Genomic DNA, 142,825 nt, shown 5'->3' with positions numbered 1-142,825 from the left:
CAGGTCATGATCTCGTGGTTTGTGGGTTCGAGGGCCGCGTCAGCTCTGTGCTGACAGCTCGGAGCCTGGAGCCTGCTTCGGATTCTGGGTCTCCTTCTCTTGCTCTGACCCTCCCCTGCTCATGCTCTGTCTCTCTCTCAAAAATAAATAAACATTAAAAAAGAAATTTTCTTAAAGATGTGTGAAATACCCACCAATTCAAAGACTGAGTATGAAAATAATTGCCTAACATCTCATTAATAATCTGTGTTATTGTTTACACATTGAAATGATAATATTTTAGATATATTGGGTTCAATAAAATATACTATTAAAGTTAATTTCATGAGTTTAGTTTTCCTTTTTTTTTTTTTTTTAATGTTTTTATTTATTCTTGAGGGACAGAGAGACAGAGCGTGAGCAGGGGAGGAGCAGAGAGAGAGGGAGACACAGAATCAGAAGCAGGCTGCAGGCTCTGAGCTGTCAGCACACAGCCCGACACAGGGCTGGAACCCACGAACCGCGAGATCATGACTTGAGCCAAAGTCGGATGCCCAACTGACTGAGCCACCCAGGTGCCCCTTCCTTTTTTTTTTAAGTAGACTTCATGCCCAGCGTGGACCCCAACATGGAGCTTGAGCTCAAGACCGAGATAAAGACCCAAGCTGAGATCAAGAGTTGGATGCCTAACTGACTGAGCCACCCAGGGGCCCCTAGGTTTACCTTTTTTAAATGTGACAACTAAACAATTTAGAATTACATGTGGCTCTACTTCTGCTGGTCAGAGCTAGTGTAGACCACCCTCAGAGGCATCCCCCGTGAACCTCGCTTCAGAGCTGTGTCTAAAAATAGTAATAAACCTGGGGCGCCTGGGTGGCTTGGGCAGTTAAACGTCCGACTTCGGCTCAGGTCATGATCTCACGGTTCGTGGGTTTGAGGCTCACATTGGACTCCTGAGCTGACCGTGTGGAGCCTGCTTGGGATTCTCTCTCTCTGCCCCTCCCCCACTCACCTTTCTCTCTCTCTCTGTCTCTCTCTCTCTCAAAATAAATAAATAAAATTTTTAAAGTAAAAAATAAAAATAGTAATAAAGCTAATAGGAAGAATGTTAAAACACACAACGTGGTTAAGTGTAGTTAACATTGCTGTATGGTATATTTGAAAGTTGCTAAGAGAGGGGCGCCTGGGTGGCTCAGTCGGTTAAGCATCCGACTTCGGCTCTGGTCACGATCTCGCGGTCCGTGAGTTCGAGCCCCGCGTCGGGCTCTGGGCTGACGGCTCAGAGTCTGGAGCCTGCTTCCGATTCTGTGTCTCCCCCTCTCTGCCCCTCCCCCATTCATGCTCTGTCTCTCTCTGTCTCAAAAATAAATAAAACGTTAAACAAAAATTAAAAAAAAAGAAAGTTGCTAAGAGAGTAGATCCTAAAAGTTCTCATCACAAGGAAAACCATATTTTTTCTTTTTTCTTTTTTATCGATATGAGATGATGGCCATTAACTAAACTTGTCATGGTGATCGTCTCACAGTTTATGTTAAGTCAAGTCATTATGCTGTACACCTTCAACTTACGCAGTGCTGGTGTCCATTATATCTCAAGAAAACTGAAAGAAAAAAAAGAATGTCACCATTCAAAGGCTCCCTCTGGGCCAGGTCATTTCATGTAATCCTCACAAGAGCACCACAAAAGAGACGTACCTATTGTACCCATTTTGCAGATCAGTGCACCAAGGCACAGCGTGACCAGGCGTGGGAACGCAGCCCATGGGGCAGAGCTGGCATTAAAGCCAGGTCTGTTAGGCTGCGGCTTGGGACTAGGCCACCCCGCCACACAGTGACCCTCGCCCTAGAATGACTGGGCCCTAGAAGCTCTTCCCCTTCATGAGACAAAGGGCCGGGGTACGTTTAAGAGCCCAGGATTTTGAAAGCACCCCACTCGTGCTCTAGCACCCCACTGATTTTCCGGGGCAGGACCCAAAGATGTGGGGTCTGAAAGAAAGGAGGCCGCTGTTAATAGAAAGCAGTCTGGAGGCACAAAAATGCTCAGAGAAATGCCAAGTCCTTCCCTCTACTCGCCTTCTCTTAGCCGAGGCTGGTGGGTGGTTTCTTAGGGTAGATGTATGGTCATCAGTGGACAGTTCCATTGCCATTTGGGGGCTAATCTTTACTGCCACCATATTCCAGGAATAGAGTCAGAGCCCAGTGGAACTGTGAAGGGTTGCCAATTGGTCTCCAACCTGGGAGTCACGAGATCTGTAAAGTTGACTAGCCAACTTGAGCTCTGTCATCTTGGACCCAGTAACTTCACCTTTCTGGTTCTCTCTTCTCTATAAAACCAGGTCCTCTCCCTCTAGCTCCGTGAGTCTGTAAGGATGACCCACACACAGTCCTTACTCATTTCCCTCCCCCTCATCCACTTCCTCCTCTTCCTCCTTTTTGTAAAAAAATGTTTATTTCTTTTTGAGAGAGAGAGAGAGGCAGAGAGAAGGAGACAGAATCCCAAGCAGGCTCCGGGCTACCAGCACAGCGCCCGACGCGGGGCTCAAACTCACAAACCACAACATCATGACCTGAGCCGAAATCAAGAGTCGGACACCTAACTGACTGAGCCACCCAGGCGCCCCCTTCCTCTTCCTCTTGGGAAGAGGACTGCAATCCAGGATTGCAAAGTCAAGTGAGGGGTCTGTCCCCAAGCCCCTCACCCCACCTCCACATTCCCCACAGTGCACCCTCGTGGCCCATCCACAAACTCAGGATGTTGGAGGCAAAAGCCCTTAGACATCACCTCTGAGAAATGGAGGCCCAAATATGACCAGGGCCACACGCAGCACAGTGGCCAGGCAGAGACCAACCCACCCTTCGCTCCTTGGCTCTCAATTCTGCTGTTGTAAACTCCCTGTTGAACCTCAGCTGACCAGTAACCACCAGCCTGCCTGAAGACCACAAGTCATCAAGATACCCCCTACCCTGCTGCCCCCTGGTTCCTTTTGGACCAAATCAATACACTTCTATGAAACACCTGCTATGAGCCAGACTTTAGCCTCTGAAGCTGAACATTCCCAACTACTGAGGAAGGAGACATGGGACAGATAGCTATAACATAAGGGACAGCAGGTGCAGGAGAACAGCTGTGGTTTTAGAGTCAAAACACCTGGCTTCCAGTCCCAGTTCCGCCACCTTCCTTTGCAGGAGGGCATAACTCTCAGACCACAAACTTCAGACGGAGAAGGGAAGCTTGACTGTCTGCAACTCAACTCAACGTCTATTTTCTGACCTCATCCTGAGAACTTTAACCTCAGTGCTTCTGTTTTCTTCCCCCATGTGCCCAGGGTTGTGCCACAGAGCCAGCTTCTTGCCCAGAGGAAAGGGCGGCATGCATGCGGACTTCAAGTGCTCCGTCCTCCCGGGTGGCTTCTGGCATGCCCGTTCTCTAGTCCCTGCTGGGCCCATGGCAGGTTGGGGCCCTGGAATCGCTCATCTGTGCGTCCATGGGTTTGCTGGTCTACCTACAACAGCCAGCCTTCGGCCTGCGGGCTCAGTCTCTTGCACCTGCCACACTATCAAGAAGTTGATTAAAAAGCAAACAGGTATCGGAGGGGCGCCTGGGTGGCTCAGTCAGTTGGTTATCCAATTCTCGATCTCAGCTCAGGTCTCGATCTCACGGTCATGAATTCAAGCCCCACACTGGGCGTGAAACCTATTTAAAAACAAAAAAACAAAAACAAAACCAGGTATTGGAGGGGTACCTGGCTGGCTCGTTCTGTAAAACACATGATTCTTGGGGCGCCTGGGTGGCTCAGTCGGTTGAGCGTCCGACTTCGGCTCAGGTCACGATCTCACGGTTTGTGAGTTCGAGCCCCGCATCAGGCTCTGGGCTGACGGCTCAGAGCCTGGAGCCTGCTTCCAATTCTGTGTCTCCCTCTCTCTCTGCCCCTCCCCCATTCATGCTCTGTCTCTCTCTGTCTCAAAAATAAACATTAAAAAAAAAAATTTAAAAAAAATTTTAAAAAAACACGATTCTTTTTTTTTTTTTTAATTTTTAAAAAAATTTTTTTAACGTTTATTTATTTTTGAGACAGAGAGAGACAGAGCATGAACGGGGGAGGGTCAGAGAGAGGGAGACACAGAATCTGAAACAGGCTCCAGGCTCTGAGCTGTCAGCACAGAGCCCGATGTGGGGCTCGAACTCACGGACCGCGAGATCATGACCTGAGCCGAAGTCGGCCGCTTAACCGACTCAGCCACCCAGGCGCCCCAAAACACGTGATTCTTGATCTCAGGGTGGCGAGTTCAAGCTACCTGATGGGTGTAGGGATTACTTAAAAATGAATTCTTGAGGGTGCCTGGATGGCTCAATCAGTTGCTAAGCATCTGACTTCGGCTCAGGTCATGATCTCACAGTTCATGAGTTCGAGTCCTACATCAGGTGAGCTCGAGCCCTGCTTCAGGGAAAAAAAAAAAAAAAAAAAAACCCAGGAGCTCCACCGGGTAAGCTCCACTTCTCTCTCTCTCTGCCCCTTGTGGGATTTTATTTCTCTCTTTCTGCCCCTCGCTCACTTACGCTCTCTCTCTCTCTCTCTCTTAAAAAAATAAAATAATAAAAATTATAAAAAATAAAATCTTTAGGGGCACCTGGGTGTCTCAGTCAGTTAAGCATCCAACTCTTGGTTTCAGCTCAGGTCATGACCTCATGGTTCATGGCTTCAAGCCCCATATCAGGCTCTGTCCTGACAGTGCAGATGCTGCTTAGAATTCTCTCTCTCTCTCTCTCTCTCTGCTCCCCCCGCTAGTTCTCTCTCTCTCTCTCTCAAAATAAATAAGAAACGTAAAAAATTTTTAATGATAAAATAAAATAAAATAAAGATAAGATAAAAAGATAAAAATAAAATAAAATAAATAAAAACAGGTATTAACAACACTTGTTTATACTAGCCTTGTGATTTGGGGGGTGAAATTCTTATTTTTGGAAATGTACGCTCGAGCATTTTGGACTGAATTGTCATGGTGTTTGTAATCCTTTGAAGCAGCTGGAATGGCTTGACGGTTTCTTATAAAGTTAAACATACCCTTACCATATGATCTGGCGATCGCACTCTGGTTTCTACCCTAGAGAAATGAAATCTGTGCTCACGCGAAAAGTTTTCGCAATGTTTATAGCAGCTCTACTCGTGATTACCAAAAACTGGAAACAACTCAAATATCCTTCAGGAGGTGACTGGATAAGCGAACTGTGGTACAACCCTACAGTGGAATACTATTCATCCATTAAAAAAAGAAAAAGCTACTGATCGACTCCACCACTTGGATAAACTCAAGGTATTGTACTCAGTGAAAGGAGCCAATTTCAAAAGATTATATACTATACGGCTCCATTTTTATGACATTCTCAAAAAGAAACTGTGGAATTGGACACCAGATCCGTGGTTGCTAGATAGAGTGTCCATATTGGGGTGACAAACCAGGAGGTTTGGAGGGGTGATAGAATTACTGTGTCTCCTGGTTGTGGTGTGGTTACACAAATCAATACATGTGTTAAAATTCATCGAGCTAGAGCTGTACATCAAAAGAACCAACCTCATTATGTTATTTTATGCTAATCTTTTTTTTTTTTTTTTTTTTTAAGTAAGCTCTCTGCCCAATGTAGGGCTTGAACTCACCACCCCTAGATCAAGAGTCACATGCTCCACTGACTGAGCCAGCCAGGTGCCCCCACTAACTTTAGTGCATTTAAAAATCTCTCTAAGGGTGCCTGGGTGACTCAGTCAATTAAGCGCCTGACTCCTGATTTCGGTTCAGGCCATGATCTCATAGCTTGTGAGTTCGAGCCCCACATCAGGCTCTGCACTGACTGTGCTGAGCTTGCTTGGGATTCTGTCTTCCCCTCTCTCTCTGCCCCTCCCCTTCTCACTCTCTATCTCTCTCTCAAAAATAAATAAAAATGGGGGCGCCTGGGTGGCTTGGTCGGTTCAACGTCTGACTTCGACTCAGGTCATGATCTCACGGCTCGTGACTTCGAGCCCCATGTCGTGCTCTGTGCTGACAGCTCAGAGCCTGGAGCCTGCTTCGGATTCTGTGTCTCCCTCTCTCTCTCTCTCTCTCTGCCCCTCCCCCACTCATGCTCAGTCTCTCTCTCTCTCTCTCAAAAATAAGCATAAACAAACAAACACTTTAAAGTAAAATAAAAATAAAAATCTAACAAATCTGTCCAGAGAGAAGAGAGAAAATGAGGTGAATGTGGCAAAATGTGGACTGATGTCGGGTCCAAGTGGTGAGATACGTATTGTACTAGTCTTTCTGGTTTTCTGTACTTTTGACGCTTTTCATAATACAGAGGAAGAAGAGAATTCCCCCTGAAGGGGCTGGCTGGCAAAAGCACTAGATCCCCCGCCCCTGGGAGCCCAGGGGAGGCAGCCATCTTGCCAGAGGCCTGAGTAGGTATGACCTCTCGCCCTCACATCCGGGGCCTTCAAGAACTGACAGAGGTCTGCCCAGGCTAGCCCCCAAAAGCTCAGCATTTGGTCAGAATCTTCTTCCATGGCTTATGCCCGCCTGGTGTAGGAGACACTGTCCGTATCTGGTCCCTCACATCTTCCATGCTCGTTCTGGAGAACAGATGGATCCCTTCAGGACCGCTGCTTGGCGGGGGGAGGAGGGACTCCTCCCCCCACTCAGTAGCCCCCCTCCGGGCTCCTACTCACTCCACTGCACCGTCACCATGGCGTTTCTCACACCTCAAGGTCACTGCTTCTGGAACAGGAAGAAAACATCTTTGTTTTCCTGAGAGGGGCTGTCCTCTGACTGTCTGAGCTCGCTGGCAGGGGACAGGACTTTCCAGTATCTCTGGGGTCCACCTGCCTCAGAACCGTCAGGTGCTGATTGAAAGGCAGCTTCCTGGTCCCCACCCTGGAACTGTCTAAACCAGACCCTCCGGGAATGAGGCCCAGGAGTCAGCATTGGAACCAAGCTCCCCACAGGAAGGCTAAGAGCCCCTGGCCCAGGAGGGCAGTTCAATTCCTCTACAGTGAGAAATGCTCTTCTAATGGGCCCATTAGGCTGGGAAAGAAAAGCTCCCCCCTCCCACGTCCCTAACCGCCACCCAGGGCACAAGCCCGGATTAGAGATCAGACAACTTCTGCAAAGGGCCAGAGAGTCAATACTTCTGGCTCACAGACCACAGAGTCTCTGGAGCAATCGTTCAACAATATATAAATGAGTAGGTGTGGCTGTGTGCCAATGAAACTTTATTTATGGACATTGAAATATGAATTTCATATAATTTTCCCACGTCACAAAATGTCCTCCTTCCTCCTTTTTTCTCATGTTTATTTTCCTTTTGAGAGAGAGAGTGCAACCAGGAGAGGGGCAGAGAGAGAGAGAGAGACAGAGGATCCGAAGCAGGCTCTCTGCTGTCAGCAACAGAGCCCAGACCCACGAACCATGAGATCGTGCCCTGAGCCAGAGTCAGTTCATGAACTGACTGAGTTACCCAGGCACCCCACAAAATATTCTTCTTCTTTTGATTTTTTTTAAACACTTAAAAATGTAAAAAACATTCTTAATAGAGACAGAAAGTAAGTTAGTACTGGCTTAAGACGGGGGAGTATGGGGGGAGTAGGGAGGTGTCTGGTAAAGGGTGCAGGTTTCTCTTCGGAGCGATGAAAATATTCTAAAATTGAGTGCGGTGATGGCTGCCCATATCTGCGCATATCCCAACAACTACTGAAGTGTGCCCTTGAAGTCGTTAATTATACGGTACATGGATAGTATCTCAATGTTTTAAAATATCTATACGCTTAGCTCACAGACTGTGCACTAACAGACAGCAAACATAGCTTGCTGACCCCTGGCCTAGATAGGAAACATTTGGCGGAACCAGATTTAAATGCTCTGCATAATAAAGGAATACTGTGGGATGGGGGAAGGGTAGATGGAGAAAAGATGGGAAGAAAGGCCAGAAGAAGACTACTTGGGCTATAGGGCTTGAAAGCTGGTTAGGGAGGCAGGGAATGGCTGATGAGTGTCGAGGCCAGAGCTCGCCACCTACGGGCCACAGGCCAAACCCACCTACCACCTGTTTTTGGAAGGCCTGTGAGCTAAAAACGGTTTTTACAAATGATCCTTTGCAATCAATCTGATGATAGGGAACACTGACTTTGACCACTGATCGAGCCAAATGTGTTACCACCACCACCACCACCCCCCCAAATAATTCCATTCTTCTCATTAGTAGACCTGTATTACAAAGAAATTTACTCAATTATTATTGTGCTTTGCAATTCATTAATAAACATTTGTGTCACAGGGCGCCCAGGTGGCCCAGTCGGTTAAGCGTCCAACTTTGGCTTAGGTCATGATCTCACGATTTGTGAGTTTGAGCCCTGCATTAGGCTCTCTGCTGTCAGCACAGAGCCCGCTTTGGATCCTCTGTCCCCCTTTCTCTCTGCCCCTACCCCATGCGCACACACACACACACACACACACGAGCACACGCACACACTCTTTCTCTGTGAATAATAAACATTAAAAAATACACAAAAGGGGCACCTAGGTGGCTCAGTCGGTTAAGCAAGCGACTCTTGGTCATGATCTCATGATTCATGAGTTCGAGCCTCAAGTTAGGCTCTGTGCCGACTGTGCAGAGCCTGCTTGAGATTCTCTCTCTCTTCCTTTCTCTCTGATCCTCCCTTGAGTGCTCTCTCTCTGTCTCTCTCTCAAAAATAAATGAATAGGGGTGCCTGGGTGGCTCAGTCAGTTAAGCTTCTGACTTTAGCTCAGGTCATGATCTCACAGTTCGTGGGTTCGAGCCCTGCATCAGGCTCTGTGCTGACAGCTTGGAGCCTGGAGCCTGCTTTGGATTCTGTCTCCCTCTCTCTCTTCCCCTCCCCCACTCTGGCTCCGTCTCTCAAAAATAAATAAATGTTTAAAAAAATGCGGAAATTTGTTTTCTCTATTATTATATAAGTATGCATATAATGTGCTTGATTTTGCCTCTTGGTCCACAAAAGCCTAATATGTTTCCTATTTGGCCCTTTGCAGAAAAAGTGTGTTGACCCCTGGTCTAGCAATGGATGGTTTTCAACTTCAAGTGCCTTCCTGTCTGGAAACCCCTTATTAGCTCAAGCCCAGAGTGAAAGTCTGTAAAGACGCACCAGCTCTGTTAGTGGAGCTCACGACGACCAGCAGCAGAGTGGAGAAAGCCCCAGACAGAACTGGGCAGATTCAGGGAGGGAGAACCAGGCAGAGCTGGGAGGGAAGGCACATGGAGGGCTACATGACCCAGGAGCCCACGGTGACAGCACGCTTGCCCTGAATATTCTAGAAGAAGGTGGTTCTACAGGGAGGAAGGGAAAAAGCTGTATCCCTCTGTTACCTGAATGGGGCCATGTGGGAGCAGACAGTGAATTACTTCCCCACCAGGAGGTCAGCCCCCCCTGAGGGCGGGAACAATATCTTATTTATCTTTGTTTCCACAGCCTGGCATTTAACAACATTGATGAATGAATGAATGAACAAATGAACGAATGAATTATTGGACTTAGTTGACCTGAGTGAAGAGGTTACTCAAATGGTGACTCAGACTAACCTCTGATATATGTTCCTGCCCACCCTCCCAGCCACAGGCAAGTTTTAACAGCATTGCCCAAGCTGTGCCCCTCAAGACATTAAAAGGTGGGGGGAAAAAAAAGTGTTTCAAGGTGTTCATATGGTGTTTATATTTTAAATATAAAAATGTTGGGGCGCCTGGGTGGCGCAGTCGGTTAAGCGTCCGACTTCAGCCAGGTCACGATCTCGTGGTCCGTGAGTTCGAGCCCCGCGTCAGGCTCTGGGCTGATGGCTCGGAGCCTGGAGCCTGTTTCCGATTCTGTGTCTCCCTCTCTCTCTGCCCCTCCCCCGTTCATGCTCTGTCTCTCTCTGTCCCAAAAATAAATAAAAAAAAAACGTTGAAAAAAAAAAAGTTTTAAATAAAAAAATAAATAAATAAATAAATATAAAAATGTTTATAACACGTTGCCTTGTCCCTTTCTGGACAGTCTCGACATACACTGCACATCAACTTATTAAAGGCCCTGAGAAGCCCTGTACCACCAGCTCTTCAACGGGAGGCAGGGATCTAACACTGTTTTTCAGATTGCCAACCAGCCTGCCTTTGTCAAACACTCACTCATATTCCCAGAGGTTCCAGGGGTTTCCGGTGTCACCCTTCCTGAAATCTGGGCCGTAAAAATCAGATAGGTTTTCAGCTTTTTGCCACAGCCGACGTGAGACTGAGCTTTCTTCTGTTGTGTGTTATTTCTTCTCCGGGTCTCTTTGTTCTTGTGGGTGTATGCCTTTAAAAATAAAAAGAGGGGCGCCTGGGTGGCGCAGTCGGTTAAGCGTCCGACTTCAGCCAGGTCACGATCTCGCGGTCCGTGAGTTCGAGCCCCGCGTCGGGCTCTGGGCTGATGGCTCGGAGCCTGGAGCCTGTTTCCGATTCTGTGTCTCCCTCTCTCTCTGCCCCTTCCCCGTTCATGCTCTGTCTCTCTCTGTCCCAAAAATAAATAAAAAACGTTGAAAAAAAAAAAATTAAAAAAAAAAATAAATAAATAAAAAGAAAAAGAAAATTCTTGTTTTAGTGTGATTTTTGGTTTGGGAGGGAGCAAAAGTGATGTGTGGGCATCCATCTGCCCTCTTTCAAAGGGAGAAAAAAAAAAAAAAGAAGGGCTCTGCAGGGGGTCCTGTCAGGCAGCAGGAGGGACTGGGTGACGGTAAATGAGAGGCCGAGGGTTAGGGAGTGGATGGCTTGCCTGGCATGATGGTGGGGCATAGGGTGCTGCTGGGGCCGGGGAAAGCCCAAGTGTAGAACCGTGGAGAAGATCCTCCCCTCCAGGTGCTTAGTGGGTGAGAGAAAAGTGCATGATTTAAAAAAAAAACAAACAATTTTGTTAAATGTTTATTTATTTTTTGAGAAACCGAGTGCAAGTGGGGGAGGGGCCGAGAGAGAGGGAGACACAGAATCCGAAGCAGGCTCCAGGCTCTGAGCCGTCAGCACAGAGCCAGACGTGGGGCTCGAACTCATGAACCGCGCGACCGACTGAGCCACCCAGGTGCCCCGAAAGTGCATGATTTTTTAAAAAGTGGTAAGGGTACGTGGAGATAAGCACAGGGCTATAGGAACCCCTGTGAGTGTGCCAGTACAGCCAGCACGTGCGTGTGTGTGTGTGTGTGTGTGTGTGTGTGTGTGAAGACATCCCGCAGGAGAAAAAGCAGCAGGAGCCACATTTCAGAGGCAAAGGACGGCAAGCACCATGAGGGGTGCAGGCTTACTGAATAGCACAGTGCCAAGAGGACCGTCGGACAACTGCGGTTGGAGAGGACGGGAGGAGAGGACAGGAGGACCTGGAGGGCCCCGCGGCAGCTTGGGTTTTACCCCACGGCTGATGCGGAGCCGCTGAGCGGCGACCTGGTGGCTCGCTTGGGCGGCCGGGTGGAGGATGGGCCCGAGGCAGCCGGCACCGGAGTCTGGGAGACCACTTAGGCAGTTGTTGCAAAATCCGGTGAGAAATGATGACGCTTGCACTCAGGCAGCGAGTATTTGTGATGGATCATTGGGGACAGAGTCAAGGAGGTGAAATCAGTGGCGTGTGAGCCCGGGGGGGGGGGGGGGGGGGGGGGTTGCGGAGGGGAGGGCGGCCTCATGGACGTCTCCCAGGTTTCCAGCTCCCAGCTCCGGTGGGCTGTTGGGGGAGGGGTAGATTATCCCCTCCTGCTCCCCTCCCTCCCGCCCCAAACTCCCCTACCTCTCCCTCCCTGGCAAGTCGGGAGGCAAGACCAGACGACACCCCAGACCATGAAAAGAGTGTTGGCTACCCTCCCTGCCCCACCTTCCCTGCTCCAACTGTTTGCCGGGGAGTCCCCTGGGAAGAGAGAGAAGGAGATGAAATCATGGAACAAAGAAGATTAGAGCCGCATTTCTTCCCTTCTCTACAATGGAAAACTCTAAGATGGGAGAGGGGAACCTGGGGCGGCGGGGAGCTTGATGAGGTTATGGTTTTGAAACAGGAGCTGTCAGGAACTGCCGATCTGAAGGGTGACGAGGTTCTCGTTTTTTCTTTCTTCTGAGTGGGCTCTCTTTCTTGGTTGACCTCAGTTTAGAGCCTCCTCTACCGGGGCGAGTCTGTCCTATTATGTGGCCAGCCTGCATGTGCCCCCTTCCGCCTGGCTAACCACTGGGCCTGGGCACCCGCAGAGGAGCAAGGCACCCCCTCCTAAAGGAGAAGGGCCCCCCCACCCCCCCGTGCGGGAAGGGGCTCCAGGGAGTAGGAAGAGCCAGACGTGGAGTTGGAGGGCTCTCCTGCCACTTCCCAGCTTTGCAGACTCGCTCAAGTGTCCTAAACCTCCGAGCCTCAGTCTTCACTTGGAAGTAAAGATGATTTAACCCAGCTCATGGGTTTGCTGGGCGACGAAACAAGGCAGGAGGGGGCGGGAGAGGCGCTTTGGAAACCAGGGCTCCCCCCACACACGCAGCCCCCGCCCCCCACCCCCCCCCCCACCCCAGCCAAAGAGGCAGGCAGGGCCTGGAGCGAGAGCATCGATGGAGGCCCACCTGGGCGTGTCTAAATCCTACAGAGCCAAACACCAGCAGGCTCTTGAATGAAATATGTCGTGTCCTCCGACTTTGATAAATAGTCTGCCATGAGAACCTGGAAGGCCAGGTCTGAATTTGGAGCTCCTGGACTCCTTGGAGTTCAATATGAAACCCCACGGCATGGGGAAGCCGGCCTCTGGCCCCCTGGCCCGCCGCCCGGTCCCCCCTTCTCTTCCCACCGCCAGCTCCAGCTTGCATAGCAAGGGCTCCATGCAGACCCACGAGGATAGCCCAGGCCTAAGGTCTAACCCGTGCACCCCACCCTCCCCCCAACACACACACAGGCTGCAAATAGCTATGGACCTAGAGGTACACGCACTAGGAAAATATCTGGGGACAGTGGGTTCGGGGAAGAAGCTTGTGCAGATCCCGGAAGAGGGCTCCCCAGTCCCAGGAACACCCAGCTCAGTGGGGGAGGAGGCCGTTGGCTCTAGGTGGGCACATTCCCTTGGCCCCGCACACTGCTCACCCCGTGGTCAGGGGCGTGGGTGAGAAACCAGCACTCAGGTCGGGGCCCCTTTTGCTGATCAAGGTGGTAGGTACTGCTCTGAAGTGATAGCAAGTAGGAGGGATTTTTATTCTCTCCCCAAGGTTTTGGTATTTCTTTCCTCACTTGCTCTCTCGGATTCTCCACCCCTCTCTTTTCTATTCTCCTTGGGACAAATCTGGGGATAATTTACGCACCAGCCAGTCAGAGAAGTGGGAGATCCGATGCCCTTAGGGACACAAGAACCGGGATGCCAGGAACTCTTGGGTGAGGTTTTCAGGCTTCGAAGCCTGCAAGTATCTCCCTTCCTACATCGCTGAGAGGCCGAGAGGCTTCTAATTTATTGTCTGAAAACAGAGGATCCTTAGAGCCTTAGATAAGAGCATGGCCGAAACCTGGGCAGGGGGAGGGGGTACGCTCCAAGCACTCAGCAAGCAGTGAAGGATGTAGGGCTGGACAAGGACACTTGGAGACGTGGTGACACCCACCTAGAGGGGAGATCCACTCCCCAGGTGGGGCTCAAAGCCTTCCTGTCCCATGTCCCCACATCAGGTGAGACGGCACACCCAAGCCCTGGTGAGCCTGATGCAGAGGGGAAGAGGCCACGGGGGGCAATGCAAAGAGATCTGGAATCTGGACCAAGAATCAAGAACCACACGCCTGGGCCTGGCTGAGGGGTGGTGAGCATCCTGGGCAAGAAGAACATGGGCTCTGAGACCCCAGACCTGCAACCAGCTCTTACTAATCCCAGCTACCAGCCGTTTGAGGTCAGGCAAAGTCCTATCCCTCTCTGAGCCTCAATTTTCTCATCTGTAAAATGGGGATAATGATGTTTTCCTCACAGAGTGATGGTGAGGATTTGAGTAGATAAAGCACAAGATACGCTTAGCACTGTGCCTGGAACGGACAAAAGGATCAATAAATGTTAACTACGTGATTATTACAATGATCGAGATGCCTGGGAAATGTCCGTCAAATGGTGGTCGAACTTGTATGACCTTCAGGGGGTCATGTCCCGTCTATGGCCCTTGATTTCCTCACCTGAATTTCTTTTATTCTCTGGAAACATTTCACCATCAATGCCCAGAGTTCCCCTGACACAAGTCATAGCTAACACTTGCAAAGGACCTGCTGGGGACCCGACGCTATCCAAAACAATTCACACACATGATGTCATTTCATCCTTCCCTTTGGGGGCCTTTGAGGAGCCTTCTATTATTCCCCATTTGGCAGATGAGGAATTCGGGACATAGGAGGGTTAGGAATTTGCCCCATGTCACCCAGTAAGACACAGGCAGCCTGGCTGCCCTTCACTGATACCTGATCTACTGTCCTTCCCTGTCCAAATGTGGGCCGTGCCCCTGCCAGAGCCACCCGGCAGTGCCTTCTGACCGAACCTTCTGGTCAATCCAGCCAGCTCATTGGTTTGGCCACTATTCCCCCCACCAAACTAGTAATGGAGCCAAATTAGTCATTTTGGCCCCTGAGTCAATGATCCTGCTTCAACGTGTTTAGAATTTCTGACAGTGACACATCCCTCTACCTCTGGGTTTGAAAGAAGCAGTGGTAGGAAATATTGATTTTGTTTTTTTTTTTTTTTTAATTTTTTAAGTAGGCTCCACGCCCAGCATGGAGCCCGACATGGGGCTTGAACTCACGACCCTGAGCTTAAAACCTGAGCTGAGATCGAGAATGGGATGCTCAACTGACTGAGCCACCCAGGCGTCCTGGAAATCCTGATTTTGAATTACAATGGGAAAATGGCCACTCCTCTGATCATTTACCTCTTAACCAAGGACACTGAGCCACCTTGTCCCATGAAGGGACACCATCGTAAGGTGAGATACGCTGGTCTGGGACTGTGGTTCCGTTTCACAGCTGAGGAAACGCAGCTGGGGGCAAAGGGGTGCAGTCAGTTGCCTGGAATCTCACAGCCTGCTGGCGGTGGGGGCAGAGGTGACGCGCGAACCTGCTGATCTTCTGATGCACCTGCGTATACCCAGCTGGCGGGACCATCCCGCTGGTAACGCGCTCTGAGGGGGTCGGAGCCCCCGGCCACTTGGGGCATCACGGCGAAGGGTAGGAATGGCCGGGGACCATTTGGCTGGGCCTGACCCATTTGCTCTGCCTTTTGGCATTGGTGCACAAGGCTACATTAAGCATTCTTTTCCGAGTTGTTTGTGGGCAGACGAAGCCTGGAAAATGCAAGACACGGAGGCACCTGGCTCCCGGGGGACGATTTCAGAGTCTGTCTTCTCACCTTGTTTATTTGTAAAATGGGAACACAGACACAACTGGTGTATGTTTTACATTAAACCAAATAGGAGCTGGTGGCATTTCTGTCTGCACTTGAGACATGTTTATACTGCCGGGTCCATTATGAATCTGTTTAATATCCTCCAAATTCTGCGAGTCCTTCCATCCCTGCAGCCAGGAAGTGGATAATGTGCACACAGGGAAAAAATTTCCAGGCGCTCAGACCTTTAGGTAAATGAGGATTCTTTTTTTTTTTTTCTTTTTTTTTCTTTTAAGAGGAAAAAAAGCCTGTTGCAGAAAAATTAAATTCTTCCTGTTCAAAATGGTTTTTCCAATGATCCTTTCCTTGTAGGAAATGTCTTAGGTCCTAGAGAGATGCCGAGGAAACCACCAACTACTGGAGCCTGAGGCCCACACTGATGACAGTCGTGTCCCTTTACCCGGGAGAGCCTGGCATGGGGTCAGAGAAGTGAGTGACCCTCTAGGGCTGAGGAAGGCCTCGGGGATGTGTCACCAGGAGCTCAGGTCACCTGAGGGCTGCTTTGCTTTGCTGGGGGCTCCTGGGAAGCCAGCATCAGGCTAACCCTGCAGGCTTCCCACAGGACTACTGGCAGGAGCAGCTCCGTGCTTGCTGGCAGAACAGAGAAGGATTATTTTGGGGAGAAAAATGAGATTCCTGTTACTGCTTTATTCCTCCTGCAGAAATGTTGGTGTGTCCCAGCCAGGGCCAAGAGGAGAGGCGGGTCAGTGCCAACAGAGAAGTGAGCTCATCGCATGTGGGGACGGGAGGAGTTTCCAGCAGGGCAAGGGTGGAAAGAGGGCTCCCTGCTTTGAATCCTAAGTCTTTCATCAAAGCAGAACCCTTTGACCTTCCCGCCGCCTCCCTGCTCCATCTGTCTCGCTCCTCCAGTATGTGGGCCCTGCTCCCATTCGATCCCTCTATCTTTTCGCATCTCTGGCCAAACACTCCCCCTCAACACGCCTGAGTGTCTGGGCACATTCTTGTTTGGAGGTTGCACAAAAGGAAGAGCCCAGGCTTTGGCATCTGAGAGACCGCAGTTCAAATCCCAGCCCCACCAGTTACTGGCTGTGTGGCGTTGGCTAAGGACCTTCGCCTCTCTGGGCCTCTGCTGTCTCCATACTATCTTGCAGCTAGATGAGAAAGCAAATGGGGGGTGCCTCAGTCAGCGAAGTGTCCGACTTCGCCTCAGGTCGTGATCTCACGGTTCGTGAGTTTGAGCCCCGCATCGGGCTCTCTGCTGTCAGCACAGAGCCTGCTTCAAATCCTCTGTCTATCCCTCCTCTCTCTCTGCCCCTCCCATGCTCATGCTTTCTCTCTCAAAGCTAAATAAACATTAGGGACGCCTGGGTGGTTCAGTCGGTTTGGCGTCTGTTCAGGTCATGATCCCCTGGTTCATGGGTTCGAGCCCCACGTCGGGCTCTCTGCTGTCAGCACAGAGCTCACTTCAGATCCTCTTTCCCCCCCTCTCTCTCTGCCCCTCCCCTTCGCATGCCTGTGTGTGCGCGCCCGCGCACGCGCGTGAATTCTATCTCTCTCTTTCTCTCAAAGATAAATAAAATAAATAAATAAATAAGTAAACATTTGGGAAAATACCTAGGACACAGTAGGTGCTCATTCAGTACTTCCTCCCTCCCTTCCCTCTTGCACCCACCTTGCGACCTTTAGGCAGGAGAACGGGCAGAACAGTTTTCTCCATCCCAGTAATGTTGGGCTTGGACACGTGACCGGTAGGGGCCAAAGGAGCAGAAGTGACAACGTGCCAGTTCCAAGGCACAGCCTAAAGGGGCACGATATGTTTCTGCCCCTGCTGTTCGCCTGGAGAAGAGCATGTCCCAAATAGCAGGTTGCCCAAGAAAAGTAAGAAACATGTGGAACATACCTGAACCTCCGCCTGGAGCCAAATACAGGTGAGATCCAGCAGAGCCAGCCACGTGTGAGCCGAGAAATACATGAACGCTGGTTGTTTCGAGATGGCTTACTACGGGGCATTATCACAGCAAAACTGAACAGCACAGAGGCTGTGATCGCCTCTAATCCCTGAGCTTGTCCCCATCCTGCCTCTTACCCACACTTCCTCAGTTCATCAACTCATTTAATGAACAGTCGTATACAAGCCACCTGTCATGTGCCAGGCATCGGTCCAAGTGCCGGGGCGACAGAAACCCTGAGACACTTCCAGCCTAAGGAGAGGGACAGATATATAAATAAATGATGACACTATAACATAGTATGATACTGTGATTTATAATAAGAAATATATATTTGGTCTTTGTCCCCTTCCGGGCACAGAGCTCCTAAAACCTTCAGCGACAAGTCTTTTGTTATGTTAATGAGGTAGCTGGGAGGGGTGGGGGGGAAGCATCTGGGTCTCTTAAGGATGGGGGCGCTGCTCACCAGAGGAACCAACCACGTGATTGGAGGGCTGAAACTTTCAGTCCTACCTCTTCTGACCTCTAGGGAGGAGAGAGGGGCTGGAGATTGAGTTTAGTCATCAAAAGTCAATGATTTAATCAATCGTGCCCAGGTAAATGAAGCCTCCATTAGAAAAACCAAGAGGGTGGGGTTTGGAGAGCTTCTGGGTAGGTACACGTGAAGATTCGGGGAGAGTGGCTCTCTCGGAGGGCACGGCATCTCCCCAATCCTGCCCCCATTCTGTGCCCTGTGCACCCCTCCCATCTGGCTGTTCCTAAGTTATATATCCTTTTGAATACACGGTAGTCTAGTAAGTAAAACGTTTCCCTGAGTTCTGTGAGCTGCTCTAGCGGATGAACTGAACCCAAGGAGGGGCTCATGGGAACTTCTGATCTATAGCGGTAAGTCAGAAGCACAGGTGACAATCTGGACTTGCATCTCGGGTCTAAAGCGGGGGTGAGGGTGGGAGCAGCAGTCTTGTGGGCCTGAGACTTTAACCTTTGGGATCTGATGCTATCTCCAGAGAGACAGTGTCAGAACTGAGGTAAATCTGTGGGACACCTGGGCAGTGACGGTGGAGAACTGAGTTGTTTAGAGGTGTGGAAATCTAGGGGCACCTGGGTGGCTCAGTCGGTTAAGCGGCCGACTTCGGCTCAGGTCACGATCTCACGGTTTGTGAGTTCGAGCCCCCCGTCGGGCTCTGTGCTGACAGCTCGGAGCCTGGAGCCTGCTTCAGATTCTGTGTCTCCCTCTCTCTCTCTTTGCTCCTCCCCTGTTCACACTCTGTCTCTCTGTCTCAAAAATAAATAAACTTTAAAAAAAAAAAAAAAAAACCCTGCCCTGCAAAAAGAGGCGTGGAAATCTACTATAAGGGTATAAACACTGTAGTCAGGTCTATGCAAGCTGCTGGGTGAGGGGGAGTTCAGCACAGGGTTACACAGACCACGAGAACCAGATTAGCTCTGTTTTGCTTTCTTTTCTTTCAGCCTCTACCCACAGCCCTCCTAGCCACCCAGAAACCTGAGGCCTGGCTCAGAGTGCGTGCTAGATTCCAGAAAGTGTTACAGAAACAGCTGTGACTCCCAGGTACTCTTCCTTCATTGGGCACTGACTAGGTGCTTCTGTGCCAGAAAGGATGACACATGCCCTCCCGTCAAGTTGAGCTGAGTCTGCTGGGGATGACACTCGGCAGACAAGTGTGGAGAACAATCAGACACAACCTAAAAGGCTATCTGTGGCCCTGGGCACACAGCTCACCCACTCTGAGCCCGTTTCATTATCTTCAAAATAACACCCATCGTGGAGCACTTGGGTGGCTCAGTGGGTTAAGTATCTGACACTTGATTTCGACTCAGGTCATGATCTCACAGTTCATGGGTTCGGGCCCCGCATCAGGCTCTGGGGTTGACAGCTCAGAGCCTGGAGCGAGCTTTGGATTCTGTGCCTCCCTCTCTCTCTGCCCCTCCCCCGCTCACACTCTGTCTCTCTCAAAAATAAGTAAACACTTCATAAAAAATAAAAGTCTTCCTCTGCCTCTTGCTCGTTGTACAAAGCTGGGCCAAGCGCCTACCTAGCACGCGATGCACCTGCGAGGGGTGGGTGGAGTTACGTGACAAGCAGGGCAAAATGCTACTTATGCTCATCACCATTTAGGGTGTGGCTCATGAGTGTCACTACCGTATCAGTGGACCCCTTCTTGCCTGTGTCTTTTGAATTATTTCCTTGGGATCCATTCCAAATCCTTTCTCCAACCCTTCTGCAGTTGTCAGATCCCAGGAAAGCAGGTAGCAGTAAATCCGGTAGCAGCTAAGGCCCGGGACCACACCATGGTGGCACCCTTGCTAGGAACTGCCCGTGGCTGGTGACCCACAGCTGCTCATTCTGGCTGATGCCCGGGTGCCAGAGATTACGTCATCGGGAAGGACAGGGTCTCAACAGTGGGGGTGGGAGGAGAGGGAGGAGCGGGACGTTTTTAGTCTCTTGGGACGGCTACCTCATCCTGAGCGGGAGGAAAACTGGTACACATGCAGAAGGCAGGCTTGCCCAGTAGTCCTTTGAGAACAGCCCAGAAAATCCTCATGGGAGTGTAGGTATCACATCTCAGAGTGGAGTTAGAGGCAGCCAAGGGTTAGGGTTGGGGCCCCAGCCTTGGAATCTGCTTCGTGAGAAAAAGCACGCGAATGAGCATGAAGACGGAAAGCAAAGGCCAGAAAGGGGCAGGGTCCAAGATGGCGGCTCTCCACTGGATGGGCTTCAGGACAGCCTGAATCCCCAGGACCTTATGCAATATTTTGTGTGTGTGTGCGATCCAGGTGTATCCAGCTAAGACACCCAATCCTTTGGGTTTGAATAAAGTCACCTCATTCCACACGCACTCCTCCCAGCCCCTCCAGGGTTACTGGGATCTAGCTTATGACTTTCCCAATTATCACAGACTCCACCTCTTCCAAATTAGTTCAATTTGTGGGTCATCTCATCACACTCGCCTGCTGGTACAGTCCTTGTTCTACTCTGGATTGACCCAGAGGGAGAAATCAGCCTCCCTCCATGACTTCAACACACATACAGAATCATTCATTAATCATTCATTAAATCATTCATTTACCCAGAATGTTATACATGTTTGAAGGTTCAAAGACCAGCAAGGCAGATTAGACATTTGTTTTGTTTCGATGTTGCTGTTTTGTGTGTGTGTGTGTGTGTGTGTGCACGCATTGCGAGTTTGTTTTTTATCTGCTCAGTGTCCTTTTTGCCACCCAGTAAAAACAGAGAACTGCTGGGGTGCCTGGCTGGCTCAGTTGGTGGAGAATTCAACTCTTGATCTTGGGGTTGTGAGTTCGAGCCCCACACTGGGTACAGAGATTACTTAAAAAGTGAATTTAAAAAAAATTTGTATTTATTTATTTTGAAAGAGAGAGTGTGCATTCATGAGTGAGGGAGGGGCAGGGAGAGAGAGGGAGAGAGAGAGAGTCCGAAGCAGACTTCACACTGTCAGTGCACAGAGCCCTACATGGGACTCAGACTCACGAACCACGAGATCATCACCTGGGCTGAAACCAAGAGTCAGACGCTTAACCGACTAAGCCATCCAGATGCCCCTGAAAATAATGAAATCTTAAAAATACAAACAAAAACAATAGACTACTTTTCCCCAATTCCATGTTTCTGGAAATGTTGCCATAGATGGTGTCCCAGTCCCTCAGCCGGGGGTAAGCACCTGACCCAGGCCCTGCCCAAACCAACTAAGGTACCCCATCTCCAGATACCCCAGATGGTGTGGGGTAGGCCTGGAGATATTGGGGCCCTCTTCCCAACTGCATGGAAGACGCCTCTCTACAGGAAAGTGAATGAACCCAATACCAAGAGAAGCCAAGCCAAGAGGGACAGGGAGATGAAGAGAGATGTGTCCTAGATCCTCTTGAGCCCGTGTGACAGCAGCCATCACGTTAATGGTGCTCCCTTGATTGACTGTTACAGTTCAGTGGGATCATGGCTCCCCTGCCAACTTCCCAGTGAAGTGAGCCAATATATTTCATTTTCCCTGAGTTTTTTTTTTTTCACCTTAAGAAATATGAGTTGACGTTCCATCACTTGCTACCGAAAGACCAAGTACAGAAAGGGTTTCCATCTACCCGTCTTTGCTGGTCCTCAAACCTTTAGCCAAATCCACAACACATTTTTTGGTATTGAAGTCATGGGGCTAATTTCCACATCTAGGCCAACCAGAGCAGAAAGAGGGAAGTACCTGCCGGATGGTGAACCATTTTCGCATGCAGAGCAAGTTAGTTTTCCCTTTGTTCTGCTCCCACCTTTCATACCCTGACCTGGGGCCCACAGCCCTGGCAAGTGATTTTCTCAGATGGGGACATTTTCTTTCCCCAAAGGAATCTGGAGGCGAAAATAGTTATATTTTCATAGCACGTATGTATTTTTTTCTATGTGTGTTTTTCTGGAGAGAGCATTGGTAGTTTTCATCCAATTCTCAAAGAGTTCCAAGACTCAGAAAACAAGATAGGAAAAAAGAAGGTGACAGGAGTGGGGAGGTGGAGAGGCCCTTGCGCACAGGAGCAGGGGGAGGAACAGCCAGATGAAAGCTGGGGTCAGACACTAATGGGCACATCACACGCCGTTCCAACCAGAAGTGTCCTGAGAGGTATTCAAACACTTTCAGGCTCAGCACCCTTTGTTCAAATGAAATCTTAACAAGAAAACCCAATCTGTGAAACAGACAAATGGAGGCAGATAAGGCTTCCAGGGAAACCCTCGAAGACCTCAGAGGTTTTGGGAAATCCTTAAGACTCCCAATGTACACTTCGGAAAAATCCCTGATCTAGCCATTAGACACGTGTTACAGATGGGGAAACTGAGACCCATGCCGGGAAGTGAGATGCTCAAGTTGTCCCACGAGTTGTGATATCACTGGGACTAGAATGTATGACTTCCAGGTTCCAGTGGCCAGGTCTGTGCTCTTCTCTCTGCCTGGGAAAATGCGAAAGCCATATTTTCTGCCCCCAAAGCTCTTGGTGCTCAGTGCCTCCCACAGCCCACACAGGGACCTGCCTCCAGTCCTATAAAACGGCCGCCACTCCAGCCCTATGCCCCCTGCCCCAGCCTCTCTGGCCAGGACACAGAGGATCTCCTTCATCGTGACTGTGGAGGAGGGGCTGGAAGACACCTCCCCACTCATCTGGCAATGCAAGGCCGGGCTGCTGTCCTCTCTCAGGGCCGAGGAGGAGCCAGTGTGAACCTCGGGCCCAGGGACCAAGGTCTGCTGGGGCAGAGTCCCAAGACATCTCACTTTACAAGGATGGAATTTCACGACTTGTGCATTTTAATTAAATTTTTATTTTTATGCAGTTTTAGCTAAAGTTCCCCTACTCCTACAGCTCACTCATTGTTATTAAAAACCATGACAAGATGAGAAAAAAAAGGAAAGAAAGAAAAACGCTGTCCGAGCAATGAAAATGAGGCCACTTTTTAGAAGAGGTCTGACCACCCTTGCACGCTCGAAACCCACTCCCAGCCTTCGGATTCTGATTCCACCCCTGTGACTTCACAGATCAGATTTTAAGTCTGTGGCTTATTGCTTTCTGAGCCTCCTGGGGCTTATAGGATTATTCGGGATTTAATCCTTTAATAATTTTTCCTCCCTCCTGTCTGAGGGCTGGTTTTCCAGCTGAAATCAGCCTGGGTGAAAGAGCCTGCTCCCAGCCTTTCTCAGACTGCTGTCCTCCGTTACTATACGAAAATGAAGGAGGGCATTGGTGGAGAGCTGACCACTTCCGAGACTTACAAAGAGAAAGTTTATGGACCCTATTCTGAAGCTGTAGTGAAGAAGGGGGAGGCAGCCATACCAAGGCCTGTGCCGGAAGCCTGGCATACGTTATCCTCTTTATTCCTTACCACAGCCCTGGAAGTGAGGGTGATTATCCCCATTTTACAGAAGAAAAAACAGGCTCAACGACAGGTAACATGCTCAAATTGACAGAGGTGATAAGAAGCAGAACCAGGCTTTCAACCCTCTCCCACTGGACTCAGGATCCCTGCTCTCTGAGCCACACCAGCTGCTGGGCACTGGCCCCCCTCGACCCTAACCTGTTATCCCTTTCAGCTGAGCATGTGGCTAGACAGGGACATTTGTGGCATGGAGACCCCTTGTTCAGCCAATCGGCTTTGGCAGTTAAAGGAGGAGTGATGGCCCGAGCTGATCCCCTCACCAACATATTCTCTGGGATGAGCAGGTGTGATCTAATTCCAAGTGCCCTGAGTACCTGCTGTAAACCAGGCAGAACAGAGAGGAACTAGCAAGACTTCTCACCTGGGGCAGGAACCAAAGCTATTTGTACTAACATAACGGGCCATGATGTTGCTACCGTGTGGGAGCCCAGAGGAGGCAATGAGCCCCTGACCTCGCCAGAGGCGGCCACATTTGGGCTCAACCTTGAATGGGTGAGTTGGATGTCCGCCAGCAAGGAAGGAACAGGGAAGCACTGAGTGGGGTGACAGCATGAGCAAAGGTGTGGGGGTCTGAAAGAAAAGGCGCATTAAAGAAACTACAGAAAACACAGCTGTAAGTGTGGAGCAGGAAGGGGCAGCTACAGGATGGCTGAGACATAGGATGTGTCCTCATAGTTTGGGACAAGGGTGAGATCTCAGCCGATGCTGCGTCTGGAGCATAAAGTAACAGGAAAGGTGGCTGGGATTCTGACCTAGCTCCAGAGAAAGGACAAGGTCCCCAGGATCCTTTTGTCATCCCAGAGGGAGACATTCCCAGAGGGGGGGAAATCAAATTGAAATCCTGGGGCGATTCCCACTCATGACCCGGAGGGCCCCAGTAACCAGCCCTCTTGCCCAGCAGACCCTCACCGGAAGACAGCAACCGAGACCTTAAAAGGGAAGCCTCTGTCTGCTGCCCTCCTTCCCTCAGCTGAGCTCTGCAACCAGTAAGTCGGCTCTGGGTATACATTTCATTCGATCGGCAAACCTCGAGTGGGCAACTTCACTGTGCCACAGACTGTGCTAGGCATTGGCATGTAGAGGTGGAAAAGACAGCCCCACCCTCCTGGTAGAAGGAAAGGACAAATAAACATTGGAACCCGGCAGAAATTCTATCAGTGGAGGTGATCACTGGGGGCTATAATTGCATCAGTATCTCCAGGGATCTCATTAGAAATGCAAATTTGGGGGCACCTGGGTGGCCAGTGGGTTTGGGTGTGACCATTGATTTTGACTCAGGTCATGATCTCTTAAGATCTAGCCCCACGTTGGGTTCTGAGCTGACAGTGCAGAACCTGCTTGAGATTCTCTCTCTCTCTCTGCCCCTCCCTTCCCCCCTCTCAGTAAATAAAAAAAATGTCGGGGCACTTGGGTGGCTCAGTTGGTTAAGCTGCCAACTCTTGATGTCGGCTCAGGTCACGATCTCACACTTCATGAGATTGAGCCCCGCATCGGGCTCTGTGCTGACAGCTTGAGCCTGCTTGGGATTCTCTCCCTCCCTCTCTCTCTCTCCCTCTATCTCTCTCTCTCTCTCCCTCCCTCCCTCTCTCAAAATAAATACATAAACTTAAGGAAAAAAATGCCAATTTGCACGCCCTGCTCCAGATCTATTGATTCAGGAACTGGGGGTGGGCCTAGGATCTGCTGTTTAACAAACCCTCCAAGTGATTCTGACGCAGGCGACAATGTTTCAGAATCAATGAGCTATAGGAATACAGAAGAGAGAGTGGTACTTAACCCTGAATGGAGTGATGGGGAAGGCTTCCTGAAGGAAGAAACTCTTGCAGTGGAATCTTTGAGAACAAAGAGCCAGAGGAAGGTGATTAAAGCTGTCCCAGGTAGATGAAGCCGGGCATGCAAATGCATAGGAGGTGAGAGGCTCTGGCTGTTTTCAAAGAATTAGAGGAGTGAGTGGTGGGTTGGCAACTCTCTGCAGATGAGAGTAGAGGGGCTGGGGAAAGCAAGACAGAAAGAAATAAAAGATTTCAGAATTTCTGATAGAAGGCAGGTGAGAAAGAGATCTGAGGTGTGCAGGTGGACCCCCCTGCAGTGAACAGCCAGGTCTGAGCCACGCAGGAGCCATGCCCCCAGAGGCCTGGAAGCTCCCCCCTCACCCCAAAACTTAACCAGAAAACGGCATGACCTCATGTGTTATGGCTGCAAAGGCACGGGGGAGGCCAAATCCGGTGTTTGTATTGAAATTAATTGGGGGCTCCGTGGATGATGAAGGCTTTGAGGAATGCACAGGCCCCCCCTTGTGATCCCACGAACAATGGTGTCACTTACGACCACCGAGCCCCCGGAGGCTCACATCTGCACATCCACAGCCCCTCTCGGTGAAATAATACTCGTAGGGAGACACGAATATTTAAAAGTCAAAACAGATACCTACAGGACCTTGGGATGAAGAGGGCTCGGGCAAGCCCCCCAGAGCTATTTTTAGCCTAGGAAATGGAGCCCCCCATTTTACCAGGGTAGCCGCTTGTCAATCAGGAAAATCCCTCTGCTCACCTCCAGCCCTGATTTATGGTGATTCAGAGGGGAGACGCTGCCAGGAACAGGGCTGGGGCCAGGAAAATTTCATCTGTCTGGAATCCGACAGGAAAAAAGAGGCCTGGAAATTTCAAAGGAAGCTGGGATCTGTGCGGGTTCCAGCGCCTCTGTTTGTGTTCGCTCAGCTGGCTCCTGTTAGCGAGTTAAGGGTCCGCTGAGGAAAAGCGTCAGGCCAGGTTTTTCCATCACTCCAGAACCTTGAGCTTGATCCCCAGGCAGCGGCTGCTCCTGCAACCTCTGACCCCAAACAACAGGAGCCTTCACCAGGTTCCCCCTGGCCCCCAGCCCTGGGCCATATCTTAAATCAACATCTTTGGGTTTTTTCTTTTCTCTTACCAAAAAAAAAAAAAAAAGATAGCAAAGTGATTCTATCTTTCTGTTGTTTGTTTAATCAGATTTAGCACAGTCAAGAAGTAGGGTTCAATATGAACACTAATGAATTCAATTTAGTTTTAATTTCCTTCCCTGGAGTGGCTCAAGCTCTCCCAAAGTGGACTCCTCATCAGCCCTCCCTGATGCTGGGGCACCAGGAGCACCCCCTGACTTCCAAATCTGATGCTACGAGCTCTAGAATAGAGCCCAGGATTAGGGCTCTGCTCAAAATCTTGTGTGGCAAATTCTAAAAGGACGGACGAACAAAATTATGTCCTTTGCCTTCGTGCATTCATTCATTCATTCACTGAGAGCCTGTTTTGTGCCAAGCCCGGTACTGGGGGTGTGGGGTGGGGCAGGGGGAATACACAATGGACGTGACCTGCCCCCTTGAGGAGCTCACAGCTAGGTGGGGGCATAGCCCTGTAAATAAATAATTGCCCTATAATAACTACAGGGCAGAGGGACCAGTCAGCAGAGAGAACAGGCTGATAAGGCAGGGCAGTGGGGACAGAGGGGAGAGCAGGGTTTAGAGGATATATAGAATCCCAATTCAAATACCTGCGGTGGCTGAAACATGGGAGTTCAACTACCGAACATCAGTGGGCGAGGGGAGACCTAACTTCCTAAAGAACTCAAAGCAAGACCTCATGCCATAATCTCCGAAGGACAGAAAGAATCTAGGCCCGTGGCCGCTTCGTCCAGGCAGCCGGGGACCCAGAGGAAGGGAGTCTCCGTGGCCTGACCCTGACCCATCTTGGAACCCAGGGTTTCCAGTAAGGCACTTGCCTGCACAAAATTTAAGGAGATGCTCAAAACTCAGAAATCAAGAGAGATCATATTTTAATGCAGTACTTTTTAAATCAGAGTGAATGAAAAGCTTTATGATAAACCAAAATGTGAAAATGTGAAATAAAGACAAAACCCAACCTCACATCCATCCAATCTTCTGCCTCAGCCACCTCACCCCAATCCCAAATCTGGTTCCAAAAAAAACCCTTTATTTTAAAAGACGGGCAGCCAGGGGCGCCTGGCGGGCTCAGTCGGTAAAACATCTGCCACTCGATCTCAGCGTCGTGAGTTTGAGCCCCACGCTGGGTGGAGAGATGACTTAAAAAAATAAATCAGTAAAAAAAATTTAATGAAATAAATAAAAAATAAAAAATAAAATAAAATAAAATAAAAATTAAAAAAAAAAAAACAGGCAGCCTGATTTTTTTTTTTAATACTGTGTTACATCTTATTGCTCTTGCTTACTGAGTTCTTTGGTGCCCCATTGCATTTTGAGCCTTTGACAAGCGCCTCGCTCCCCTCCCCCTAGACCAGGGGTTGCCAAAGAGGGTCCCTTCCTGGAATAAAACCCCAGTGAGGAGCCCTCCAGCCTGCAGAGATCAACACGCCCACTTGAATCCTGCTTGAGATTTCTCCTAGCTCCTGTGCACTGAGGGCTCTGTGTGGACCAGCAACCCAGAACCAAGAGGTCCTACAGAACCTGGCACCCTGTCGCTTGGAAAATCTGATGCTACCACACATCTGGGAAGGGTTGTGCAAACTCTCTAAGTTCAGTTGCCTCATCTGTAAAGTGGAGAGAGGAATGTTTATTCGTTCCTTCTCATTTCAAAGATATCTAAGTCGGTGCCGGCCCAGGACCCAAGCCCGGGACCTTTCGTACATCCAGTCCACCAACAATGAGCCCAGACCACGTGTCAAGCACTGTCCTGGGGAGACGGGGAGATAAGCAGCATGTAAGAAATGTACTCCCCACCCCCTACCCACCACTGCAGTTTATACCCACAGATTCGAAAGAGCGAGGCCCCAGGAGAGACCGGAATCATCCATTCATTTGTTCATTCATTCATTCATTCATTCAGTAATAGGCCTCCACTGAATAGCTATATTCGCCAGATGCTGCCAGGCATTGTTTGCATCAGGCGTGATCCTTGACCTCGAGATCCTCGAGTCAGGCAGGCATAGAAAAATGGCTGCAATACAGTGACGTGTGCTCTTTAGAGACAAAAGAATGTGGGACTTTAGAGAGTCAGGGGAGGTGTTGCAGAGCAGGACCTTGAATTCAGTTCAAGTAGAATCCTGCCAGATTGCCCAGCACTTTTCAGACAAGGACTTTGTCTTACCATTCAGGCCGCGACAAACAAAAGACCGTAGACGGGGAGGGGGTCATCGATGCCCAGAGAGAAACAGAGCAACCACAAGACAGGGGCCAAATACTGTCACCTTCTCCCAGGCTTTGTCATTTGCATTCCGGTTCTAGAGCCCTGACTACATGTAGCCTTGCCATAAACTCCCTTTTCCTCGCTGTGACATAAGCAAGTCTCTGTGCCTTGCAGATAAATGGTCCGGATCAGAATAGGTCCATCTCGCCCACTCCTGGGAGACCAGTTTCTTCTTTCAGCATCCTTAAAATGGTGAGATATTGGGGCGCCCGGGTGGCTCAGTCGGTTGAGCATCCGACTTCGGCTCAGGTCACGAGCTCACAGTTCGTGAGTTCGAGCCCCACGTCGGGCTCTGTGCTGACAGCTCAGAGCCTGGAGCCTGCTTCGGATTCTGTGTCTCCCTCTCTCTCTGCCCCTCCCCTGCTTGTGCTCTGTCTCTCTCTCAAAAATAAATAAACATTAAAAAAAATTTTTTTTTAATGGTGAGATATTCGCTAGAGCTCTTAGCTGGGACGAGGGATGTATTTCCCATGCATCACTTGTACTATGTTTCTGGTGGATTACAGGTGAAATAGCTTGGGGGGTCTGGCTGGGGAACCCAAGCATCATGTGGGAAAATGAGTGTTGACTTTGGAACCACCAGTTTAACAAGGAGTTGGGGCCTGAGCATGGCACACCCATGCAGCCCAGTTGAGATCTCACTCCTCTCTCCATTTCCTCTTTCCTCTTGATCCTAAAAGCTGACTCAAGTCTCTCTCACTTTATGGGACAGACTCATATTCTCACTACCTCCACTCAGACCCTACCAGTCCCACATGCACTCCCCTCTCCCTCTTTCCCCAGAACTTCCTGAAGGAGCCATCCACACTTACTGCCTCCCCTCCCTCCCCTCCCACTGAGCTCTCAACCCTCTGCCCCACTTCCCATCATCCCTCTATACCCTCCCTCTGGTTAAGCTCCTGTGAGCCCAAATGCCCTGGGCTTGCACTGAAATATCTCTAACCTAAACTCTTCTCTAAGCCTTGAGCCTATCATGACTCATCTGGTCGTTTCATCTGAACATCTGTCATTCGCTCAGAATCAACAAGTCCCAAACTGAGCCTATCCTCTGCTCTCGACCTGCCTGCAGGGGAAAGGGTCAGTGAGAGAGAGAGAGAGAGACAGAGAATCTCAAGCAGGCTCCATGCTGAGCATGGACCACCCCCACAACCCCCACCCCCCCCCGGGCTCGATCCCATGACCCGGGGATCATGACCTGAACCAAAACCAAGAGTCCAACCCTTAGCCAACTGAGCCACCCAGGCGCCCCTCTCCTTTAGATTATTGTAAAATATCCCAACTGACTTTTCTACTTCTAGACACTTCCAATTTCCATCCCTCCTCTCCATGGCCTCCAGCATTCCCTTTCTAGAAACAGATCAAACGTGCCATTTTCTGCCTAAGAGCTTCCAATCGATCCCCATTGCCAATAGGATAAAAACCACAGTTTTATCTTAGCATACAGAGCCTTTCACGGTCTATGGTGGGCTGGTCTTACCACCCGTCCTGCCACCACTCCTTCTCCTGCACACTTTGACCAGATTCCATGCTTCTCCTAGTCTCTAATCACGCTGCTTCTTGCACACTCTGCATAACACATGCAGATCTGCTGTGTTTGTATCCCCCCAAAATTCATGTTAAAATCCTAATCCCTGGGAGTGCCTGGCTGGCTCAGTCAGTAAAGCATGTGACTCTTGATCTCAGGGTTGTAAGTTCGAGCCCCGCCTTGGGTGTAGAGATAACTTAAAAATTAATAAAAATAAAATAAAATCTTTTTTAAAAAGAAAAGAAAAGAAACCCTAATCCCCAAGTTGATGGTGTATAGGGGCGGGGCCTTTGGGAGATGATTAGGTCATGAGGGCAGAGCCCTCATGAATGAGATCAGTGTCCTTATAAAATGAGGCCCCAGAGAGCTCCCTTACCCATTCTGCCATGTAAGAACATGGCAAAAAGACGGACAATTTATGAGCCAGGATGGAGGCTCTCACCAGCCTCCAAACCTGCTGGCTCCTTGATCTCAAACTTCTCAGCCTCCACAACTGTGAGAAATTCACTTTTGTTTATAAGCCACCCAGTCTGTGGCATTTTTCTTCTAACAGCCTGAATTGACTACGGCAGGGTTCTTGTTCAAAAAGTGCCCCTTGGGGGACCCGGGTGGCTCCGCAAGTTAAGCGTCCAGCTCTTGATTTTGGCTCAGATCATGGTCTCATAGTGCATGGGTTCAGCCCCACATCGGGCTCTGTGTTGCCTTCTTGGGATTCTCTCTCTGTCTCTGTCTCTGTACCACCCGCCCCCCCATCACACACGTGTGCTCTCTCTCTCTCTCTCAAGATAAAAATAAACTTTAAGACAAAGAAACAAAAAAGCACCCCCTGCTCCCACTGCACACATCTTGGCTCCCTCCACCCAGAGATGAGAGGAGTTGCCCCTTTAATATACTAGTGTCTGTGGGCTCTGGGGGTCCCTGTGCCCAGCGCTCTCCGGCCTGTTGACTTAGGGCTGCCCTTCTGGAGACCTCTTCCTTCAAATAAGGGTCAGGCCCTGGGTGGCCTGGGGTGGAGGCCTGAGGGTGGGTCCTGGACCTCTGGCCTGAGGCCCGCCCAGCAGGGCGCCCTGTCCCCAGCAGGGTGGAAAGGTCACGGAGGTTTCTCTCCCTCCCCAGCCTCCCCACCCCCCCCCCCCCACCTCCCACACCCAGCCCTTGACCAAACACACAGCCTGCGGAGGGCTCTCGCTCAGTCACCGGCTATCCTTTGGAAAGGAGGAAGAATCCCAAGAGCAAACTCCAGATGCAATACCTCCCCATCCCCCCACAGCCCACCAGCCTGTCCCTGCTTGGAGCAAAGACAGAAATCAGCAAGCAGGGACAACGACATCAGCGGATGCTCGTTAGAGACCTTCACACCAGAAGGGGAGCAGGTCTGTGGAAGGAACCAAAGAGCAGGGACCTTGAGTGACCCTCACCGCCCCCCCCCCATTCCTGCGTGCTGGCTTCTTTCTCCTCAGCCCTTTGGGCCCTCAAAGCCTTAGCTGCCCAGGAAGATCCTGTCTTCCTTCCAGCAGCCGGAATGTTCGCCTCTGCTATTAACAGAACATCCGGTAAGGTTTTCATTGAAAACTTAACTCTAATTATGCTACCTGCTGACCAGGAATGCGAACAAAACCAAGCCCAACCGTGAGGCAGCAAACAGATCCACACGGGAAAAGACAGGAGAGGCAGAAAGGGGCAAAGGCTGAGGAGCAAGGAACCAGGGGAACCCTGGACGTTTCTCCGACTCGAAGCTCAAGCACCGTGTCTCTGCCTCCCAGGAGACCCCCGGCTACTACCCTGAGACCCCCACCTCCCCCCGAACCTCCCCAAACACACATGCATCCTTTCCCACCGCTCCTCTGCTGCCCCAGCCCCACACTGGCCCAATGATCCCTGTCTCTTGTTCAAAGCAGGCTCGCCGTCAGCAGATTTTAATGTTGTGAATCCAGAGAATGACCTGAGACTGTCCTCTCCGAATGGCGCTGCGCTCCCCACAGGCACGCGGCAGGGTGTGGACTAGCCTGAGAAGCCACAAGAAACAAACGTGGTGACAATCATTTACTGGGATATCTGGCAGGGAGAACCTTTGTTCTCACACCAAGTCAACCCGGAGAGGTTATGAGGAAGAAAGCAAACCTAGGTGAATTTTTAAGGAAAACACCATCTTCAGAATCGTGTGGGCTGAATATAATGTGGTATCCACCGTTAGATCCTGGGACGGAGAACGGGCATGATGGAAACACCAGAGAGATACAAGTAAACACTGGAGTTTAATTGCTATAAGGTACCAGTGTTAACTTCTCCGCTTTTGGATTTTTTTTAAAGTTTATTTTTATTCATTTTGAGAGAGAGAGAGAGAGAGCAAGCAGGCTCTCTGCTGTCAGTGCAGAGCCTGACAAGGGGTTTGATCTCACCAACGGTGAGATCATGACCTGAGCCGAGATCAAGAGTCTGATGCTTAACTGACTGAGCCACCCAGGCGCCCCCATTTCCCAGTTTTGACAAAAGGATCGTGGTTATGTAGGGTGTTAACACGAGGGGAAACTGAGTAAAGGGTATATGGGAACTCTGTACTATCATTGCAACTTTTCTATAAATCTAAAATGATTCCAAAACAAAAAGTTTAGTTCAAAAAACAAAACAAAAAAAAAACCCACGTGGCTGTTCCGGGCTTCCTGCCCCCACCCCCACCCCCCAATCCCCAGCAGCGTGAGTTCATTATTGGCTCCATCAGGGATCCTTGGGTGGCAATCCCCAAGAGCCCCACAAGGATGAGCTGGGACCAGAGGCAGGATGTGTGGTCATGGGCATGTCTGAGCCAGCTCGAACACAAGGGAATCCGTCCGCAGAACCACAGACAGCCCAAAGCCCTGGAATTCCAGATCATTCCAGGTCTACAGGGCATTTGTTCACCTAATAAGTATTTATCACAGCACACGCCAAGGGTCGTCCCAGGCTGTTGTGAGAAGGGGAGCGTTGAGGGGGAAGAGCCCCATGGGTGTAAAGATGAGTAAGACCCAGAGAACTACGGTCTCCTCTCCTGAGGAAGCAGTGAGGGAAACAGATGTGCTCCCCCCCCCCACCCCACCGCGCAGTGACAATGCCCGGTAGTGACTGGAGTGTGGGGATGTGCCTGCTGGGGTGATCAGGGAAGGCTTCACGGAGGAGGTGGTATACATTCTAGCAACTAGAGCCCAGTTGCTCCTTGTGACCCAGAGAGCCACACCCAATCCTCTGGCTCAGGCGGCAGGAAGAAGCTGAGAGAAAGGAGGGCCACGCTCTCTGCAAATATCAAGTGCTGTCAGCACCATAACGTCATCATCGCCGTCATCCCGTCATTGTCATCATCACCATCTGACTCTGATGGGCCCAGCAGGAGGCCCGGGGCCCCAAAGGGAACCCCCCGGGTGGGGGACAACAGGCACTAAGGAGACCATAGCCCGGGGCCGAGGTTCTTTCCCATACCTGCAGCTAGCAGGCCCGCTCTGAGGTGGGCAGGGGTGTGTTGACACAGCTGGGGAAGAGAGGCTCCGTCGGCCTCATTAATCACTTCTGAACGGGGGGCTCGAGGGAGGGACACCCCAGGGGCCTGGGCTACCTCTCACCCGGGGCTCCTGAGGGCCGAGGGGGCGGGGGGCGCGCCTGGCCTCCAGCCCGGAGCCAGGGGAAGGTCTGAAGAGGCCAGGATGGCAGGACGGAGGATGCCAGGCCCCAGGGACCCCCCACCGACCCCCCCCCCCCCAAGGCCAGGGGATTTCCCAGCCAGGATGTTTGTCCGAAGAGTAGCAGCCTTCCTGCCCGGAGGTTAAAAACCACTTCCAGCCTGCGGCCGGTAACCCCCTAACAGGCAGGTCCCCGGAGGAGCATTTGTTTTTTTCTTTCTCATTTGGCCAAGCCAGTGTCAGCTGCTTGCCATGCGGTTCCTGACCCTCCCTAAACCCTGTCCAGGGTGTGTGTGTGTGTGTGTGTGTGTGTGTGTGTGTGTGTGTCAGGGGATAACCTGAAACCCTCAAGGGTCACCAGCCTTCACTGAGAACGGAGAGAAGATCCGTTCGAAAGATTGGTTTGAACCCGACAAGGGAGAGGACGGGGAACCAGTGGAATTGGGTCTTCATCCTTTGTTCGTTATTCACTCCGTAGACACTGCCTGAGCACCCACCGTGTGTCTGGCTCTGTCCTGGGTGCCCAGGGGACAGCAAAGAGCAGAGAGAGTGCCGCCCACCTTCTAGAGAGAGGGGCAGAGAATGGGGAAACGGTATGTTCGCCAGAGTGGTTAGGAAGGCCAACGCCCTGAGCCCAGACCCAGTTTCCAGAACTGCCCTCCCTGGGCGTCCTCTTCCTCTCTCCCTCAGAGAGGCCCCTCCCAAGTCTGAACCTGGAGGCCTGAGGCTGGGCTGGCGGGTGGAGGGCTGTGGAGGGCAGGAAGGCCGGGTCGTCAGGACTCCCCTGTGGCCGCTATCTGCTCTGAAGGGTGAAGGAAGGAAAGGCAAGCATCTCCCTCCAGTTTAATCCTAAACTGGCTGGACTGGCAGGTGGCCATGGGGCCGGGGCCTCTGCCCTCTCTCCACTACCTCGGAGCACAGGGCATGTGCCCTCTGCCTCTCCTCCTCCACTCCACACTCCTTTCTCTTTCCCTCCTCTTCTTCCGCTCTGACTCTGCCTTTCTTCCTTCTCCCCCATCCCCTGTGCTCTCTCTCCTCCCCCCTCCCCTTCTTCCTGTCTCACATTTTCCTGCCCAGGAATCAGACCCCAGACAGTACCTAGGAAGTCTGCGGCCTTGCCTAATAGAACCGTAATAGTCCTCGGGGAGGCGCGATAATGACATCCTCCTTAAATAAAAGGACTTAATGGAGATTTCCCAAATTTGAAAACCACATTTCCACTAGCAACCTATTCAGCAAGTGACTGCTCTGGAAAGGAACTCGCAAGGAAACTGCAGCGGGGAGGGGGCGATGTTGGAGGAGGGAAGGAATGGGTGCAAAGAAAGGTCTGCTCCAGGACTTTCCATCCAGGACAAAGCACCTGGTCTGACCGGAATCATGAAGGTGGGCCATCTCAGTACCCGCCCTCCCCCACCCCCTACCCTACTGGGCCAGCCCAGAAAGAGCAGGAGCTCAGAATCTGGAAATCCTGTGTGACCTAGGTGAGTTACTATTCCTCTCTGAGCCTTTGAGCCTCAGCTTTCCTCAGCTGTGAGTTGCCTTGTAATCATCATCTCCCAGTATCACCCCAGGGAGGTCAGGCCATTGGCGTTTACCTAGTTCTTAACATAGAGCAGAAGCCAGATGAACTGCTGGCCACACAGCTAGACCGGAGTCCTAATCCTGTAGGAGAGCAGGTAAACCAGAACTAGGCTACCCATTCACCCTGGATTTTGAAAATACCAGATTATTGCACGAGGATGAGGGAATACAATGGTGGTTTCATTGTCTCTCACTAGGATACTAATGAGCAGTACGTGAGATGCAGAATATAAACTCAAGATCTTGGGGACTCAAGGATCCCTCAATTTGCTTCAGGTAACCGTATAAACCCTTTTGGGGCTCCTGTTGGTACCTCTGAAGGCACGGACGCTAAGACTGAAACCACGGAGTCTAGAAACCACGTAATTCCCCCCACCCCCCATCCTGAGATGAGAAATGTGCTGGGAAAGTGCAGATGGCAAATGGATGTTATCTGAATGAATCAAGTCAGAAGTCCTGGTTCACTGGTGAACCCAGCTCTGCCACTGACTTGCGCTGTGACCTCGGGGAAAGGTCTTCGCCTCTCTGAGCCTCCACTTCCCAAGATGTAGACTCATGAGATTAGGTGATCTCTAAGAGCATTCCCATTCTAAAAATCATTTAAATTGGAGGTAAAATTCTTCGGATTTGGGCCTCTCTGCGGCGCATGGGATGTGGTGGGTTCGCCAACACTGCCACCTTGTGGCAGGAACATGCAATTCCCTCCTGAGGCTTCCATTCGGTATCCTGTCTAAGCCACCAAGACCCACGGGGTCCTTGCACCCCACCACCCCACCACCCCATCCCACAGCAGAAATTCATTCTTATCCCCAGCTCCGTTTGGGGATGCCTGCCTGGCTCAGTCGGTACAGCATGCAACTCTTGAACTCAAGGTCGTGAGTTCAAGCCCCACACTGGATGTAGAGTTCACTAAAACAAACAAACAGGGGCACCTGGGGCACCTGGGTGGTTCAGTTAAGCATCTGACTCTTGATTTTGACTCAGGTTATGATCTCACGGTTTGTGAGTTCCATCCCCGCATCAGGCTCTGCTGACAGCTCGGAGCCTGCTTGGGATTCTCTCTCTCAAAATAAATAAATAAACTTTAAAAAGCAAAACAGCGGCTCTGTTTTGAAAAATCTCTCTGTTAGGGTCTGTAACCTAGGACACACACTGTTACAAATATGATCCTGTCTTGGAGGTGGAGGAGGACTACCATTTCCAAGCTCCTACCATGTGCCAGTTTCCGACGGTAAATAGGTTACACACATATTCTTTTGTTTGATCCTGAAAACAGTGCTCTAAGGAAGATATAATTGGCCTTTGTTGTACAGATGAGGAGACTATGGCCCCGAGAGGTCAAGTGATTTGCCCAAAGTCACATAGCTAGAAAAAGATGACCCCGAAACTCAGAGAAAGATCATCAGACTCCAAAGCTCCGGTTGCCTCCCCAGAAATGGCAGCTGTTTTTTCTCAGATATTTCAGAATACATCTTCACAGGCCTCTCAAGTTGGGGAGCAGGGTCTCCAAGGAACACCCTGCCCTGCTCCTAAAATGGGAATCGCTGAGACCTCACCCAAGGCTCTGGGCTCACCAGGCTGACTTGGGGCACATCAGAAGCTTTCAGAATGTTCCCTATAATGCCAAAGAGAAACCCCACATCCTAAAGAAGGCATGAACCCGTGACTCAGCCAGGACATCTTGCACGATCCCCAGCAAATGTAACCACCTCCACCCCCGTAACAGCTGATACCCCACAAACAACGTGGGTATCATCAGGAGAGGCGGAAGGAGAGCTGCAGGGATGATCTTTACCCCAGGCTGGAGATATCCGTCTGTAATTGTCTCATCTTGTAATCTTATCTTATTCTTATGGGCTGTTATTAACACCCACCCACAGGCCCCGGAAATGTCCCAAATGGACCAAGACACTGCCAGTACCTCCCCTAGAGCCCACCAACACCAAGATGGCATAAATACTACGGCTCCATGACTCTACCCCTTCCAAAAGAAACCTGTAAAACTCAAAGATGAAACAATAGCAATAACAATGATAATAACATAAAGTATGCGTGCAGTCAACTGGACGCAGAGCTAACCAGGAAAAGCCTCCGTCAGAAGACAAATGGGAAAAGGCAGAGCACAGCAAGGTCTCGCTCCCTGCAACCTTCTGCCCCTACGCCTGTCCCTGTGCAGCTCACCCCCGTTCCACGGAAGCATGCCCTCCTTTAAACTTCCTCTGACACTTTCACGTTTGTTCACAGTACGGCAGCGCATCCAGATGTCCTTTATCTAAGACGTTGTCACTGTCCATTGAGCGTGATACGATGGTGATGCTCCGTGACAGCAGCTATCATTCCATGACACATGCTCGGCCACTGCACACGACACGGTGTACACAGCTTGGCACTAGCTGTGTAGACGCGCAGGGGACCTGGGAAGACTGTGCAGCATCCCCGGAAAGCACATGCCACTCTGAGAGCTTACCCTCCTGCCCCGGGTTTTCCCGTGAAACCCACCAGCCCGCTACACTGGCCCTTAGCCCCTGCCCTACTCGATCACAGGCAGCTTGAAGAGCCACTGAAAGCCGTGTACAAGCCAGGGGAAAGCTTTACCTTATCACGGAACAGTTTCTTGGGGACAGCTTTCTTTTCCTTGTGAACTCCAGAGGAGTGAAGCTCCACGAACTGGCGGGGTGGTGTTAGCCAGCCTGAAGCTCTGATTAACTGGCAGGGTGATGACGGTGTCGGGGTGAGGCATTGCCCTCTGGCTCCCCGCACCCAGGTCAGAGCAGCTGTTATCACTGAGGGAGCAGAGACTCCCAGCTCCTTTCCCTATAGGCCCGGTATCTATCGTCCGTAAGGGCAGCACCCAGAAGACAGAGCCTCAGACCAGCCCCACCTGCTGACCATCTAGTGGGGAACCCAGGCACCCAGAGGGCCGGCGGCACAGGCAACCGGCACAAGAACTCAGCACGGCATGGGCTCCCCAACACCGTTTGGGGAGACCCAGGGCCAAGCGAGGCTCCAGCCTCCAGAGGGTTAAAAACCCACTCTCCTCCATGGCTCCGTTCCAAAGGGTCTCCGTTAACACCAGAGGTCTCCTGATATCTCACTCACTTTAATAGATTTTTCCCATTGACGTCTCACTTTATTGACTATCATTTCCTTTTCTGCAGGGGAGCTATTTTCTGGGTCACTGATCCAACCAACTTAAAAGGGGCTGCAGTGATTAGGTTTTATTGGTGGTAACTTGCACAGAGATGAGCCGACTTGCTCCTACCTGCTAACGGCTCCTTTGTTTCCCCCTCCCAACCCCCACTCGTTGTGTTGACTTATGGGAGGGACAAAGTCGGAGCATTAGGTGGGGGGCTTTATGGAGTGACAAGAAACTTCTGGCTGCACTGCCTCAAGTTCTCTGCGACATTAGGGTAAAGGCCATTAAAACACACACACGTGCGCACACACACGCACACACACACACCCCAAGAATTACCGCTAGCAAGAGCTTGAATAAAGACAGAAGCAAATCCAGAAAGTCACCCATTCATTTACTGAGCATTTACTGAGCACCTACGACTACCATAAATAATGCCTTCGTTAACACTTGCAAGTTGCAGAACTTTTTTGGATTTATTATCTCACTTGACGCTCACAATTCTGAGCCGTAAGTAGGATGATTATTATCCCTACTTCAGGGATAAAGCACCCGAGGCCAAAGAAAGTGGCCCTAAATCACACAATTAGCTAGTGGCACACTCAGAACAAGCCTTCGGTTGTCTGACTCCAGAGTCTCCATCCTCCTAGGCTGAGAACCCAAGAGGATACCAAGAGATATAAGGCAAAGTTAACATTTAATGTAAGCAAAAAAAAAAAATTTAACGTAAGCATAGGGGGCGGAACAGAAGCAGAATTGGAGAGGCTCCCATAGGCATCTGGTTCAACCCCCTCAACTTACAGGTGAGGGAAAATGAGTCCCAGGGATATAAAATCATGCCCAATTCACACCATGAATTCATTCATTCATTCATTCATTCATTTTCTGTGCCAGGTACTAGTATGTGTTCTCATGAGAGCTTATGTGGTAAGCAAGGACTTGAGTGCAAAGGAAGAGCCATTCGCCTGTGGGAACACTCGTTCATGTCGAGATGGCATCTGTCCAGACCGCCTTTGATCCTTCTCTCTCCTGGGTCACTGGTCTAACCTTTTCCCCTCCATAGCCCTTCCCACCCCAGCCTGTGACCATATTCGGAGCAGCCCATCTCCGGCCAGGACCCCAAAGCGCCAAGTCCCCCGGCTTGGTCTCCGTCCCACTCAAAATGCCCCTCCAGTGCCATCTTTCACTCTCAGCTTGTAATGTTCTAAAATCAGATAGACCTTGGAGCGCCCAGGCGGCTCAGCTGGTTAGGCATCCAACTTCAGCTCAGCTCATGATCGCAAGGTTCATGAGCTCAAGCCCCACATCAGTCTCCACGCAGACAGGGCAGAGCCTACTTGGGTTCTCTCTCTCCCTCTCTCTCTACCCCTCTCCCACTTGCATGCATGCTCAATTAACAAACTTAAAAAAAACTTTTTGGGGCGCCTGGGTGGCTCAGTCGGTTAAGCGTCCGACTTCAGCTCAGGTCACGATCTCGCGGTCCGCGAGTTCGAGCCCCGCGTCGGGCTCTGGACTGATGGCTCAGAGCCTGGAGCCTGCTTCCGATTCTGTGTCTCCCTCTCTCTCTGCCCCTCCCCCGTTCATGCTCTGTCTCTCTCTGTCTCAAAAATAAATAAACGTTAAAAAAAAATTAAAAAAAAACTTTTTTAAGTAGCGTTTCATATATACATGGAAAAGAAAAGACATTTATTTGGAATCAGACCTTGTCCGGAAGCACAGCTGCCACTATCCGGCTCCTTTCTGAAAACCAAATGCCAAGGCGTGCAGAACAAGAATCAACTGAGAGGATTCAATTCCACAGCCACGAGTTAGGGATGGGGGGCATGTATTTGTATGGGTAAATATTTATGTGATGACTTCAGCACATGAGGGGCGATGTGATGAGGGACTGTGACCATGTTTGTGTGTCTGCCTTTGAGGCCTACGGAGTTATTCCTGTCCAGTCCCCTACTCGTGTGCTCATTCAGTCATTCAGGAAGCTTCTATTCGCCCAGCATCTTCTCTGTGGCAAGCATTGCTCTGAGATCCGGTGATTCAGAGATGACTGAGACACAGTCCCTACCCAGGAGAAACCCATGGTGGAATGTGGGAGAAAAACACATGTGCAAAGAATTACAGCCGCATGTGGTGAGCCCCACGGTCAAGATATTTGCAGGGGAGAGGAGAAAGGAAAGCGTCTGGCAAAACGCTACGTCTGAGCGGAGTTAAGGACAAGTAAGGGTTCACCGAGTGGGCCGGGGGTGAAGGAGGGTGTTCCAGGCAATAGAAAGAAACATGCAGGGGCATGGCGTGCTCTTGGAACTAGAACAGTCAAGTTCAAAGGAGGGAGAGAGGTAGGCAGGGGTGGATCACGGCGGACGGGACTGCTTCTGAACTCTGGGACTCTGGAGATCAGTCAGCAGGGGGACCAAGAGGGTGACATTGGGTGGAAGGACAGGCAGGAATGTCCCTCTTCAAATCTGGCCAACAAAGTGAACTCTTTTTCACAGAAAGGCCCCGAAGACAGGCCCTTATTATCCTTTTGGTCCGTGCGTCAAACTCCTTCCAGTGGAGAGAGGTTCTCTCCCAGCTTTGGCTGGAAATCACCATGTTCGTCTTTCTTCACCCCCCCCTCCCCTCCCCCTCTCTCTCTCCTTCAGGCCCCTGTAATGCAGAATCTGTGTTTTGCTCCCTGTGAATGAGAGAATTAAACCATCTGAATTTAATAAATTAAACACATTTCTTCTCCTAGACAGGAAGCTTGGCACATTTCAGAAAGAATTCCAGCAAACCCTCCAGAAACAAATACAGAGCCTGGGATACACCCAAATGAGCAACGGCTAAAAGGGTCGGCTGGTGACCAGAACCCATTTTTGTCCGCATAAATCTGCAGCCATCGGGGGACGTGCATGACAAAAACCCATCACGGCTGTTCGCCTGGAGGAGCAGCAGCGGGTGCGTGCCCAGCACTCCCGCCAGAGAGAGGAGGTTCAGCACCTCCCCGCACGGCACACGCTACATGCGTGTATTCGCCCAGGCCCCCGCTGAGTCCCAGATCCAAACGCCAAAGAGAGAGGAAAGCTTCTGGGCCCTGTTTTAAGGTGCTGCTCACACACTCACACACGGACACTCACCGTCGCACCCAACCTGCACCCACACACACATCACACATTAAGAAAAAAAACAACTAGACTTACCAAAAGTTCACTGCTTTTCCTAAGATGCCTTTGGAGCTATTTTATGTACAGTTTATTGGACTAGAACAGCTACACAGAAACGTGCCCAGATCGTTAAGTGTAGGTTCGATGCCTTTTTACAAAGACCATTCTTGGATCAAGAAGCAGAACGTTTCCTGATCCCAGAGGCCCCCACATGCCTCCTTCCCGGGATAACCACTCTCCTGGCTCCTAACAGCAGGGATTAGCTTTGCCTCGTTTTGAACTTTATTTTTTCTTTCTGGTTTTGAACTTTACACAAATGCAGCCAGAAACTCACTTCGATGCCCCATAATAACATCCACATCCAGAAATTCATAACACTGACACCGTAGGACAAAAGAAGATTAGGAAACAGGCATTAATCACTCTGTTTAGACAAAGAATAAGGAAAGGCTTTGAAGAGTAAAAATGCAATCTACTGATGCAAGGGGTTCTCTGATCCATCGGGCGAAACTAAAGTCAGACTGGCTGCAGGACAGCAGGACGTGAGCCCTAGAACAGAGGATATGAGGTATAACCAGACCTATCCCTCCTGGGGTATTTTTCAAAGTGGATTGAAACCACCATACTGAATATAGACTCCGGAGATCTGGGCCAGAGAGTCCCAGCTCTGCCCCAAACTCTCTGATGACCCATTTTGTCTCTCTGAACCTCTGCTCTCTCACCTGTACAGTAGGGGGTGAGAATAATAATTAAACTTCCTTGAGCACTTGCTGTATGCCAAGCACTGCTCCAACCTACTTAATCCTCTAGAACCACGGGTCAGCAAACTGTGGCCCGTGGGTCAAATCTGGCCCCTCACCTGTTGGTAAATAAATAGCCTGCAAACTAAGAAACATTCTCACATTTTTAAATGGTGAAGATATTAAAAGGATGATATTTCATGACACATGAAAACGATGATATTCAAATTTCAGCGCCCGGGACGCCTGGGTGGCTCAGTCGGTTAAGTGTCCGACTTCGGCTCAGGTCATGATCTTGTGGTCTGTGAGTTTGAGCCCCGAATCAGGCTCTCTGCTGTCAGCCCAGAGACAGATCCTCTGTCCCCCCTTCTCTCTGCCCCTCCCCCACTCATGCTCTCTCTCAAAAATAAACTTAAAAAAAATTTTTTTTTAATTTCAGTGTCCGTAAATAAAGTTTTACTGCAACACAGCCATGCACATTCATTTCGGTTTATGACTATTTCCAGAGCAGCTGTAACAAAGACCTTACGGCCCACAAAGCTGAAAATATTTACTAACTGGCTCTAAACACTCAAAGGTTGCTGATTCCTACCTCAAACCACCCTCACCGTGGGCACTTTTTTTTTTTTTTACATCCCCACGTAACAAATACGGGAGCTGAGATCCAGAAAGGTTAAGAAAACTACCAGGGGGGCCCAGCTGGGAGTAGGAGGTCTGAGCTAAGTGAGGCACCTGTTGTATCCAATCCACCCACTCCAATGAGCTGCCCGCCATATGTGAGGCCCTCTAAGCAGTGGGTGTGATGGCATTGCTTGGCAAACTGCAGAGAAGGATAGAAACGATAGGTGCCTCCCTAACCTGGCGGTCATCAGTGACTGATTCTACACCACCTCTCAGATTAAAAGGCCCCAATACCTTACACATACCTTATCCAGCCCAAAGATCTTCTGATTTAAACTAGCAATTTTCAGGGGCACCTGGGTGGCTCAATCGGTTACGCATCTGACTTCGGCTCAAGTCATGATCTCACGGTTTGTGAGTTTGTGCCCCACATCAGGCTCTCTGCTGATAGCTCGGAGCCTGGAGCCCACTTTAGGTTCCGTGTCTCCCTCTCTCTGCCCCTCCCATACTCACATGTGCTCTCTTTCTCTCTCTCTCTCTCTCTCTCTCTCTGTCTCTCAAAAAATAAATAAATGTTTAAAACAAATTTTTTTAACTAGCGATTTTTCAGGGACCCTGGATGGCTCAGTGGGTGAAGCATCCGACTTGGTTTCAGCTCAGGCCATGATCTCATTGTTCATGGGTTCAAGCCCCGTATTGGCTCTGTACTTGGGATTCTCTGTCTCCCCCTCTCTCTGCCCCTCCCCTGCTTGTAGTGATTTTCCACAAACTTTTACTTCAGAGGCAGAGGGTTGGCTTAACCATACTCTGTTCATGGCCTGTTATAATTCATATTTGCAGAGTCATGTGCTTGGCTTCATTCATTCATTCATTCATTCTCTTTCATTCTCTTTCATTCCCAAGCCTATGTCCATATGATAGGATCTATCATTCTGTTTGCTGAGTTCTTGCAGAATGGGTAGTGTTATTTTATATGTATGTGGCTTTTTATTTACTTAAATGGTATTGTGTCATTTCTTCTTGTGCCCTACTTTTCCCCTTGGCAACATTTTTGCCCTGGACCCTCCTATTGAGGTACAACACGCACACAACAGTAAAATGTGAACTGTACCCTGGTCTTAAGTATAAAACTCGATTTTTTATCCATAAATCTCCCTGAGTAATCACCATCACCATCACAAGAGGACAGGTTTCCAGCCCTCTAAAAGATTCCCTCGGGCCCCTGCCCGTCTAGGGTCTATTCCCTTCCCCCATCTGCTGCCAGAGGTAACCACTCTTCCAGCTTCAACTTGTTCTTGAATTTCATCTGCGTGGAATCAGATGGTAATTCTCCTTTCATGCGCTGCTTCTTTCACTCGGCTTGTCTGGGAGATCCGTACATATGGTGTGGGTAGTAGTAGTTTGCTCTTGGGAACTGCTGGGGAGCAGGAAGTTTTTAAGATACAGCCACGCGGCTCTGTGTACAACCAGCTGTTACTTTTCGCTGCCGCTCCACGGCACGTCCGCCCCATTTTACCTTTCCAGCCTTCCAGCAAGGGACCCAGGGGATGTGCCTCGGCGACCACCCTCATCCACTTCCCCTTATGGAGCTGTATGTGCATTTCACTGGGATGAATACCTAGGAGCGGAATTGCTGAGGGACAGAGTCAGGCTGAAACTGACAGGTTCAACCGAAGCAGGATCTGGGTGGGAGAAGGCAGAGCTGCTCTGCTGGTCTTCCCCTGACCCCATTCTCCCCTCCCCCTTCCTGTCTAGAAAACCTTTCAGCTCCTCCTCTGTGTCCTCTTGCGGGACCCCGCTAAGCGCCTTGCTTCCTGAATGTCTCTGCCTCCGTGGCAGCCGCGCCATCCTCCTGCATTATAACAAGACGATAATCAATGAACTGCTAACTCTATTGCAATAAAGGAGCGAGCCCAACCTTATATAATTCTTTTTAATTGTTTTCTCACATTACAAGGGTTTTTTTTTTTTTTTTTTGCTAAACTTATTCCGCCATAAGTTATGTCGTTTAATTTCTCAAAGTGCTAATAATTTAATTGCTTCCTTCCTGCGCACAAAGTGCCTGTACTGTCCTCCCTCCCCAGCGCAGAGATTATAAAACGGAGTTGGCAGGAATACCTAAGAGGGGAGTCTTTTTGGCGGCAGGATTTGATGGGAAGCAGCTTTCTCAGAAGTCAGTGTGTGGGACTGGGAACCTGGCTTCGGACTTCAAAGGGACATGGGGCCCAGCCAAGCCTGCCTGCTCGCTGCTAGCTCGAGGGGGTTTGTGATAATCACAGGGGAGGGGAGAGGGGAAGAGCTGAGATTAGAGGGGCAGGATGAGGTAAGGGAGCCCTGAACAACACAGTGTTCCGGGTTCAGAAAGGCTGTCAGGGAGGCTGGAATCCATTTCCAGCAGGAAGGATTTAGATCAGATCCGACACATTCTTGACAGCCAGGACTCTGAAGAGCTGCCTGGACCAGGGCAGGGTGGGGAGGTGGCATCTACTAAGAGGAACTAGCATTTATGGAACCCCTCACTGGCAGCCTGACACTGTATTCCCCTAGGTCACCGCATTTTGTCTTGACACCCCACTCTCTGAAGTAGATACTCGAATTAGCCACTCTTTGACAGATGAGGAAACTGAGGCAAAGAGACGTTCATTTTCTCGGGTCCTCATAGCTTGCTGGTGGCAGAGCAAGGAGAGTCAGCCTCCAAAGTCCACGCTTTCATCAGCCACGTGGTAATGCCTCCACCATCTGTCTGAGTGGAATGATGACGTCACAGCTTCTGTGGCAAGATGGGGGGAGGTAGGGGGCCTCGGAGGGCAGGACTAGGGATGAGCTCCAAGGCCGCGCTCTCCCCCCGCCCCTCTTGCCCAAAGTCTGATCCTCAGAATTGCTTTAACAGCCCCCCACCTCCACACCCTCACTGTCAATGACTCCACATTACCTGCAGGATACAAGGTCCTTAACGAGGTCTCCTCTATAGAATGTTCACACTCCCCAGCCCCACTTTTAATGCCCCAAACTCCATTTCCCTGGGACCCCTCTTTCCTTTTGGGCTTCTGCGCCTTTATAAATGCTGCTTCTTCAACCTGGACCTATCTTCCCTCCCCTACGGACGAAATTTCACAAGGTCCGGCTCAAATGCTGCCCCCATCCCCCCCCCCATTCCCCAAACCTCCCGGGACACTTAGAGCACACCTCTCTGGGAAGGACACATGGTCGCCTGTACTGCCGGCATGAGCTTGCTCAGTGGTCTCCCCCGGTTACTTACTAGCTCTGTGCCTCCAGGAAACACCTCTCTGATCCTCGCCTGTGCGGTGTGGAACGAGTAACACACATGAAACGTTTAGCCAGGTACTGGGTGAGCACCGAAAGAAAGGTTCGCTGTTATTTTTGGCTGTCGTGGACTATTGTGTTCCCTTCTCCTGGCACACTACCTGTCATGTAGTAGCTGCTTAATAAGTAAATAAAATGGGTAAAATAGCTAATCAATTCATTACCTCCCACCTCCTCCCTCCTCCAGCCCCAGAAATGATGCTGTGCGTCCAAGTTTGGGACCCCAAATGTAGCATCTCTTTTGTTGTTTCTGCTAGCTGTGTACTTCCTCTGGAAAGCACGGCTTTCAGGGTTCCACATAAATGAATACCTTGTCCCCAGTCTCCCTCCTCTCCACAAAGCGGGCAGCAGAGGGCATCCTGAACCAGCAACCACAGGCATGGACCGTTGTCCAGAATGTCCTGCCTCCAGATTTGGAGAACCCAGATCTTTGCCCCCACAGGGCCATCCCTCTTGTTTTTTCTATTCTTTCTCTGACTCTGGTTACAATCTCCGTTATCTGAAACCAATTGAGCGCTTAATCAGGACTCTGCCCCCTTGCCCTGCTCCTCAGGATGGGGGTGTCTGGGACAAGTTACACATCTCCTGTTCTCAGTCTGTTGAGTCCATTCACACAAGGGAAAGAGCACTAGACAGAATCAGAGATGTTCTGGCTCCATCATTCCGGGCTGTGTGACCTTGGGCAAGTCACTTGACCTCTCTGAATCCCCAGGGTGCAGTGTGATACTGTAGGGAGATGGGTGAGACTCAGCAGTGCAAAGCCAGCCAGAGGTTAGCCTGATGGGCCCCCTTCCCTGCCTGCCCTGGGAGACCGGGTGAGGCAGAATCAGAGCTAAATGCCTTGGGGTCTCCAGAGTTCGAGATCCTGAGGGGACCAGGGAGGAGGGGTGGGATACAGAGCCACCCGCATGACCCTGGCCGTGGAAAGGTGGGGGACTCGGAGGGCATGGGCAGACGCCCTCCTGCCAGGGGGACCTCGTGACAAGGCACCCTCAGTGTGGCCCTGGGCTGCCATTTCCCTTTCACAAGCCGTTGCTGGAATCGGGTTTGAACAAAAGGCACAACTTGCTTCCCCAGCGCTGTCTGAGCAGAGCAAGTAGGCTTTGCAACTCCTAGAGAGGGAACGGGAGGGACCCAGCATCTCTAGTCCCCCTTGTATGTGTCAGGACGGACACACACACATCAGTATGGCCATAAACTCTCCATCCTCGGCAGGGAGCAGCAGAGAACAAATGAGAGCCTGACACCCCAAAACGTGGGTGTGAGGGGCCCAGTGTGGAAGGACCTCCAGGAAGAGCCAGTGTTCAGCAGGGGGCTCAGAACCTCTTCGGGCTAGAATTGGGGACGCCCCCTCCGGGAGTGGCTCCCCACCCTCGTGTTGGCATATACCCTGCCCGGGCTGCCTCGGTGCCTCAAACTTGAGACTTGAGTTATGAAAAATGTTATTATTATAACATTGCGCTGCCACTCCCCGCCCACCTCCCCGACCAGACAGGAAGCCTCTGGCAGGTAGAGGCCTGTTTTACGTCTCCATGGACAAACCCCTTCCCCCAGCACCCACTCACTTCTTCATTCACAAATATTTATTGGCTTCTGAAATCAGACAAGCCTGGGTTTATAGGCTGGCTCTGCCCCTTCCCAGCTGGGTGACCTCAGGCAAATTCCCTCTCCTCACCGAACCTGTGCGCTCCCACCTATATGTAATTAGGGGATAATGACAGACCCTCCTGCCCCCCACCCATAGAGTGTTTGAGAGGATTAAATTATTCTATGCAGGTTTAGAATAATGTCTGGTACCTAGTTAGCTCTCAGTAAACGTTAGCTGTTTCTATTTTACATACAACACTTTCCCCATAGCGGAGAATGTCAGTCTTCCCTGCCAGAGGGCAAACTCAACCCCCAGAAGGAACTCCATGAATGTGTGTTGAATGAATGAATGAATGAATGAATGAACGAATGAACGAATGAATGAGGGAGGACAAGGCTGGCACTATGAGTATGAGCTTTCAAGAGTTGTTGCCAGTGCTGTTCAAGATGGTCTCCTGGGGTGGACCACAACAGTGACCATTCCCTACTTGGTCCCCAGGAAGTGCCACTCAGGTGTCTTCTGCTCATCTCTCTGACTCTTGGCTGGGTTTTTTTAAATTAATTTTTAAATTTACATCCAAATTAGTTAGCATCTAGTGCAACAATGATTTCAGGAGTAGATTCCTTAATGCCCCTTGCCCATTTAGCCCATCTGCCCTCCCACACCCCCTCCAGTAACCCTCTGTTTGTTCTCTATATTTATGAGCCTCTTCTGTTTTGTCCCACCCCCCCGGTTTTTAGATTATTTTTGTTTCCCTTCCCTTATGTTCATCTGTTTTGTATCTTAAAGTCCTCAGACGAGTGAAGTCATACGATATTTGTGTCTCTCTGACCAATTTCACTTAGCATGATACCCTTCGGTTCCATCCATGTAGTGGCAAATGGCAAGATTTCATTCTTTTTGATTGCCGAGTAATACTCCATTGTATACCCCGTCTTCGTTATCCACTCATCCATCGATGGACATTTGGGCTCTTTCCATACTTTGGCTATCGTTGATAGTGCTGCTGTAAACATTGGGGTGCATGTGCCCCTTCGAAACAGCACACCTGTATCCCTTGGATAAATGCCTAGTAGTGCAATTGCTGGGTCATAGGATAGTTCTATTTTTAATTTTTTGAGGAACCTCTGTACTGTTTTCCAGAGTGGCTGCACCAGTTTGCATTCCCACCAACAGTGCAAAGGAGATCCTCTTTCTCTGCATCCTCGCCAACATCTGTCGTTGCCTGAGTTGTTAATTTTAGCCATTCTGACAGGTGTGAGGTGGTATCTCATGGTGGTTTTGATTTGTATTTCCCTGGGGATGAGTGATGTTGAGCATTTTTTTCATGTGTCGTTTGGCCATGCATGTCTTTTGCCCATTTCTTCACTGGATTATTTGTTTTTTGGGTGTTGAGTTTGATAAGTTATTTATAGATTTTGGATCCTAACCCTTTATCCGATGTGTCATTTGCAAATATCTTCTCCCATTCTGTCGGTTGCCTTTTAGTTTTGCTGATTGTTTCCTTCTTGGCTGTTCTTTAAGGCAAGTTTCCTAAGTGTCTCCAGCTGCCTGGCCTCCCCAATGAGGGTGCAGGAATTAGGAGGGGAGCACAGTCCCCCTTGAACCCCATCTTTCTAGGTGGTGGAGGGCTGGCCGGGGGCTGACTCCAGTGACACGGTGGCTGAGCTGTCACTTTGCATCCTGTGGACTCAGGACCCGGTGTGTGGTGATGGGCAGGGCTCTTCCCCGAGGATTCTGATTCGCTTCCCCATCTCATCCTTAAGTCAGGCTTCAGGAAAGTAAGAGCATTGTGTATTTGGAGCCTGTTCTTGCCCTCCTGCAGGTTCCTCACTCCTCTGTACCCCGGAGGGCCCTGGGAAGAAGCTTGGACCTAGAGCCAGATGGCCAAGCCACATAGAAGAAAAGCCCCTGCCCCTTTGTCACCTAACTCTCCACCCCACCCTCCAGCTTTCCTGACCTGGGGAAGATACACCTGCAAGGGTCCTTCTCAGCTTCCTGGGCAGTCAGGGTTCCTGCTGGCAAGATGGGTCATGGGCTGCCTCTGCCTTTGACTTGCCCAGAGATAGTCGGCCCCTTCCATTGGGCTGCCCAACCTCCAACACGGACTCCTACTCTCTGTGAATTATGTCCTCCATCTACACTCGAGAGCAAGGCTCAGCAAACTTTTTCAGTCAAAGGACAGAGAATAAATAACATAGGCTTTGAGAATCAGACACACTGTCTTTCCTGCAATACTCAACTCCTCTGTTGCAGCACAAAAGCAACCAGACAACATGTAACCCGGTAAGTGTGACTGTGTCCCAACGAAACTACTTAGAGTCACTAAAATTTGAATTTCTTATCTTTTGCATGTCCTAAATGTTGTTTTTCTTTAGCTGCTTTCTAGTTATTGAAAAAAGGTGAGGGGATGCCTGGGTGGCCCCGTCGGTGAAGCGTTCGACACTTGGTTTCGGCTCGGGGCATGATCTCACGGTTCATGAGTTCAAGCCCCGAACTAGGCTCTGCACTGACAGTGCGGAGCCTGCTTAGGATTCTCTCTCTCTCCCTCTCTCTCTGCCCCTCCGACTTGCTGTCTCTGTCTGTCTCAAATGAGTAAGTAAACTTTTAAAAACTTAAAATATTAAAAGAAAAGAAAAGAAAAAAGGTGAGAACGCTTCATAGCTTGCAGGCCACACAAAAACAGGCACTGGGCCCGAGGTGGCCCACAGGCCATAGTTTCCCAAGCCTCCCCTCAGAGACTCTGGTCCTTCCAGATCTCTCCAGCGAGCATCCCCTGGCCACAAACTCAGTTCCGGGGGCCGCACAAAGCAGCTTCAGCAGGCCCTTTGCAAAGCGCTAACTATTCCAGGGACTGGACGGGGCACCACACAGGGGTACAGAAAAGGAGTGGGGCACCCAGCCTGCCCCTCAGGAACTTCTAATCCAATGGGGGTGTCCAAGACAAGTCCAAGGAGGAGTCTAACACAGGTGGATAAAGATCAGGGTCATGAGAGAGAACTTACCTTATCCAGTGAACAAGCAAGTTCTGGCAACGTGCTTGGAAAAGTTGAGGGAAAATAACCAGCTCTCTGGGAGAAGAAATGTACCAGGAAAGACCCCATGGAGGAAATGACTTTGGAGATGGACTGGAGAACAGGAACTCCAGGAATGAAGAGGTCACCTCCACACGAAGGGCCCCCTCTGGCTTTTGCACAAAAACACTGAGAATGTGTAGCCACGCCTCATACCCATAATGCCATCACTGGACGGTGGGCTACTTGGGGCAGGGGTGGGGGCCTGACTCATTTCTTAGCCTCTGGATCCTCCCAAAAAACGTGTTTCGTTTGTCTGTTTTTTATTTTGTAGTAATTCTTGCTCCCAAAGAAAGGAATCTCTCTCTTTTCTTTAAGTTATTTTTTATTTATTTATTTATTTATTTAGAGAAGGAGAGAGAGAGCACGTGCAGGGGAGGGGCAGAGAGAGAGAGTCCCAAGCAGGCTCCACACTGTCAGTGCAGAGCCTGATGCAGGGCTCGATCCCACAAACCATGGGATCATGACCTGAGCTGAGACCAAGAGTCGGATACTTAACCAACCGAGCCACCCAGGCGCCCCTCCAAGGACATGTTCTTCGTAGAAAGTATGTTTTAGTAAATGTCTACTGAGATTGAAAGGAGGGTGGGGACGGGAGATCGGATGACAACGATTTGATGGAAATTGAACCAACTAGACTGTGTTGTTCCCTCCATTATCTCCAACTCCCCAGGTTCCAGAAAGGCCTTCCCCAGGAATGTGCCAGCTGTCTTGGGCACAACCTAAGAGGCTCTTAGAGGGGGCTCCTCATTCTGAGAGAGTTACTGCAGCCTTCTGACTTCTTGAAAACAAGAAGGGAAGCAGCAACTACTATTGTCCGTGTGTGTCCACACACACACACACACACACACACACATACACACACCGACCCACAAACCCCCCCTTCTCTGACAGCCACCTCCTGCCTCTTAACTGGACAGCCCACTTCTCTGCCAAAAAAAATGTGAAGTCTCTGAGACATCCCAACAGCCGCAGCAGACTGGGCTCTAGAGGCCTCAAAGCCAACTCCCCTAGGATCCACAGGAGCCCGATCACCAATACCCAGTGAATGAGATGGGTCACTCCCTTGAAGCTGGCAAACCAGAACCATGGCTGACAGCTACTGATGCATGCCCAAGGTAGCAGCACGCAGGAGAAGCGGGAGGAATAGTCGGGACAGATTGAAAAGAGCCCTTACCACCACCCCCACACCACTGGTTTTCTCCTCCTCACCCTGGTTGCCGGGCTGACTGACCTCCCCAGAGGAATTCTCAGGGGACTGGGACTCCACCCCTCCCACCACCCACCGCCAGTGCCCTTGACCCCGAAGCTAGCCCACCACCCACCACTGCCCACAGGATGTGCTGCCTATCCAACGTCAGTCCGTACACTGAGAGCCTGAAGAGGAGGAGGCAATGAAGTGAGGGTGTAGGAAAAGGGACGGCCACTTGCACATGCACATGCATATATGTGCACAAACATACAAAGAGAGACTGGGAAAGGGCTTGTCCTGTTAACTTGGCATTTACTACACATTATCTCCAGGGCTTTCCCTCCTATAAGGTCACTGACATCAAGAGCCAAGGGAGATCTTATTATCCCCATTGTACAGATGAGGATACTGAGCTTCAAAGAGATTACTTGATGGGAATGCAAACTGGTGCAGCCACTCTGGAAAACAGAATGGAGATTCCTCAAAAAACTAAAAAGAGAACTACCCTACGACCCAGCAATTGCACTACTAGGTATTTATCCAAGGGATACAGGTGGGCTGTTTCGAAGGGACACATGCTCCCCAATGTTTATAGCAGTGCTATCGACAATAGCCAAAGTATGGAAAGAGCCCAAATGTCCAACAACAGATGAATGCATAAAGAAGATGTGGTATATATATATATATATATATACATACAATGGAGTATTACTCGGCAATCAAAAAGAATGAAATCTTGCCTTTTGCCACTACGTGGATGGAACTAGAGGGTATTACGCTAAGCGAAATTAGAGAGACACAAATATCATATGATTTCACTCGTCTGAGGACTTTAAAATACAAAACAGATGAACATAAGGGGAGGGAAGCAAAACTAATATAAAAACAGGGAGGCGGACAAAACATCAAAGACTCTTAAATATAGAGAACAGAGGGTTACTGGAGGGGTTGAGGGAGGGAGATGGGCTAAATGGGTAAGGGGCATTAAGGAATCTACTCCTGAAATCATTGTTGCACCATATGCTAACTAACCTGGATGTAAATTATAAAAAATAAATAAATTATAGAAAGAAACAAAGAGATTACTTGACTCACCCAGATCACAAAGCCAATCAGAGGCACAACCAGAATCTGGATCTAGGCCTACTTCCCAACCCATGCCGCTAACCCCAGAGTCAGTCTATGATTATGCCTAGGGCTCCAGCAAAACAGAGGTGCCACATCTTTTTTTCTTTTAAATGCTCTGGTATTGGTGGTCAGGATAAAAATTGAGGCGCCTGGGTGGCTCAGTTTGGTTGAGCGTCCGACTTCAGCTCAGGTCATGATCTCGTGGTCTGTGAGTTCGAGTCCCATGTCAGGCTCTGTGCTGACAGCTCAGAGCCTGGAGCCTGCTTCGGATACCGTGTCTCCCTCTCTCTCTGCCCCTCCCCTGCTCACACTCCGTCTCTCTCCCGCTATCAACAATAAACACTAAAAAAAAATAGAAAGATAAAAATCAAATCTTGTCTGGACTTCCTCTAAGTTATTCAGTGGTTTCTATTATCTATTGTTTGTATTTTTAATTGTGTGGCATGGGACAAGGGGCACAACCGTTGTATCTTAACAATACACAGAACAACCTCCAGAAGTTCTGGTCCTGATGCATAAATTGTTTCTACTACAGAACTACCAGTTCTACTAGAACTATTGCTTCTCTGGTTGTGCCAGACTCTGTCGGGATGAAGTGTCTTTGCTGGTGATACACTCAGGCCTCCGTGCTCACAATTCCACACCATTTGTGTAAACAAAGGAGAGGAGATTAATGTATGTGTGTGAGGTCTGTATTTGCTGCTGCTGCTGCTGTGTGTGTGTGTGTGTGTGTGTGCACGCGCGCGCGTGTATACACACATACATGGTCCAGGTCACCAAGAACACACAAGAAAGCGAACATCTTGGATGCCCCTAGGAAGGCAAAATGGGTTGCCAGGACAGAGATGATAAAATCCCACCGGAGAATATTACATGACTTGGGGATTTGGTACCATATGGATGTCTTACCTATTCAAAGAAAGAAAGAAACGCCTTACAACATTTACCGCCTCGTGTTAAGCAAAAACAACAGAATTCAGTAGCTTCTGTTTCCAACTCTGAAGACGTACCTGGGACAAAAAACAAAAACAAAAACAAGGGTCTGGTCACTGCCTTGTAGTAATGCAGACAGAAAAATACAGAGAACCAAATACAATTTAAAACATCACCAAATGAGATCCATGCAGAGTGAGGAAGTCAGGAAAGTGAGAGGGAGGGAAGTGGGCAGAGAAGAGAACTGGTACCAACTAGGGAGGCAGGGGAAGGGGCGCCAGAGGCCAAGCCCCTCCCAGCAGGAGTTTGCATGGAGGGTTGGGGGATTGGGGGGAGAGACGTTTAAAGCGAGGAGCCCAGCCGGTGATTCCTGAAATACACCAGTAAATCCAAACAGAAGAAGGAGGTGGAGCCACGGAAAACCAGCCCCTCACACATCACTGGAACTTCAGGGGACCCTTCGCCAATCTGGGACTCGGTTTCTTTGTCTATAAAATGAAGGGTTTGGCCCAGAAAGATCTCCAGGTGCCTCACAGCTCTAATATTCTCTGATTTGATGGCTGCAGCCTCTGGAAACACGCATAAAATAGATTAGTTTTAAGCAGTAGTAAAAACAAAACTGAAGATCAGATTTATCATTTTAATTAAATATACTTTACATTCTCAATTTCTAGGGAGCAAAATGCTACCCCCCCCCATCAGCTTTCCCTTTGTGGGAGACATTCATGTCTGATGCGCAATTTAAGAAAATGCTGAAGCACCCCCTAAGAAGATCCGCAATTAACAAGACCCTAACAGGTATTTCTTATCAGGAAAGTGGGACTTGTGGGGGGCGGGGGAGAACATAAAAAGTAAATGTCAAGGGGGGGGGGTCAGATGGGGTCAGGGTGTGGAGGACTAGGGATCCGCTGCTAAGAACAACTTGCTTTTGTCTCCTGTCTGCTCTCTACTCCCAGACGCGGCAGCCACCCCTGGAACTGGGTGGAGCTTGGAGGGGAATCGGGAGCTAAGAGTTTGGTCCCCGCCCCTGATGACAAAAGTGAATTGCTCTCTGAACTTTAAAGTGCTCAACTATAAAATGGAATCAGGGGTGCCTGGGTGGCCCAGTCGGTTAAGCGTCAGACTTCGGCTCAGGTCATGATCTTGTGGCTCGTGGGTTCGAGCCCCGCGTCAGCTCTGTGCTGACAGCTCGGAGCCTGGAGCCTGCTTGGGATTCTGCATCTCCCTCTCTCTCTGACCTTCCCCCGTTCCTGCTCTATCTCTCTCTGTCTGAAAAATAAATAAACATTAAGAAAAAAATAAATAAACAAAACGGACCTAAAAATACCAATTTCAAGGAGGGCCGGGCAAATGTAAGATAACATATCTGTAAAGGCTTAGGAAAACAATAAAGCATAAAGCCTGTGTGAGAACACCATATTTTGGAAATTTAAACTGGGATTCCGAATGCCTGGTCGCCCCCCTCCTCCCCAGGTTAGGTATTGTGTCCTCTCTGAAAAGGCTTAGGAAAATAAAGCATAAAGCCTGTGTGCGAACACCATATTTTGGAAATTCAAACTGGGATTCCGAATGCCTGGTCATCCCCCCTCCTCCCCAGGTTAGGTATTGTGTCCTCTCAGCAGGCGCCCCCCTACTGTCCTTCCTCTCCACCACGTACTTTCTCCACCCAGGCACTTGGTCCCCACAGAGAGAGAAGAAAACAGAGCTCCACCCAGAGGGAGGGTCATTTCCTGGGCTCTGGGCTCCGGGCTCCGTGGTCCCAGACCGTAAATTAACAAACATGGCTGTAAATTGCCAGATAAATGTGGGCTGCGGTCACCAGCAGGCGGGACAGATGAGGATCAACAGAAGTAAATCTACAGCAGGGGCTCCCTGAGTCACAGTTTAGCCCTAGGGTGCCTCAGGGGCCGCCAGGGGCTGGGGGTGACAGACGAGTTTCTGTTTTGGAGAACAAAAACACTCAGAAATAAAACCAGGAATCCCCACCACTCTTCCCCCCCAAAACAGTCCAGAACGAGCCAAGTACCCTGGCTTCTTGCCACAGCCTTAGCGATTTGGGGCATCCCTTCAGTTGCCCATTATTCGTGATGACAAAGAGCAAATATAGACACTCAGAGAGACTAAGTGAAATAAAAGACTTTTAATCTTTAAAAGGAAAAATTGCCTTCCCTTGGTAGAGCCCCGCCCAGCAGGAGCTGTGACCATTCATAATTCAAGTCTGCACGCAATTAAAAAGGGGAGCATTCTGGACTCTGCCCAACTGGCACCATTTCCATTCTAATCCTTCGGGCTGCTGACATTTGTCTGTTTGTCTCTCTTTGATAAAAAGAGGGGGTAAAAATCAAAAGGGGGGGGGGGGGAAAGAATCTTCTATCCTGAAGCTTTCAGACAGGGCCTGAACTTGAGCTGGGGCACTTGGTCTATAAGTAGAGGGTTGAAAGCTAAATTAATAGGGGAAGAGACAGAACAGGACAAGGAAGGCTTTGCATTCTGGGGGAGTCCCGAGCAGCTGCAGGGAGAAAATAGGAAAAGCTGAAGTCACCAGAACCTTCTAAAAATAAACATTACTCTCCTCGGGGCTCCCTTGGTCTCTCTTTGGCCTTCCAGACTCTTCCCAATATTAGGCTCAACCTTTCTTCTTGGGACAATATTCCAGATGAAAGGAGGATACATGTATTCAGCCTTGTTTAAAAATATTGAAATGCTAGGGGCGCCCGGATGGCTCAGTCGGTTAAGCGTCCCACTTTGGCTCAGGTCATGATCTTGTAAATTCAAGCTCTGCATGGGGCTCTCTGTTATCAGTGAGGAGCCTGCTTCGGATCCTTTGTCTCCCACTCTGTCCCTCCCCTGCTCGTCTGTGCGTTCTCTCTCTCTCTTTCTTTCTCTCTCAAAAATAAATAATAATTTAAAAATTATTGTTAATTTTTTTTAAATACTAAAATATTGAAATACTAGGGGCGCCTGGGTGGCTCAGTCAGTAGAACATGTGACTCTTGATCTCAGAGTCGTGAGCTTGAGCCCCACATTGGGTGCAGAGTGTAGAGCTTACTTAAAAATATATTTAAATGCTATTCACTAGGTTTGTGACAAGTTCTTATACAGCCCTCCCCCAAAATATGGCTCCCCAGGAGGAATCCTAAAATCAGCCCCTCCCAGGGATTGGATCGGGCCCCGAGGAGGTCACTGTGTCCATCCCTCTCCTCCTGAGGATATCACAGCTGCCACACTCAGATGAGGGTCTTCTGGAGCCCTGGACCTCCCACCTCAAAGTACTGACTGCCAGCTCCTTCTGTCATAGAAGATCCCCTGGGAGTCAGGCTGGTGTTGATCACCTTCTATTTTTTTTTTTTCCTTAATCTTTATTTAGTTTTGAGAGAGAGAGTGCGGGAGGGGCAGAGAGAGAGAGGGAGACACTGAATCCAAAGAAGGTTCCAGGCTCTGATCTGTCAGCACAGAGCCCCATGTAGGGCTCGATCCCACAGACATGAGATCATGGCCTGAGCCCAAGTCGGACGCTTAACCGACTGAGCCACCCAGGCGCCCCATCGCCTTCTACTTCTCCCAAAGTTCTTGAGTATAACCCACCCTACAATACCCAAGAGAAAGAGAAGCCTGGTCTCCAAGACCTCATCTTTAGGACTTTTCTCCCAAAACAACTCTCCTCTACCAGGGTGCCCTCTGGAATTGAGCAAGACATCAGCTTTACCAGCACCTTCCCCTTTAGCCTCATATGCTCCCAGCCATCTGACTAGAAGGAGGGCTCCCTTTTCTGTGGGGTCACAAGAAAGGGAAGGTAGACATGAACAAGGGAAGTGGTTGCAACTCCCACCCCCAATATATCCTCCAAAGTGGATGCCTTTCCGACCACTTAAAAAAATTTCTTTTTTCATGTTTATTTTTGAGAGACAGAGCAAGTGGGGGAGGGGCAAAGGGAGAGGGAGACACAGAATCCGAAGCAGGCTCCAAGCTCTGAGCCTGACGCAGGACTCAAACCTATGAACCTCAAGATCATGACCCGAGTCAAAGTCAGACGCTTAACCGACTGAGCCACTCAGGCGCCCCCAACCATTTTTAAGGTAATAGATATTGACAAGATATTTGTAAAGACATCTATGATGAAAGACATTAACACAGTGGTTCTTTTTTTTTTTTTATGTTTATTTATTTTTGAGAGAGAGAGCGTGTGTGTGCAAGCGTGAGGGAGCAGGGGAGGGCAGAGAGAGAGGAGGAGAGAGTATCTGAGGTGGGCTCTGCGCTGAGATCAGACAGTCTGACCCGGGCTCGAACTCATGAACCATGAGATTATGACCTGAGCCACAGTCAGATGCTTAATCTACTGAGCTACCCAGGTGCCCCAGCACAGTGGTTCTTAACCTGGAGGTGGAGGAGGTAGGGGAATCACAGACCTGCTCTGTGATGACCCTGCTAAAAGCCATGGCCCCTCTCCTCAGCAACGTGTACACACACACACACACCCATGCAGGCAGCCGGCTTCAGTGGGTGGTACGTCCACGGACCTGCTTCAGAACCCCTGCACTTTGGAGGGATCAATGTGAGCGTGGGACTGTGAGTCAAGGACAAAAGGATGCCCACGAGTGGTACTTTGTTTTTGGTGGTCCTGCCCCACCAGCCCGTGGGGAAGACCCCATGATTCCCCACCCCTACAGCCTGACCCTGTTCTCTGGTTCATTCCCCCTGGTGACAGCTCTAGTTTGGGAGACACTAAAGGGACATGGGACAACCCTTGACCCTGTATATCTCATCCATCCGGCCTTACAGAGCTGTCTCCCGGGGTTACCTTCTGAATTCCACCCTTTATGCCCCTGGGACTCTGCACTCTCCCAGGCACTGAGGAAGCCAGGCCTTTGACAATATTTATGTCCATCCTTCACAGTCAGGCTGGACAGGTCACCCAGCGCTCCGCCACGACACTCTCTCTGAAAGCCGCCTGGGATAGCCGGCTTCTCTGATGGCTCCGGGGCCTCCCTGTCTGATCTAGGTGCCTCTCTCTTCTCCTTCCAGGGTTCAGCCCAGCTCTCTGAATAAGCCCCAGGCTGCTTGTACATGAACATTTGCCTTTCTAAAAAACCCACACTGACCAACACTCCTGGGAAACTGGTCAGACTCCAGCCCCGATATACTAGAAAGAAGCATTTACCTGGGCAACCCCCACCCACGGTGTGTTGGGGACATTTCAGGGAGTATGTTGTGCTTCGTTCCCCCCCCCCCCCCCCCCCCCACCCACCAGAGGGGACTGTGAACATCCTTAAGCTGAGTTGTGTCCACGTGTCTGTGTCCTGACTCTGGAGAATCCTCCAACCAGCCTGTTGTGTGTTCCCTCAATACATTGTCTCTGTGACAAAGAGTCTGTTTTTGGTGTCCTTGGTCTGTGGAGTAAACCCTTGGGGAGGATGTGTGTTTGCAAAGCCTCAATTTCCTCATGTGTAACGGGGAGAAGACACCTCACAGGATCACTGTGAAGGCTGTATGAGTTAATGCAGGTTAAGCACTGGACGTGCTCAGAATACGTTTCTTATCGTGATGTGATTTCCGACAGAAACCTCCAGCCCCTCTATTCCTTCCTTTCCCGAACTAGCTCAAGCCCTGGAAGAGGCTCGAATGTTCCCCTTGGAGTTGTCACTGCTCTGAACCTGGGTGTTGAATCAGAGGCCAGGTGAGGGCAGTGGCAACAGCAGTGGTATTTCCTCTGGCTAAGCCAGCATGCTGAGCCAGAGCCGGAAGGGGTTGGGGGTGGCTCTCAGCCGGGACCCCGGAAGGGGAATAGAAAGAGAACACTCACTCCCCAGAGAGCCTGGGGCCCTCCAGAGAAATGCAAAAGCTCAGAACCAGAGAGGCACCCCTAAGAGAGCCCCCTCACCCACCCAGAGTGCCTGCCCTGGGACCCCCGGGAACCTTCTTCATTGTCATGGAGACCACATCAGAGCTGCCTTCCAGGAAGAATCCTCTGTCCTCCTCCCCCACTTCTTTTGGCCCTGAGACACAAACTCCTCCCTAAGCTGGTTCCATCCAGCCCAAAGCTGGGATTTGCTTGGGCTTGTCTCTCCTTCTTGGGGCAGGGCTCCTACTAAGCTCGATTAGTTTGGTCTTTATTGCACCTATTCACAGAACTAGTATTTCACGGGACTCTCACAAGCATGAAACAGGCTGGGGGAAGATTCTAAGAGGCAAATGAGACCTGGGTCCTCAGGACCTGGAGAGCTCTCCATACATAAGGATGACTACACCAATGAGGCAGAAGGAAAGGCATCTACAACAGAGATATAGGCAGGAATGTTGTGGGGTCCTTAAGACTCAGTTATCTGTAAGGCTTCCTGGAGGAGAGGGGCAAGAAACATGAGCTTTAAAGGATGGTTGCTTGTGGGGCGCCTGGGTGGCTCCATTGGTTGGGCGTCTGACTTTGGCTCAGGTCATGATCACATGGTTTGTGAGTTCGAGCCCCGCGTCAGGTTCTGTGCTGACAGCTCGGAGCCTGGAACCTGCTTCGGAGTCTGTGTCTCCTTCTCTCTCTGCCCCTCCACAACTTGTGCTCTGTCTCTCTGTCTCTCAAAAAATAAATAAATGTAAGAAAAAAAACATTTTAAAGAATGGTTGCTTGGAGAAAAGAGAGAAGTTTATTTTCATTTGCCCACAATGATCTCCTGGAATGAGCACTAAATAAAATAAATAGTCCTGGGTGCTAGAGGTTTGGCGTTCTAGTCCGAGTTCTAACCCTGACCAGCTGATAGAGCTTACAGGTATCACTTCCTTCTCTGAAACTCCATTGCCTCACTTGTAAAGTGGGGGTGTTAAATTAGATGAATTTTGTGGTTTGTTTTAAATAAACGCTACCACCGGCATGGGGCTCGAACTCACAACCCAGAGATCAAGAGCCCCATTGCTCTACCTCCTGAGCCAGCCAGGCACCCCAGGTTAGATGAATTTTAAAAGCAGCCCCAACTGGCCTGGGGTTCAACTAGTCTCTTCTATATATCACAAATAGGCAAGGGGCAAAATCAGGCACTCCTCTTTTTTTTTTTTTTTTTTAATGTGTATATTTATTTTTGAGAGAGAGAGAGAGAGAGAGAGAGAGAGAGAGTATGAGCAGGCAAGGGGCAGAGACACAGAATCTGAAACAGGCTCTAAGCTTGGAGCTGTCAGCACAGAGCCTGACGACGCAGGGCTGGAACTAAGGAGAGGTGAGATCATGACCTGAGCCCAAGTCTGACACCGACTGAGCCACCAGGCGTCCCTCAGTCACTCCTTAAAGGAATGTATGCTCTGTAGACCCAGAGATTGTCTCTGAAAGAAGGCCTGGGTGACTTCATGTCCTGTGTGCCCCCATGGCTATAGCCTAAACAGCCCTGCTCTTATCAGGTGTCTTGGTCACAGCTGCCTACCTGACACCCAGCACTATGTCTGGCACAATAAATGTTTATTGAATGAATTGGTGAATGATTGAGGGAACAGAGCCTATGACCAGCTTTTTGGCTAGACTGAAACCAGTCCTACCCCCAGGTTCTCAGATACCTTGAGGCTTTTCTCCCTAAGACTCTATGTTTGCTCTCAGGGTAAGGGGAAAGGTAGCTCAGAGAAACTGCACTCTCCGAAGTCCACGCTGGGGCCTCTGGTTTCTACTGCAATCAACAGAAAGTAGGTCACAGAACAGCTCTGAAGAGCAGACCCTTGAGGAAGAGCCTGGATTCCATGCTAACTTACATTTATTGAGGGCCTACTGTGTATCAGTTGTTGTCACAAAGCTTAATTCATTTAACTGTGGCCTCAAAGGGCTGTACAGGAGAATGTGGGGGGTTGGGGGCTGTAAACCCCAGCTGTGCTGAGTGACCGCGGCCAAGTCACCACCCTCACTGAGTTTTCATTCTCAATCTCTGTCAAATGGAAACAATAGAAGCACTTCGCCAGGTTATGGAAATGAAATGAGCACGTGGAAGCGAAGTGCTTCATAAATGCTAGTTATTACTGTTCCTCTGGGCACAAGTCCGCTCGCCTCCCCGCAGGGCGCGCACACACAGGCATGTTCACACTCCCACGTACACGCAGATGCAGAGACGTGTGCAGACGCCAGCCGGGCCAGCCCGAGGAGCTCGCTGAGCTTCACACCCAGGGACACCGCTCAACCCCTCGGTGAAGCCTTCGGGTCCTTCGCTTGGCTCCTTTTCTCTCAGCTCTTTATGAATGAACTCCGGCCGCTGAGGAGTTTATTTTTTTATGAATGGGAGCCCAGGCCGTGAATGAAGCCGGGAGCCAGCCCCTGCATCCTGATTGGCCCCCGCGTCTGGGAAACTCCGCCCCCCACGGCTCGGCCGGGCGAGTCTCCGGATTGGCGGGCGTGCCCGGCCCTGGGGTTTCATTCACAAAAGTCAATGAAACAAAGGGAACGGGGTGGGGGTGTGGGGGTTGGAGAGAGAGTCGAGGCCGAGGCAAAGGAAATGCACCAATCAGCGGCTCCCCCGGGCTCACAACTGTCGGCGGCGCCCGGAAAACAAGCGGGTGCGCGGGGAACCCAGGGCCGGGGTTGCCTCGCTCCGGCCTAGCCCCGCGGCCCTCCGTGCGGCCCCGGGGCAAGCTCTCGAGCCCCCGGGGCTCCAAGACAGACGCCCGGGCCTCAGGTGAGGCTGCGGGAGGGGGAGGGAGGGAGAGCGTCTGTGACTCCTCGCCCCATCTCCAACACACGCTGCACTCTTCAACTGCCGCCTCCGCAGATTCTAGGGCAAGGGGTGGGAGGCGCTGGGATTCCGGGTTGGAGGGGGCGCGGGAGTTGTGGGCGTGCGAATGGTGAGCGCCTCGCCCGCTCCTCCGCGCGCGAGCGCACACACACACACACACACACACACACGTCTTATGTAACCGAGCTTGGGCAGAGCAGGGCTGCAGAAAGCAGCCGAAACGCCGAGCCTGGCTCCCAGGAGCAGGTGGGACCTCCTTTGGCGGGAGGGGGAGTGGTGGCGGCGCTCAGCTCGGCAGGCGGAAACCTCCCCATTGCCTGAGTGAGTCGGAGAAGTTTTGCTGTCGGACCTAGAGCCTCGGGACTGCCCCTCCCTGCTGCCCTTACCCACCCCCACCCAATGCCTTCCCAGGACGGTGTGCGAACGCAGCCCCCCCGCCCCCAGGTCTCTGCCCCCGCGCGGGGCCCTGGCCGTGCGGCCGGAGGGAGCGGCCGGATGGAGCGGAGGATGAAAGGCGGATACTTGGACCAGCAAGTGCCCTACACCTTCTGCAGCGTGAGCGCCGCGCCGGCCTCCACGCCCGCCCCCGCCCCGCACCCCGCCCCACAGCCCCTTCCCCGAGACCCCAAGGCGGTCCAGCGCTGACCGGCCCCTGTGTCACCCCGGGACCCCAGCCCCGCCCCCCAGGCCCCGCGGCCTCGGGGTGACTCGGGGGCATTCTTCCCCTTCTCCGCAGAAATCGCCCGGAAATGGGAGCTTGCGCGAAGCGCTGATGGTCCCGCAGGGAAAGCTCATGGACCCGGGCTCCCTGCCGCCCCCCGACTCCGAAGGTAAAGAGCCGGAGAGACAAATCGTGACCCTCCCCACCTCGCACACCCAGAGGGCCGATCCCGGAGCCCCCACCTCGTTCCCCAAAGGAGTCCCCTCCAAGGGATTCTGATCATTCTTGGGCCCCTACCACCAAGGGGGGAGGGCCACCCGGCTTGCTAGGGCTCCCTCCCTCTCACCATCACCTCCACCTCACCTTCTCCAATTCCATTATTCACCCCTCAGATCTCTTCCAGGATCTCAGTCACTTCCAGGAGACGTGGCTCGCTGAAGGTGAGTAGTTTTGTGACCTTTTCTCTATTATTGGGGTGAGGAATTCTCTGGAATTGGTATTCCAACCTAACCCACTTCTCTCTCCCCGCCTCAAGGAGCTCTCCAAGACCCCCCCCCCACCCCGCCCCCAGTTCCTACTCCCCGCTCTCCCCAGCGCCCAGTGTGGACACTTATATTGATATTTATTTTCTCTGCCCTGAGCCAGGCTTGTGTAACTAGGCCTGGGGATGAATCAGACCATTGTGTGGGGTATTTGCTTATTTGAATGGAACTTGGCCCCAGGCCCGTTTTCCTGGTAGAAATTTTCATTTGCAAAGTTGGTTAAGCAGCAGACACCAGGCCAAGGTGTGTGTTGGTGTGTTGGGGGTGGGGGGCGGATAAGAGACAGGAGGGTGGGGAGAAAGAGCAATTAATATGTAACCTATGTGCTGGAGTTGCCAAAACATTGATTTTCACCCCCCTTGGTTTCTCCTCTTTCCAACCCCCAATGCTAAACAATTTACTGTCTGAGCCAAAAGCACAACAAAAGTTTAAATAATTCCTTTTTGCGGCACTTTGGCAGAGAGGGCCCAGGGCTTCCCCCCCAAACAGCCTTGATTGTAATTCTGATGGCATGTGATCCTCCCTCCTCCTTCCCTCCTGAATACCTCTGCCCTAGGCAAATTCCCCCTGCTTTGGCTGGGGTGTTTGCGGAGGGGTTAGCTGCGAGCTGGCTGGGGAGGGGTCAGGAGCTGGGCCTTCTCCGGGTAGGGAGGTGGGTTCCGAGTGTTTTCTGGTTGGATCCACTGGTGTGTTTTGGTGGAGCCTCAGGGTGTCGCTGGTGGGGTTGCAGGTAGAAGCCTTATGGTATTTAGACCGTCTCTGAAAGGGAAGGGTTAATACCCCCATCTTAGGGTCCTTTTATTTTAACACTCTGGAAACCAAGAAACCACTGCCCACTGGGAACCCGTTTCTAAGGGCTTTCCTTTAAGATCTCGCCATCCTTCCACCTGGGTATCTGGTGATTTTTAAAGCTCAAACCCAGCTCCTCTGGAACCATCTTTAAAACCTTCAGATAAAAGGGAAAGACCCCTGACTGGATCCTTGGAGTGAGACTATCTGTCTTGACTACCGTGGTATCCCCAAAATATGTGTATTAATGGAACGACTATTTAGCATGGAGCAAACACTCAGGACGTTTTGTAGAATTTGTGGCCAATGGCTGCATGGGTGCTGGAGGGATCTGGGGTATTACACACGGATCTGGGGTATTATACACATCTTCTCCCAACTGCAAGCCCCATGTGCCCAGCCCTGAGTGACAGTCAGAGTATGCCCTGTCGGCCCATCCTCCTCCCGAGGTTCCGGAGCTGGGCTGGAGCTGAAGAACGCAGGGGTGTCAGTTTCCACAGTCTCTCAAAGACTTCCTTTCCCAATGCCTGATTTCTGTCTGGCTTGCCAGGCTTCTTGTCTGTCAGCGGAGGGTCCCTGTGCTCCCCACAGTGGGCAGCTCCCAGGGCTGTGATTTAAGGGCAGACTCGGAGGTGGGCATTTTGGCAGCAGCTGGTCCATTTGTGCCTGGTTCTGGAATGGGAAGGGAAGGAAAACGTTCTCTCAACCTTGGAAGCCCCACCCCTTGGCGGTGGGGGGTCTAGAGACTGTGCATGTGTCAGTGTGAGGGCGAGTGTGTGTGTTTCAATGCTGCTGCCCTGGGAGTCCCTGTACATTTAAATCCAGTGGGTGGGGAGGTGGGGGTGGGGATCTCCTTGGTTCCCTCTCCTTCCTTCTGAGGGAGCAGCTCAGGTTCCCAGCTGGCGATGGATGGCCAGGCCTGAGAGGGGGATGCTGAGGCCACTGGCTCCTCACTCTCTCTGCGGAGACAGATGCAGCTGCCGGGGCCTTGTCCCCCTGCACCATCCCAGCACCACCCCAGCCTCCTCTCCTGCCTCTTCCCACCAGGTCAGTGACTCCCGAAGCCCAGGGGGGAGCTTTGGGGTGGTAGGGAGGGGTCTAGCTTCTTTGGAAACTTGCCAGTGGTGGGGTGCACCAGGAGGAGTGGGACCCGGAGCCCAACCTCCCCTTCGCAAGTTTGATTTTTTTTTTTAAGCCCCAATTTGGAGAGATGCGGTGAGTCCTAGTAGTGTGGGTGGGGCTGTGAAGAATTCAGGGGATGCCAGGCTGGGTCCGAGAGGATGTGGTTGTGGGTTCAGTCTGGCGTCCGGGCTTATTTAGGGGTGAGTGTGAGTGGGGCTCTGTAGAGACAACTTAGACATCTTTGGGTTTGAGGTTTTTCTAGACAGTGGCCGGGGATGGGGGGCGGGGGGCGGTTTGAAGTAAGGCTAAGAGGGTGTGTCTGTTTTTGGGTATCTGTTGAGTTGCTAGAGAAAGGATCAGGCTGCTGTAGGGAAACCCAGGTTCGGGCAGGCTGAGCCCAAGCTGTGCCTGGTTATGGTAAAAAATGTACTGCTTCTGGTCGAAGGTTCCTTTCTGGGCTTGTCGGAAGCCTTCGGGAACCCTCAGGGACAATGACTTTGTTCTGTTTGGTATTAAGGAACATTGAGTCTGGACCACGTATGTCCTTTGTATGAGGCTGGGGTCTATAATGTAGAGTCTGTGGATTTGCAGAATCTGTGTGGATAGGTTGCAGGGGTCCTTAAGCCCTCTGATACTGTGTAAAATCGTTAGGGGTGCACCATACACAAAGCAATGTGGATTTTTCTAGGAAGAGAAGATCCATAGCTTTTATGAGGTTCTTAAAGGGGTGGGTCTGTGCTCCCCTTTTCAGAAGGTTTACGGCTCCCAAATCTTCCTCCAAGTTCTCCAGTCCCTTTGCCCTTTGGTTTTCCCCCATCGTTTTTGCAAGCCGAAAAAGAGACCCTAGTGTGTGAAGGGTGTGCACGGAAGATGTGTTTCACCCGTGTGCTGCCGTACAGTAAAAGGAATTAGGGTGTGTGTGAATCTGTGTGCTTGCACGCTGGTGCCTCAGCGTGTCCGTGGAGCAAGATGGGGTTAATCCCCTCCCCCAGTTTTTCCTAGCTACAATGCCTCCTTCTACATCTTTCTGTCTCCTCCCCTTCCAGAAGGCTCTTGGGGACAAATGTCCCTCCATAGATAGAGAACTGGTTCCTTCCTGTACAGAGGCTACCAGGGTGGGGGCAGGGTAAGGGTGAGTGACAAGGCCAGTGGTGACACAGTGGAGCAGAAGCCCTGGAGAATGCCTCCCCCTACTTCTACTGGAACTCCTGAAGAGGCCCCTTCACCCTGTGATGGGGCCCCAGGAAGGGGAGAAGATGATGGGGCGTATATGGTGTAGGTAGGTGGCTAACCTGGGGTGAGCTTAAGCTGCTTGGTTATTTTAACCTGCTTCTCTTGGAGCCCAGCCTGGGAGGCTTCCAAGCCCCTTCTCTTCTACTGACCCCCATATTGGAGGGATGATCCCCCAAATTCTCTCTTTCTGGGCATTATGCTGGCATGGCACTTTTTCCACCCCCTCCGTAATCATCTGCCATGTCCCCGGGCAGATAAACTCCACCTTAGTGCCAGGATGGAGTTGGGGGTAGACCCTGGCACACTAGCTCGGCAGCCAAAACTCAGCCAAGTCAACAAATAAATAAAATGGCATACACTCAAGACCAAACACGGTAATTAGAAATTCTCCTGCTCTCCAGGAACTCGGGGCTCGGTGTTCCTGTTCCTATTTCTATCCTTGTGGACAGTCTCTGATTGAGGCCCCTCTCCTATCCTTTTGGTTTGAGAAGCCAGTGTTCTGGGCAGGAGCCAAGCAGAGACTGGGGTTCACATCACAGCCCATTTTTGCCTTGGCTGATTTCTCCTGGCCCTGGGAAGAGGATGGCCTCTCTTTGGGAGGAGGGGCTGTGTGCTGGGGGGAGGGGCCTCCCCGGGGACTGCTGCGGAGTGGACATTGGGGTCAAACCTCCGGGACCTGAGGCGGGAGGGAAGGCAGGATGACCCCTAGGGCTCTCTAGAGTCATGTGAACTGGCCTGTGACTGGCCTGTGACGCCAGCAGGAGATGCCCCCAGCCCATTACCTCAATGGAAACTGGCAGGTAATGAAGCCCCAAAGGGGGCCCAGAATGCGTCAGCCTCCCCCACGCTCTGCACCTCCCCTGCCCTGGGGACCCTCCCTCCTTGCCTAGGTAGCAGGGATGGGAAGGTTGCTTATCCTGCTTCATCACCCCCATCCTGCCAATTTGGGGGGTATTGCCCGTGGCTGGGCCAGAGGGCACATCGGGGATGAACTTGGCCCTTGCGTCCCAGAGCAAGGTTTGCTCCTTCCTTTTATCTCGTGTTTCCCAAACCTGACTTTTTTTTTTTTTTTTTAAGAGAGAGAGAGAGAGCGAGAGAGAGCGAGCGCAGGGGAGGCCGGGGAGAGAATTTCAAGCAGGCTCCACACTCAGTGTGGACACTCAAAGAGGGGCTTGATCGCATGACCGTGAGGCGCCCCTCAAACCTGCCTGTTCTTATGGGCCACCAGGGGTGCTTGTTAAAAGTACAGGTGCCTGGGCTTCAACCCTGCCTATGGAATTAGATTCTCCAGGGGTGGGGACCGGGAGTGTGTGCATGTTTAAGCAAACTTTACACCCAACGTGGGGCTCGAAGAGTCACATGCTCCACCTACCTAGTGAGCCAGCCAGGGGCCCCAGGAATGTGTACTCTTTCTTCTTTTTCTTTTTTTCATTGTATTTACTTCAGCTAGAGAGAGCAGGGATGAGGGGCAGAGGGAGAGAGAGAGAATCTCAAGCAGGCTCTACACTCAGTGTGGAGCCCGACGCGGAGCTTGATCCCACAACCCTGGGATCATGACCCCAGCTGAACTGAGCCACCCAGGCGCCCCAGGGATATGTACTTTTAATGCCCTGGGGATTCTTGATTTGGGTCAGTTTGGGGGATGGTTGCCTTCGTGCCTCAGCTGTGCTTCTGAATAGATAGATGCTGCCTGTGTGTTTTTGCCAGGGGACTTCGTGTCCTACTCATTTATTTGATCACTTTGGAATAGTTTCCCGCTGACTTCTCGGGAGTCCTTCTTTAGCTGCTGGTGGCTTCTGATTCTTAAACCCTTCAGTCCAGTCCCTCTGTCAAGATGTCAACTATCCATAAACGTACCTTGAAGTACTTGGCACATCTGATATTCAAAGCAAGTTGGGGAAGAATCCTCCTGCCGGGCAATTGATCACAGCCTAAAGCATCCCTTGTGAGATGTGCTTTCTCTGGAGGGAGGACTTGCCTTTATTAAAGTTAGCCTGTGTGTGGGAAGGGGGATGTCCTCAGGGAGAGGAAAGAGCTGATTTGTTAGGATCTCTGCCACTCTTGCTCCCCAGTCCACAGTGTCAGCTCCCACCAGCCTGGGGATGGGATCGTGGTATGTTTATTCACATAGTCCACAAATAATGCATTGAGCATCTATTCTTAGCCAGACCCCATTTTCCAGATGCTGGGGTATCAGGAAGACAGAGAAAGCAAACGCCCCTGCCCTCAGGGAGCTTAACTTTCAGGTGGAGAAGGTAGACAACAAACCCATAAAAGTAAATGAATTAAAGAGATGCAAGTAAATTAATAAGATACATGCACGTAGCTGTACATGCGAGGGCAAAAATAAACAAGGGAAGTGATGGGTAGCCAAGAGGGACCACTTCGGTGTGGGTGGTCAGAGAAGACGTCTGAGGAAGTGACCAAGTGACAGCTAGGACTTCAGTGGCCAGGAAAAAAAAAATACAGGCAGGCAAAGGTTTGGGGAAGAGGAATGAAGAGCTCTGGAGACGAAGGACAAGGAGAGGCAGGTCGGACAGGTAAGCAGGCCAGACCATGTGGGGCATCAGAGGCCTGCTGAGAAGAAGACTTTGGGGTCCCTGCTTTAAGCAAGGAGAAAAGGGAGGGGCCTTCTATTGCAGAAAGACCACTCTGACAGCTGTGTGGCACCTGCTGTAGGAGGTAAGCACGGAAGCAGGGAGTTCCAATATAGAGGCTCTGGCTGAAATCCCAGGAAGAAACCATGGAGCCTCTGCTGACTGGGAAGCCTAGAGGCTGGGGTGTGTGTGTGCAGGGCTGGGAGTGGAGGTATTCTCCAGCCGTCTCCTCCTGCCCTTTGTCCTTCCCAGCCGTTCTCGATCTGGTTGTCTTCTCCGTCACTTTCCTCCTTGTCCACTCTGAGAGCAGTCTCCTTCCTTGGCTTCCACCACCATGTCACTTTCAAGCCACTCTCTTCCTGGAGTATCCGGGAGTTCTTCTTGGTGTCTACCCCTTCCCACTTCTGTTTTGACTATTCTTGAGAGAGGGGCAAAGATTCTGGGGTCAGGGGAGGGACTCTGCTATATTCCCTCCTGAAGGTATTGGAGAGACCAGGGTAAGCACTAGAAATTAAAGCTGGAATATCCAGGTTGGAGATCATGGATGAACTGCTGTTCTGTTGCTGCCTAACCCCCAAACCCAGTGCCACCCATGCTGGCACCCTGGGAATGCTTCTCAGACCTCCAAGCTCGGAAACCTTCCTCTCCTAGCTGCATGCTGCAGACGGGAGGCAAGGGGACCTGCCCGTGTCCCCAGCCACTTCCTCTCCCACTGTCCTCTTATGCACCTCTCTTGGACCACCACCCTTCCTCTATTCCATCTTCTTCCCCAGGTTCTAGATTTCACCCGGGAGGTTGTATAAAACACAGATTCCGGGGCCCGGCCCAGCTACAGAATCTCCCCATGTTATTCTAGGTTCATTAGGATATCCTGCAATGCCTGCCCCTCCCAGATGTGACTCTGCTGGGAGATCTGGGAGGGGCAGGGCTGCCTTCACTTCAGGAAAATGGAGGGAATGAATACAAAGCATCCAGGAAAAGACTCTGGAATCTGCTCAGACAGGTTCTGGGAACTTGCAGCCTGCCCTCCAGGGTCTTAATGGAGCGTAGAGATGGAGGGCGCTAGGACCTGGGGTGGGGTTGCCTTGCGTCCTAGGAAGGCTGTTTTCCCCTTGGGCTGGTGCTAATCTGCAAGGCCACCGCAATGGTGTCTCCTGGGGACTGCCATGGGGGGGGCCCCACCCAGACTCACCTCTGACCTCTCTCTCTGCAGCCCAGGTACCAGACAGTGATGAGCAGTTCGTTCCTGATTTCCATTCAGAAAACTGTGAGTGGAGGGCCCTGGGTCAAGGGAGTGGGGAGTAGGGGAGGGCAGGAAATGAGTCATAGGGATAGAGAATCACAAAAGATGAACTTGTTCCCTCCTAAAGGAAAGGGAGAACAGGGCTCCCCATTCTTAGGTTTGGACTCCAGGACTCAGTAACTGGGAGATGAGGCCCTTGGTCCAAATCGGGGCTTTCTGCATCCTGGCTGTGGGACGTGCGAACTTCATCTCTCTGATCCCCCAGTTCCCAGTTTCCGAAATGTGGGGCTTGGGCCAGCTCAGCAGGGTCCGGTTCTACTTTTCTCAGTTACTTTCACGCACCCAGGAGCAACTTTGCCCCCGAGGAGACACGGGGCAACGTCTGTAGATGTTTGGGGTTGTCACAACCGAGGGTGGGGTGCTACAGGCATCTAGTGGGTAGGGAGGCCAGAGGTGCTGCTGAACACCCCGTAATGCTCAGGACGGCCCCCCACAACAAGAATGATCTGGCCCAAAGGTCAATAGTGTCCTGTTGAGAAGCCCCGATTTACTGTCAGATACTCCGGTCTCAACTGTCTTTGATAAAATGCAGTAAGGGCACATATAATGGAAAACAGGGAACAGTCAGTCACAGGCATTTGGCTCCACGCAGGAAGACAGACCCTCGCGCTCAGCAGACTTGGAACCAAATGTGCTGTGCGGCCTGGTGGCTGGGGTTTGCAGACCCAGCGGGGGCCACAGGAGAGACTAGTCTTCACAGAGAATCAGGACCATGTGTTTAATGTTGGTCAGCTGACGTGCAAGTAGGCTAATATCCAACCTCAACCGGGAAAAGAAAGATTCTTTAGAGCACCAAATAAGAAAACATCTCTCTCCTTTGGAATTTTCCAGGGCGCTCAGGCAAACCACAGGCCCTGGGTTGGAGGTGCTCAATCCTACAAAGGTGTTTTTTTGGGGGTTGGGGTTGTAGTAAATGTTGGATTTTGGACAGTTTCTTTGGTTAATATTGGACATCAGCCCGACGTATAAAGCTAGACATGGCGTCAACAGCCCAACTGTCTGACCGTGAGTCTCTGAAAACTGAGACCCAGAGAGGGGCTGAGTCTGCACAGGTCACCCAGCTGGCCATCAAAGAGCAGAAGGTGTCAGGAGCTCTTCTGGCCTCTTCTGTGACCCGCTCTGGCCTTGTTCTGCCCCCACCCCCACCCCTCACCCCTGCAGTAGCTTTCCACAGCCCCCCCACCAGGATCAAGAAGGAGCCCCAGAGTCCCCGCACAGACCCGGCCCTGTCCTGCAGCAGGAAGCTGCCACTCCCCTACCACCATGGCGAGCAGTGCCTTTATTCCAGGTAAGCCCCAGCCTGGCCCTGGTGAAGGGCCGGGATGGGGGGGGGAGGGCGAAAGGCGGCAGATGCACTGCCACATAGACCACAGAAAGGATTTCTGAGCCCCTGTAAGGGGAGCCCCACGGCTCAGGATTTCCTCTGAGTTGGCGGGAGGAAGAACGCAGCAAGGGGGTTCAAGGGATGTGTGTGTCAAGGCCTGGGCAGAGCCCTTCCACCCGAGGAAGCCACCGGCCCACCCAGGGGAGAGGCATTCTCAGGATTCACAAAAGGAGAAAAAGAGTTCGCTTGGGGCCCGGGCCTTTCCCAGCACCTTCTACTCGTCCTCCTCCCCTGATCCCTGTGACTCACTTCCCGGGGGGATAAAGGGTTCAAAGATGCTCGCCCAGCTTCTCTGCCCCCTCACCCCCATCTCCCCCTCAACTCCAGTGCCTATGACCCCCCTAGACAAATCGCCATCAAGTCCCCCGCCCCCGGTGCCCCTGGACAGTCGCCCCTGCAGCCCTTCTCCCGGGCAGAACAACGGAGTTTCCTGAGATCCTCCGGCACCTCCCAGCCCCACCCTGGCCATGGGTACGTCGGGGAGCATAGGTAAGGAGGCGGCCAGGAGACGCACAGAACCTGGGGGCCCGGGCCTCACCAGTTCTTCCTCAATCCCTGAGTGTTCTCCACCTGCCCTTAAGAGACCTGGCGTGGGGGGAGGTAGGGAAGAAGGGATGTCGACACCCCACCCCCAACCCTGACACACACACACACACACACACACACACACACACACACACACAACTGAGCCCGCTCTGCAAGCTCTGGGGGTGGCCGGCGCGAGGACCCAGCACGGCTCAAATTAATCTCTTCTTCCTTCTCCCTCCAACCACACCCAGCTCTGTCTTCCAGCAACCCTTGGATATTTGCCACCCCCTCACATCCTCCCAGGGAGGGGGCCGGGAACCCCTCCCGGCCCCCTACCCACACCAGCTGTCGGAGCCCTGCCCACCCTACCCCCAGCAGACCTTCAAGCAGGAATACCTTGACCCCCTGTACGAACAGGCGGGCCAGCCGCCAGTGGGCCAGGGTGGAGTCAGCGGGCACAGGTACCCAGGGGCGGGGGTGGTGATCAAACAGGAGCAGAAGGACTTCACCTACGACTCTGGTAAGAAATGCTCCCGGGGAGGGGGAGGAGGAGTTTGGGGGGGATCGCCGGGGAGGGTGGCATGTGATCAAATGGACGGTTCCACTAGACCCCGAATGTCTCCCAAGTGTTTTCCCCACCCACCCCCACGCCCATTTACCAGTGCCTACCTCCAACCCACCCAACCACTCGCTTTTTTTTAATGGAGGTTCAAAACAATTGTCATTTTCCAGTCAGCAAACTTGTACTCATATAAAAGATGAGTGGTTTGCAGGTCCTTGCCCTCAGGCAGCTTGTGACTTCCTAGGAAGCCTTTCTTCCTGTTTCTCTTCAGCAAGGGTTTGAGGTTATAATGACCTTACCGGCCTGGAGTGTGGGCTTGTGGCCCTGGAAGACACAGTGATGAATAGGATGTGTCCCAGTCCCCACAGAATCCGAAACACATAAACGGATTTGAATGAAGAGAAACATGAACCCGCAGCTAGCCAGGCTCAGTTCCCAACTGGAACGCGGGGTGACTGTGTGGTTTCCACCTTCTTGTTGGGGCCTCCGGGTTGATGGGGCCGGATACCGAAATAGGACTGCTAGTTCCGCCTGGCTGTGGACAGGAGTGAGATACGCTCAGCCACATTCATAAACAGCTGGAATTCAAAGCTTCAAGTCCCGAAGGGAGGGCCTTTCTCATTTAGGAGGGACCCAGAAAACCTTGGTTTCTGTTCCACTGTTGCCATCCCCAAATTTGAATTCATCTGCCAGCTTGTATGAGAAAAATAAATACTGAGGTTCGAGTAGGCGCAGAGCTGGCTCGAGCTTTCGAATTTCCCTTTTCCTGATGTCCAGTCTTTCAGGGGTAGGGGGATGAACCACAACTCCCCCCCCCCCTCCCCAATCCAGGGCTACCCCAGTGAGAACCAGAAAGGCCCACCTCTCCTCAAACCCGGGGCATTAGCTGAGTCTCACCAGGCAGTGAGGTGGAGGAAGGAGGAGGGAAACGCTCTCGCTGCTGACCTTCAAAGGATGTAGACCGGAGGAGATCTGGTTACATGCCCTTGAACTCCTGCCCCTCCCCCTTCAGCTTCCTCTCAATGGAGTCAGGAATTCCATTCACAAAATGGAGGCATGAATGAGCCCACCCTCCCGCCTCCTCCCGGAGGTGTCGGGTTTCACCATCTCATTCATAGGTGGGAGTGGAGGGGGTAGGGCGGGAAGGGGCTGGGACTTGAACGGGTGGCTTCACACAGCCGCCTCCTCCAGGTGGAGTAGGGATATTTCCATCCTAGGGAGTAGAATGAAAAGGGAGTGAATATGCTCTGCTGTCAGAAATGAAAAAAACACGGCCCAGTGCCCACTGCCTTGTCCCCAGATACAGATACATTCTGGCTTCTGGCGTGCTCTCGCTCTCCCCCCTTCCTCCCTCTCCCCCTCTCCCTCTCTCTCCCTCTCCCCCTCTCCTTCCCTACCTACCTGCTGGTCTTCCCCCAGCCCCTGACCTCCGTTTCCTCCCTCCCTAAACACATGCTCAGTGTGCTCGCGCTCTCTCTCTCTCTCTCTCTCTCTCTCTCACACACACACACACACACACACACACACACACACACAGCTAGAAACCCAACCTGCTGACCGGAGGTTAGCCCATTCCAAGGGAGTCTTAGGTATGGACACTGAACCCTTTCCCCGGAGGTTCATCCCTCCCCTTCCTCCTCCCCCTAAACTCACAGGAAACAGCTGTTCCCTGGAATCTTGGGCCTTGTGCAACAGTTTGCCAGGCCCAGCTGCTGCTGGCCATGCCCTCTGGCCCAAACTTCAAGCTGAGAGTTTCAAGCCTTGTGCCCCCTCTGGGTGAACTTGCCTTGGGATTTGGTGGTTGGCAGGCAGCTGGGAAAAGAACCGGAAAGCAGGCTGGCAGGAAGGAGTTCTCGAATGTGAGTAGGACTGCTGCCCCCACCGCAGCCACCTGTAACATCACCCTTTCTTCTCTCCTCCCCTCCCAGATGTCCCTGGGTGTGCATCAATGTATCTTCACACGGAGGGTTTCTCCGGACACTCTCCAGGCGACGGGGCCATGGGTAAGGCAGCCCCCTCCTCTCCGCCAAGCCCTCCAAGGTGGAGGAGGGAGTCATGCTGTCGGGGAGGGTCTCCTGTGCAGGAGTCCCTCTGGACTCTCTGGAGGCTCATATCGATGAGCTCCCAGATCTGAGTGACCCCCAACTTCCTCCTCAAGGTTATGGCTATGAGAAACCTCTTCGACCATTCCCAGATGATGTCTGTGTTGTCCCTGAGAAATTTGAAGGTCAGAGAAGTGACTACGAAAGGGCCAGGGTCTTACCCTTGCCTTCTGTGTCCCCACCCCCCACCCCGAGAATCACAATACCGCTGGGGAGGGGAGATGGGGTTACTTGGGGGACCAGGAGGCACAAACCTGACACCTGCTTTCTGTGTTCCCCAGGAGACATCAAGCAGGAAGGGGTCGGAGCGTTCCGAGAGGGACCGCCCTACCAGCGCAGGGGCGCCTTGCAACTGTGGCAATTTCTGGTGGCCCTGCTGGATGACCCAACGAATGCCCACTTCATCGCCTGGACTGGCCGGGGGATGGAGTTCAAACTAATAGAGCCCGAGGAGGTGGGCCTCCCAGATGTCCCCACCTCTCCTCCCAACACCTCTGGGGCCTGGAGATAACAGGATCTGGGAATGCGGCACATGCCTCCCCTGACCTGAATTCTTGTCAAACCTGGGTCTGTGGGCTGCTGCTTGGTCTGCAGGGCCAGCTTCTGTTTTGCACGAAGAATCTCAGGTGCTCTTTCTGACCTGCCCCCCGTTTTTGTCTGCTGAGCCAGCACCAGCATCCCAAACCTCTGTCCCGTCCCCAGGTTGCCAGGCTCTGGGGCATCCAGAAAAACCGGCCGGCCATGAACTACGACAAACTGAGCCGCTCGCTCCGATACTACTATGAAAAAGGCATCATGCAGAAGGTGAGGGGCCGAGGCCCCAGGGCCGGGGCGGGTGAGAGGCAGTAACTGTGGGAAGGTGATGGGGGCAGGGGAGCATTTCTCAGCAAGTTGGTGGGAGCCAATGATGAACCGGACAGAGGGAATGAGAAACTGTGGACAAGATTTCCCTCTCCCCAAAAAAGTGCTCAAACAGTAAGTGAAAAGCCCAAAGTGTGGAGACATTGAGATTGGAGAATGGGAACTCTGTGGGGAGCTGGCTTCTCGGAGGAGCCGGCACGGGAGAGATGTGCCCCACGCACCTGCTGGGACCTGGCCCAGGGCTGCGTCCCCCAACCCACACTCACCTGGAGGGAGAGCTAGACCCACCCAGCCCCTCTCTTCCCACAGGTGGCTGGTGAGCGCTACGTGTACAAGTTTGTGTGTGAGCCTGAGGCCCTCTTCTCCCTGGCCTTCCCGGACAATCAGCGTCCAGCCCTCAAGGCCGAGTTTGACCGGCCAGTCAGTGAGGAGGACACAGTCCCTTTGTCCCACTTGGACGAGAGCCCTGCCTACCTCCCAGAGCTGGCTGGCCCTGCCCAGCCCTTTGGCCCCAAGGGTGGCTACTCTTACTAGCCCTGGCCGCTGCTCCCCTACTGCCGGTGGGTGCTGCCCTGTGTACATATAGATGAATTTGGTGTTGGGGAAACCCTCACTCTGAAGCCCGCAGATGTCTTTGGAGCAGATCCCCGTTGGCCCACCAGTTGCCCCTGCCCAGACTCTGAACCGCTCACCAGAGTTGATGGGAAGGAAAAGCGGAGACCCTGCAAGTGCAAAGGTGGGGTCTAGAAGCTCCTCTGGGGATGTCACCTCCAGCCTCTTCCCAGGTTCTACGTCGAGGCCCAAGCTTCACTCCTCTCCCCCCCATCACAGAGAAAAGAGTCTGCTCTGTTCTGGGGGACAGAAGGCGCGTTCCCACTTTATCCTGGTGGAGAAGGGTGCATTGAGCTCCCCAGATCTCCCACTGTGGGCAGACAGAAGTCTGGATCCTGCACTCCGCTCCAAGCGGTGGCCCTGGAGGGTCCTGCTTGTCCATTCTTGGTGCTGTGTTCCCAGAGGCAGGGGGAGGCTGGAGTAAGGAACCTGGGGTGGGGGAGGGGCTGCAGGGTGGAGGCAGGGAGGGCTGGGTTCCTGCTCCTAGGGCCCTTTGCCTCTTCTCTGCCTTTTCCTAGGCCCCGGGCCTGGGATTCCACCCCCACCTCCACCACATCTGCCAGACCCCAATAAAGGCCCCTGCTTCTCCTTAGCATCCTGTGTCCTCTTTGCCACCATGGGAGAAGAATTGGGGTTGGAAAGAGCCCCAGCTTTGGGGCAGACGATCAGAGTTTGGGGCCTGGCCCTGACACGTTACTTCCCTTATGGATCTGGGAGAAGACAGTTCACCTCCGATTCTTTTCCTCTGAAAAATGGGCTCAGTGTTACCTGGCCTCTCCTCCTCCCACGATTATTGTGTCCGGGTCCTGGAAGAATGGTTGAAGGGTACTTTTATAATCTGGCCTGGTGACCCCTGGCCACCAGGCGTGTCCCTGCCCGGGCAGGGGCCAGATCGGGCTACTGAGCTTGGAGGCCCTCCCGGGGCTTCCTCAGGCAGGCTTTGGCCTGTGGGTTCTATGATGCCCTTCCCATGGCCATGCTACCCATGTCTACACCTCAACTGTGTGTCCCTCCCTCCTGCAGTGGCTCCAGGTTGGTTTTTGCTGAAAATGGGGACAAGAGTTTGTATGGAGAGGGTCTGGAGAATGGAGAGAGAAGAAAGGCACCCGGGCAAGAGGGTGTAGGGAAAGGCCAGAGCAGGCCCTGCATGCTGGCCTGTGGAGGAAAAGACACTACATCTTCAGGGAAAGGGGAGCAGAAAACACGTGCCCCTTGCCCAGAATCCTGGGGCTGTTCTCTGTGGGTGCTGGGAGAGGCAAGGCTGAGAAAGTGGTGACACCTGGAGGGAGTAGACCTGATACCCCTCGAGGTGCGAGGGGGCAGAATGGAAGGTTCTAGACCCAGGCCCTGTGGAAACGGCTTCCCAGGATCCAGGCTCTGGCGAAAATGTACTCTTCAGGTAAACCAGAACTGCAGCGCCGAGGCTGCGCTGGCCCAGCCCTCCTAAAGGCTTGAACAGCCTGGGTCCCCAGTCCCCGAGCCCTCAAAGGAAGGGTGCTGGTCAGCCACTATGCACAAATAAAAAGCAACATTACTGTTCTTCCTAGAAACCAAAAACAACTTTTATAATTTAGAGCAAGGGAACAGAAACTTTTTTTTTAATTTTTTTTTTTTAACGTTTATTTATTTTTGAGACAGAGTGAGACGGAGCATGAACGGGGGAGGGGCAGAGAGAGAGGGAGACACAGAATCGGAAACAGGCTCCAGGCTCCGAGCCATCAGCCCAGAGCCTGACGCGGGGCTCGAACTCACGGACTGCGAGATCGTGACCTGGCTGAAGTCGGACGCTTAACTGACTGCGCCACCCAGGCGCCCCATATAAACTTTTAAGATACAAGTTTTAGGGGCACCTGGGTAGCTCAGTCAGTTAGGCATCCGATCAGCTCAGGTCACAATCTCACGGTTTGGGAGTTCGAGCCCCGCGTCGGGCTCTGTGCTGACGGCTCAGAGTCTGGAGCCTGCTTCAGATTCTGTGTCTCCCCCTCTGCCCCTCTCCACTCACACTCTCTCTCTCTCTCAAAAAGAATAAACATTAAAACATTTTCTTTTTAAATAAAACACAAGTTTTTAAAAATATACGTTTTTTAAAAATACATATAATGTAGGGGCACCTGGGTGGCTCAGTCGGTTAAGCGCCTGACTTTGACTCAGGTCATGATCTCACGGTTCATGAGTTTGAGCTGAGCCCCACGTCAGGCTCTGTGCTGACAGCTCAGAGCCTGGAGCCTGTTTCAGATCCCGTGTCTTCCTCTCTCTCTGTCCCCTCCCTTCCTTGCACTCTCTCCCTCTCTCAAAAATAAAATAAACATTAAAAAAAAAATCTTCATTAAAAAAAATGCATGTTATTTAATTCCATATTAAAACCAGGCTCTCATGGTAGGAAGGTGTAGAAGTCCATGGAAACCCTGAGGTCCCGAGTATGTGTATAGGAGTGACAGATTTGGGTGAGAAACGGTGTCCACAGCCTGACCTCTACCCTCTGAAATGTTTATTAACAAGTCACTCCTCACAGCTCTTTGTTCAAATCCTTAACCTTGGAGGGCCACTGCTTAGAGGAGGCAGCTTCTAGCAACCACCAGGGGAAATCAAGCTCCGGACTGGATGAAGGTGAACCCTAGACCGAGGAGCCTGACCCAGCGGTAGAGTTTACACGAGCCCCACGGGGATGGTCCCCCCCACGTACGCAAGCACAGACTCAGCACGTGCACAGGGGCAGGAAATCCCTGAGCTAGGCTCCTGCGGGGTGGGGTGAATGGCCTAGAAGATTCCAGCTCCCTGCAGGAGACCCACCTCCTCTCCTGACCTGTCACTCAATCTCGGGAAATATTGTTTCGAGGAAGAGAAACAAGGGCCCCATTGTGTGGGAGCAGCAGGCAAGTTCTTCCCAATCTGGCCCATCTCCCTCTGAGCAGGCTCAGCGATGCTGCCGACATGCTGTTTCCTGATGGCCAGTCGGAAGGTCAGACATCAACCACCTTGACATAGCAGAGAGACAGCTCTTGGGACAGTTGTTTAAGGAACACCCACAGAGCCAGGGTCCTTTGCTCACCTAACCCACAGGAGATGGCTAGCCCTGCTGTCTCTCACCTTTGCCTGTGGAACATGTCCTTCTCAACCTCAGCTTCAATCCCAAACCTCCCCACCCTGCCCTCAGGGCCATAACCATCTCCTAGGTGCCAATGTCTTTGGTGCTGGGCGCTCAGCTGGGGCAGGCAGGCTGCCAAGCCCGGAGGGAGTTCTTAGAGACTGGGGAGCTGGGTGCCCAGCCCCTGCTTTGCTCTCGGCCTCCTCCTCTGTACATCCCTGCCTCTCTCTCCCCGTAGGGCCTTAAAGGTGAACACACAAAGATCCCCTGCCCTTAATTACCGGCCAGGGCTTCCCAGGAGCAAACAGAATTGGAGGCGCTCACTCAACTCAAAGAAGGGGTGGGGATCTCAGTCAGCAGACTCCCTGGCCTGTGCTCTTCTCTGCTGGATTCTCTCTGAATCGTCTTTAGGGTGGTCAGTTTGCCGCCCAACAACAGCTTACGTTCTTTCACATCCTAGAATGTCATAAACTCAGCATCTGGTGGACAAGTCAGTAGTTCTATACGAGGTGTCCAACCCCCCAGGGGCTTCCCTACAAGCTCCACATCCAGACCAGCTTTCCAGAAGCTCTGGAAACAACCTGGCCTGGCAGCATCTGTGGGATGTCCTTCAAAGTCAAGAGCTTCCTTGGGAGCCATGACAGGGGCGCTGGGAGGTGGCTATTCCCCAACCAAATGCTACAAGAAACCCACTCGGCAACAGCAAGCTGACTCTGAAAGGGGTTCGGTGGGTTTTCTGTTTGTGGTGGGGGGACGAGAGGCTTTGACCATAAAAACTCTTTGTTAAAGCCCATCGAGGACCTGGGCGGGGGGAGGGGGAATAAAAACAAAAAACAAACAAAACAAAAGCTGTGACGTCCCTTGCATGTTTCAAAAGGGAAAAGGACACACTGCACATTGTGTGGTGTGCAGCGGAGGGAGCCAGGAGAGCCTTCTGGATTCCACATGCTGCATCTGTAACCACTCAGGCGCCCAGACTGGGGCAGTGGATGTGGTTAATCATGGGACCGTGTGCAGCCACACCGGGCTCGTGCGGGTGTCAATAGATACGACTGCAGGCTTGGGCTATGCGTCACCTCCGAGCCCAAAGAGGCCCCAAGCTCTGGTTACAGGGGACTCTCCACCATGTGCACCAAAGCCACAAATCTCCCCACCCTGGGCCCAGGCCAATATCCTAGCCTTTCAGCTAGAAGAAACGGCCACAGAAAACCATTTATGTTTCCTTAAGAAAATAAATATTTCCAAGAGGTTAAGCGAGAGTACAGGGGCTGGGCAGGGGCAGAAGTGGGGCCAACACTGTCAGTGAGCTCCGCGGCCCCTTCCTCCAGAGTCCCAGCTCGGGCGTCAGGGCCCTCGCTACGTCTGGGCGTCAGATGCTCGCAACTCCGTTTTCCCATCCTAGGGCTCCACGTGTTGCCCGTTTTGTGGAGATGATGCCATGTACTCCCATACTGGCTGCGAGCCCCAGCTGGCCACACTGCCTCGAGGCGGTCAGGGCTGGGGGCTCTGGTCAAACCGGGCGTAAATCCCTGTTTCTATTTTGACCACCAGGGAAGAAATAAGAATCAAGTTTAGAAAATGCCCCGTGAAGATACTCAGTCACTGGACGGCTGCATCCTCAGGACCAGCTTTGCATCAATAAAAGGGCGTCCAAGCCCTGGGCCCCCTCTGCAGGAGAGGCAGACAGAGAAGTGTCACCTCTCAGCGCCGTCGGAAGGCCCGGGATATTCTCCACGCGTTGGGTTCCTCGTAGCGGTTGTACAAGGGTTCAAGACGCTGCTGCTTCTTCTGCTTGCTTAGCTTGGTCGGGTCGGAGACCTTGAAGAAGGCTGGAGCAAATTCCACAAGCCACCTGGGGTCGATAGTGGTGACCTCACGCATGTACTCCTTCGTGGTCAGTACCAGCTCGTGATACACCACCCTGAGTGGGGCACAGAGATCAGGCTCAAGCCTCCCATCCAGGCTCCACTCCAGTCACCGTGGTCCCCTGTGGGCCTCAGCTGAGCTTGAGTTTTACCCTCTTAACTCCCCTGCCTGAACCCTCAGGGGACTGCAGTCTCTGTTTACGACAGCCACACCCCAGTACTGAGGAGCCTGCACACCTCTACCCACGAGAAAGCTGTCAGGAGGCTCTGGCCCTAACTGGTTAAGTGACACGAAGCCAAACACAGCCCTTCTCTGGACCTGGTTCCCTGCTCTGTGGAGTGTGAGGGTGGTTTTTCAGGCTGTCTACACAGACTCTGGGGCCCTGAAGAGGAGCCTCGGGGGTTGCCACAGGGACCGGGGAAGGCCACGCAGCAAGAATCTGCATCTCCGATCCTCCCTGCAAGGCAGCACCGTGGTTTCTTATCAGTTTGATATTAGGGTGGGTAAGAGTCCCATTTTTTAAAAATGTTACGTAAAAAACTTGTTTAAACCACCTCATTAGACAATCTCTAAAATCCGCCTTCCCTCTCACCCCTATGATTTTATTTCTCTTGAATAGGCCGGATACTGTGCCCACTTCAGGCTTCCACTGTTCTAGAAACAGAAGCAATGTCGGAGGAGAACGTGCTGGGTTGGGCGAACACCTAAATGTAACATGGCAGTAGAATTTACAGGTTCTTTCTGTCCACAACTGCCCCCAGACCCTGGCCCTGCCCCTGCCCACCTACCATTCTGGCTGTCTATTGAAGAGAGCACTGGAAGGGTGGATGTAGACCACCTGTTGGTCAATCAGTGTCCGGTAGCCCTCCTGAGGGTCTTTCTTGGCAGCATTCCGGAAGAATCCACTGCAGATGGCCTTTTGCACTCGGACTGTGGACTTGCCACAGGAGACCACATCCAGCTTGTGTCTAGCAGGGCAATAAATCAAGGGAAGATAAAGATGGGAGACTACCTTGCATTCAGAGGTTCTGTCTTCCAGAATGATGGTGCCCAACACCCCCACCATGGGTCCCCAGAGTCTGGGGTTCCCCTCTGGAAGAGGTACCTAAAGGTACCACAGGCACAGCTCCACAGTGGGCAAGATGGATACAGTAAGAGCCAGAGATCTTATTCAACTCTACCAATAATGTCCCAGATGCCTGTAAACTAAGTATTTTTCAACAACTAATAAATCAACCTCTTAGGAACTTTCTGAAGTGATTCTCAGCTGCACCCTTGCTTGGAGAGAGGTATAACAAAGATGGAAAAGCTGGAGGAAAAAGCTTATGTGAGGAGCCTGTAACTTCTCTCAGGTGCATTTAGAGATCAACAGACATGACGGTCAAGCAGGTTGAATTCACACATGGGGAAAAGTCGCCAGATGTTACCTGTCCATTATGCCTAACATCTGCTTGCGAATATCCTGGGCCCGACGCAGCGAACGAGCCTGGATGAAGTTCTCATAGCACCAGGGGTTGGAGAACTTGTTGTTCTTCCAGGAGTTGTACACAGCCAGTAGGGTGAGGTGGTCCCCTTCGGTCTGGTGGAATTTAGCTTTCTTTTGATCTGCAAGGGCTTGTTTATCCTGCCAAGAAGTGGGATAGAGGATCGTTTTCTGTCCAACAGCTACTAAGTAATCACCCAGCAGTTCCAGGGAGCCCTATGTGACCCTGTCAAGTGTCCACTGTAAGCACTTCTGTGGCAACAGGCTGATTTTACCCACCTTCGCCACACCCCTACCTGAATTTGAGTCTGAACTCCCTACCTTGGGCCTGTAGAAGACATTCTGCACAGACAGCATGGACACAATGGTCAGCATTTCCTCACTGCAGCCCAGATGCACAGACATGATCAGCATTTTGCACAGCATTGGCTCCAGAGGGAATTCTGCCATCTAGAGGGAGAAGAAGAAACTACAGTTGCCCTGGGGAAAACCCGTCGGTACTTGCCAGCATCAGACACTGATGGTCCGAGGGGGCAACAGACCACAGGACATTGACTCAAGCATGATGATGTGAGTTGCCTCTCTCTATCGGAAGAATGTTGTTTTTTAATTTCCCAAATAAACCTCAACGAAATGTATGTGACCAAAGACATAACTACTGTCGGGACAGATGGGAATTTTGCAGACATCTTTTAAAATTTAGACTCAATAACATATCCTGAAGAGGGGTACCTGGGTGGCTTAGTCGGTTGAGCCTCCAACTCTTGACTTCAGTTCAGGTTATGATGCCACAGTTATGGGATCAAGCCCTGTGTTGGCCTCTGCACTGAGCATGGGGCCTGCTTAAGATTTTCTCTCTCTCTCTCTCTCTCTTTCCTTCTTCCCCTCTTCCCACTCGCATGCACGCACATACACTCCTCCCCCAAAATAAAAGAAAACTGTTTTAATTTAAAAAACATATACATATATATACATCCTGAAGTAAAACTGTGGATAGAATTCCTTTTTCTGTAAAGAAGAAATAGTTTTAAGTAACAGTGGAAAATCCAATTTAAAAACGGGCATCTAGAATTCTCCTCAAAGTTTATCCAGGGCCCCAGAGTTTGATTTTGCACAGAATAAAGAGTATGGAAGGCTGGCCAGGGAATCTCCCCAAAAGGACCAGAAGTTAAGTCTGTCTCCTACCCTACGGCCCAGGCGAGTAAGCAGGCCCTCGTCATCCAAGGCCCCCAGTGTGTACAGTTGCTCCATGGCTGTGATCAAGGTTTCCATCGGAGGGGCATCCATGAAGTCAAAGGACAGCAGGTCATTGATGCCCATGGCCTAGAAAAGAAGGAAAGAAAGTGTGTGTTGGGAGGGTCAGCCCTGCCAGTGTTAACGTGGAAGGAGAGTACTTGTCTACTTCTTTCCAGTTTCTTCTATTGCAAGTAGGAAGTCATCCTCAAGATTAGCAGTCACCCCCACGGCTGAACCACATAAAACTCAGACCGACAGAAAGCTTACACGTTCTCAGGAAACTTTTTTTTTTTTTTAATGTTTATTTGTTTTTGAGAGAGAGCACGAGTGGCAGGGGGGCAGAAAGAGAGGGAGACACAGAATCTGAAGCAACTCCAGGCTCTGAGCTGTCGGCACAGAGCCCAACACGGGGCTTGAACTCACAAACTGTGAGATCGTGACCTAAGCCACAGTCAGACACTTAACCGACTGAGCCACTCAGGAGCTCCTCTCAGGAGACTTTTAAAACCACTTCTTCAGGGCGCCCTGGGTGGTTCAGTTGGTTAAGCGTCCGTCTCTTGATCTTGGCTCAGATCATGATCTCACAGTTCGTGGGATTGAGCCCCACATCAGGCTCTGCACTGACAGCGTGGGGCCTGCTTAGGATTCTCTCTCTCCCTCTCTCTCTTTCCGCCCCTCTCCCACTCGCGCCTATACACACATGCATGCTCTGTCGTTCTCTCTAAATATAAAAACTTAAAAAAAATAAAAATAAAAATAAAAACCACTCCTTCAAAGTAAATGTAAATACAACTCAACAACAAAAAGAAGACAACTTACAAATGGGCAGGGGCACCTGGGCGGCTCAGTCAGTTAAGGATCTGACTCTTGACTTCGGCTCAAGGCATGATCTCACAGTTTGTGAGTTCGAGCCCCATGTCGGGCTATGTGCTGATAGTGTGGAGACTGTCTGGGATTCTCTCTCTCTCTCTCTCTCTCTGACCCTCCCTTGCTCACGTGCTCTCTCAAAATTAACTAAATAAACTTAAAAAAATATATATATAATATATATAAACACAAACATACACACACACACACACACACACACACACACACACACACACACACATATACACACGTATATATATACACGTATTTTTCCCCCTAAAGTTACTGGAAGATGATTTTCCAAAAAAAGGGGGGGGGGGGGCAAAGGATTTGAAGAGACATTTCCCCACAGAGGTTATAAAAATGGCCAAAAAGCACATGAAAATATGCTCGACATAACTGGTAATTAGGGAAATGCAAATCAAAAGCACAACGAGATGCCATTTCACACCCACTAGGATGGCTAGAATCAGGAAAAGAACAGAACAAGTGTTGGCAAGGATGTAGAAAAATCAGGACCCTCATACATTGCCAGTGACAATGCAAAAACGGTGCTGCCGCTGTGAAGAAGCTTGATGATTTCTCAGTAAGTTAAACATAGGATCACCATATGATCCAGCAACTCCCACTTCTAGATATGCCCAGAAGAAAGGAGGGACACAAGCAGACACTTGTACACTAATTTTCACAGCAGCACTATTCACAATAGCCAAAAGGTAGAAACCACCCAAATATCCATCAACAGATGAATGGATAAACAAGACATACACGATGGAATAGTATTCACCCTTAAAAAGGAATGAAATTCTAACACATGCTCCAACATAATGAACCTTGAAAACACTATGCTAAGCAAAACAGCCCAGACACAAAAGGACAAATACTGCATGATTCCATTTACATGGAAATTAAGTTCACAGAGACCAGAAAGTGGAATAATGGTTACCAGGGGCTGGAGGGAGCAAAGAAGGGATGGTTTAGTTTACGGGGTACAAAGTCTCTGTCTGGAATGAAGAAAAAGTCCTGGGAACGGACAGTGGTGATGGCTGCACAGCACTGTGAATGTACTGAATGCCGTTGAACTGTATATCTTAAAAAGGTTAAAAGGGTAATGTGCTGTGTATTTTACCACGATTTAAAAAAAAAAAAACACACACAAAAAAACAGCACACCAGCTTCTGCTGTCTCTTGCATACATAATTACTACTGTGCATCTAGGAAGTGCCTCATACCCTGTCAGGCTATGAGGATGACTAAGGAAGGTATGGTCCCAGTTCTCGAAGAGTTCACAATGGAAAGCACAGACACAAAACCACAATAACAGTGCAATCGGCGGGCCTTACAGAGTAGGCATTCAATACATTTGTTAGCTAATCTGATGAATCAAAGAAACAAATGAATGATGCATCATCCCAGGGTATATAAGGGGGATGCGGTAGGACCTAAGCCTTCTGTTTCTCTCCCCTAACGTGACTGTGACCATAAACACAGCAGGTGTTCAATAAATGCTTATTGTATGAATAACAACTACAAGGAATTATGCTAGCAATCAGTAAGCACTATGCCAAGGGCCTTTACCTGTATTATCTTTTATTTTCACAACAGATACTATTAATAGCTCACTTTTGGAAAGGAGAACGTAGAACAGAGGGCTGAGCAGATAAATTTGCCAAGGACTCAGAGCTCGGAGCAGAAGTTTGAGCCACAGATGCCGCTCTGTTCTCACTCCAGAGAGTGAACCGGGTTTTTTTCCTGAAGCTCTGGTTTAGTCTCTCTTATACCAAATGAATAATAAATTACAACAGAGCACTCTGCACCAGTAGAGTGCCAGGGCCCCAGGGCAGCATCAGTGTCAGGGGGTGGGGATGCCATCATCTGGGAAATTATTCATGCAGCTCCCCCTGCCAAAAGAAAATGAGGGTCCTCACTGGGGACTGAGAGAGGAAGAGCAATGATTCAGAATGAAAACCAAGCTCCCAGAGGGTCAGTCTCAAACCTGTACTGACAGTTCCCTTGCAAAGTTTTTGGACGGGGAGTTCTGCTGCCATTCTAAAAGAAGAGAATTGGACGAGGGTTGAAGGAACTGTGCCTGTCCACACTTTGGCACTAATTAGATTTTTCTAATATCCTTTTAGAAAACGCTAACTAAAATCTTTTATAACCAAGTATCCTGCTGGCTGTTAAGGTAAGAAAAAACCGTGTGCTCACAGCAGACATGGCAACTTAGCCCCAGACCCACAGTGGAGAGGCTGTTATCACAGCCGTTTGCATTCCTTTCAAAGGGACTGGTTCCAGGAGGTTACTAAAGTATTTAACGAGGTTCGTAAAACTGACATTCATTTACTATGGACGTAGGATTGGAGTATTCCACCAACCCATTCTAACAAGACAGTGATTTCTACCTTGAGAGAGAGCACTGTGCTCGCCAGGTTGGTCCTCTGGATTTCCGGCACATTGGTGGTCAGCATTTCATCTCGGTAGGCACGTTCTGTGTACAGCCTGTAACACTTCCCTGGGCCCGTTCTCCCGGCTCTGCCAGCTCGCTGCTTTGCCTGAGCCTAGAGGGGCGGGCATATAAAAGTAACATATCTGTAAAACGTTGCTGAACGGCTTTGCCCAGGAAATCTGCTAAAGGGCGGGGGACACTTAGCAACCGGCAAAAATCTGAAGTGGGGTTTTTCACTTCCTTTAGGACCATTTCCGAGACTATCAATGCTTTTATCATTCCCTAAAACTCAGCATTTCAGGAAAGTTCAAGTGAGGCAAATACAAGCAATGTGAATGGAAGAAATATAAAGATCCCAGAAATACACATTCAAAATAGTGTGGCACAATAGAAAAAGCGTAACATGAAAAACACCATCCCCACAGTTGTGGCCAAAAATGTAAATGAACTAAAGAAATGTAACGTTAACCATAACAATGATGACTCTTGTAGCCATTTTAAAAATCAGGTTGGGACTCTCAATGACAGAAGGAAATGTTCATGCATAGAAGTGAAAAAGCAAGTTATAAAATAATACTAATTTTGTATTAAAAAAAAAAAAAAACTAGCAAAAGGAAAAAATTGCCCTAAAACTGAGGCTAACTCTGATGGTAGGCTTGCAGATAGGTTCTATTTTCTATACTTTCGCAAATATCTGATGTTGAACATGTTTTATACCTTAATAATGAAGAAAATTAAATATATAAACAAAAAATGCACAAAACTGCATACTTAGTAGACTACTAGACTTGCAAACAAGCAACAAACATAAAAAAAGATGGGCAAGGGGCGCCTGGGTGGCTCAGTCGGTTGAGCGTCTGACTTCGGCTCAGGTCATGATCTCGCGGTTGGTAAGTTCGAGCCCCACATCGGGCTCTGTGCTGACGGCTTGGAGCCTGGAGCCTGCGTCAGATTCTGTATCTCCTTCTCTCTCTGCCCCTCCCCCGCTTGTGCTCTTTCTCTGTCTCTCAAAAATAAATAAAGGTAAAAAAAATAAAAATTAAAAAGATGGGCACGAAAAACATCAAAATGATGACAGTTGGTGGTAGTAGGATTATGGATAATTTAAACATTTTTCTCCTATTTCCCCCAAATAATGTAATACTTCTCCGCACTATTTAAGGGAAAGGAGCACTAATTTTTAAATTAAAAAGATACACAGGTAGGGGCACCTGGGTGACTCAGTCAGTTAAGCATCCAACTTCAGCTCAGGCCATAATCTCACGATTCGTGGGCTCGAGCCCCGCGTTGGGCTCTGTGCTGACAGCTCACAGCCTGAAGCCTGCTTCAGATTCTGTGTTTCCCTCTCTCTCTGCCCGTCCCCTGCTCCTGCTCTATGTCTCTCAAAAATGAATAAACATTAAAAAAAAATTACAAAAAATAAAAAATACAAAAAAGATATATAGGTAGTTTAACCACAGGTTGCCAGGAAACAGTGAATAGCAATCTGAAGAGGGAAATTTGCTGACAAAACCACCTGTCTTATGACAAACGGTATCGGGATTGGGGCACCTGGGTGGTTAAGCGTCCGACTTTGGATTTCAGCTCAGGTCATGATCTCACAGTTCATGAGTTCGAGCCCTTCATCAGGCTCTGCACTGACAGTGCAGAGCTTGCTTGGGATTCTCTCTCTCTCCTCTCATTCTGCCCTTCCCCCGCCCTCAAAATAAGTGAACTTTCAAAACAAAACAAAACAAAACAAAATGGTTATCAGGATTTTACAAATTCCTATGCCAGCCCCAAACCAAAGGATACAGTAGAAGTCTCTAACCACACAAAGGCAGGCAGCAATGGCACACACTGGCAGACTCCACAGCATTCTACAGATGTCTCTCCAAATCAGAGAGGCCAAGTACAGCTAATTTCTCAATCACTGCAAGTTGCACCCACCACGCAGGGGCCAGACTACCCCGGTTCCAATCCTGGCTCCCCCAGCTGTGTGACCTTAGGCAAGTCACTTAACCCCTCTGTGCCTCATGCTCATCTGTGAAATGAGGGTAATAACAACACCCACCACCGAGGATGGATGCGAGAATGAGTTCGTGTATTGTACAAGTACCTCGCGCCTGGCACTTACTAAGAACTCTACAAGTGGTAGCTACTGTTACCTTAAGCTCAAAATGAAAACAGCCTTATGATTTTTATGGATGACGAAAATCATACGTGCCTCTTATAAAATATTAAGAAAATACGTAGAAGCATAAAGAAAAACAATGCATTTCACCCCCCTCAACATGATAACCAGCAGCTCCACCGACAGATAACCCCGACGACCGTGTTGACTACGTGCTTTCAGTCCCAGGCACGCTCATGCACACTGTATACCCGCGTGCGCTATTTATTTTTAAACAAAAGTTGGATTCTACTGCTCATGCTACGTTTCAGCTCACTTTTTTCAAAAAACACATCACAATTATATGCTGATGTCATTAAACATAGATGCGCACCACCCTGTTAACGCCACACAACATTCTATGGCGTGGATATACCATCTTTTATTAAACGACTTTCCTTCTGGAGTTCAGCTAGAATTTTCCCAGGTTTCCTTTCACATAAATAATGCTTCAGTGAACATCCGTTTCCCTTACTCTCAGACATGCGCTCAGTCACTACTAAACTTTGAGATGTACTCCCGGAAGTGGAACTCTTTTGTCCAAAGAATGAACTTTTCAATGTTGGATACGCTGTAGCCAAAATGTCCTCAAAAAGGCAGACCAGGTTATTCATTTTTAAAAATAATTTGAGTAGGAAATGATTCCATAATAACCAAAGAAACACATTAACGTCTCATGCATTATTACTACCTCAGATGTCTGCGGCTAAGCACGGTATTTTTAAAAATACGTTCTTTTATATTTTTATAATCTAGAGTGGTAAGTTAAACTTTTTTTTTAATTTCACATTTGACGAGGCTTTTTAATATCAAAACACTACCCTGAAGATTAAACACAAACAACACAAAAACGTCCCTTATCTCACAAAAGCCCCTAGTACCTTAAAGGTTCATCTTTGAAAACAATGAAGTTCAAAATACAAAATCATAAAAAATTTTCAGAGAAGCCTCAAAGAGGATTTTCAGGACCACTGTGGGTAGACGCTGCCATACCTGAGAGATTGGAGTGACCACGAGCTGGTCGATGCCAGTCTTGGAATTGTAAACTTTCTGCTTCACAAACCCAGGGTCCACCACATAGTAGATGCCGTCAATGGTCAGCGAGGTCTCTGCGATGTTGGTGGCAATCACGACCTGCAGACAAGAGGGACACAGCTGGAGTGAGCTGCCCAGGCTCAGCCCTGAGGTGTGACACAGGACATCTGACCCCAGACATTTTCCTAAAGGACTGTGCAGCGATCTCCCTTTCTAGGTGACTAGCTGGCACTTATTCTGTTTGGCTTCATCTTAAGGGTCAAGTTGGGGACAGGGTGGTACCTGAGAGGAGAAGTGGAAGAGGAGAAAGCAAAAGCCAATGAAAGCCAATTTCATTTGGTGCAAATGGCTACATATCTCATTTTCTAGATCCAATGTTGATTACTACAATTTTAATTTTCTCGCACCCTGGGAAAGCAGAGATTTCCTGGCATCACATGTGCCAGTGCAAAATGAGATTTTTCTTCCCCCGTGGGGACATCTGGACTACAAAATGGGCTGTTTGTGTATGTGGAACAAGAGAGAGATTTTTTTTTTTCCCTGATCATAAAATGAACGAGGCGGCAGAGGAATTTCACGGTTTGTGTGTATGCAGCAGTACGCGTGATCTAGAAGATTATTGGTCTCGGCTTGGCACCGCCACTGTTCTTCCACAGAGGTTCAGCTAATAAACCACAATTGCTTGGAAAAATCATTGCAAGGAAGCACCAGAACATCCCACGTCATGCCAGCATCTCACTGGCCCTGAAAGGCTTCCACCTGCCACAGAGCTGCAGAGCCCTCTTCCAAAGAAGTCCGATCATCACCAACAGAACAGAGGAGGAATCGCCGTCTTTCCACCCCCCCAAACCTGCTCCTCCTCCGTCTTTCCCTCCTCAGCACCATCTTCCGTCCAGCTGTCCAAGCCAGAAAGCTGGGAGTCATTCTTGACTTCTCCCCGCCCTTCACCCCTATACCTCCAGGCACCCACTAGGTCTTGTCCACTCTAATTCTTCAATGTTATTCAAATCCATCTGTCTTCCATTCCTAGGAATATACTCAAGAGAAGTGAAAACATATGCCTGCACAGAAACTTGTAAACAAACGCTCCTAGCAGCATTGTTCATAATACCTAAAATGTGGAAACAACCCAAATGTCCAACAGCTGAGGAACGGGTAAACAAAACGTGGTACATCCACTCTGTGGATGTAGAATATCATTCTACGACAGAATATTACTGGGCAAAAAAAAAAAAAAAAAAATGAAGTCCTGACACATGCAACAACATGGATGGAGCTTGAAAATATGCTGAGTGAAAGAAGCCAGTCACCAAGGACCACATATTACATTATTCCATTTATATGAAGTGTCCAGAATAAGCAACTCCAGAAAATAGATTAGTGGTTTCCAGGGGCTGAGCAGAAGGGGGAATTGTGGGGGGGTGGGGAGGCGGTGACTGTTAAAGGGTACAGGGTTTCTTCTGGAGGTCATGAAATTATTCTAAAATCAACTGTACTGATTAATGGTTAGTTACTATTAATGGTAATTAATGGTCAAACAATTCTGTGAATATACTAAAAGTCACTGAATTCTGTTTTAAAGAGGTGAATTGTATTTATATCTATCTTAGTAAAACTGTTATTTGAATAAGTCCATCTGCCTCCTCTCTCCCGTCTCAAATGCACAGCAGTTAGCTCCAGCCATGAACTACGAACTACGCAGCCCCTGAAAGGCTCTGCACGCTCTTGCCCCTGGGCTACCACAGGCTGTCCTCTCGTGTCCTGCTGTCCTTCTTGTCTATGTGAGCAGCCACGTACTCTTCAGGACTAGCTTAGATCCTCACCTCTTCTAAGAATTCTGGGTCAGGGGCTCCCCCTCTGGGTACACAGAGCCCCAGCAGCTCTTTCACACCATATGTTAAAGGCCTGTCTCTCAGTAGATGCCCCATGGCAGATAGAGGCCTGGCCTCCCACCCCGGCGTGTACCCCAAAGCCTGACAGACGCTTCAAAGATACTTGCTGAATGAAGGAGAGGAAGAGGAGCAGGGGCCGCATATAAGATCCTCATTCCTTAACAGATTGGTCGGACTATTTTCTAAGACATAAAAAAACAAGGCTCGCATACACCCGAAGCAATCCCCATCAGGGCCAGGTGCACACCCCACGTGGTTTCAGAGCATGCGGGCGCTTCCCATCTGCCCAGCGTTACCTTTCTGCTGCCAGGTGGGGCCGGGTCAAAGATTCGGGTCTGCATCTCACTGGGGAGAGCAGAGTACACGGGCAGGATGATCAGCTCCGGGACATCCGGTCCCAGGGATTTCATTCTCTCGTACAGGATCTCGCACGCGGTATCGATCTCCTCCTGACCAGTCAGGAAGACGAGGATGTCACCTAAGAAGAGAACGTTTACTTCCTGTGTGTATGTTCCACACGAAAGCCACGGTGATATTAAAAGAACGCCCAATGATGGAAAACACGCTCCTATTCCGACCTCTAAGAAACCAAGAGGTTTTCATCTGTCCATGTTTATTCTGGTTTTTCATTTTTTCTCATTTTTCATTTTTTAAAATTTGTGTCTATGCTTCATGTTATTGTATAGACCATTACCACCGCTTCAAACATGCAAGACTTGGGCTTGCAGGGAGACCAATATTTAAAAGACATTTTTTAAAAGATGAGAAAAAAAGCTATCTGCATTAGGACTTTTGGCCCATGAGGAAAAAAATTCTCTTTCCTCCTACCTGGTGGTTCTGTTAAGTGGATCTGCATGACAGTGATCAAGCTGGCATCCAGATAATCTGTCTCAGGTTCCTTTGTGTACAGTATTTCCACTGGATATGTTCGACCTGGGATGGTGAAGATGGGAGCTTCATAGAAGTACTGAGAAAACTTCACTGCATCCAATGTGGCTGAGGTGACAATCAGCTTCATGTCCTGCCGTTTCTGGACCGTCTAAAGAGAAGTGCAGTGTGGCTTTACTAAGAAGGACTAACCAGTAAGGCACAGGTACTCAAATCCAATTCCCAGGATTCAGTCCCCAACAGGTAGAAGAAGGGTCGCCAAAGAGCACCTAGTTACCTTCTTCAACAATCCAAAGAGCACGTCAGTGTGAATTGTTCTCTCGTGCGCCTCATCCAGCATGATGATTGCATACTGTGTGAGGTCGGGATCAATCAGGCACTCTCGGAGCAACATCCCATCTGTCATGTACTTGATGACTGTTTCTGGGCTGGTGCAGTCCTCAAACCGAATGGTGTAGCCCACCTAAAGCAGAACCAAAGCTGAAAACCTAGACACAAATCTCTCCTCTCTGCAATTCCCAACCAAGACTGTAGCCCAGTTAGACTGTTACCTGAAATCTTAGGTAAGAATCTGAGCAAGATGTGCAGTGATTTCCTCTTAGTAAAATCTGCCTTGGACTTGACCCTGAACACATCAATGACGACAACCCTCTCCCCCTCAGGAGAAACCTGAAGAAAGGTAGTACTATTCCCATTTTATAGGTGGAGATGTGGGCCTTTCCACACTTTCTTTAGGCATTTCCGAAACAACTTCAGTACCCATTTACCTCCTGGCCTAAGCAACAACCAAACTCCTCCGACACTCTTTTGGCCACCGACATGGCTGCTACTCTTCGGGGCTGGGTACATCCAATCTTGCCCCGGGAAGTGTAGCCTGCCTCTGCCAGGTATTGGGTGATCTGCGTTGTCTTCCCAGATCCTGTCTCTCCAATAACAATCAGGATTTGATTGTCATGAACAGCCTGAAATTAACAGAATATAAACAAATACAGTCATTAAAATCTCCCACATTACTCTGGAGGAAAATAATATTTACGTTCCAACACTAAAGAAGAAAAGGGGGATCGATAATATACATATGGTGAGATTACAGAGTTAAAATTATTTTTAATCACACATAAAAAAATATTAATGGTGGTTTTCTATGGGCAAGGCTCTTTCTTATTTTAACTGCATGTATAACTTAAAAACTTGAAACTTTATGGGTATTCTTTAAATGACTCAATTCTATTTTTTAAAAATTTTATTCGTTTTCTTTTTAAATTTTTTTTTTAATGTTTTTAGTTATTTTTGAGAGAGAGAGAGAGAGAGAGAGAGCATGAGCAGGGGAGGGGCAGAGAGAGGGGGAGACACAGAATCTGAAGCGGGCTCCAGGCTCTGAGCTGTCAGCACAGAGCCCGACACGGGGCTCGAACTCATGGAGTGTGAGATCATGACCTGAGCTGAAGTCGGACGCTCAACCGACTGAGCCACCCAGGCGCCCCTTATTCATTTTCTTAAATTTATAAAAACATAAAGGCAATGCTAAAAGCATAAGCTACCACCCAGGTATCTCTGATTCTACATATTTTTTTTAAGTACTACATCCACATGGTTAAAGAATTCAACAGTAAATAAAATAGGCATATAACGTGTTCCTTTCCACTGCCAAATCTCCATACCCCAAAAGTCATCTTATTTCTACACCGTTTATAACAGCAAAGGATTGCCATCAACCTATATGTCTATTAATACAGGGCTAGTTAAATAGGGACTAGTTAAATAAGCCAGGGCATATCCACATAACAAACCACCACACACACAAAAAAAGGAACAATTTCTGAGCTGTATCATTAAGGGGAAAAACAAGATGCAGAGTATATGCGTAATATGCTGCCTGCCATCTAGAAACATACAATATGCATAAAACATATAATGTCTATGAATGCATGTGCATATGTACTTGTACTTGCTTGCGTACGTCTGAGATAGCACTGAAAGGATTCACTGTGAACTAGTAAACTCAGTTGCCTAGGGAAAGTTTGGTTGTCTTAAAATCCAATCTCCAAAAAAATGGAAATAACTACCTAAAGCAAAGTCTTGCCCATATGGGATCATTGGTCAAGCATCCCCATTTTTCTTACTGACCAGAGATATTGGTCTGCCCACTTGGAACTGCTCTAGGGGCCACCAGTTCCAACAGGTTTATTTCTTCTTTGGGGGAAAAAAAAAAGGTAGAGGCGCCTGGATGGTTCAGTCTGTGAAACATCCAACTCTTGATCTGGGAGTTGTGAGTTCAAGCCCCATGTTAGGTACAGATTACTTAAATAAACTTTAGACAATGTATACACTAATACACATATGTATTTTAAAGTACTTGGAAACATTCTGGGTTTTTTTCTATCCTCTTTGGAGAATGTACAAATGTACACATACCTGTCCAGCTAATTTCAGTTCAAACACGTCATCCTTCTTTTAGAAAACACCGCTACTCCTGCACCAATACAACACAAAGGGGCATCTCACCTGGACCAGCTGCTCCTTCAGTTTGTAGATGGGCAGGCTCTCTCTCTGTTCAATGATTGACATTTGGGTCTTTTTTCCATAAGAAGCTTTGTTGCCCCCAAAAGCATGCTTCTTCCACTCGGGAATGTCATTGGGCATCATCCCAATACCCCTCATATTGGCAGCGATCTGTCTGCCTTCCGCTGCAAAGGAAAACAGGCAACTTAGTACTATCCTGAAGCTACCTCAGTGCCCCTGCCCTCAACAGTCAACAAATCCCATTTCTCCGGTTCATCCCTCCTGTCTGCTACCTCTTGTGTTCAAGCCACCATCCAGTCTCTTCCATTAGAAAAGCCCTAAGTCAGCTCAGGTGTCTACACTTGCCCATCCAATCCATTCTACAGGGTACCCTCAGTAATTCTTTGGTAATGCAACTCTGATCATGCCCTTCCCCTGTTTAGAACCTGGCAACACTCCCGAGTGGACTTTAGAATTGAGCCCCAATTCCTAATGCCATCTCGAAGTCCTGGCCCCCACCCCCCCACCTCATCCCCACCATTCCAGTCCAGCCACACAGGCCTGCTTTCCACCTCACGGCCCAAGCCCAAAAAATTCCTCAGCCTGGAACACGTGCCCCCTGGCCCCACCTCAGCCCCTCCGATGACAAAGTCCTATTTATCCTTCCAGTCTCAACTTTCTCAGGGAAGTGACCTACACCACCTGTACTTCTTCATGTACCACTAGTCATGATTTAGTTAGTAATTTGGGAACTGTTTGATTAATAATTGATTTTCCCCGCTAAACTGCAAGCCTCATAAGAGATCATGTCTACTTACTTTAAAGTGTGGCTCAGTTCCCCAGTTGCCTAACACATATTACTAAGTACTTGTTATGACTGTATCGAGGAGTTACTTAACATTTACTGCACAAAGAATTATGTAAAAATGGAAGTTTCAAAGCTGTATTATCTTTAGCATAAAAAAATTCTTAGGGTGTCTGGCTGGCTCAGTTAGTAGAGTGTATGGCTCTTGATCTTGGGGTTGTGAGTTTGAGCCCCACACTGAGTGTGGAGATCGCTTGACAATAAAATACTTTTTAAAAAATCTTTTTCTTTTTTAAGTAAGCTCTATGCTCAACATAGGGCTTGAACTCATGACCCTGAGATCAAGAGTCCCATGCTATACTGACTGAGCCAGCCAGGCACCCCAAGCATAAAAAATTCTTAAGTTATTCAGAAGAAAAACTCAGTCTAATGATTTGACCAGGGTTACTAAAACATTTTTGGTTTTAAACGTTTAAAAACAAACAAACAAACAAGCACACAAAAAACATGCTTTAACCAAAGGGAAAAATCCCCAAATCAAAGCTAAGGCTAAATTTTTAGTATGTGCTGGCAGTGCTTGTACTTCAAGGCTCGGGTTATTTTTGAGAAGTCCACACACCCCTACCAGGGTCTTACCATCAGGCAGAGGATCAACCCAGTGTTTGTTGAGCCCCATGGGAATAGAATCCATCTCAGCTTCCCGCTGGGCCTGCTTGAGTTCCCGCCTTTCTTTGGCTAAGGCACTCTGCATCATTGCTGCTTGGGAGAGGGAACCATCCGGGTTCTAGTGCAACAGAAGACAAGCAGCATCAGAATGAGATCTCAGCATAAAATGGCCAGGAACTAAAATGTAAATGTTAAGCCCCTTGAATCTAAAAAACGAGACCCACCTAGAAGGACGTACCATACTACACTGGAGGTACTGGGGGTGTTGGTTGAAGATGAGAACCCCATGAGAGAGAGGACAGACAAGAAAGGGATAAGAATTCTTCTGTAAGGTCCCAAGAACTAAAATTAAGACCAACATGGATGCCTCAATGAGAGATTTCAACTCTGCTTACAGAAGAGCTAATAATCAGATCCATCTGGAGATAGAATGGCTCTCCTTGAGGGTTGATGAGTTCTCTGTCACCAACAATGTCAAGCAGATAGAAGACTACACGGGAGGAACACTGCAGGACACAAGTGAATTACAAGCACTGCATGGATGGCTGGGCTGGGAGACTTTAAAAATACTCTTCTCCAAAATATAAATTAATTAATAAAATAAAATACCCTTCTCCAAACCTAAAAATTTATCACAACTTCCCACGAATTCTCTTCACAGCTCTGTCTTTCCCAGTACCCGCTTTCCACTGAGGGCCAGCCCCAAATGGTCAAGTGAATGCTTCAAAACTGCCTTTGAACGTGTAAGGTAATTAGCCAAGCCCCTAAGGCAAGGGCAAAAGCAGTGATAGATCAAACACTCCTATTCCCCTCTTTCTTCCCAAAATACAGTAGAATGAGAGCAAAAGAATTAAAAAGTCCAAAGTAACAAAGCCGTCAGTCACCCTTTAAAACAATAATATTCTAGACCCTGACCAACAGTCAATACACCTTCTAGCCTGAGTTCTGCTTACATGGACGTAATAGCCTGCTCTGAAAAACGGAACAGTTACTTTAGGGAAAAGAAGTTCATGTGACGTGTCCAAGTTAGAGTCCCAGCATTTCTCACCTTAACGATTTTAATAGGGCTCATGTCCATGCTTTGCTTGGTGTGCCCTCTCAGGAATGGAGGCTCTTCCTCAACCAGCTCGATCTCAAGATCTTCATCTAAAAGTCCCCCCAAAGAAGAATTAGCAAAAAAAATAAGAGAGAAATAGCCAATCATTTTCACCACAACTGGTTTCCATGGGCACCAGCAATCTTTATCAAAGATAGCTCCCAAGGTCAAAAAGACAGCAATCCAAGTGAAACTAATGGAAATGACTGTTTCCCCTGCCCTCCAGGTATTTCTGAGCATTTATGTTCTGGCCTAAAAACTGATCAGCGGAACTACTTCCAAAAGAAGTTAAGCCTGTAGAGAAACGTGGTCTAACATCCCAAATGTTACTAGGTATTTTCCACCCAACTTCATTATGGAGTAACTTAACCCACAACAGATTGGCAAAAAAATTAAGTTGAACAATTGGACGATACCGACTGTCGTCAAGAATATGAGCCACAGGAGCGCACACTTACGATAAAAGTATAAATTGGGGGCACCTGGTTGACTCAGTGGGTAGAGCATGAGACTCTTGATCTTGGGATTCTAAGTTTGAGCCCCACATTGGTCACAAAGATGAGTTAAAACCAAAAGTCTCTTTTTAAAATGATTTTAGTGTTTTTTATTTGAGAGAGCAGGTGCACACACAAGCAGGGGAGGGGCAGAGAGAAGGAGACAGAGAATCCCAGCAGACTCGAGCTGTCAGCACAGAGCCTGACACAGGGCTCAAACCCACAAACCACAAGATCATGACCTGAGTCAAAACCAAGAGGCGGAAGCTCAATCGACTGGGCCATCCAGGCTTCCCAAAAATAAAATCTTTAAAAAAAAAAGAGGTGTAAATTGAAACACAAACTTTAAGAAGCAATTTGGACTGCGTCATAAGGTTTAAATCACACACTTCCTACTACCCAGTCATTCTTCTCCTACACATATAGGGAAAAGAAAAGGTCCTGCTATGTGTATTAAGAAACAAGAATAGGAATTTCGTAATAGCGTTACATGTAAACAAAATACCAGAAATAGCCCTTATGCCCATCGAAAGCAAAATGGATAAATGATGATAAATTTCTATACAGAAAACACTACACCAGCAAAAGTGAAATACAACTATAAAAATCATCATAGATAAATATCAAAAGCATGATCAGAAAAAAATGAATGAAGTTCAAAAACTGACCAAACAAGACAATGTTTAGGGACAGATATACAGATAATAAAATGTTAAAAAAAAAAAGGCAGGGAAATAACACAAAATTTAGAACAGTGGTTACCCAGAGAAAAGAGTAAGAAGATTTCATCAGAGGGGTACATGTAAGGGCTTCAAAGCTGCTGATAAAATTCCACTTAACCGGGGCGCCTGAGTGGCTCAGTCAGTTAAGCATCTGACTCTTCATCTTGGCTCAGGTTATGATCTCACGGTTCCTGGGATCAAGCCCCAGGTCGTGTGACGTGAGCGCAGAGCCTGCTTGGGATCCTCTCTCTCCATCTCTCTGTCCCTCCCTGGCATTCTCTCTCTCTCTCAAAATAAAGAAATTAAAAAAAAATTCCACTTAAATTGAGTAGGTACATAGGTGTTCCTTTATTACTATTATATCAATTATATGTCTTATTGGATTTATTTCACAATCTTTAAAAATTGTTACTAGGCTGAGTTAAAAGTTGTTTCCAGGGCAACTCAGAGGTAATCTACTTGGATCCAAGGTTTGCAGAACACTTACTAAGATTATGAGATGAAATTTCCTCCCCAAAATATAATCAGAATTTTTTGTATCCTGAATATGTATCATAACCAAAAAGTATAACAATATATAAACATCTGTCAGAAAAATGAATTTTTGGGTGGCTCAGTTGCTTGAGCGTCTGACTCTTGATTTTGGTTCAGGTCATGATCCCAGGGTCGTGGGATCAAGCCCTGCTTTGGGCTCCATGTTCAGCATAGAGCCTGCTTAACATTCTCTCCCTCTGCCTCTCTCCCCGACGTGTGCACTCTGTGTCTCTCTAAAAATTTAAGTTAAAAAAAGGAAAAAAAAAGAAACCAATTTGCACCTTTAAAAAAAAAAAGAAAAAAGAAAAATGAATTTTCTGCTTCCAACCTGGAGGAGCCCTTGTTCTTGGAGGTAATGAGTGGTAAGACCTAGGAAACAAATGAGTTAAGCCACTAGGTTAAACTACATCTAAACCACCCCACCCAACTGCTCAGCTCATCCACTGTCCTGATCCACCATCCTGCTCAATCTAAGTGGCTAGTTACCTTCTTCATCATCCACTTTAGGGAGAATGCCAGTCTCTTCATCGAAGTCCGGAAACTCTTCTTTGGAAAGGACATTGGCAGCGATCATCTAGTGAAAGGACAGAAGCGACATCTGTAACCTGCTGGGATCGAAACTCTTCTTTTGCAGTACAGAGGTTCCACATAGGAAACCAAGGTTTTTCTTCTTTTGACCAGGATTGCAGGGCTTCAAACATCACATATCTCATCCTTAGGGGGCACAACATGGTGCTTAAAAGCAGGGCTCAAGGGTCGTGCCCCAGGAAGCATTATCTGCTCCTTCCCTGGTTTCCGCAGCACTGTGCACATTCCCTGTTATGTAACATCCAACTTTGACAATTATGTTTCCATCTGTCTCCCGCCACTAGACCTTGAGCTCCTCAAGGGTGAAGAACCATGATACATTTGTCTCTGTCACCTGGCTCTGATATGTACTGAGGAATGGCGGAAACAAGAACTCACACAGCACTAACCACACGCAGGCACTAACGCAAGTGCTCCACTTCTTCCGCCTCATTTAATCCCCACGGTGCCACTACTGGTCCTGTTCCACAGATGAGGGTACTGAGGCACAAAGAAGTAGAGTGGCTTGGCTCAGGATCCCACGGCTAGTAAGCGGCCAGGAAGTTCCCCCGGGCCACTGAGCTCCAGGGGCCACACTCCTAACCACCACGCTACATGCAGAATGGCTATGAAGCCATATAGGCAAATGGCCCCAACCTGTTTGATCTCCCATTTCTCTGGATCAGAGATGCGGGTAAGGCGCTTGCGCTCCAGAGAGTCATCCTCTACTTCAGGGGCGCTGACGAGGGAAAGGTGAGTGGGTCTGTCCGGATTCCTCATTGAAGTCTCTTCATTAGTCTCCCCAACAAGATTTCGTCGTCGATTGGGATTTAGATCTTCACCAGTCTCTTGATCCACATCCTAGGGAAAAAAAAAAAAAAAAAAAAGGAACTCATTTGCTGTCCTCTTGTTTCCTTGGCCATCAGATATGGAAACGGGCGCCTGGGTGGGTCAGTTGGTTAAGCATCTGACTTCGGCTTAGGTCATGATCTCACAGTTGGTGAGTTGGAGCCCTGCATCGGGCTCTCCGCTCTGAGTGCAGAGCCCGCTTCAGATCCTGTCTTCCTCTCTCTCTCCCCCTCCCTTGCTCACATGCACACGCGCACTCTCTCGCTCTCTCTCTCTCAAAAATAAATAAGCATTAAAAAAAATGTTTTTTTAAGACCTGGAAACAGACTGGATATCTCACCTACCTTCATGCTCAGACTGGTCTTGGTCCCAGTGAAGGAGAGCACTTTGACTTTGACCCTCTGGCCTTTGCTCACCACATCAGCCACATTGGCCACACGGCCTTCTCGCCGGAGCTCAGAGATGTGCACCAGGCCTTCCCATCGCTTCCTGAGGGAGAGTCACATATATGTGGAGCATGCCTAAAATACCTTTTCCCCAACCAATTTCCACCCCGTTGGAACTCAACAAGAGGAAATGGTCTTAAGCTCAAAAACTCAAGAGGAAAGTACCAAAAAGACGGTTAAAAAAAATAAAATAGTATTACCACCCTCCCAAAGAAAAGACATGGGGGACAAATTCTCATGTGTCTCAGTGAGCAAAAGGGCAGATCTCTTGAAGGGAGAGTAAGGAATGTGTGGCTATATATCATTTCAAATAAAAGTCAAATTCTAACAACCTGATACGGCTGATTTGATTAAAGCGACATTAATCGTAACAACTTTTTAAAATATGAAAATCCTCAGCGAGAAGAGAAATTCTGCCCATCACAGGTTTGAAAGAAGATCACCAGCTAATACCTTAATCCCTCTAGCTGCACGAAGCATCCAAACTGCATGATGCTGGTAACTTTGCCATTGTAAATGTCCCCAATGGCAGGCTCCTCCGGGGGAGGGCGGTCCACATGTTTATCCCGCCATCTGTCCAGATTCCTCTCCCCATACTTGTCCCGGTCCTTCCGGTCCTTGGGAGGACTCTGACTTCTGCTCCTAGACCGATATCTAGACTTCCCTTTATTCCTCTCCCGGGTCCTGGAACGTGACCGAGAGCGGGACCGGTGTCTCCTCTTGTGGTCTCTATCACGGTCTCGCTCCCGCTCCCGGTCACGCTCGCGGTCGCGGTCACGGTCACGGCTCCGGCTCCGCTTCTTCTTCTTTGTCTTGTCTCTAACAAATCAACAAACATTTGTTTTAAAAGAGAAACCAGCCCAATTTCACCTCTGCATCCCCAAGCACCCCACACAGTGCCACGCACATGTCAGGTACCTACTAAGTGCTGAGTTGAATTAGTTTCTCTCGGACATCCCTGTAGGCCCATGAAGGATGAGGTCACAAGTGCCTCCTTCAACCCTGATTTCTAACTTATAAACGTCTTAGCGTTTTCTGCATAAATACTCTTTGCAGGGAACGATGAAAATAGATCTAACAATACAGTACATGGCCAGAATAGAGTCTGTAAACTTGTCCCAAATTTTGCTTAGCTGGCCCACGAAACTCAATTATTGCAGCACCCTAAGCCACCAAAGGATAGGACATGATGGACAAACCGGTGCTCCGCATCTCTTTGCTTCTCCTGGCCCGCTGCACTGGGCATTAAGGCCTCCAGTTCTTTCAGGACATCCACAGCGACTTTTACATCATCCTCATCCAGCATGGTCTGCAACACCAGAGGCCAGCAAAGTTAGGAGGGGAGGGGAAGAAAATCATGTAAGAATCTGTATTCTGGGTACATCTACAAACCTGACAACCCCTACATCACTGACCACTTATGTGAAGGAGGCAGAGACGGGTGGAGATTTCCAACACCATTTGAGAGAGAGACAGAAGGAGTGAGCAAACACTCTTGGAAGCTGTTGATACACCTGGCAAGTGCCCTTTGTCCTTAATACAAGCCCATGGAGGGCAATTAGCCATCACCCCTCCCGTGAAAGCATGCAAGAAGTATTATAAATAGAAAATGATGTTAAAATTTTTAAAAAGCAATGCTTTGGGGTGCCTGAGCAGCTCAGTCGGTTAAGTGTCCGACTTTGGCTCAGGTCATGATCTCACGGTTCGTGGGTTTGAGCCCCGCGTCGGGCTCTGTGCTGATGGCTCGGAGCCTGGAGCCTGCTTTGGATTCTGTGTCTCCTTCTCTCTCTGCCCCTCCCCCACTTGTGCTCTATCTCTATCAAAAATAAATAAATGGAAAAAAAAAATTAAAAAAAAAAAAAAAAAAAGCAATGCTTTAAAAAGAAGGCTTAGGGGGGTGCCTGGGTGCCTCAGTCAGTTAAGCATCTAACTCTGGCTCAGGTCATGATCTCAAGGTTCATGGGTTCGAGCCCGGTGTCAGGCTCTGTGCTGACAGCTCGGAGCCTGGAGCCTGCTTCAGATTGTGTCTGATTCCCTCTCAGTCCCTCCCCTGCTTGTCTCTCAAAAATAAATAAATGTAAAAAAAACAAAAAAAAACCTTAAAAAAAAAGAATTCTAGCAATTCTTTTTAAAGAATTTAAAGAAGTGTTTTTAAAGAATTGCACTCTTCCCCCCTTTCACCTGCTAAATTTTTTTCCACAGTGCTTACTGTTATCAGCTATATTATACACTGTGTACTTGTTTACTGCCTGTATCCTCCCCACTAGTGGAGTTTACATGTTTATTTCCTGCCCCCATCCCAATACTATGATGTAATCTCCAAGAGAGCAGACATTCTATCTGTCTTGTTCACAGCTGTATCCCTGGTACTTAGATTAGTGCTTGGTACATAGTAGGTACTCAATAAACACTTGCCAGAATAAAATTTAAAAATCAAAACACTTTAAAAAAATTAGACTGAACACATAACAGAGCAAAAAAATCTCACTTCACACATCATGTATCTGTTCTAGAACCTTATTTCATAGCCCTAATCACTGCTTCCCACAATTCTCAATCCCATTTCCCTCAAATATTCTCTAAACTCTTTAACACTATACTATGTATAGTACCTGCTCAGGGAGTGATCCAACACTTTCAATTTGAAAAATATATTATGGGGCCCCTGAGTGGCTCAGTCAGTAAAGCATCTGACTTCAGCTCAGGTCATAATCTCACGGTTCATGAGTTTGAGCCCCGCATCAGGCTCTGTGCTGACAGCTCAGAGCCTGGAGCCTGCTTCAGATTCTGTGTCTCCCTCTCTAAGCCCCTCCCCTGCTCACTCACTATCAAAAGTAAATAAACATTTTAAAAAAAGAAAGAAAGAAGAATATATTACAATGAGAACTCCTGGGTGGCTCAGTCGGTTAAGCGTCCAACTCTCGATTTCAGCTCAGGTCATGATCTCATGGTTTGTAAGACTGAGCCCCACATCGGGCTCCATACTAACAGCGTGGAGCCTGTTTGGGTTTCTCTCTCTCCCTCTCTCTCTGCCCCTTCCCAGCTCACACACTCTCTCTCTCAAAATAAATACGTAAACTTAGAAAAGAAAAACATATTACAATGAACACAAATGTAAAACCAGTAACTAATGACACACACAAAAGGGACAGGGCTCAGAGAAATACCCAATTAGAAGAGACATTCTCAAAATGGTATCAGTACCCGGACAGAAGGGTTGTCTGGTTGACAAAGCACTGGGAAGAGTTCCTTCAGCTTTTCCTTTCCAGTTTTGGGTTTAACGACTGGATCTTGTTTCATCACAGAGCATATAAAGGGGTTAAAAAAAAAAAAAAAAGATATATTTAATATTCTTAATGGTTAACAGTGAACCTTAACATCAGATTTGCATCAAACTAAAAACAGAACATGGCATTTTTCTACATGTTATTCATATACATTACTATACACATAATTTAATTTCCTAAAAATAACGTTGATTACAAACTATGTGGGCATGGGGGAGGGCGCGAAGATACATCAGAATTCATCTGGTTATGTAAGCTTAAGTCATTTGGAAAATTTTACCAGGATGTGTACTTGCTCAGCAGCTGCTGCAAGGGACAGAAACAATTTACAGGATGCTCACAAGCTAGACCATTCTGGAGGCTGAAGCTCAGCCAGATGCCCTACTCACCTTTGCTAGTAGAAGGCTTTGCTGGAGGCCGCATGGTTTGTATGAGGCGTAGCAAGTTACTAATAAGAGAATCCTTTGAAAAGAAACAGAACAAAAATGATCAGCCCCTGAAACAGTGCTTGAAAACAGTCAGAAATGGGATGACCTTTAAAGGGTGGTTGCATAGCTGAATGTAGCTAATTGGAACAAATGAAGTGCAGAGTATCAATTTGATGTGGCGTTGTGCTCGCTTTGGCAGCACATATACTAAAATTGATGTGGCGTGAACCTAGCAAAGTAGCTTCGGATAAAGCGGCTATTTTTGGACTTTTGGGAGGGAAAGGTAATTTAGTTCCCTTCAACCATTTTTATTTTCCACAGTTTAGAACTACCTCCAGAACCTAAACTCTTTTGCTTTTGACTTCCAGATTCATAGAACAAGGATATAAACACTCATAAAGACTTAATGATGGAAATCCTACCCCATTTTCTTAGAAAGGTGTCACAGGAAATCCAGTTATGTTACCACTGCTCGGTGGCATAAAAAAACATTACACACTTAATGGTTTCTTTGATTGGTATGTACAAATTCTCTCCTTTCTCTATCAAAATCCTATGTTAAATCCTATCAAAATTTAAATTCAATAGTGACATTAAAACGAAATAGGGGTCTCCAGATACACATACCGTGAATTCAGCACCATTTTTGACCAGAGAAGCCTTAAAAGTATCAAAGGTGGTATTTTTCTCAGCAAGACTGATCACAAATTCAGCTGCAAATGAGAAAAGGGATTAAAACTGGAACGGAGGCGAGCAAAAAATCATTTTCAAGTACATTAAAAGCAAAACCAATTAGCCAATCCAACAGTCATAGAAACCAAAGAGTACTATCCAGTGAGGGTAAAGAAAGAGAATTTAGAGTACCAAGATTATCCGTGTATGTTCTAGTTAATTTTTAGAAATGAAAACAAGATATTCCTACAAAATGGCACACCTCACTGTCCCAGATGATCTCCTACTCTTCTCATGAGACTACTAGCTGTGACCTGTTGTCATACAGACTCCAGAAGTAACAACGTCCAAAAGCAAGAGCCCACCCTCACCCTCCTGATGAAAGCCCACAGTAGGATGCATTCTACAGTTTCTGCAAGGTCAGACTCAATCCACATATGAGAGCCAGGCAGCTGCTGGATGGTCCAATCTCTAAGTTGATAAAAGACTTACTTGCTTCCCAAATTCTTCACTACAAACCTGCCCAGTGTTTGAATTTCTTTTTTTTTTTTTTTTTTTATGTTTATTTTTTGAGAGAGACAGAGAGTGTGAGCAGGGAAGGAACAGAGAGAGAGGGAGACACAGCATCTGAAGCAGGCTCCAGGCTCTGAGCTGTCAGCACAGAGCCCGATGTGGGGCTTGAACTCACGGACCGTGAGATCATGACCTGAGCAGAAGTCGGATGCTTAACTGACTGAGCCACCCGGGCGCCCCTGTCTTTACTTTTTTGAGGACATTAAGTAAAAGCTAAATGCCTTCAGGCTACATGAACATAGCCTACGCATAACAAGTTAGTATCAGCAATGCCAGTGGTTAAGACTTTTGACCACCTGCTACATGCCAGGCACTATGCTAAGTGCTTCACATGAGCTATCCCCATGATCCTCATAACCCTCATTGGTAGGTACCATTACTGGCCCTATTTTACAGACGAGGAGGCTAAGGGTTTGAGATGCTGACCTACCCAATAATAAACGGTGGAGCCAGGACTGGAACCCAGGCAATCTGACTTCAAAGCCCACATTCGGTAGAGAAATGTGGAGGGAGAAGTCAGTCATATGGTGCTAGACATGCAATGTTCAAGAGTCTATTTCAAAGCAATCAGCAGCATATTCACACTGCAGCTGTCATTAGTTAGGGCAGTTGTTTTTGTTTTTTGTTAATTTCAGAATTATATGGGGGCACATTAAATTAACCGAGCTACCAAAAATGAATTAGTGGTTAAAAACAAGTCCATTGGAGCACCTGGGTGTCTCAGTTGGTTGAGTGTCTGACTCTTGCTTTAGGCTCAGGTCATGATCTCACAGGTTCGTGGGATCAAACCCACATCTGGCTCTGCAGTGGGGAGCCTGCTTGGAATTCTCTCTCTGCATCCCCCCCCTCTGTCCCTCCCCCTGCTCGCTCGCTCTCTCAAAATAAATAAATAAACATTAAATACATATATGTGTGTGTATATATTTATGTTTATTTATACTTATTTATATTTATATTCATATTCATATTTGGTCTTCATCCCCTTACCAGGCACAGCATTCCTAAAAGCCTTGGAATTTCAGGAAGTGTAGAGTGAAAAACATCTTTTGTTACATTAAGAAGATGACTTTAGTAAAACCCCTAGATAATGTCATTTGGGAGCTGGTTGCCAGGGAAACCAACCATGCGATTACAGGCTGGAACTTTTAGCCCCACCATTGACCTCCAGAGAGGGGAGAGGGGCTGGAAATCGAGTTGACTTACCAATGGCCAATGATTTAATCGATTATGCCTCCTATAATGGAGCCTCCACAAACACGCAAAAGGACTGGGTTTGGAGAGCTTCTGGGTAGGTGAACAAGTGGAGACCTGAGGCAGTGGGGCACTCAGCATGGAAGCTCCTCAATCTTTCCCACATACCTTGTCCTACCCATCTCTTCCGTCTGGCTGTCCCTGGGTTATCTCCTTCCCTAATAAACCAGTAATCTAGTCAGTAAAATGTTTCTAAGTTCTGGGAGCTGCTCTAGCAAATTATCAAATCCAAGGAGGGGAGTCGTTAGAACCTCTGATCTATAGCCACTGGCTCAGCACAGGTGACCACCTGGACTTGTGAATGGCAACTGAAGTTTAAGGTGAGTCAGTCTTACAGGCCTGAGCCCTTAACCGGTGGGATCTGATGCTATCTCCAGATAGTGTCAGCATTGAGTTCAGTGACACCGAGCTGGTGTCACAGAATTGCCTAGTGGTACTGGAAAAAACACACATCATAAATTGCAGGCGGCGGGGGGGGGAGGTATGCCTGGCTGGTTCAGTGGGTGGAGCATAGGACTCTGGATCTCTGGGTTATGAGTTCAAACCCCATGTTGGGTGTAGAGATTACTTTAAAAAAAAAAAAAATCTCAGGACGTCTGGGTGGCTCAGTCAGCTAAGCGTCAGACTCTTGATTTCAGCTCAGTTCATGATCTCCCAGTCCATGGATTCAAGCCCCGCATCGGGCTCTGCACTGACAGTGTGGAGCCTGCTTGGGATTCTCTCTCCCTCTCTCTCTACCCCTCTCTGACACATGTGAGCCCCCGCTCTCTCAAAATAAATAATCTAAAAAAATAAAGTAAAATCTTTTAAATAAATAAACATGTGAATAAATGGTGTTGGAATTAGAAACAGAAAAAGCGTATTTGTGGCTCACTTGCAAATTAAATGGGGTCTTCAGTTATATACAGGCTAGAAAATCATGGAGTTTACACCTCACTTTACTTTTGTACATAATGAGGGTAACATCGAAACAATTTAACACTGGCTCAGTAAGTATTTGCTGAATGAAAGAACATATTACCCAGATAGTAAACTACAGGAGTGTTGCTCATTACCATCTAAAAGAGAAAGAGAATGAGAGAAAATGATACAGGACAGGCACATCTTGACTGGGAAGCAAGAAAAAAGTGAACTAAAATACACTGGCAGCAGGGCATCTTCCTAGGTGCTATATGGTCACCCTGGGAAAAGCAACTATCATCCCCATTTCATAGATGATGAAAAGGGCTTCAGAGAAATTGGGTATCTTACTCAAGGTCACACAATCTAATTCCCCGGACCCCTTCTGTCACATGCCCTTTCCCTTCCATCTCTCCAGCTGGTGACTTAACTTCATCTTCATTTAGAAAGCAGAACAATCAAATAGATGCCTCTCCCTCGTCTTCCTACCACCAACCCCTAAACCTGTCCGCATCTATAACCACATTCTCTGTTCTCCTTCCTATTAAGGAAGTGGGCCATCTGGCTATCAGATGGGCCGCCTGGCTGGCTCAGTCAGAAAAGCATCCAACTTTTGATCTCAGGGTCATGAGTTCCAGCCCCACATTGGGTACAGGGATTATTTAAATAAGACTTTAGGGGCACCTGGGGTGGCTCAGTCAGTTAAGCTTTCGACTTCGGCTCAGGTCATGATCGCACACTTCGTGGGTTCAAGCCCCACATCCGGCTCTGGGCTGACAGCTCAGAGCCTGGAGCCTGCTTCAGATTCTGTCCTTCTCTCTCTCTGCCCCTCCCCCACTTGCACACACTCTCTCTCAAAAATAAATTTAAATAATTAAAAAAAAAAAAAAAAACCTTTAATGGATCAGGCATCCCTGCACCTATCAAAGGTCAATTCCTCCACTCATGCTCTTGACTCCATCCATCCCTTTGCCTTCATAAGGACTCCATTTTTCTGTGGCCTTAGCTCTAGGCCCTTAGCCTTTTTCAGTTCCTCGGTTGGGGTTCTCCACCTGTACCGTCTGTCCCAAAACGCCTAATAAATGGTTGAGAACTGTTAAAGGCAGACCTCAAAAGACCTGGGTTCCAGATCAGGCTCACATTTGATATGTGATATCGAGGGGGATTACTTAATTAATTAATCAGTGCCTTGTTTTCTTAATCGAAAAACAGATAACACATCTCATAGGGTCGTGACAAGACCAAGTAAGATAACATAAGTAAAACACCGTGCATAACATCTGGCATGCCAATAAATCTCGGCCATTATCATCATCATGATGATGCGGCTGCTGCTGCTGTTATTATTAACGCTGTTTAATTAACTGGGACCTGAGGAAAATAAAAACAGGAAGCAGGAGCGATAGCCACTCTGGGTTTCACTGACAGCTCTGGGCAATGGTTTCTAAACAGCTCGGCCTGGAGAGTTCTCAAACGGTGAGCCCGGGCCGAAGGTACCGCAGGACCGAGTGTCTGCGACAGAGAAAAAGAGACTCGTACGGACACAATACTCAGCCTATCAACCCCATTTCTCCTTCGCTTCCCTCGACCCTAAGCCCAGAGGCCGCAGGGGCCTCCCCGAGCTTACCCAGGTCCTTGTCGTTGATCCCCAAGTGATTGTCCAGCTCGGTGCAAACTTTCGACACTAAAGACAGATACTCGAGTTTGGCGAGTTCTTCCGCGGGGCCTAGCTCTGTTCCGGTCACAGCCCCCGCCAGGGCCACGGCCACGGCCATGGCTACAGCCGCCCGCACCCCGCTTTACCCGGCCTTCTGAACTGCTCCGGGCCTGCTCCAGTTTTCACTTCCGGGTCGGCGCACGTCCCTGTTGTTTACAGTAAATTGAAAACTACCGGAACTTCCCATGACGCAACAGAGAATCATAGAGATCAAACAGGAAGTGCTTAAGGAAGGGACGGCCAAGTGGGTTACTCTGGGCGCCGGCCGCGCCCTCTACAGGCCATCCAGCTTCTTGGTCGGTTCTCAGGCCCGGAAACATTCACTCTGAGAGCTCTCCCACCCACCGTCGGCAGAGGGCAACCGTGGCCTGCGCAAGGGGCGCCGGGGAGGTCACGATCCCCGCGCCTCACGCGCGCCTGCGCCTGCGCTTTGAAAAAGGAACCCAAATTCAAGTTTGGAAAAGGCAAAACTCGGTTTACAGAGGTTCCCTGTATTACCAGGGCTTTGCCTCTTCGTGGCTCATAACTATCTCGAGCGATTCTGTAGGTGATAGTCTACTTCTGTTATTAATTCATTTTACAGATGAGGAAACAACACTTCTGTTATCTAGCTAAATGACATTGGGCAAATTAATCTGTGGAGCCTGTTTTCTCATCTATAAACCGGGATAATGTTGTTCTAACTGGGCTTAGGTGATAACGAAATAAGATAATTGTGCAAGGAACCTAATGCACAGTAAACACACTACAAATGACGGTTACTATAATCCCAAAACTGAGAGAGACTATGGCTACTGTAAAATTCATCTGTCAAGTACAGATACCCTCAGTCTGAGACCCCAGGGAGCCACCTGGCTCCTCTCTTGTGAAAACCCCTTCTGGGGGGGAACCTAGATGGCTCAGTCAGTTAAGTGTCCAACTCTTTTTTTTTTTTTTTTTTTTTAAGTTTATTTATTTTTGAAAGAGAGAGAGCCTGTGAGTTGGGGAGGGGCAGACAGAAGGAGAGAGAGAATCCCAGGCAGGCTCTGCATTGTCAACACAGAGCCCAATGTGAAGCTTGAACCCATGAACCATGAGATCGTGACCTAGCTGAAATCAAGAGTGGGACATTTGGGGCGCCTGCGTGGTTCAGTCGGTTAAGCGTCTGACTTCAGCTCAGGGCATGATCTGGCGGTTCGTGAGTTGGAGCCCCGCATCGGGTTCTGTGCTGACAGCTCAGATCCTGGAGCCTGCTTCAGATTCTGTGTCTCCCTCTCTCTCTCTGCCCCTGCCCTGCTCATACTCTGTCTCTCTCTCTCTCTGAAATATAAACATTAAAAAAAATTTTTTTTTAAAGAATAGGACACTTAACTGACTGAGCCATCCAGGTGCCCCAAGTGTTCAATTCTTGATTTTGGCTCAGGTCATGATCCCAGGGTCGTGGGATGGAGCCCCCGAGTTGGGCTTATGCTCAATATGGAGCCTGCTTAAGATTTTCTCTCTCCCTCTGCTCCTCTCCCCCACTCACAATCTCTCTGTGTCTAAAATAAAAATAATTTTGGGTGCTCAGTCGGTTACTTAAGGATTTTTCCACACCACACTGCTCTGTGTGATGAATAAGGAAATGAAGGCACCCCGAAGTGAATGACCCTCCGATCAAGTAAAAGGGAGGAAATCGGACCCTTTTGCTTTCAGCTTCAGGCTACATTACACTGCTGCACCTTTGGACTGTGTCCCTCCAACATGTCAGCATGGGCCTAGAAATGGCAGAGCAAACCACGGAACAGTAGTTCTTGCTGACTGCAAGAGCTCCAGGTTTCCAGGTCCCTAAGGAGTCAGTACTGCACTGATTCCTTTTCCCTGTGAATGGAAAGGAAAATCCTTCAACTTGCTCAACTTGCCAGCTTGGAATTAGGATATTAGAGACTTACTCCATTTGACTTCCTTTCTCTATGCTTCTTGGCTTTTAAAAATGTTATATTTATGGGGCACCTGGGTGGCTCCGTCAGTTAAGCGCCCGACTTCGGCTCAGGTCGTGATCTCGCGGTCTGTGAGTTCCAGCCCTGCGTCTGGCTCTGTGCTGACTGCTCAGAGCCTGCTCTCTGCCCCTCCCCGACTCGTGCTGTCTCTCTCTCTCTCAAAAAGAAATAAACATTAAAAAATAAATAAATAAAAATAAAAATGTTATATTTATATTCTGCTCTTCTCCAATATTTAACTAGAAGGCGGGGGGTACATAGAGTCTGTTTTGTCTTAAAATCTCTGTGGGGAAAAGGGCTATAGAACCACAATGGGTAATAGTAGGAGCAGTAAAATACTGTAGAAACTTTTAGAATTATTTGGGAGTTATTGAACATACATCTCAACAGTAAATACGAACAGGAAAACTTATTAAATTTTATTTACATAGGTATGTTTCAGGAGTGCAAGTTTGTTATGCAATACACATATTTCCTGTAACACCAAGGAATTTTTTTGAAGCCAAAGGAAAAGAAAGAAAAGCGTAGATAATGGAACCTGACAGCCAAACACAGATACACATGGTATCCTCCTTCTCTTAAGAGACACTGAATCAAATGCAGTCCAAAAACGAATGCATTCTAATTGCCCTTTGGTTCTTAATATATTTAATTAACGTTTTTATTAATATTAAAAGATATTTTTAATATTACATCAATACAATTAATCCCCCATTATCATTATATTGCTTTCCTTGGATACCTTCCTTGTGACCCTCTTAACACAGCCATTGACAGTTCCCTGTAAATAATTTACCTTCACCAAAAAATATATATATATTAAAATAAATAGCCTGTGTTTAGCATGCTTGGTCACCACCTTCACCACCACCCATGATGGGTAAGAAATGATTTCCTACCACCCTCTTTGTAGTAACAAGGACTTTGCATTTACGTCTGTTCCTAGACTGATATACGTGTTTGGCCCTAATCGCAATTCCCACATTATTTCTGCTCTGTCCCAGAAACTAGTCACAGCTCCTGGCATTTGGCTAAGAAGTTGGGGAAGGTAGAAAGCAGAGCAGAAGGCACTGAACTTCTTAGCAACCCTAGATTGGATGGGGGAAGGCAGAAATCATCTAAGTGTGTGTAGCTGAAAGGTGGCATCCTTAGGGAAGTTGGTGAGAAAAATCAGGACTTCCTGTCACCAAAACAAAATGGTATTGCTACAACCAACACAGCCTAGCTTGTTCTGCTGGGGTAAAACTCAGGTCTCAGGAGAAACACCTCTGCTCTGGAAGGCAAAATCAGAATGATTTGCTTCTAAGCATATAACTGCCACTCAGTTGTTACTGTTATTAATGCAGAGGAACTTCAGAAAAAATGGCGCCTCCCTCACTGCTCCACTGGGGCCCTGAGGCAACCCAAATATATTGACAAACATGGCCTGAGCCCCTGCATTTGAGGCCCTCCCTGATAGGGATGGGACCCCAGAGCAAGTGAAGTCCTGAAACACCCCTTTGCCTCTTCCTCCAAATTCTTCTCCAAATTTGAATCGATTCATCCAAACACATATTAAACCTCTACTTTGTGCCTGGGCCCTGTGGTAGGTTCTGGAAAGGACCCTTAGGGATCTGGAAGGTGGTGGGAAACGATCAAGGAAGGACTAGAATACTCTAAATGCTGCACTCGGGGCTGGTGGCAGAGCTGTGTTTATAACAGCTGCTCTCTGCTGCCTAAACATGAGGGCAGGTGATCGGAAGACAAAAAACAAAGCAGGTCTGCTCCCTGTCATCTGGGGGCAGCTGGGGGAGGAGAAGGGGCAGCCCAGGGTCAGGGCCATTTCACAGGGCAGTTTCTCCTGCTGCAACCCATTATTTGTCAGCCTTATCTTTTTATGCCCAGGCACAGCCTCAATTTTGCCCCAAATATCCCTGACCTAAAATTCCCTCTCTTGTTAGGCCATCAAATACCATCAGTAATAATGGATACTTTGGCTGCAATTCTCCAAAACTTCATGGTATTAGGCAAAAAATATTCCTCAAGAGGCTCTTTCTTGAGGTGCCGGGATGGCTCAATCAATTAAGCATCCAGCTTTGGCTCAGGTTCAGCTCTCGCAGTTCACAAGTTCAAGCCCCACATCCAGCTCTGTACTGACAGCTCAGAGCCTGGAGCTTGTTTCAGATTCTGTGTCTCCCTCTCTCTCTGTCCCTCCCCTGCTCGCACTCTGTCGCTCTCTCAAAAATAAATAAACATTAAAAAGTGGCTCTTTCTTTTTCATCACAAATTTCCTCATTCCTCACTTTAAGGCCTATCTTTAAAATATCAGGAAAAAAGAAAAAAAATCAGACATCCAGACAGTCTTACAATTTGAACTTGGTGAAAAACGAAAAACAAAAGATTATTCTCTCATCTCCACCTCCTCACCTTCTGTAAGAATGATAAGGAATTTTCACATATTTATTTATGAATTAATCATCCTTTAAGTGACCCTGCTTCTTAAACTTAATTTAGATTGGTTTTCTTTATTTTTTAAGTGTCTTTTTTTTTTTTTTTTTTTTTTTTTTTTAGTTATTTCTATACCCCGTGCAGGGCTCGAACTCATGACCCCAAGATCAAGAATCACATGATCTTCCACCGAGCCAGCCAGGCACCCCTAGGTTGGTTTTCTTCAAACAGAAATTTTTACCAGTCACTATGATAAGTATGGGCAACAAAGTGACATGTCACATTAGGCTTATTTTTTCTCTAGTGATATTTTTGCAGCCTCTGGTTTCTGTTTGAGGTCATTCTTTTTTTTGTTGTTTTTAACGTTTATTTATTCTTAAGACAGAGACAGAGCGTGAACAGGGGAGGTGCAGAGAGAGAGGGAGACACAGAATCTGAAACAGGCTCCAGGCTCTGGGCTGTCAGCACAGAGCCGGGCCCAGGGCTTCAACCCACGAACTGTGAGATCATGACCTGAGCCGAAGTTGGCCGCTTAACCGACTGAGCCACCCAGGCGCCCATGTTTGAGGTTGTTCTTTAGGAACTTTTAAGGCTTTCCTCAGAAGAGATGCAAAAAACAAGCCCAACCAAGCAGTGCATTAATGGGAGGAGACCAGAATAAAGAGGGGCTGACATTCTCTTTGCAAGCCAAGCATGTAAACGGTTGTCCAGTTAGTCCGGGACCAAAGATCTGGGTTAATCTGCAGACTCTTGCCACTAACTCAAAAGAAACTGCTCCTCTGGAAACTCCAGTTCTTCCCCCAAGTGAAGGAGGGTGAGTTCCCAGCAGGGCCTCCATCCAGAATCTGGAATGCCCAGCAGAGCAAGCCATGCCAGACTCCTTCCCCAGCCTCTCCGGGCCCCAAGCCTCCCGTCGAAGAGCTTTGGCGGTAGCAATAGCTGCTGCCCTGTGCCAGAAGAGCTGCCTGCCCACTTGGGGTTCACAGCAATTATGGTGATTTATGCCGCCAGAGTGAAAATTAGCAATCTGGTGAGGTAACTAAAAATGAATGCATCTCTTCCTAGAGTTCACTCCACCCAGCTGAGCCACCAAATAAAACCAGCATATGGGGCAATTAGGGAGCCAAGCTCCTGCTTTCAGGGCTCAGCAGAAGGAGGCAGAGTCGCCCGGGGTCCCCTGCCCGGTTCAATAAGGATCGCAGGTCCTACCGAGTATCTCCGTCGCCCCTCCACAGTGCCCCTAGTCCTGTCGTGAACACCAGCCTGTGGTGCTACCTTTCCAAGTCATTTCTTTCCAGGACGAGCTACTTTACCCTCTTGTGTAGCAAACTGGCCGAGAGAGGGGAAGTAAGGATCAACCTCTATCACGTGGGTATGTGTGGGGCAAAGATATTTTTTCTTCTTAATCATATATTTGCCTTTACGTGACCCAGAAAGAGTCTGATCTTCCCTAACTTCCCTAGCCCAGCCCGTAGAAGTTATATGAAAATGTGTGAAAGACGTAGGGGTCCAAAATGGATTGATCATCCTCACCACTGAGCACGTGCAGAAATCCCCATTCTGCTTTACCCCCACGGACATGGATCTAATGGGGCTTCCCAGATAACAGAGATTGATTGGAGTCACGCTGTCAGCTACTTGGAAATTTGGATGTAAATGAGGTATTCAATCATTTGTATTACTCACGAAGTGTTAGAGTTGGAAGGGATTTGAAAAACAATGTAATCAAACTCACTCTGAGATACTGACTTAATTGGTCTGAGTGTGACCCGGGCATCAGGATTTTGAAACGCTCCCGGATGAATCTACCGTGTAGCAAAGTTTGGGAATTGCTGTCTTAATCCCCTAATGCGAGGTTTCTCTTGTCAGCCCTATAGACACTTGGGGCCAGGATCATTCTTTGTTGCTGGGGGTTTTCCTACCCATTGTAGGCTGTTTAGTAACATCTCTGGCCTCTAACTACTAGATGCCAACAGCATCCCCTCCCCCCCAGTTGTCACAGATGTCAAAAATGTCTCCAGAGATTGCCAAATAGCCTCTGGAGAGCAAAATCAGACTGGTTGAGGGCCACTAAAGAATGTCTTCGGTTCCCACCCTCCTTGACCTGTCTGTAGCATTGAAAAAACCCTCCTTAAGAAGACTCTCCTTAATTTGACTTTCTCAACACTGCCCTCTCTGACTCAGTGTGCAAAGACGTATTGATATTCAAAACATGTTTACGGAGTGGACCTAGAAGTTGCTCACATGTCTTTTGCTCACCTCCCCTTAACCAATTATCTACAAGGGACACAAGAAATGTGACTTTTATTGTGGCAGCCATGTCTAGCTAAAGACTGGGGTTCTGGTCCTATCATACTTTCAGGTCATGTCTTTTTCCCACTCCCCCCCCCCCTTCCCACTGGCTGGAAGTACACATGTGGTCCTGTTGAGCCATCTTGGACCCTATGAACAAGGTCACGACCCTGGGGTTGTTGAAGCAAAAAGACAGAAGAAGCCTAAGTCTCTGACCTCCCAGAGCCTCCATACCAGACCTAGACTGCTCACTCCTGAACTCTTATGTGACAGAGAAAGAAATATGCTTCTAGGGGAGACTGGCTAGCTCAGTCACTAGAGCATGCAACTCTCCATCTCGGGATTGTAAGTGTGAGCCCCACGTTGGGCAAAGAGATTACTTAAAAATAAAATCTTAAAAAAAAAAAAAAAGATACACTTCTGTTTGGTTTAAGCTACTATTATTTGGGCATCACTATTGCGTCAGCTGAACCTACAACCTAATCAATACAGATTCAGTCAAGTTCAACTATCACTTCCAGCAACTCTCGGATCTACGTCTCCAGCCGCTACAACTCTCCCAAGCTCCGAGTCCACATTTCGGTTACCTATTGGAAGCTGCGGCTGGATCCTCCAACAAGGACCTTTAACTTCATATGTCTAAAACCAAAAGTGTCACGCTTTTCCCCCCACTAACTCTTCCTGCTGTTTTCCTGCTTCCTTCCTATTTTGCTGCTTAGAAAGCATTCCAGTCTCCAAATCACTCAGGCTCCAAATCCTAGAGGCATATCTGAGTCATCCCACAGAAGTCCGTCCCAGAGCCTTGCACGTGGTAGGCACAAAAATGTTTCTCAAGTTGAAGAGATCGAGTGGCTTGCCCCAAGCCACACATCGAGTTAGAAATGTTTTCCTATATGATGGAGATTTCACGTTCAAATGATAGATGATTTCCTGCTTTTTTTGTGGGGCTGACAATGCCATGAGGACACAGACTTCTTAGGACAAGGTTGTGATTTGAGAAATTCTAAACTACAATTAAACAAGTGTTCTGCTATTTTGAGCCTTTGGCATACCGTGCACTATAATTATATTCGTGCATCTGTGTACTATAAGATATAATATAAGCATTTTATGTATTTTCATGGGCTAGATGTAAATCTTCACCCAAGCATGCTCTAGCCTGCCTAACTCATTGTGGGCCAGTAAGTATTTAGAATACTGAGACATTTTTGAAATGAAGGATCATTGTGGGATCCTCTGGGCCAATGTTAAGCACATCAGAGGGTACCATAGTCAATATTTGAGCCATATGGCCTGCTTTTACAATTGAATGTCTGTAGCCAGCCCTTTTTATGTGCCCGTGATTTTTTTTTTAAAGATTTTTGAGCTATAAAAAAAAAAAGAAAGAAAGAATCCGTATTCATTGAGTATCTACTTAGGCATGTGGCTAAATGCTCTACTTGTGATCATCACAACCCTAGGAGGTAAGTAGGAACCGCAAAATACAGGAAAGTGGGGAGACAGGCAGCAGGGCCATTTGGCTAGCCCTCAAATGATGGGGCCTCCAATTTTCACTGCTTTTCAGAAGCAGATCTGAGCACAGCTGGTTTAAGCCTTGAACTATATCCTCCAACTCTTTCTAAAAGCCATTTGCCCCCAGTTGCCTTGGCCTGGACTCGTCATTCACAGCTATGTGTAAATTCCAGCTGAGTTTGTGATCAAGAAACTATCTCCTTGGCCACTTAGGAGAGAGTGTTCGTGCTATTATCACTCTGGTTCACAAAGAGACCTTTCCTCCTCCAGAGCACAAGGAAATATGCTCTCTGAGTATCTTCTAACTATTTCTATGAATATAAAAGAAAGACTGGTATTCATACTCTTGTATATTGCAAATTACATATATAATAATACATATTATTGATATATTTGTTTATTATAATTTTAAATTTCTGATTCATTAAAAGATATTTCTTATAATTTTCTATAAATTTCTTATAATTATCATTCCTGTATTCGTTTTATTTCTTTTTTAATGTTTATTAATTTTTGAGAGAGAGAGAAAGCAAGGAGGGAAGGAGCAGAAAGAAAGGGGGACAGAAGGTCTCAAGCAGGCTCCGTGCTGACAGCAGAGAGCCTGATGTGGGGCTCAAACCCGCGAACCGCAGGATCGTGACCTGAGCTGAAGTAGGACACTTAACCAACTGAGCCATCCAGGTGCCCCTCCCTTTATTTGTTTTTTTTTTTAATTTGTTTTAAATGTTTATTTACTTTTGAGAGAGACACACACACACACACACACACACACACACACACACACACACACGTACGAGTGGGGGATGGGCAGAGAGCGAGCGAGACACAGAATCCGAAGCAGGCTCCAAGCTCCAAGCTGTCAGCACAGAGGCCAACAGAGGCTTGAACTCACAGACCGCGAGATCATGACCTGAGCCGAAGTCGGACACTTAACCAACTGGGTCACTCAGGTGCCCCCCTTTCTTTGTCTTAAACCTGGTTTACATAAAACAGAAAGATTCCACATTCAATTATGTTCGTTTATGCGTATACCAATGCTTTTTATCTCTCTGTCCATTCTGTAATAATAGACTTCATATCAGTTTGCATTTTTTTAATACTCACAGAGTCACATTTACCATTTTTAAAAATATTGTTGTTTTCTTTTTTTTAATTTTATTTATTTATTTTGGGGAGAGAGAGAGACAGAGCATGAGCAAGGGAGGGACAGAGAGGGAGGCACAGAATCTGAAGCAGGCTCCAGGCTCTGAGCTGTCAGCACAGAAGCCAATGCAGGGCTTGAACTCACGAACCGTGAGATCATAACCTGAACCGACGTCGGATGCTTAATCAACAAAGCCACCCAGGGCTTTGTTTGTTGTTTAATGAGACATGGAATTATCGTTGTTTAATGAGACACGGAATTCCAAAATTTCGGTCTTGCCCAGGAAATAATTTGTTTAAAAGTAAGTGCTTTGGGGCACCTGGGTGGCTCAGTCTCTTGAGTGCCTGACTCTTAATCTCAGCTCAGGTCTTGAACTCAGGGTCTTGAGTTCAAGCCCCGCATTGGGCAGAAGTAAAAGTAACTACCTTGCATACTTTTGGTATGTGAAAGTAAATATTGCGTGTCACCAAGTTTCTTTGTATTAATACATTAAAGATTTTCTGACTTGTCTCATTATTTTTCAGTCCCCAGGTCTAGCTAGATGTCAGTACAAGACAGAAGTGTCCAAATGTGAGGGCTGTATACCTCACTATGGCTTTGGATGGTGTTATTAGTCTCATATTACAAATGAGAAACTGAGTCTCAGAGGTGAAGTGCCTGTATCGGTGGGTTCTCCGCCAGGCTCACTGTGAGTTTCCCAGATCTCTGGAAATGGTTTCGTCTCCACTGCCTGACACCTTCCCTCCCCAACCTTGCCACATTTGATTGGTCTAGGACCAGACACCTGACCCACACCAGGCAGTCCAACTTCTTTTCTAGGATATTTGAAAATGGAATTGAGGAAAGAGACCAAGCCTTCTCTAATGGTAAAGTTAGGATCCATGAGATGCAAGAACTACCAGAAACCTTGATGCCCTCTCTGGAGAGAAAGCCAAATTGAAAGAATAAAGCCAAACACATGAGAGAGAAAAAAATTCCAGGGGAGAGAGTGTCCTGGAGGCATTTAAGTCCCTGACTTCAGTTATCCCTGATTCTAGATGTCCTCGGAACCTTCCACTAAATCCCCCTTTCTGCCTAAGCTGAGTCAAGTCGCTTTTATGCAACTGGTAACTGGCAAGTAAAGAGGCCAGTTCGAGGAGCTGACTCCTGAGCCCATGCTCTGTTTGCTACAGTCGATCAACTTCACCTGGCTGCTCAGATCTTGTCCCTGGCAATGTGGGAATGAGCAGTACAAAGGCACCAAACCCAGCCCATCAACTTCACTCGATCCACACATATATTCAGCTTCAATCCCCCACAGCGTGTGGGAAGCTGATGTTCCCACTGATGTTGTACATTTAGAAATGACACGTGCACCTAAGGGCATGGGCTTGGAAGGGAATGTTACACTCTTAGCTATGTTTCTGCGTGGGACTTGAGGAACATGGTGAATAATCAGCCCTATGAAGCCACACCCAGGCAGCCTTGGAAGAATGGGAAGGGAAAATAGAAGAAGTAGAAAAATCTGAATTAAAGGCAAAGATAATAGGCCTCTATGTGGTTATATGCCTTGCTGCTTTCCGAAGTTCTTTCTCATGCATTATCTTGGTTTGGGTCCTATGGCAACTCAAGAGGGATAGAAAGCAGGTGCAGTATTAACCTACGCTTTACAGAGAAGGAGACTAAAAAGATACCTACCGCAGTGTCAGGAGCATAGTAGGTGCTCAGTAAACTCATCCATTCATTTCCTGCACTACTGACATTCAGTAACCATCTGATGAATGAAAAATGTGGCGCGAGGACATGATGTGACTTGTCCAATGTGACACAGCTACTCAAGGGCAGAGCGAGGCAACTACCTCTCTCTGCCCTTGACTAAAGAGGAAGTGAGCATTTCTAACCCCTTCGTGAATTCATGTACTGCAAGTTCAGAGAGCTTAATTCTCCACTGCACGAGAGAGGCAGTGGGCTTTACTGTGTCTCAGGCTTGCCAGCCCTGCAGAAAGTTCTTTGAATAAATGCTGCCTGGCTGCAGATATTATTATGCCTTCTAGCATTGAAAGGTCTTGCTTCTCAAGCAAGCACTCTCTGAAACCTAGGGTTCCAGCACAAAAATGCTCAAGAAAAAAAAAAAGTGATTACTGCATGGAGCTAATGAGTGATTTATGGATCAAACATACAGTCCCAATTCCTTTTTGCTACTCTCAATGGCATGTGAAGCTAATTCAAGGAGGCAGAAAGGACATTCCATGGCCCAAGTTCTGTAAAAGGGAGGTGAAAACCCCACCCTTCTATAGCAGGCAATCCCAGTGGCAGAAAATGTGATCTCTCCTGCCGAGCACATGAAGATGATTGAGGCCTGTCATTGCTTTATTCCCTTGTCACCAGAAGAATATCGGTGCAGAAATCACGTGCAGAAATTAGATCAAAATTTAAATGGGGCTGAAGGCGTTGCTGTCACTTGGGGAATCTCCCCCTGGTGAAGTTACAGAAGCTCTTCCTGTACCCCCTGGGAGCCATCTGTCACTGACTCCCCCGCCCTCCCCGTACCTGACAGATGCTTCTGTTCCCTGGGCAGGCAGAATCAGCTGGGTGTGAATCTCCAACTCAAATCTGTCTTGGACAATGGGAGTTCCTGGCTAGATTCCAAGCAGACCCAATCCTGAGGAAATAAATAGAATAAGTCCCAGCAGAAGAGGATTTGCTCCTTAGGGCAGACTTTTTGGGGTCAGCCACAATCAACCTGGCATCCCCCCAAGCTTTGGAGATAATGAGCATGCAGATTTATCCCGGGTCTCAGGGTGGCTCTGGGAATTTGGTAATTCAAGCCAGCAATGCAGCAAAGCAACTGAGCAGTGCACGATACGGGCTTTAGCAGTGCAGCTACCCCTTAGTCAACCACCTCAAACCTCCAGTGGAGGAAGGAGATCGTAAGTTGCACTGGTCCACCTAGGTTGGCGAGCAGTATCCAAAGAATTTATGACTACTCACCCAAGTCACCAAGAGACTGACTTAATCAGGCCGCATCGACTGTTTACAATGAACGTGAACCTCCCCAGTGCTGGGAGTCCTCCAGTCTGAAATTATGCAGGTGCCAGGACCACATGGCACCTCCATCAGCTGGATGGTCCTAACTGAATTATTACATGAGGATGTCTCATGTTTATAGAGTCACCAGGCCCTGAGTAAGTTTCACAAGAGGTTAGCGGTTGTCTTAAAATTTGTATGTTTCCATACTTGGCAATATCCATCTAATTTTTAAATCTTGTTTCTAGGAATGTATCCTACAGACATGCTCACAGCAGCATGTAAGACTACATGTCCAAAAGAACAAAGATGTTCATTGCCCCACTGCTTACAACAGTGAAAACCTGGGGCGCCAGGGTGGCTCATTCGGTTAAGTGTTCGTTCGACACAGGCCATCATCTCATGGTAGTGAGATTGAGCCCCACCTGGGGCTCTGCACGGGGTATGGAACCTGCTTAGAGCATGGAGCCTGCTTAAGATTCTCTTTCTCCCTCTCCCTCTGCCCTTCCCCCACTCGCACGCTCCCTTAAAAAATAAAAAAAATAAAAAAAGTGAAAAACTACAAATAACTCTAGTGCCCATCAGCAGGGAAACGGTTAAATGAATTGCAGCACGACTATATGGTGAGCGGCTGTGAACTGGCAGAGTGGTGTGGTGCCATCATTTTTTTCTTTCTTAAAGAATAGATGATACAGATGGATATAAACACACTTAGAATCATAGGTTTTCATATGTATCTAATCTAGAAAGAAGCACAAGAAACAAGAGAACTAAGAAAGGGCAATTAATTTAACTATTTTTTTTAATTCTATTTGATCTACTTGATCTTTTATTAGAATTAAATCTACTTGATCTTTTATCAGAATGATGTCAGCCCAGCATCTGTCCTGTGTGACCATTGTCTGGACCATCAATTACTCAGTGAGCTTGCCATTGAACTTGATAGGCTTCCGTGAGTTGTGACTCCAAGGTCCCTTCCCTGCCCACAGCTGTAAAAGGAAAAGGTTCAATCATTTGACCCCATTATAGGTGAGTGATTCATGTGGTTGTACAATCATTTCTTCCTAGAAACGGTGATAAGCAGAGACCTGGGTCAGTTAAGGGGGACAAATCCACATTGTTAATGCTCCTTCCACCATCTTAAAACATACTGTCAAAAGAAAGGGTGAGGGCAGGATGGGGAGTTATTGTTTAATGGGTGGAGAGTTTCAGTTTTGCAAGATGAAAGTTTTGTGGACGGATGGTAGTGGTTGCACAATGAATGGACTCAATGCCACTGAACTCTACACTTGAAAATGGTTAACATGGTAACTTTTATGTGCATTTTACCACAGTTTACTAACTGTGGCTTCACACAGCCATTAAATCAGGGTTTACTTTTAGTTTTTTCTTTTTAAGTGTATTTATTTGAGAGAGAGAGCAGAGAGAGCGAGCAGGGGAGGGGAACAGAGAGGGAGAGAGAGAGAGAGAGACAGAGAGAGAGAGAGAGAGAGAGAGAGAGAGAGAGAGAATTCCAAGCAGGCTACGCACTGTCAGCGCAGAGCCTGATGCAGGGGCCTGAATCCACAAACTGTGAGATCATGACCTGAGTCAAAACCAAGAATCGGACGCTTAACCAACTAACCCACCCAGGCACCCTAGGTTTTTTTTTTTTTTTAACGTTTATTTATTTTTGAGAGAGATCGAAAACATAAGCAGGGGAGGGCAGAGAGAGAGAGGGGAACAGAAGATCCAAAGCAGGCTCCATGCTGACAGCAGAGAGCTGATGTAGGGCTCGAACTCGCGAACCTCAAGATCATGACTTGAGCTGAAGTTGGATGCTTAACCGATGACTGAGCCACCTGGGCGCCCCAGGGTTTATTTTTTAAAAGTTAGCAAGAAAATAAAACAAAAGCAAATGCCCTACCCCCCTTTTTTTAATGTTTATTTATTTTTGAGAGAGAGAGAGACAGAGTGCAAGCAGGGGAGGGGGAGAGAGAGAGGGAGACACAGAATCCGAAGCAGGCTCCAGGCTCCGAGCTGTCAGCACCAGAGCTCGATGCAGGACTCAACCCCACTAACTGTGAGATCATGACCTGAGCCGAAGTCGGACACTCAACCAACTACGCCACCCAGGAGCCCCTACATCCTCCCTTTTTAATGCATTCTATCTGAAAACAGAATCAATGACAGCCATTAGAATCTTGGCAAATTAAGCCAACTCGCTCCTCAAAACAACACAAAAAGCCCTTCATATATTATCTAGCTCTAAACAGATCTATTCTCTCTGTGGCAGGGTACTATCTGAAAAGGAAAGATTTTTGCAGGACACCAGGAAGGGGGCCATTTGTAACCTTCTTGTAAAGCACCGGGACAGATGAAAATTAATTGTGAGCCCTTGAGGGTGACAGACAAACAATGGAGCAAGGTGCGTGAAATGGAACAGTGGCCCCTCCAAAGAGAGGGGCCTAAGCAGAGACATCCCAGCAGCTTCTCCAGCAGGTAATTGTTTCCCTGTGTGCCCATCAGTCACTCATTAGCATCCAAATGCCTGCCCAAGTCACATGGGAAATGCCGGACTCTGGCCAACTCAGGAAAACCAAGGATGTGTGGCAAGTTCTGCTTATCAAAGTTTACTAACTGCAGGCTAATAATATGTGGGGTGAGTGAAAGGAGAAGGCTGGCTCTCCGTCCTTATCCTGATTTCCAGTTCTAATCCAGGCAGACTACAGATGGGGGGGGGGATGTTTCTATCCTCAGAGATTCTAGAAAAATTATAAGTAGGAAACATTTGGAAAAATCTTTTTAACCAAGAATAGGCATAGGTCTATATCCCCATTCCCACCCAGAGGCCGAGTGCTTCCTTTCATGCTGCAAGTATTCTCTTAACTTCTTTGAGCCTCAATTTTGTCACCTGAGAAATGGGATAATTGTAGTGCCTATAGGCAACAAACAAGCAAACAGGATGATGTTAAATTAGTAAATTAGTAAACAGGATGATGTTTGATAGCAATAAAGGCTGTGGGAAATATAAAGCAGGGGGATTGATTCATTCAATGTTCATTTAAAAAAATTTTTTTTAATGTTTGTTTTTGAGAGAGAGACAGAGAGAGATAGAGTGCGAGAGGGGGAGGGGCAGAGAGAGAGGGAGACACAGAATCCGAAACAGGCTCCAGGCTGTTAGAACAGCGCCTCGAACCTATGGACCGTGAGATCATGACCTGAGCCAAAGTTGGACGCTTAACTGACTGAGCCACCTAGACAGCCCCATTCAATGTTCATTTAAATAAGATGTAGGAGCATCTGGGATGGGCCAGGCTAAGTGCTGGAGATATGTCAGTGAGCAAAATCTGACAGAGATCCCTGCCCACTGGATCTTATTTATGTTCCAGCTCCTAGAGGCTAGAGAGTGTGGGGATAAACAGAAGCAGTGGGCAGGGGGAGCCTCTTTAAGGAAGAGACTTTTGATCTGAAGAGGAAGTCACTAGAGAACTGCACAGGAGAGCAGTAGATGCAAAGGCCCTGAGGCAGGAAGGAGGCTTCCAGGAACCGAAAGGAGGTCAGTGGGGGCTGAAAACAAAGCAGGAGGGAAAACAAAGCAGGAATTTCACTTTCTGAAAAACTCCACAAGTTTCCAAACTTTGGCACTGTAGGTGGGCAGGGGAGTCCTTGGGACACTGAGCGTGGCAGTGGGTTTGGAGGATGGGAAGGTTTTCACTCCCTTCTCCCGCTTGCCCATTTTCCTCTGCCTGGAACAGAATCCAGAAAGGGACTCATCCAACTTGCTTGCTTGCTTGCTTGCTTGCTTGCTTGCTTTGGGCGGGGAGGGGGGTGTGGGTTGGGGGGCTCGTCCAGCTTTCTAATCTGAACTCCCAAGGAAGTAAGAGTTCAGGTGAGGAAATACTGCTGTGCCACCACCCACCGGGCTGGAGCCAGTCACCCTCTCCAAACTTGGGAGGTTCCCTCTGCCAGATGCATACCTCCCTTGCTGGAGGGAGTGGAGGCACCCAGGACAAGTGCCATAATGGTTATACTAGATTTTTCCAGCATCCAAGCGCCAGCCAGCCACTTCTCACTTGTCTGCTTTGTTAGAGTTCGGAGTCGTTCAGCACCTGGGGGTGAGATAAGCTGCACTTTGGTGTAGGGTTAGGTCTGTTTTCTCCACCCAGGAAATCCGCCCCCCGCCCCGCCCCCAGCAGCCTGGACAAACCCACTTTCATTCTTGTGCATTTCCCACCTCAGGTGTGAGGCTGTCAGGCCCGACAACTGCCAAAGGAAGGCGTCTCTCCAAGGACAGCCTCTCCTTGAAGCTGTGACATGATGTTGGGGTGTAATTTATACTGGAAGTAGATGTTGAAAGTCATTCTTAATTTGCAGCTCGCTGGCATTTCACACAACAACAAAAGTTATGGTCCTCATGGTGAGGGGCTAGGTCAGTAATGCCTTTTGCATTTCTCTCTCTCTCTCTCTCTCTCTGTCTCTCTGTCTCTCTCTCTCTCTCTCTCTCTCTCTCTCTCTCTCTCTCACACACACACACACACACACACACACACACACACACTGGGATTTGCCACCTTTCCTTTCACTTCAGAGGGCAAAAAGGAGTTCAACCCAGAGCTGGCAGGCAGAGAGGGGTGGGTCAGGACTTCACGTCTTGGGATGTAAGAGTGAAGTGCCCTCCCTTGCCCCGGGGCTCAGCACTTCCTCAGCCATTTCTGGGAAGGCTCTCTATCCCAGAGCGCTGACAAATTGGCTTCGGGTTGGAACTGCAAGAGCGCCCGCCAGGAACTGAGAGGTGCCAACGTGGGAACTTGGCAGAAGCTCAATCTTAAATTAGGTTGGATGGCTGCCTCTTTGGAAATGGCAAGTTTCTAGAAGATGGCGGAGTCAATATTGTCTGTCCTGATGAACAAACTTGAGAGAGTCTTCTACATAAACAGGGAACCCAGAGGAGCAGACGCCCCAGTTTCCAGTCATGGGAGGAGACAACGGGGTCACCCCAGGGTGGCTCAGAGAGGCTTCACCCATACCCTGTTATCAGCCTGCCCTGCTCCCTGGTTTTGATGGGGAATATTGATCGATATTGACTATTTCCCAGTCTTTTTTTTTTTAATGAAAAAAGTTGTTTAATGTTTATTTATTTTTGAGAGGGGGAAGGGGCAGACGGAGAGGGAGAGAAAATGAATCCCAATCAGGTGCCACACTGTGAGTCCAGAGCCCGACATGGGGCTTGAACCCATGAACCATGAGATCATGCCCTGAGTGGAAATCAAGAGTCCGATGCTCAAGCAGCTGAGCCACCCAGGCACCCCTCCCAGTCTTTTCTGAAATACAACCCCCCACTCCCACTTTCCATGTGGTTGCCCTTTAGGCCCTCTTGGATAGAAATTTCTGAAGCCACACTGGTAAAAAGAAAAAAAAAACATAATAAAAATAATAATCACTCAAAACCACTCTGACCCTATGCCATTTACACTGTCAACCTCAAAATGTTGTATATTTATAGAATGTGTCACAATTCTCACTCCCCTTTCCCCGTAAATTATTGTTGTGAATTTCACGACAAACCTTCAGGTAATAGGTAGGGGTTATTAGCCCCTTTTTCACTGCAGAGGAAACTGATGCTCAGAGAGGTTTAGTAACTTGGCCAAGGTCACACAGCTAATCAGGAAGTGGTGAAATAGGGCCCAAGATCCAAGCATCTGGATTCCTAGTTCCAGAGTCTTAATACCATATGCCCTCTGCTCCATGTAACCTCGGATTCACCCAGATCTCGGTGGTTGGCAAACCGCATGTGCTTAGGGGGGCCACGGAAGATGGGGAAGGGGCTTTTTCACCAGATGTGGCCGTGCGTGCTCAGTGACAGCCTCGTTACAATGATTAAATCGTCCCGTGTTGGTGACAGATTAGAAGATTGGGAGGCAGGTGGACTATGAACCCAAGAATGCCTCTGGGACAGCCAACCAAGGAGAGCCATCCATCACTAGGAGCTGGCAGGCCCGATGGGCACCTCCAGCGCCTCTGGGGACAAGAGAGCCCGGGGCCCCTGATGAGCCAGATGTTATCCACTGCCATTTGCATCTAAAATCCCTTATTTCTTGGCATAAATTGATGGAGGAAGCAAAAAGGGGGTGGTGTAATGAGGTTGGTACTTTCAGCTCCTTTCTGACCTCCATTTAGGGCAACCTCAAGGGGGAAGTTCTCCTAAGGTTAAATGGCTTTAGGTGTTGAGCAGGAATACAATCAGATCACTTGGCCAAGAAGTGTCAGAGGCCTGTGGAGGGCAATTTGGCAGAATCTATGAGACTTTTAAATGAATGAACTTATCCTACAAATATATTCTCTCCTGGGCCAAAGGAAGCATTCGCAAAGACGTTCATCATGGCATTTTGTATTGCCACAAATGTCTATCCGTGTATTGAACATCTATTAAGCCCTGTGGATACAGCCAGAACCAGGCCAAAGTAGCTATCCTCCTAAGCTTTGATTCTAGGAAACATTTATTCGAGGAAACATTTATTCATTACTAAATAAACCTTTACTGAGTCCCTCTGTGCTGGGCACTGTTCTAGGATAGAATTGCCAGATAAACTACAGGCTGCCCAGTTAAATTTTCTAAGTTTTTCTTTATTTATTCATTCAAGTAATCTCTACCCCCCTACATGGGGCTTGAACTCACACCCCAAGATCCAGTCACCAACTCTTCCAACTGAGCCAGCCAGGTGCCCCTGCCCAGTTAAATTTGAATGTCAGATAAACACAATATTTTTGTTAGTATAATTATGTCCCAAATGTCCTACCTTCTTGGGACATAAATATGGGACATACTTATATTTTTAAAATATTCATTGTTTACCTGAAGTTCAAATTTAACTGAGAAAGCTGTGTTTTAATTTGCTAACTCTGACAACCCTATTTCAAGGACGTTGTTGGTAGCCAAAGCTCAGACACAGCCTAAGGGTCCATCGACGGGGGACTTAAGGAAATTGCGGAAATCCAAGCCATAGGAAATTATTACCAAAAAAATAATAAGCTAGATCTATATTATGATTTGGAATCATTTCCAAGATGCATAGTTAGGTGAAAAGAGGAAGGTTTGGAATAGTGGGATAATTTGCACACCTTCTGGTAAAGAAAGAGAGATACATGCACATATGTTCATGGAAGGTGCTTGCTTCAGAAGAAGGAGAACAAGAAAACTGGGGAATAATTAAGGTGCCACAATGTATACCCTTCTGTACCTTTTGCATTTTGAAATCTATCCGTACATTACTTACTTTTAAACAAATTAGTTATCTGTGTGTGTGTTTTAAAATACTTTGGGGGCGCCTGGGTGGCTCAGTCGGTTGAGCAACCGACTCAGGTCGGTAAAATACTTTGGGGGCGCCAGGTTGGCTCAGGTCATGATCTCACGGTTTGTGAGTTCAAGCCCCGCGTCGGGCTCTGTGCTGACAGCTCGGGGCCTGAAGCCTCCTTCTGATTCTGTGTCTCCCTCTCTCTCTGCCCCTCCCCCACTGATGCTCTGTCTCTCCCTGTCTCAGAAATAAATAAACATTAAAAAATAAAAAAATAATAACAATAAAATAAAATAAGATACTTTGGCTGGTGGAGCGCCTGGGGGGCTCAGTTGTCAGTTAAGCTTACGACTTCGGCTTGGGTCATGATGTCACAGCTTGTGGGTTTGAGCCCTACATGGGGGTCTGTGCTGACAGCTTGGAGCCTGGAGCCTGCTTTAGATTCTGTGTCTCCCTCTCTCTCTGCCCCTCCCCCACGCGTGCTCTGTCTCTCTCTTTCTGTCTCTCTCTCTCAAACATAAATAAACATTAAAAAAAAAAAAATACCGGGGCGCCTGGGTGGCTCAGTCGGTTGAGTGTCCGACTTCGGCTCAGGTCACGGTCTCGCGGTCCGTGAGTTCGAGCCCCGCGTCGGTCTCTGGGCTGATGGCCCAGAGCCTGGAGCCTGCTTCCGATTCTGTGTCTCCCTCTCTCTCTGCCCCTCCCCCGTTCATGCTTTGTCTCTCTCTGTCTCAAAAATAAATAAACGTTAAAAAAAAATTAAAAAAAAAATACCTTGACTGGTGAGGCTGTAAGATTCTTGGACAGGGTCGCCATAGCCTCCCTCAGTGTCTTCCACAGTCAGGATTTCAGGATGGTCCCAGAGGCAGGAGGTAAGACAGAATGACCTTAGAGGGTCACCTGAATTCAACATCAAGAACCATGGCACATAAGTAGGACCAGATACATAATTCTCAGGGCCCAGTACAAAATGTTGACTACTTATTCATAAATTATTAAGAATTTCAAGAGGGGAGCCCAGTGGCTCCGTTGCTTGAGCGTCCGACTTCGGCTCAGGTCATGATCTCACGGTTCACGAGTTTGAGCCCTGCGTCCGGCTCACCGCTGTTAGCGTGGAGCCCACTTTGGATCCTCTGTCCCTCTCTCTCTCTGTCTCTGTCTCTTTCCCGCTCATGCTCTCTCTCTACAAAATAAATAAACCTTTAAAAAAAAAAAAAAGAATTTCCCAAGAGTCACAATAGAACATTAAATCCAGCGTGGGGGCTTAGTCAACGCAGGGCTCTGCTCCTGTGCATGTGTCACCCACCCATGGAGCTGGCCCTGCACACACACAGTGGCCAGCGGGGCAGAAAGGAACAGTTTGGCCGCAAGACATCCAGCCCCACAAAGCAGGGAAAAACCCATGGCACCTGGTCGGTTTCCTCGAACAAGGACACCCGGGAACACATTTCCTTACAGAGTCATTTTCCACGCTCGCTGCTGCTGTGGTCATGAGCTTAGAAGAGAAACCAAAGCAATAAAATGGACATAAATCAAAGCCAATCATGTTAATAAAATGGATCCAAAGGGTCAGTGTGGCAGGCAGGACATTAGGATTCAGACAGCTTTAGTATCTTCCTGGAAAAATTACACACATTGCTGTCAGAGGTATCTCAAAGTTCACACAAAATATGTCTCCTGGCTCATTTAATTCCCATTTCCCCAGCAGTAAATTATTAACCGAACAAGCTTGAGCTGTGGTACAGCTGCTGTTCCAACATAGGCCTGACATCCGCACAGAAACCTGCTCAACGATTTGTCCTGGAAGTGACCCGGCTCTGAATCCATCTGTCCTGGAGCTGGCTCCAGCACCTGGCTGTGGAGGAAGATGCCCCCGCACGGCATCCAGCTTCCTTTTGGACTGGGGTGCACAGTCCCCATCAAGGGGCCTCAGGGCAGTGGTCCATAACCCGGTGATCAGCGACCTCATAAGGCGAAGGCACCAGTGTGGGGAGAAGGAAAAGGGGGGAGGAAGGGAAAGGAAAGAGGGGAGGGGATCGGCTGAGGAAGAGAGAAGAAATACAAGCTTTGGGACAAAGTACTTGGTTCCAAAGTGCAGCTTCTACCTTTTCTGGCAGGAAACTGAGTCCTTGAGGCTCAGCTCAGGAGGTATTCCTCCAGGAAGCTTTCGCTGATTGCCACTGAACAATGTTGCTACAAAAAGAAATAAAAGCCAACATTGGTGGAGCGTTTCCCATATGCCACCTGCATCATCTTGTTTAGTCCCCCCAACCCCTCAAGGTGGGTGTTATTACTGCCCCGATTTTGCATATGAAGAAACCGAGGTACAGAAAGGTTTAGTAACCTACTCAAGGTCACACAGGGGGGTGGGGGGGACAAGTGTGCAGCTGGGACCGGTCCGACTCCAGAACCCTCACTTTGAACATTTCAGCACTGCTATTTCCTTCTCCTGCCTCACTGTGTGTCCTCAAGTGGCTCAGACATTTCTACTTGTAGTAGGGACGGTGGTGTCCCAGCTTCCTCTCCACCCCCACTCCTGAGAAAGCCCCCTTGAGCATATGACTCTGCCTTCCTTAGACTCCCCCTTTCCAGCAACCTAATACAATGTCTAGTACATAGTAGGTGCTCAGTAAACATTAATGCCATTCCTTTCTCTCCTCAGACACATGTACACAAAGGACTGTGTCTCAGCTACAGACGGAGAAGATATTTACAAATCACATACCCAACACAGGATTTGTATCCAGAATATACAACAAACTCTCAGGACAAATGGGAAAATAGACAACTCAATTAAAAAATGAGCAAAAGGCATGAGTGAATACTTTACCAAGGAGGATATAAGGATGGCCAATAAGCACATGAAAATATTTTCAATATCATTAGTCATTAGGGAAATGCAGATTAAAACCATGACGAGGAGCGCCTGGGTGGCTCAGTCGGTTAAGCAAGCGTCTGACTCGATTTCATCTCAGGTCATGCATGGGATCGAGCCCCAGGTGGAGAAAGATTCTCTCTCTCTCCCTCGCTCACTGCCCCTCCCCCCATGCTCATGTTCTCTCTCTCTCTCTCTCAATATAATAAACATTTAAAAGAAAAAGAAAAAACACGATGAGACATCACTACGCAACTATTCGAATGACTAAAATAAACACTACTGATAATGCCCAATTCGTCCATTGCTGGTAAGAACGCAAAATGGACCAGCCACCTTGGAAAACAGCTCAGCAGTTCCTTATACGATTAAACACACATACATTTACCCTATGACCCAGTGTGCCCACTCCTGGGCATTTATCCTGGAGAAATGAATATTTATGTCCACACAAAAACCTGTAAATGTATATTTATGGCATCTCTCTATATAATTGCCCCAAACTGGTAATATCCGAAATGTCTTTTTAGTGGTTGAACAGATCAAAGAAACTGTAGAGTGTCCATTCGATGGAATCCTACTCGGCAATAAAAGGAACAAACTTTTGGTACACACAACTTGGATGAATGTCAAAGGCATTTGTACTGAGTGAAAGAAGCAAGCATCAAAAGGTTACATGCTGTATGATACCATTCATATGCCGTTCTCACATGATAAAACTAGAGGGATGGGAAAAAGATCAGTGGCTGCCAAGCGTGAGGGGTGGGAGAGGGATGGCAATAAAGGGCTAACACAAGGGAGTTTTTTGGGGGGTGATGGAACGATCCTGTACCCTGATTGTGGTGGTGGTTATAAAAACCTATATATGTGTCAAACTTATAGAACAACCCACTAGGATGGTTATAACCTAAAAGAAAGATCATTACAAGTATTGGTGAGGATATAGAGAAATTAGAACCCTGGGTGCCTAGGTGGCTCAGTTGGTTAAACGTCTGACTTTGGCTCAGATCGTGATCTCACAGTTGGTGGGTTCAAGTCCTGCATCAGGCTCTATGCTGACAGCTCAGAGCCTGGAAGTTGCTTTGGATTCTGTGTCTCCCTCTCTCTCTGTCCCTCCTCGGCTCAAGCTCTGTCTCTCAAAAATAAATAAACCTTTTTAAAAAAAGGGATGAAGTACTGATACATGCTACAACATGGATGAATCCTGAAGACATGCTAAGTGAAATAAACCCAACACCAAGGCCACATATCGTGTAATTCCATTTATATTAAATGTCGAGAATAGACAAATCCATAGAAAGGGAAAGTGTTTAACAGAGGTTTGGGGAGAGGGATAAATGGGGAATAACTACTAATGAGTACAAAGTTTCTTTGGGGAATGATGTAAATGTCCTGGAATTAGTTGCGATGGTTGCACAACTTTGTAAATATACTAAAGCCACTGAATTGTGTACATAAGGGTGAATTGGGGTGCCTGGCTGACTCAGTCAGCAGAGCATGCAACGCTTGATCTCAGGGTTGTGAGTTCAAGCCCCACATTGGGTGGAGAGATTACTTAAAAATAAAATCTTTCAAAATAAAAAGTAGGGGGTGCCAGGATGGCTCAGTTGGTGAAGCGTCCAACTCTTGACATCTGCTCAGGTCATGATTTTGCAGTTCGTGGGTTCGAACCCTATGTTGGGCTCTACACTGACAGCTCAGAGTCTGCTTGGAATTCTCTCTCCCTCTCTCTCTTGCCCTACCCCACTAGTGCTCACTCTCTCTCTCTCTCAAAATAAATAAATAAACTTAAAAAATTTTTAAAGGTGAATTTTACGGTATGTGAATTATATGGACAAAAATATACATAGAACTGTACACCAACAGAAAAAAACGTTTCATTAAATTTAACAAAATTAACCATTGTGTCTGTTTTGTATCACCTAAGGTGTTACAAATGCTTAGGACAGTGGTTCCCAAACAGCTACACTTTGGGACCACCTGAGGGTCTTTATAAACTTCTGATGTCTGGCAACCACTCCCACACATTCTCATTTAATTGACCCGGGGTTCAAGCTGGAGACGGAGAGCTTTGAAAGCTTCCAGGATGATTCTAACATGCAGCAAAATTTGAGAACCACCGGCTTAGCAAATGGTTGATGAACAACCATTCCAGGCAGCCAAAAGTCAGCCCCCTCTCCCACTTCACTTTAGAGAAATCAGATCAGATTTATCCTTGGCAAAAAGAACAAATGTAATCGTTCCAGCCGTACACCAAGCTGGACACAAACAAATTAGAACATTCTTTCCAAGTTCCTTAAGGGCCACCACTCTCTCTGTAGACTTGTGGTTGATGAGAACATTAACAACTCAAGGAGAAGATGTTCTGCAACGCTGTTGCGTTCCTGCTCAGGCTCTCTCACTGCCCCCATTGGTAGTTGGGGATGGGAACTTGAAGGAGGAGGGAGAGAGCCATTTAATAAACACATTCTTAGTAGATGTAGCAAGCGTTCTTCATTGCCCTTCCCAAGAACATTCACATTTTCAAAGAAGACCAAATACCAAACAAAGGCATGAATGGCTTAAGGATAGAATTTCAGATGTTAGTAGGGGTGGTTTTGGAGGAGAGTCTCTTTCCCTTGACTTTTCAGGTACGTGTCTGTACTGGTCCTGATCTTCTGGACCCCGTTTTCTTAGAACAGAGAATGATACTGTAGCTAGCAGCATTCCAGTCGCTTAATGACGGTGATTTGAATTGAAATTTCATTCAGTTATGATTAAATATTGTCTGTGGCATTTATGGACTTTATTGGGGAAGCAATCTCACGCTTAACTGAAAGTGCTTTTGTGTTATCCACTGTTGTTTGATACAGGTGATTCTTTTCTCCCTGTCTTAGTTATTAAGACTTTTGGCTGCAAATTATAAAAACCAACTCGAGCAGGTTTAAGCAACAAGGGAGTTTACAATAAGATTACAGGTGGAGCCAAGAAAAGCCTTGGGGAGAGCAGGAATCCGGGAATATAAGGTCAAGATCAGGGAGTAGAAAACTGGGGCCCCACCCTAGTCGATGGGGAAGTTAGAGCTCAGAGAATAATAATCACCTAATATTAATTGGACATTTACCGTGTGCCAGGCACTGTTCTAAATCCTGCATGTTAATCCAATGAGGTTATTCTTATATTATTATTATTATTATTATTATTATTACTATTATGAGGTACATTATTATTACTATCGCCATTTCACAAATGAGGAAACAAGACACATACAAAATAAGCAACATGTCCTAGGTCTTCCAACCTTTGAAACCTGCCTGCATTTGAACTTAAGTGGTTTGGTTTCAGAATCCACATTTTTTTCTTCTTTTTTATGTTTATTTATGTATTTTGAGAGAGAGAAGGAGAGAGAGAATCCCAGGCAAGCTCTGCACTGTCAGTGCAGAGCCCAACGCAGGGCTTGATCTCACAACTGCGAGATCACAACCTGAGCCAAAACCAAGAATCAGACATTCAACGGTCTGAACCACCCAGGTGCCCCAGAATCCATATATTTAACCACCATTGGAATGGCGCCTTCAAGATTTGTGTAGTGGGCAATCTGTATACCCGTACATAGCAGCCCTGACTATGGAATAAGGACTAGATTAGTGTTTCTCAACAGGGGCACGGTGGGCATTGAGAGCCAGATAATTTATCGTGCACGACTATCTCAACCCTATTTACTAAATGCCAGTAGTGATCATTCCAATCATTGTGACAATCAAAATGCTTCGAGGAGAGAGTACCAGCCCCAACAGAGAACCACTGGGATAGACAACCCCAAAAGGTGTCTACCTCTCTATTTGGTGAGCCCTTTGAGACCTAATATCCATGTGTCTTCTTTTCCTCCTCCCCTAGCGAATGGCCCAAGGAACTGTGCATGTACTCCACACGCACAAGACACACATTATGCCTAGAGCCTGAAGGTCCTACAGTCCTCACCCCCAGGATGTGGCTAAGCATCGAATGAATGGGGGTGTCTGGTCATAGCAACCTAAAATAATAGGGATGAAAATGAGTCACACGTGATAGATTCACCTTCAACGAGCTTTTCACAAACATACAACAGTTTTCACAGTTTAGAGATTAGTCATTTCTATTATGAAAAAAAAAGAGTGCAATGGTAATTTTTTTTTTAATGGGGAGGAAGGGCAGAGGGAGAGAGAGAGAGAGAGAAAAAATCCCAAGCAGGCTCCACACTCAGCATGGAGCCCAATGTGGGGCTCCATACCATGACCCCAGGATCTGAGCCAAAATCAAGTTGGACACTCAACCGACTAAGCCACCCAGGCACCCTAGTAATGTGTTGTTTTTTTGTTTTTTTTTTTAATTTTGGGAACGAGAAAAGTACCTATAGTCCTACTTTGTTTTATAACTATTCCGGTTTTGTTTTTTTGGGTTTTTTTTTTTTTTTTTTTTTTTTTAGTTTTTATTTCTTTTTGAGAGAGAGGGAGAAGAGAGCGAGGAGAGGAGGGGCAGAGAGGGAGAGAGCACGGAGGATCCCAAGTGGGCCCCGTGCTGACAGCAGAGAACCCAATGTGGGGCTTAAACTCACAAACCGTGAGATCATGACCCGAGCTGAAGTCGGAGGCTTCACCGACTGAGCCACTCAGGGGCCCTGACTCTGTTTCTCATGTTACCTACATTCCGCATCTACTACTCGCTCTCGCTTTTACAGTATATATACACTGTTACAGTCAAAGAGCAACAATCTGGGCTTCTTTGTTTCCAGTTAACATTTATAAGTGGTTTCCATGTTGCTACCTGGTCTTCTGCACGGGGTTTCATTACACTGATCTGGTTAAAAAAAAAAAAAAATTGGGGGGGGGGGCTTAGAAACATCTTTATTACAAGTGTTTTTGGAGGATCTACTTTAATTTTGAGCCAACGTCCAAGCGCTAGATGTTTAGCTAATTTCCAGGTGTGTTGTTTTTGGTGTTTTGCTTTATCAGGAACACTGCAATACACAGTTTTAGACATCTAGTGCTGCTTCCGTTTTAATTATTCAGATAATTCCCAGAAAAGGGATTATTGAGTCAAAGGATGTGGACTCTGGACTTTATGGCTCTTGAAACAAAGTTCCCTATCACTTTCCAAGAAATACATACCAATTTACACTGCTTCCCGGCAGTCTATGAGGGCACCCATTTAGCTACAACTTCAACATTAAGGACTCTTCATTGTAAAAAATAATTTGTCCACGTACGTGAGGTGGTGGTATTGCAAAGTTGGCTTAAAGTTGCATTTCTGTGATTTCATGCATTTTCCTGGTGCTGTTTATTATTGCATTTCTCCTTATATTAACAAATTGTACACAGGGTCTGAAATGCTCATTATTAACCTCATTTTACATGTTAAAACCCCACTAGAGAGGTTAGGTGAAGTTGCCCAAATTCATGGAGTTGGTCACATTTAGAAGGAGGGGCGCCTGGGTGGCTCAGTTAGTTCAGCTTCTAATTCTTGATTTTGACTCAGGTCATGATCTCACGGGTTCATGAGATTGAGCCCAGCATCAGGCTCTGAGCTGAAAGAGTGGAGCCAGTTTGGGGTTCTCTCCCCCCACCCCCACCCTCCCGGGCTCAAGTTTGCACTCTCGCTCTCTCTCAAAATAAAAAAATAAACACTTTTTTTTTTTAACTTAGAAGGAAAATTTTTCTACCTGGTTAGTCCGGTGCTCTTTTCACCCCACCCCAGAGCCTCCCCTGGCTCAGATACCTTCAGTGCTGAAATTAGCTCATAGGATGCAGTTCCCACCCAGGAGTAAATGAGACGCTGGTGCAGAGGGCCTCTGAGCTCTGGAGTTATCACCCACCTGGCCCAGGTCTGGAGTTATCACCCACCTGGCAACCCCCAGAGGGGATCCTAGGGGCACCTCAGCCTCCTTCCCTGACTTTTTGCTCCAGGTACTTCCGAATGAATGGAGGAACTCCCAGTATCTCACCTCTGATGTACTCCTTAGACTTGGATTCCCAGACTTGGCTGTTTCCCCAAATCCCTTGGGAGAAACCTTCCCACTTTCCACACAGAATCCTGGCCTATGGAATCAGAATCTTCAGAGGCATAGGCCTGAGCAGCTCCGGTTTTCCAACCCCTCCAGGTAATTCTGAGGCTCACCAAAGTTTAGAACCCACTACCTTAAGGTTCATAAGATTACCCAGGGGTGCTTATTAAAAATGCAGCTTCCCGCCTGCCTCGGGTCTGCTGTAGGCCATTGTATTTGCATTTCAACAAGCATGCTGTCCACAGACCACACAAGTGACCTTTAGGGACTGGGAAACGGCTTCCCAACCACGACTTTTGCAACTGAATCATAATGTAGATTAGCCTCAGAAACGGCTCTTCCTTCTTCCCAGAGGAACCGGCTAGACTTCCTGTAAATCCAGTTTTCTCAGCAAGATCCAAAGCATTAGCATATAAGCATTGGACAGTGGAGGAAAAGGAGAAGAGCTTTTCTGCCCAGGAGAAAACTCTCCCTCCCAAGCAGAAGGGGGGCTTCGGGGGCGGGGGTGGTGGGGAGGCAGCCAGTGTGGCAGGTGCTGTTTATCTGCAATCATGGGCTATTCACCAAACTCCCAAACCGCCTCTTAGATGCAAATTGTTCATCAGCACCATCATGTAGCCATTCATCCTGGGGCTAGATGGCAGCAATTTAAGTCGCCTTTTGTTCCCCCCTTTCCCAAATCAAAGTCTCAAAGAGTCAGCAGAGACTGGAAGCCACACAAAGACACCACTTCCTGTGTGAAAAGGACAGGACATCTACCCGGGGGTGGGTGGCCAGCTCCTGGACTGAAAACACGGAGTCAGGTTTGTTTGCTTAAGCAAAATCACAAAGATGTTTTTATGTAAGTTCCAAAATATTTCCTCCCTTTACTGGAGGAGGGGAGAGAGGGTATTTCACTTCAGACTTCTAGCAATCTTCCTACCTTACTCTTTACCAAAAATTTATCTGTGAGCAGGAATCTGGGGAATCTCAGCCCAGACCAAGTCATTTGTTTTATTAACTGTCCTCACTGCAGGTTTGCTGCGTGTCAAAAGCCAACAGCCTTGGAGACAAAGGACTGGTAAAACCACAGTGTATCTCTACATCATGACCTGCAATCATTGGTTTTGAGGTGGGAAAAACCATTCAACGTAGACACAATGGAATTACAGTTGCAGTAAAAAATCTTTTTAAAAAAAAAAAATCTATCAAATTGGGCACCTGGGTGGCTCAGTCAGTTAAGCCTCCAGCTCTTGATTTCGGCTCAGGTCGTGATCTCACCACTTATGAGTTCGAGTCCTGCATCCAGCTTTGTGCTGAGTGTGCGGAGCCTGCTTGAAATTCTTTCTCTCTCTGCCCTAACCATCCCCCCCCCTCAATTAATTAATAAATATTTTTTAAAAATAAATAAAAATCTATGAAATTGACAAAGATGAAAAGGAATTCTAATACCAAGATTAAAAGGAATTCTAATTTTTTAACATTTATTTATCATTGAGAGACAGAGACAGAGCATGAACATGGAAGGGGCAGAGAGAGGGGGAGACACACAGAATCTGAAGCAGGCTCCAGGCTCCCAGCTGTCAGCACAGAGCCTGGTGCAGGGCTCAAACTCACAAACTGAGAGATCATGACCTGAGCCGAAGTCAGATGTTTAACTGACAGAGCCACCCAGGCGCACTGGGTTTTTTTTCTTTTTTTTTTTTTTAATGTTTATGTATGTATTTGTTTATTTTTGAGAAAGAGAAACAGCGCACAAGCAGGGGAGGGGCAGGGAGAGAGAGAGAGGAAGACACAGAATCCGAAGCAGACCTCTCAGGCTCTGAGCTGTCAGCAGAGAGCCCAATGAGGGGTTCAAACCCACAAACCACGAGATCATGACCTGAGCCAAGGTCGGATGCTTATCCAACTGACTGAGCCATCCAGATGCTCCTCTAATATTCAGTGTTGACAAGTATGAAAGAAGTGGGCAGCCCTCTCGTCTGCTGTACTTCCTGGAGGACAGCCGGGCAGTTTATGCCACCAGCCCTAAAAATTAGGTAAATCCAATGCCATAGCAATCACACTTCTAGGAATTTATCCCCAAGGCGGGGCAGGGCGGGCGGGGGGGGGGGGGGGGGGGGGCAGAAATCAAAGGTGTGCAGATATTGCTTGCAGTGATATTTGTAATATTTTTAAGAGTCTGCTTGGAAGTCTCTCTCTCTGTTTCTGTCTCTGTCTCTGTCTCTGTCTCTCTCTCTCTCTCAAAATAAATAAACTTAAAAAAAGAAGAAAGTAAGTTTGCCAATCTCTGCTCTGGAAGAATATTTACTGACAAAAGAGAATGTTTACGATGTAATTCTAAGTGAAAATAAAAAATCAGGCCACCACATAATACCATTTTTGTTCTGCATAGAAATGAGACTGAAAAAAATTCAAATAACAGTGGGTTTCTCTGGCAGGTGGGCTTATGGGTGGTGAGATGTGTCTGTATGTTTCTGACAGGCTTTTCAAGTTGTCCATACTGAACACGTACCACTTTTATGATTAGCAAGAGGGAGGAGGAAACAATAAAAGTAACTGGAAGATGTATCCTTCCTGGGTCTGGCATCAGGGCCAGTTTCCACTCTTCCATCCTGACCACCCCCCCCCCCCCCATCGGAACCCCCAACTACAGCCTGATCCCCTTCCCAAGTACCTCCTTGTCCCAGCCCCCACCCCAGGCTTGTGTTGCTTTGCAAAATCCCTGCTCAAAGCAGGGGGGGGGGGGGGAAGATAATAAAAGATATTTCCTCTTATTGCAGGGGCTACATCAGCATTTGTACCTGGGGACATGGGATGAGGGACAAGGGAGAGCAAAAGA

At 48.6% G+C, this 142,825-nt stretch overlaps 2 protein-coding genes across 7 annotated transcripts; one reads left to right on the top strand and one right to left on the bottom strand.

Annotated features, from left to right (window-relative positions):
• The first annotated feature begins 62,450 nt into the window (after positions 1 to 62,450).
• ETV4 (ETS variant transcription factor 4) lies at positions 62,451 to 77,630 on the top strand. 6 transcript variants are annotated; one of them, XM_060645967.3, is made up of 13 exons: positions 62,451 to 62,685; positions 63,187 to 63,297; positions 63,479 to 63,572; positions 63,796 to 63,843; positions 70,900 to 70,953; positions 72,151 to 72,277; positions 72,701 to 72,862; positions 73,153 to 73,421; positions 75,392 to 75,466; positions 75,622 to 75,690; positions 75,847 to 76,019; positions 76,268 to 76,369; positions 76,736 to 77,630. In XM_060645967.3, the coding sequence occupies exons 2-13, from the start codon at positions 63,238 to 63,240 to the stop codon at positions 76,958 to 76,960; spliced, it is 1,458 nt and encodes a 485-aa protein (XP_060501950.1). In that variant the 5' UTR covers positions 62,451 to 62,685; positions 63,187 to 63,237; the 3' UTR covers positions 76,961 to 77,630. The 6 variants fall into 6 exon arrangements, with proteins under 6 accessions (XP_060501950.1, XP_081647435.1, XP_060501951.1 ...); XM_081791309.1 differs by having other exon boundaries at positions 63,154 to 63,297; positions 72,719 to 72,862; XM_060645968.3 differs by having other exon boundaries at positions 63,154 to 63,297.
• A 3,691-nt stretch (positions 77,631 to 81,321) lies between these two features.
• On the bottom strand, positions 81,322 to 111,648 carry DHX8 (DEAH-box helicase 8). The gene is made up of 23 exons (XM_060645966.3): positions 111,408 to 111,648; positions 107,012 to 107,097; positions 106,346 to 106,418; positions 105,874 to 105,959; positions 103,869 to 103,978; positions 103,123 to 103,488; positions 102,568 to 102,712; positions 102,032 to 102,235; positions 101,294 to 101,381; positions 99,010 to 99,107; positions 97,932 to 98,079; positions 96,494 to 96,675; positions 94,756 to 94,950; positions 94,266 to 94,451; positions 93,929 to 94,139; positions 93,397 to 93,578; positions 91,167 to 91,307; positions 87,978 to 88,133; positions 84,658 to 84,795; positions 83,794 to 83,922; positions 83,417 to 83,613; positions 82,778 to 82,957; positions 81,322 to 82,044 (listed from the first exon to the last, which is right to left on the bottom strand). The coding sequence occupies exons 1-23, from the start codon at positions 111,553 to 111,555 to the stop codon at positions 81,825 to 81,827; spliced, it is 3,669 nt and encodes a 1,222-aa protein (XP_060501949.1). The 5' UTR covers positions 111,556 to 111,648; the 3' UTR covers positions 81,322 to 81,824.
• Between the last annotated feature and the right edge of the window lie 31,177 nt (positions 111,649 to 142,825).

Source organism: Panthera onca, chromosome E1 (genome assembly GCF_046562875.1).
Source record: "Panthera onca isolate mPanOnc1 chromosome E1, mPanOnc1 haplotype 2, whole genome shotgun sequence".
NCBI lineage: Eukaryota > Metazoa > Chordata > Mammalia > Carnivora > Felidae > Panthera > Panthera onca.
The sequence above is the reverse complement of the archived record's forward strand: the minus strand, read 5'-3'. Positions and strand labels throughout refer to the sequence as shown.

Excerpts from the sequence above, each read along its gene's own strand:
- ETV4 (XM_060645967.3), top strand. The coding sequence starts at position 63,238 with ATGGAGCGGAGGATGAAAGGCGGATACTTGGACCAGCAAGTGCCCTAC. Across the intron at positions 73,422-75,391 it reads GGACTTCACCTACGACTCTG|ATGTCCCTGGGTGTGCATCA; the intron begins GTAAGAAATGCT and ends CTCCCCTCCCAG. Across the intron at positions 76,370-76,735 it reads AAAAAGGCATCATGCAGAAG|GTGGCTGGTGAGCGCTACGT; the intron begins GTGAGGGGCCGA and ends CTCTTCCCACAG.
- DHX8 (XM_060645966.3), bottom strand. The coding sequence starts at position 111,555 with ATGGCCGTGGCCGTGGCCCTGGCGGGGGCTGTGACCGGAACAGAGCTA. Across the intron at positions 103,979-105,873 it reads CAGACAACCCTTCTGTCCGG|ACCATGCTGGATGAGGATGA; the intron begins GTACTGATACCA and ends CTGGTGTTGCAG. Across the intron at positions 94,452-94,755 it reads GTTGTTGCTTAGGCCAGGAG|GTGGGCTACACCATTCGGTT; the intron begins GTAAATGGGTAC and ends GTTCTGCTTTAG.